The following is a 141,632-nucleotide window of genomic DNA, read 5'->3' on the forward strand; positions in this document are numbered from 1 at the left end:
GTAATAAAGATGCATATATTATGGTCATAAAAATATAGACTTGGGCTTAAGCGGATTATATTCTCTCATAAAAAAAAAAAAAGTGGATTATATTCCATTTTCTTTGAAAAGCTAATTCAAATTTATTTATTTTTTCATAATGATCTATCCAGTTGCCGATCCATCAACATAAACATTTTTAACTTTGACGTTTCAACTATGTAAGACTTTTTGTTCTTATATAGCTGCTATCATTCATTTTTGAACTTCTATTGAGGGCTGTATCCAAAGACCAACTTTTGTAAGTCCATCCATTTTGAACTTAAGCATAAGCTAATTCAAGCAGTGTAAATTGTTGTGGCCTTTGTGAAACTTTTTCCTTCAATCAGAAGCAATTTGGCATTGTCCAAAAGCAAAAAGCCAAAAGAAAAAATGAGGATTCTTGGAGAATAATAATGCCAGTAATGTGTTGATTTCGCTACATTTGACCCTCGTTCTATATAGTTTAGATCCAGAAATCGAATCGCTTTATTTAACAAGAAAACACATCATGGAATAGTAATACATTACAAACATGACAAAGAAAATGAAATTAAAATCTCAAGCATAGCACAAGGGTTCAGGACATAGGACATCAGTCATCTCTAGTCCTAAACTAGGAAGCACTGGAGTCTGACGCAACCCGAAGTGGGGTGCGGCCACCGACACCGCTGCCTGCGCGTTGGTGCCACATTTGATTTTTTTTTTTTTTTTTTTTTTTGCGCCGACTTGGCTCCAATTCGCACTAATTAGGGCTGATTTGAGCCAATTCGGCCAGAATCAGGTCGTGTTGGTAGAATCAGATCTTATCGGTCGACGGCCGAAACTGATTGAAACGGCCGAAAAAGGCCGAAATCAGCCTTGAATCATACCAGAACAGCCGAAATCGAATCTTTTGTGTTTTCTTTTTTGTTTTGTGTTTCTTGCCTTCTTCTTTCTTTGTTTTGTGAACCAAGACCATAGTAATGTGTTTTTTAAAAATATTTTAATAGTAAAAATATATAGAAAATATAAATAAAAATTTTTTAAATAATTTTTTAATCGCCGCACACACTCTATTTTTTCAAAAATTGCCAAGTCCCACACCTGCACCTAAATCCGACGCACCCATGCTTCATAGGTTTTAAACAAGTAATACCCAAACGACAGCCCCAACACAATGGCCAAGAAACACCCGCCCCGCCCCCCCAATTACATGACATGATGGCCAGCATGAGGAGGTAGCCAAGAGCCAAGTTGACTCCAAAAAATAGGGAGGCAACTAGCCGGGCTGGACTGACTCGTTGAGCACGACCAAGTTTGGAGAGAAGTGGGGTGGCAATGGGAGGGGGATTGGATGCGGAGGGTTTGAAGTGGAGGTGGCGGTCCTCCACGTACTGGTAGATGGCAGAGAAGAGAAAGCAAACTAGTAAGGTGAGGATGTAACTCACTCATGTCCTGGTCTTCCACCAGTGCACCAAGAGGGTCACCTTCTTCCCCCAGTATATGGTTATGTGCTTCATCTTCGTTATTTTGCTATCCAACGCACACACACACACGCACAGCTATATAAAGAGTTGGGTTTTGGTTGGTTGGGTTGGACGTATGTGTTAACTGTTAAGCAGAAAAGATAAAAGAAGAAGCTTCGTGTATGCATGACGCTGTCATTTTATCATGTTCAGAATCATACTTGGCTAAAAGATACACACGCACTTACTAATTTTCAATATTACCAGTATACCAAGTACCAACAACTAACCTGGGCAGTTTTATTATACTTTTTAAGTTTTAACATAGGTAAAAATGAAACAACATTGTTGTACAGAAAAGGGGGAGAAGCTATAAGTGAGACTTTTGTGATTCTGTGCAACTATACCATACTTTCAGGAATAAATGGTCGGATTTTGACTATCATTTAAAGGCGAGCAAAGTACAATCAAGTAATTTTCGCAGGGATCCAAAAACTGAACATTTGATTTTCAAACAACCATGATCTAACCCATGATTAAACTTTCCACATGGACATTCAATGCAAATTCATTGTTGATATGCAACAAAATGTCTATAGCAAAGATAAAATCACCCCATGTGCAAATACCGAGTGTCGAGCAAAATGAAACTTCTTCCAAGAAAATCGCATAAAAACACTCAAATATGGTGCACTAATCCAGCTTCAGAGCCCATTGAATTGGTATGAATGTGTCTGCAAGCTGTGTCTTCATCTATGAGAGAAAACTAATAAAAAGAAAATAAAATATACCAAAACTGGAGGGTTTAAATAGTTGGCCCTTGTTCAAATTCTAACATTGCCTTCGACATATGTGCCATCATTCCAGAAGTTTGATTGTATCAATCTAGTTAAATCAGATGTCTGCCATTAACAATCAACAAATTAGAATAAATTGACTTCCAAATTCTGACATGCTCAATCGACAAAGAGAGAACAAGAGGGTGGGTGGGGGGGGGGGGGGGGGCTGCATATCAAGAACACTCTCAAGTCATTCTATAACCGGCGACTGTACAATACAAGATTGTTTAATTGCTTCTTGTTAATGGATGGTTTCTATTAGTTACCAATGTATCATAAAATAAAACACAACTGAATAGGACCAAGCAAGATTGTTTAATTGCTACTACATTAAGTCATAACATTATTTGATGTCACTTAAGCATACTATCAATGAAGCTTAATGATTATTAATGGCCTATCTAAAGACCACTTGATATAGTCTAAAACAAAGTCTTCAACATTAAGCATGGATATCATGTAGTTGCAGCCAGACAGATGCCAATAATTATTTTTTGCTGCAACAAGTTGTGTAGAATTTAAAGCCTATATGACCAAACAGATTACAGACAGCACTCCAGGTAATGCAAAAAAATTGAAACAGCTAACTCAGTTTCTCCACAGACTGTATTATACACTAATAAACAAATCTATATTCAAGTGTCCATTTTGGAGAGAGAACATCCAAAGTGTATGAGCAGGAAGCCAAAGCCTAAAACAACAAATGCCATATGAAGTTTTCAGTGTTCAAAACAATAAAAGAAATAAAAAATGACGCATCGATATTGTAAAAACTTGAGTTTCACAAATTTCAAGAGCAAAGAGAAATAAAATATATATATATATACACGCACATATATACACCATCCATTTTGCAGCCCTTCACTTGACTGCAAAACTGATCCAACTTATCCCACATAATTTATCTCTCAACACCCTCAGTAGCCCCATAAATAAAGGAAGAGTAGCAGTTTTATCCTTGAAAAATATTTTGCAGTGAATAGCTTGACAAATTACTTGACAAATTTGAACAGAAAAAATGTCCTCTACCTAGATTTTACCTAGGCCATGTTGAGAGACAATAACATAATATCCATCCAGGTAAAATGGAATTCATAATCTCTAGTTTTCTCATCCCGTACTCATGTTTCAACCAAGCACACTAGGTTAAGATCCATTTCCCTCGCTTTCTTTTCGACTTCTGGTTCAAGGGGCAATTCAAACCTCTGACATTCCAAATTAACCACTTCATGAGCAATTGATGAGAAAGGAAGGAGACAAAGCCCTCTTAACTGATGGCTCACCAGTATCACAGCCAATTTTCTTAGATTACTTCTTAAACAGTAAGGGTGGAGAAGCTCTTTTTGGTGGGGAAGTTACGACTCCTCCTATTGCCAGCCTTGCTACTTTTTAGTTTGGCAGAATTAAAAACAGCAAATCTATTACTTGGAGGAAGAGGATTTGGAGTTAACTTAGGACTAGAAGCATTCACCTGAGCTTTCTTTCACCTAGATTAATCAGTCTTCACTTCATCTGCAACCTTCTTGGCCTTCATAGGTACCCATCTTCTTTGTCCACTCAAAGAATTCACATCATCCTGGGTGCTCCACACAAAAGTGCCAGAAGAACGGGTGCTAATGAAGCACTTGCAATAGCATACCCTTTTGACCGGCGCTCCTCCTCAACTATTGGTATTGTCAACCGTTTTGGGAGTATCAACGGCAACTCCAGCAGCGCTAAAATTTTTGAAAATGTGCAGTAAGCACTTCCAGTCTCCATGTCCTCATCTTTCCAACCCCACTAGGACTTCGGACTCTCTGAACCAGTCTTCATGCCCTGGTTTGAATAGATTGCCACATTTGAAGCCCACATCCATTGAGGCAACTTACTTTGGAGATGTGGTACGTCACTTTGAGAGTCAGACTCAAGCAGTGAGGCATATATAGAATTGCAGGTGTGATATTGGACGGTCCATAATGTATTGCAAGATTCTACTAGCAGAATTGCAGGTGTGATATTTCTACATATTGTAAATGAAAGGATCATCTTAATATAATTTATGGCGCATGCATTGCGCCCCCCAGTTACTGCACTTTGTACTTGTGCATTAGACGCCTGCAAATTTGGTGTTGTGCTTCTTTTGAATGACAATTCACAAGATGCTGGCTTGGGCCTATTGGTACATTTGGGCTAATGGGCTTCCCACTCGATGCAATTTACCAAGATGGGCGGCTCCTAAAACATTCTGGAAGTTTAAAATGAAATATCTTCATTAGTCAACAGGATAGGACTAGGTCCTTCTGGGTTCTTTGTATCTTAGAAACAGTATCATATATTCTGAGAGTAGCTGCTAAAAATTTGATTCGCATCTGATCCTTCCAAGTTTAATTAATTAAGTCCAAGTTAAACAAACTACAACTCTCTCATCTTTTAATGCTCAGGAATATGTTTCTCGTGCCAAATGAGTTGTCAATGGCTAGGTACCAAAACACTCGAAAAAGAACCTAGGCACCATTTCCTCGCTAATTTATGCAGTATACTGTATATGTATTTGTTGTTGTGAATACAATATAGGATATCACTTGACCTAAAATTTTAAACCTCTTAGTTTGAGCCAAATTATGATATATGAATGATTCATTTTCTTATTATTATGTAATGTGGAATTTCGCTCATACATGTATATCGAGTCCAAATCTTCTGTCCCACTTTTCCTGCTCCACTCTATACTCCACCAATAAAAACTTGCCACGTGTTCACCTAATTAATTAAATACTACTATTAATTAATAACGGTAGCATTAATAAGTCAATAATTATAGTATTTAATTTATTAGGTAAACACGTGGCAAGTTTTTATTGATAGAGTATAGAGTGAAGCAGGAAAAGTGGGACAGAAGATTTGGACTCGATATCCAACCATCTCTCATTCATATGTGAGTCTTTGCCTCTCTGTGGGCTTCCAAACCTCTACTTGGGCCAATGAACAAGTCCTACTTGTTCCTCTTTACCTATAGGCTTTCTTTCCTTCACCAGCACATCATCTATATGTAGCCTCTCATATGCTATCTATGGGAATCACGTGTCAACCCCGCACACTCATTAATGCAAACCCAGCCCGCACTTCCTTGTGCATGGGAACACCTCGTGCTACACCATGAATTAGCACCCATTAATAATACTTCTTTGATTGGCCTTTTTCTAGGATTGTTTGTGTGGACCTTTTAGGTTTGCTATGTCCCAACTCCAACTGTGAATGGGAGACCCTGAACACTTCGCCACCTTACTGCACACCACCTACAAAAGGAACCTGAACACCTCACCACCTTGTTGCACACTACCTGGAGCTATGATACCACTTATTGGGTCTCAATCTAGCCTTGTGTGAATTAAGAAAAACAACCAACAATTTTAATCAATCCCCCAAAAATATTAATTATCACTATAATTACCAAGCCAAAATATCAATCTCTAGTAAGAACACAAAAATATATGTGAAAACCTTTTCTCCTTGAAATGAAAATTCATGAGACAAACTTCGAATAATTTACTATTATAAAATCAATTAAAATATATTCTTTCAAGTTTATGCCTAACTTGAGATCCACACCAAATACAATAATATCTTCTTTTGTGTATATCTCACGGCTAAAGAAAATCTCCTTACTCCTTTACTCTTGCACACACTCATTATGCTCATTGTAGTTTCTTCTTCTTTCTTCACTTTGCAAAATCACAAATAAGCCTCACAAATTCTCCTTGATTTGTGTGTTTTACAAAAAAATAAAAATAAAAATAAAAATAAAAACGTAGTTTATTAACAAAACACAAACCTTGTCATCTCTCTCCTTGTGTTACCTCCCAAGAAATAATTCTTTTTTCTCTCTCTTGATTTCATGCCCAATTCTATAATTCTTTCCCTCTCCTTCTAAGGAGAGCCCCTGAGCCAAGCCATTAAAATTTTTGTAGTAATGTCTATTTAAAAAACTCAATTCCTATTCCTTAATGAATATGAAATACATTAATTCTTTAACAAGGATTAGGTTTTCCATCCACTTCAAAAAATAGCATTTTCTTTCACAATAAGGAAACCAAAAAATAACCAAATTAAAATTTCATTTTTCAACAAGGAAACCCAATTAACTTTCCAAGTCACAATTGGAATTTGAGACTATATCCCAACAACTGTTTGGGTGTGGGTTGTGGCCACCATGGACTTGGGATTGTCGAATAAGTAGTTGATTTATAAATATGGTGTGGGGTGGGGTAGTTTATGGTGGCTTAATTTGGGTTACTATTAGGTTTTGTGGTGTCTTAATGTGTTTGGGTGATAATTTCAAATAGTGTGAATAATTCCTTTGAATGGATTTTTTATTTTCATGAAATTTTTGGAAGATTGTAAATTGCATGGGATTGCTTCTTGGTATAGCCGGGTTGTGAATTGAGAATGTTTAGAACTTCATTATTTAACTTCACCTTCAAGGAATGGGGGGAATTGAGAGAATGGTTCTAAGGACTAATTTTATATTATTTCAAATTATTCTCTCTTTTCAAATCAAGCAACAAAGGGAATATATTGATATTGCATTTTTTTTTTCTTTTAAAAGAAATAGTTTGTGATTTGAATTGGGATGATGATTCATTGGTAAATAAATGGGTAAAACACAAAAACAATCCTTGGGGTTTAGGCTAATGATAGGCATTACTAAGACTTTTAAAAAATATCACATTTTGTTCCTAAGCACAAACAACACTTAACACTTAGCACCATTTGTGCTCAATTCCCAAAAAACTAATTGTGGCTAGGTTATGAGTTAATTTGCTTCTTGCACCATGTCCTTTAAGCTCTCTAACCAACATGATGGATAGGAAATTTGAAATCAAATGTGTTTAAATTTGATCTTAATTGTGGGTAAGAATTGAATCTCATCAAAGAAGTTGGACCCATTTGCATATATCCAACAGTTGGTCTTGATTGCACAAATCCAATAATGACTAGATTGTTGCAATTATATGCATAAGGGGCTTTCTGGGTAGCATATGGTGGATTGATAATAACTAAAGATGAAGGAGGAAACAAAGGACTTGGAGGGGCATGGAAACTTTCAACAAGTGTTAAGTGTTGTTCGTGCTTAAAAATCAAATTGGATATTTTGAAAAAATCTTGTTGGTGCTTGGAATTAGCCCGAATGAGCGCTTTTTTTGCCCTAAATAAATTTTTTTTTTCACCCAACATAAATATATAGTGTGTTTGTAAGTTTCAAGCTAGAGGGGGAGTAGAAGGTAGGGGGAAGGAGAGGAGAGGGGAGATGAATGTCCATTCCTCTTCTTTGGATGTTTTGAGAGTAAGTAGGAGGAAAGGGAATAAATATCCCTCCCTTTTTTTTTTTTTGAATGTTTTAAATTTAAAGTATGGGGAGTAGAGGGGAAGGAAGTGGTCATCTCTTCTTTCTTTCTTTTTTCTTTTTCTTTTCTTGCAGAAAAAGATCATCATGAATATCATTCCAAGGCTGGTAAATCAACCATAACAACATTATTAATTACTGGAGGAACAAACTCCTACATGACTAAAAGCAAGAAAGAAAGCCTAGCTTTCTAGGCTAAACATTGGTCATCTAAATTGACAACTATAAACCCTTATTTGTGAATTTTAAAGAAAATAATACAAATTGACATATAAGATTAAATTTGAGAATTTAATTTTTTTAAAATATATATAACTCGAACCCCACATTTCTCTAGCCAAGTTTCCCTAATTTGGTTGAATCTTGATGTTTTCAATGGTAATATTCAAAGTTCATATCCCTTCTCCTATTATAACTATCAAATTATTAAAAATAAAAAATAAAAATTGAAGGTTTGGAGAAGTATTATACCCCTCCAGAGTCCAAATTCCTTCAAGCTCTTTCCTTTTTAAAACATCCAAATAAGATTAATTAAAATTTCACCAACTTCCACCCTCTTCTCTCTACCCCCTATGACCATGTCTCCTCTCCCTCCACACACACTCTAAGTTTTTTTTACCCCTATTTGATTTGGATGGAAAAAATTGTGGTTTAATGTTTATAAATGGCTTAATGGACCACGAAAAATGAACAAATTACCCCCCCCCTAAAAAGTGTTTTCATTTGAATGTAACGAAATATATTAGTGATAGAAGGAAATTTGCTTATTAACAATTAAAAAAAAGTGATTTTGTTCTTCAATGGAGATTGAAGGGGGGGGGGGGGGATGATATTAATCCATATAATTTTGAACATAAAATAGATTCTTTACATTTCAATCAAAACAAAAGAAATTTGAATGATGATTTTATTTATGGGGATGGGGAAGGTGGTGGGAAATGTAATTAGTCCATTTACTTTTGACCATAATATAGATTCTTTGCATTTCAATCTAGAAAAAAAAATTAAAGAATTATTTTATATATAAAGAAGCTATCTTAAGAATCTTGAGGTGAAATTGAAAAAAAAAAAAAAAGCAATATAATGTTTTTTGCCACGTGTCACGATATACATCTTCCATGATAAATTTGAAACTAGATCATATGCATGCATTTTAGGTGAGCCAAACTTTACTCCGAAATCCACCCTAACAAGATACCCTAGGAAAGGAAATCTTGCTCAAATGTCCTCTGTCAAAGTAAGACTTTTATCTTTCAAATGACTCTCTTCCTACTCACAAATCTACAAATTTCAAAAAGCTCATAAACCCTCTTTTGAATGAATATTGTTTAGTTATAAGGAAACTTCATTTTTCAATCAACCAATGACTTTCATCTCAATCATTGGAATTTATTAGGATAGTAGCTTTTTTTTTTCTTTAATCAATGTGATAGTGTATTTGGATGCATTTTTTTAGGTTTATTTGTTTATTTAAATAAAGTTAGTCTAGCAAATAAACTTTAAAAAAAGACTGCAAAATCGAATTTACTAAAAAGTCCAATGAAAAAATCAATACCAAACAGACTCATGTGATTGATGTAAAATCACTTTTATATTATATATGTAACCAATACTAATACTACTTTTATTATTCACTAGTTCTAATATGTCATCGAAGTTTTAAGTAATGGCCAAGTGATAATGATATTGTTTGTGATATTTTATATATGTAGTTCAAAGTTCAAACTAGACCTATCGACCAATTAAAAACAAATAAATCTATATATATATATATATCTAAAAACTGAAGCGTAGCATTTATTGCTGCTACACTCCAGTTGAATCACATCAGCGTCCACGTAATTATATTTTTTCTTTCAAATTGTTTTTAACAATTTTTTTTTTAATATTTACACTTTTTCAACCTTTTTTCCTTCCTTACCTTTTCATCTCTCCATTACTTCTCCAACATTTCCATCTCCCCACTACTTCTCCCACCTTTTTTCTTCCCTTACCTTTTCATCTCCCCACTACCCTCTACATTAATATCATTCAATCCTATTTCTTTTCATCTTCCTCTATTTTTGTCTTTTCTTATTCACAACCTCTACTATAAATTTGTCACTATCTCTTCCATTTTATGCATAGTTTTCCCTCACAATAAAAAGGTTCTCTCTCTCTCTCTCTCTCTCTCGCTCTCATTTTTTTGGATTTTATTTTTATTTTTCTTACATCTCTACTTTAGGTTGATATTTTTTATATTCTTTAAAACTTTACTTTGGGTTAATGCAATTGAGTTTAGTTTTTTAATTTTTTTTTTTTTGGTTCTCTTTGATTGTTAACTGTTATCCTATTGCATTATAAAGAATTAAATATAGTATATAAAAATATAATATAATTATATTACATAGCATAATTTGGTATTTATCGTAATTTGGTATTTATTCTATTACATAGCATGATTTTTATAGTGCTCAATTTAGATGTTAAACTATGAGACTTTACTAATTTTCGTTTATTTTTTAATCCTTAGTGGTGGACAAAGTACTATTAATAGTTGTATTAGAAGTACTCTTTAATACCATTTATTTAGAGAAAAGCAAAAGGTAGCCAAACAAAAATAATTGGATGGGTGACAAATTTTAGCTTTTGTAATTTTATTTTAATTATTATTATTATTTTATAACAATGCATATATAGAAATTTTAATTCTTAAATTTTGCTAATAATTGTTTATCTGATAATAAGTTTTGGGTGGACGAAATTACAATTTCTACAAAAAAAAAAACCTTAATAGATTATCAACAACAAATTGTTTTCCTAATTAATCCAATTAATCATTGTTAAGTTTTTTTTTTTTTTTTTAGTTACATTTTTTGGTATTTTGGATTGTAGGCAGAAAAAATAAAGTTTGAAAAAGTTTCTTTAAAACTAAAAGAATAATTTCCAAATTTTATGTTCTTTTTAATGATTCACAAAATGTTATAAATAACTTTTATTAAAAAATGAATATTTTTGTAAACTTGCCTTTTGAATTTCTGAGAAAATTGTATTGTTTTCAGTTTGGCGCGAAAAAATTTATATTTATAATTTGAGAAATGATTGTTCCTCTATTACATTTATAAGTGTTCCTATAATAATAATAAAAAAAAAGACTATGAAATACATTACTCTTTATTATATTAGTTTAAATTGTAAAAAAAAAATTAATAAAACTACCATAAAAATAATTATCACACGCGTTCACAGCTAGTAAATTATAATATATCAAACTTTAATATTAATCCTTATGCCCCCTTAATAGGAAACTATTAAAAACAATGGCGGGGACTCTCCCATCTAGTTGGCTAGCTAGTGAGATATCAATTCTCCTCTTCAACAAGCAGTGTCCATGTATTCCACATATTCTCTTCACTTTCTAGACTCCAATGAATCGCATTGTCAAGTCTTGCCGAACCTTTTGAATTTAATAAAGAAACAAAGCAAGCTTCTTTCTTCACCTCCCAAATCCCAACATTATTATAACAGTCGGAGCTTGAAAGAAGTATAGAGAAAGATGGGGTGCAAGTGCTAATATGATTTCAATCATAAATAAGACTTACTGTTCCTCTTCACTGGTTGTCCTTGTAGTTAGGAGGAGGCCACATGTGACAAATGGAGGAGGTTTTGTGGTGGCAGATTGTAACCAGAAGGTGATTTTCAGGGTTGATGGGTGTGGTATTCTTGGCAAAAAAGATGAGCTGATTCAGAGAGATGGAGATGGTGATGGTGGTGGAGATGCTTTGCTGCTGATCTGCCCAAAGGTACTAATTAAATCTGTACACCACAAACAAGTTATACACACACACATGCATGCATTAATTTGACAAGGTAATTTGGATAGGCCTCAAGGACTCAAAGTGATAGTGATGCTTTCATTCTGAACATTTTTTTTCAAATTTGTTCAAATTTATATGTAGCTAAGCTACTAAACACCGTTGGTCTACTAATTTCAAGTGAAATAAAATAAGTTATTCTAAAAATTTTAAATAACACGGTACAATACAGTTTTGAATATGTAATATTTGATTTGAAATATGAAATAAATATGTTTGAAATGGAGAAGATTGTATTCTCTCAAAACTACCAGAAAGAATTGGGGAAAACCAATGTTGAGTAATATTAGTCTAATTAGTCTCCAATAAGAGAACATGATTCCCTAAAACAGGAAATGCTAGTGGGATTTTCAATCCAAACATGGACTTAGAAATATAAGTGTGCTTACTATAGCATTGCCTTAAAATGTTTGGGATTTTTTAAAAATCTATTTTGGTTTCTTAAAAGTAAAATTCTTGAAAAAAAATAATCATATTACAAGTCTTCCTTTTCTGATGACTTCTTGAGCAAGCATTAAGGCATATACACAATATATTAAGAAATACATACACGTTTATTTAAATAAATACACGTACATGCATAACCAAAAAGATGAATTCATTCTTGTTGTTTGACTTTTGGCAGCTTTCCCCTTTTTTTTTTTTTCTTTATTCTTTTCTTTAATAAAAAAAATAGAAGGGTGCAATGGCTGAGGCTCTAAGCATTTACAAGAAATGGAAAGGTTACACTTTTGATTATGAAGGGTCTCAAAAGTTAGTTTTCAGCTTAAAAGAACCCAAGTCTTGTTTGGTAAGGAACAATGCAATGAAAATCTCCACGGAACCTAGGGTAAGCAACAAAGATTGGGACTTTACAATCAAAAGCTATTTCCCAGATAGAGATTGTAGCATCATCGACACCAAAGGTGACATTGTGGTGCAGGTAATTAAATCTATTCTAGCTATAAACTTGTACACTGCGATACTTAAATTAATACCAATGTTGTCTGAGGTTTTTTCATAAGGATTTGTTGTTTATGAAGTGCAGGTTGGAGTGAAGAAGGAGGTATAGGAATTGATGGAAAGCAAGGATCTATACCATGTGGTGGTGAAACCAGGCATTGATCAAGCTTTTGTTTTTGGTGTCATTGCTACTCTCGACTATATATATGGTGAATCTACGAGGTGCTAATTAAAATAGCAGACGAAATAATTAATGTTTTTTTTCACATCAAAATATGAGAGAATAGAAGTAATTCTCCATATAAAACTGATGCTATCATGTACTCATGCTTTTTACCTACCCTAAAGTTTTAAGACTTGACTTTATTGTTGATGTTGTTGTTGTTGTTTTTTTTCCAAGTAATATATTATTTTATTTCCTACTTTGTAGTAATTATCAAGAGTATTGTACTTTAGTGGTATTGTTCAATTTTCTAAACAAAGAGAACTTGACTTCAAATCCCCCTTCACTTATGGAAAGAAAAAAATATTTTAAAGTTTTGGAATGATTTGTGTGGGAAGGGGGGAATTCGAATACAACATAAAGCCCATAGGTCCAGTCCAAGGATGGACAAAGGCCCATTCATGCACCAATCAAGGCCTGACACGTAGACGGAGTTTGAGGAAGGCAGAGGTGAAGACAACACTAGTTCAAGCTAAACATGCGAAAAAAATTCCAAGGATGGGAAACGGACAGACTTATTGTCAGAGGAGTCCAAGGAATGACTGCACCTCGGGATGCCCCAGTTGTCCACCTGCACCCAAAAGTAGGACACCATGGAAGACATCAGAGACGTGCACATAGAGAAGAGAGGAAATATCTGTAGGTAACCATCACCTCCACTTTCAATGTTTTGCACCAATTGAGTTGGCTACATTTATGAGAAAAAGACACCTAAACAGTGATCCCATAGCTCACAACACTCTCTACCACCTCCAAAAGGGTCCTGATGGGACAAGCATCCATATTATTCCCCTGAGATGTATAGGAGGAGGGTTGAGATGCATTCGAAAAGACTATATAAGGAAAAGAACCCTTCTAAAAATGCGGTTGGCAAGTAGAAACTTCTAAAGAGAGAAATAAGTATTAAATTGCAGAGAGATTAGCATTGTCTATTTATGAAAAATCCATCCTCGGACGAGCCTGAGGAAGAGTTTATACTAAATTTATGCTTCATTTATTCATATTAAGAGTCATTATCCTTTTAATTTCAAGCTTGGTTCTTACTTAGCATTACACTTGACTTGAAAAGCCCACTCTCTTATAAATTAATTGTGTTGGCTTGAAGTACTGAGCACCACAACTCCAAGTGGGTTTGAGCCATTTTTTGAGTCCTTACAATTTGTTTGTGTATTTGGAAAAATTATTAATGAGTGATAGCCCAATTGATTACTTTTAAATAAAGACATTAGGTAAACTACTATAATAATTCAATTGAGATTGTTCAACAAAGTAAAAAGGAAAAAAAAAAAAAAAACCAATGGAGATTCCTTTTACATTAAAACTTTTTCCAATGTATTCCACTAAAAAAGGCATAAACTTTACATTTTTTTTCAAGATTTAGAAGAGTGTTGGTAGACAATCTTACACTCCCCCACTTCCTTTGAAAAGATTAATTTTTGGACTTCGCGACATGCTAATTTAGATGGAAGACACTTGCTTTTGCACCAAGCCTAACTTTTCATACTCCACTATCTTGAAACAAAGAATCTTATTATTAAGTATAATAGGTTACAATGCAAACATATTCTAATTAAAGGTATAATGGGTCAATCACTTAGATTTCCAAAGACAGAAAATAAAGAAAATTCAGTTCCACTCCCATCCCCCGGTCGCTTTCAAAAAATTTTCTTATTCAATGGTTTCAAGAGGCATCTCTCTCTTTTTTTGGTAGAAAGGGAAATTTCATTAAACACTAAATAGGAACAACATGGTCATAGGCCACCCCGGCAGAATCAAGACTCAAAAGCAAGGAAAATTCCGCCAAGGGGTCTAAGAAAATTACAAAGTCTTGGGAGAGCATAGCTCCCCTTCTAGCGAGCACATCAGCGCATTTATTCACCTCGCGATAACAATGATTAATTTGGACTCTAGGAATATTTCCTAACTCGGTTTTACAATTACTTACTAAAGCATCAATGCAGTTCCAATGGCCATCTGGTTTCTGCAAAAGAACAACAATAAGCTTGGCATCCAATTCAATGATCACAATAGGAAGCTTGAGAGCTATGCATAATCTGAGTCCGTCGTGTAAAGCCCAAAGTTCCGTAGCCACGCTAGTCGGAAAACCCAAATTCCTAGCATAACCTTTCAGCCACTCTCCCTTGTCATTTTGGATTAGTCCTCCACCACCCACCTTCCTCGGATTACCAAGCGAAGAGCCATCCGAGTTAAGCTTGAACCAGGTAGAATGAGGGAATCGCCACCTGACTGCAATCTGCCTTCGGGTGGAGGTCTATTTTGCATTGAGACCAATATAAGCAAATTTCATTGCTTTTGTGAGGACATCAGACTTCAGATTTCGCTGCCCATTCTCATGTCTAAACACCACACCATTCCTATTCAGCCATAATGTCCATATGCTAAAAGAAAAGATGATTCTCCGTCTGATATTTGAATTAGGGGAAGTTTTAGAGTTGTAGCAATTCTATCTAAGCCATTCAGAAGTGTTTAAACCAAAGAAATTGGACTCAGATAAAGAGTTCCAAAGATTGTGAGCAACATGGCAGTCTCTAAGGACATGTAAAATGGACTCCGAACCTTCCCTACACAACTAGCACACTAGTGAAACTTCCATACCCCTTGCTGCAAGAATAGTGTTGACTGGAATGCTCTTGTGTAAGCACTGCCACACAAAACACTTTATTTTCGGGATAGTGGAGGCCTTCCAAATCCAATCCCCATCAAAGCAGCTTGTGTAGTGTCCTTCCTCTTCCAAACTTTCAAGTTTATAAGCTTTTATCAGTTCAAAATTCCCACTCGGAGAAGAAGACCAAGTGATGCGATCCGCATTACGTGCATAAAAGGAAATGGGGGCAGCCTTAATTTCTGAGATTAGTCTGTCAGGGAAGGAGAACGAGTATCCACTCCAAGTCCATCCCAAGAATCCAGTCACATCATTTAAGGCAACCTGCTCTTCCCCTCTGTTAAGGGGTCCTGCAATTAAACTCCAAAGTGGACCTCTATCTAACCATTTATCAAACCAAAGAGATAGCTTGCTGTCCTTGCCAACTACCCATTTCGCTCTTTTTTTGAAGACTGATTCACCCTTTCGGATAGCTGACCAAGTAGTTGAACAAGACTTGAATGATCGAGCATTAGACGACCTCCTCGAGGAGCAATACTTTTGGGAGAGTGCTCTAGCCCAAAGAGAGGAAGGCTCAGCATGAAGTCTCCAATATAACTTGGCTAGATTGGAAACATTCTTAGCTTTGGCAGCATGGATACCCAAATCCCCATCTTTCTTAGGCTTTGCAATTTTCTTCCAACTCACCAAATGAAGCCTCTTCTTGCTCTCTGACGTACCCCAAAGAAAATTACGACTTAGTCTATCAATGCTATTCAGAATCTTTGCGGGAAGAGCAACGCATTGCATGGCATAGTTGGGGATTGTGGTGGTCACAGCTTGGGTTAAAACAAGCCTACTAGCAAAGGAGAACAAACTAGCTTTCCACCCAGCTAGTCTACTTTGCACCCTCTTAATAATAAACTCAAAGTCTTGGGGAACAACCGAGTGTTTAATAAGAAACCTCAGGTATTTCCCTAATGAAGGAGTAGAGCGGAAGCCCAAAATGTCACACAACTCAAACCTAACTTCAGAAGACACATTAAGGGAGAAGAAGACTCAGGATTTCTCATGACTCACCTTTTGGCCTGAAATACTATAAAAGGAATCCAACACCTTCCTAATCACCACACAATTATTCCGATCAGCGAATGCGAAGAGAACTAAATCATCAGCGAAAAATAAATGTGAGAAGGCCGGACCGCTTTGAGAAGCCTTGATGGGATTCCAATGCCTGGAATTACACTTATCAGCAATGAAAGCTCCCAAAACTTCCATACACAATATGAAAAGATAAGGAGAGAGGGGATGACCTTGTCTAATATCCCTCGATGGAAGGAAAGGCTCTAAGGCACCTCCATTAAACAAAATGGAAATAGACGAAGAAGAGACACAACTCATAATTAATGTGATCAGATGGTTGGGGATCTTGAAAAGAATGAGAGTGTCTCTGATGAAGCTCCATTCAAGATGGTCATAGGCTTTTTCCAAGTCAATTTTGATTGCCATGCTTCCACTTCTACTCCTCTTCCTAGACAGAGAGTGGATAATCTCCTACACAATAATGGCATTTTCAACCCGTTTTTGACCTGGCTCAAAAGCTATTTGAAGCGGAGAAACAAGTCCAGGAAGCAAGGGCCTTAGTCTAGTCACAATGATCTTAGTGACTATCTTATAAACTGTGTTACATAAGCTGATAGGATGGTAATAGTTGAAGGTTTCGAGGTTTTGACATTTAGGAATAAGAGTGATGATAGTCTGATTGAGGTAATCTGGGATCCTCCCCGAGGAAAATATACCCTTCACTTCCTCTCGCATAATGTCACCCACCAATAACCAAAAGAGATGAAAAAACCCGGCACAAAGGCCATCAAGGCCAGAAGCTTTGAAAGCCTTGAGAGACCACAAACCAACAATAATATCATCGTTGGATACTGATCGGACAAGGTTCTCTACCTCAACCTCATTAAGACAATTGTTCTAAAAGGGTGGATTCCAAGCAGACCTGAAAGCATAGCAATGGCTAGAAGTAAAAAAATCCGAGTACCCTTTTCTAATATAGTCAGCTATTTCTCTTTCCCCATGAATCCAATTACCAACACTATCTTTCATGCACGAAATACGGTTTCTCCTTCTACGAACCAATGCTGAGGTGTGATAAAAACTAGTATTCCTATCCTCTTCCACCAGCCAAGTTATCCGGGATTTCGTGGCCCAAAACTCCTCCAACTTGGCAATTTCGTGGTATTCAGCTCTCAAATCTCTCTCCAAATCCACCATAAAATTATTAGGATTAATCAATGAGGCTGCTTGGATACCCCCAAGTCTAACAATGACTAGATTGTTGCAACTATATGCACAAGGGACTTTCCGGGTAGCATATGGTGGATGGATAATAACTAAAGATGAGGGAGAAAATAGAGGACTTGGAGAAGCATGGAAACATTCAAAAAGTGTTAAGTGTTGTTCGTGCTTAAAAAACAAATTGGATTTTTTGAAAAATCTTGGTGGTGCTTGGAATTAGCCCGAATGTGCGTTTTTTACCCCCAAATAATTTTTTTTCACCTAGCATAAATATATTATGTGTTTGTAAGTTTCAAGAGAGAGGGGAAGTAAAGGGTAAAGAGAAGGAGAGGAGAGGGGAGATGAATGTCTATTTCTCTTCTTTGGATATTTTAAAATTGAGTAGGAGGAAAGGGAATAAATATCCCTCCCTTTTTTTTTTTTTTTGGATGTATTAAAATTGAAGTATGGGAGGTAGGGGAGAAGGGAATGGTCAACTTTCTCTCTTTTTTTGTTTTTTTTTTTTTTTTTTGAGAAAAAGATCATCATGAATATCGTCCCAAGGCTAGTAAATCAATCGTAACAACATTATTAATATCTAGAAGAACAGATTGCTACCAGACTAAAAGCGAGAAAGAAAGTCTTGTTCTCTAGGTTAAGACATGGTCATCTAAACTGGCAATTATAAAACCTTATTTGCAAATTTTAAAGAAACTTATACAAATTGACATATAAGGTTAAATTTGAGAATTTAATTTTTTTTAAATATATATAACTCGAATCCTACTCTTCTCCAGCCAAATTTTCCTAATTTGGTTGAATCTTGATGTTTTCAATGGTAATATTTAGGGTTCATATCCCTAACTATTGAATTATTAAAAATAAAAAATAAAAATTGAGGGTTTGGAGAAGTATTATACCCCTCCAAATCTCTTCAAGTTCTTCCCCCTTTAAACACATCCAAATAAAATTAATTAAACTTTCACCAACTTTTGCCCTCTTCCCTCTACTCCCTATCCCCTCCCCCTTCACACACACACTCTTAGTTTTGTAGCCCCTATTTTTCAGATGGCAAAATTGTGGTTTAGGCTGCGTTTGATTTGGGTGTAAATAGAATTAGGAAATTATTTTACACCATGATGCATGTTTGGGTGCACATGAAAATACGGTCAAATTGAAAATAATTTTCAGTTGACCATAAAATACCCTAGCTGACCCATAAAACATTTTACACATCCATTTTACCTTCATTCTATTTCCGGACTCACACACCCAAAGAGAGAGAGAAAGCATTAGTAAAATAAAATAAAATAAAAAATTTTTAAAAAAAAACCTTAGTATTCAGCGATACATTTTTTTTGCCATGTGTCACGATATACATCTTCCATGATAAATTTTAAACTAGATCATATGCATGCATTTTAGGGTGAGCCAAACGTTACTCCGAAATCCACCCTAACAAGATACCCTAGGATTAGGAAAGGAAATCGTGTTCAAATGTCCTCTGTCAAAGTAAGACTTTTATCTTTCAAATGATTCTCTTCCTACTCACTAAGCCGCAAATTTCAAAAACCTCACAAAGCCTCTTTTGAATGTATATTGTTTTGTTTTAAGGAAACTTCATTTTGCTTTCAATCAACCAATGACTTTCATCTCAATCATTGAAATTTATTAGGATAGTAGCTTTTTTTTTTTCTTTAATCAATGTGATAGTGTATTTGGATGCATTTTTTAAAAAGATTATTTGTTTATTTAAATAAAGTTAGTTAAAGCATGGTCTAGCAAATAAACTTTAAAAAAACTGCACAATCAAATTAACTAAAAAGTCCAATGAAAAAATCAATACCAAACAGATTCATGTGATTGATATAAATTACTCTTCTATTATATATGTACCCAATACTAATACTATTTTTATTATTCACCAATTATAATATATCATGGAAGTTTAAGTAATGGTCTAGTGATAATAGCATTGTTTGTGACGTCTTATATATGTAGTTCAAACCATACCCATCAACCAATTAAAATAAAATAAATAAATTATAATTTACCAAACTTTAATATTTATCCTCATGCACCCTTGATAGGAAACTATTAAAAACAATCGCGGGGAGTCTTCCATCTAATTGGCTAGCTAATGAGATATCAATTCTCCTCTTCAACAAGCAAGGTCCATGCATTCCACATATTCTCTTCACTTTCTAGACTCCAATGAATCACATTGTCAAGTCTTGCCGAACCTCTTTTGAATTTAATAAAGAAAAAAAGCAAGCATCTTTCTTCTCCTCCCAAGTCCCAACATTATATATACGAGTATTGTTGCATGAGAGCAATACGGAGCTCTAAAGAAGTATAGAGAAAGATAGGTGCAAGGGCTAATATGATTCTAGTCATAAACAAGACTTACTGTTCCTCTTCACAGGTTGTCCTTGTAGTTAGGAGGAGGCCACATGTGACAAATGGAGGAGGTTTTGTGGTGACAGATTGTAACCAGAAGGTGACCAGAAGGTGATTTTCAGGGTTGATGGGTGTGGTCCATCCACTCCAAAAAATAGCATTTTCTTCCACAATGAGGAACCAAAAAAATAACCAAATTAATTTGTCATTTTTCAACAAGGAACCCAATTAACCTTCCAAGTCACAATTGTAATTTGAGACTATTTCCCAACAATTGTTTGGGTGTGGTTTTTGGCCACCAGGAACATGGGTTAGTCAAATAAGTAGTTAGTTTGTAGATATGGTGTTGGGGTAGGGGTAGGTTATGGTGGCTTAATTTGGGTTGCTATTAGGTTTTGTGGTGTCTTAATGTGTTTGGGGTGATAATTTCGAATAGTGTGAATGATTCCTTTGAATGGATTTTTTATTTTCATGAAATTTTTGGAAGATTGTAAATTGCATGAGATTGCTTCTTGGTACAGTCTGGTTGTGAATTGAGAATGTTTATATTGAGAGAATGATTCTAAGGATTAATTTTATATTGTTTCAAATTTTTCTTTTTTCAAATCAAGCAACAAAGGGAATATATTGATATAATTTTATAAAAGAAATAGTTTGTGATTTGAATTGGGATGATGATTCACTGGTAAATAAATGGGTAAAACACAAAAAAAAAAAAAAAAAAAAAATCCTTGGGGTTTAGGCTAATGACAGGCATTACCAAGAATTTTAAAAAATATCACATTTTCTTCCTAAGCACAAACAACACTTAACAGCTAACACCGTTGCTGTTCAATTCCCAAAAAAAAACTAACTGTGTCCAAATTATGAGTTAATTTGCTTCTTGCACTATGACCTTTAAGCTCTCTAACCAGCATGATGGAAAGGAAATTTAAAATAAAATGTGTTTAAATTTGATCTCAATTTTAGGTAGGAACTGAATCTCATCAAAGAAGTTGGACCCATTTGCATATATCCAACAGTTGAGCTTTAATAAGTTCCACATATGTCCTAACAGATCAATCGAAATAAGTTCCGATTGGTCGAAACTGATGAAATTTATGTTCTTGAATCAGTAGCTTTCCTGTTCTCGCATACTAACTAGCAGCACCTAAAATATTGTCTAATTATAAATATAGACTCTGAGCTATATCTAGAATAGTTTATGTTCACATGTTTGCCAACAAACCTATACAAATATAAAACCTTAAAGAATTCAAGAGTTATCTTTAAGTTACTTCACATTTGCTTGCTAAGAAAAGGAAATGTAATATCCAACTGAACAAAATGAAAAATGATTTTGTATTGTTGTATGAAAAATGCAAGTAATGAAACATCGTAGCTCTTTCTGAAGCAGAATCAACTATTTTTCTTTTATTGGTGGGCTGGAGTGTAGCTAGAAATTTTTATTTGGGAGGACCAACTTATGATACTAATTTATTAATTTATACAAACTTCCATAAACACACACAAGCACAGATATCTATACACACATGTAACTTAGTATCCTCCATAGTAAATCCTTAAAGTTTTCATTTTTAATATAAGTTACAAAATTATCAACCAAAGTGAGTAAAAATTTTTCAATTGAGCTAATAAAGTATTCAAAAACATGAATGATTCAAAACTTTAACAGACACAAGAACACATTTTACAATAAAAAATAAATGTGAGAAAAAAAAATCTCTATAACACTAGACCAATTGGACAATTTTTTTAAGAAAATCATTAGACTAGCTCAAATACCCATTTTCGTAGGCTAATAATTAAAATATTAAATGTGGGGTATTAGAATTCAGAGTAAGGTAATTACGCCACGTGTCATAGCATGGCCGAGTAGGGCAGTTATTGTGCCGAGGAGTCTACGTCCTCGGATTCTATAATCACGTCATCAATACGTCATCAAAGGAGACCTTACTGTACATAAAGAGCTTTGGGAAGGAGACTAGCACTGACGTGATTGAAGAGCTAGTAGCCTAGTAGCTGTCACCACATTTAATGTATCCCACCAAACCTCCTGACCGCATTTATGTAGAGAATACTCATGAACAGTGCTGTCTTGGTTGCCGCATCTCACAGGGGTTCAGAAAAGATGTCTGATGGGACTAGTACTTGAGTGGTGGCTTGCGTGATCAACAAATAGAAGACCAAGATCATCTAAAATGGTCTATATAAGATAGAAGGTTTCCCGGAGAGAGGGGATCGGAAAAATAGCAAATAAAAACACTATAGCGCAAAAAACTGAGACTGTAAACAATCTCATAGTGATATATTCAAGAACAATCTCCTCGGACTTGACCGAGGAGAATTATCCTTTACAACACCGTGGTTGTCTTCTGTTTTTCCTTGTCTCCTTACTATTTTTGGCCCATAATAAACGTTATCTCACCCGTAAAAGCCCAATCTTAGAGCCCACTTTTTAACAAATTCATTGTGTTGGGTTATTTGGGTCTGGGTCCTCCAGTCGTTTGGACTCAGGAGTTAAATCCAGTCCCTACATTAAATATTTATATATAGTATTAAAAAAAATTTAAATTTTTTGGGGGAAACATTGGTCCCTACTCATACATGTAGCGCTGCCGCTGTTGGTGGATCTTGCTGGAAGTCTAGCAAACCTAAAAATTTGAACAAATCTTAAGATCCCTTGGAAATGAAGGTAGACCCGTGCAAGCTGCATGCATGTCTGGAGGTTAGGTGAAGCTATAAAAAACGTTCAAGAGGGATAGTCGGGAATGAATGAAATCCAAGCTTCACCCAATTATTGAGAGAGCGTACTATATTTTTCTTTGAAAATTCTAGGGACAGGTCACCTATCATGGGTGAAGCTAAAAAAAAATCTTCAAGGGAGACGCTGTAAATTCAGTTTTATTGCAGGGTCCCATTAAAGGTCAATACAATTAAACTGAGTGGTGCATTATTTTTCCCACCTCTAAAAATGCCTTCAAAATATTAGACCAATAAAAACTAAACTCAATTAAAAGCTTAAAACCCTACACTAATTCACCCCAAAAAAAAAATTGTTGTAGAAGCTAATAAGAGCATTCACAATAGAGTTGTCAAAAGCACTCAAAATCTATTTTAGCTACTTAAACCATAAAAACTGTACTACATCAAAAGTCCTATATCTAAATGAGAGTTCAAAGTAGGTAGCAATACTTATATTTTTTTTAATTTAATTCCCCCCCCCCCCCCTCTCTCTATCTCTCTCAAACTCTTACTTTCGCTCTCACTATAGCAACTCTTATATTATTTTATTTTGTTGTTTAGAAGATATTAATATGTTGAATGCTAAAATAAAACTATTGATGTTGGGTGTTCTATAAAGTAAGGTGGTAAAATGGATAAAGTGGGTTTTTGAAATGCTAAATACTAAAAAAATTTATCTTTTTTTATGTGAATGCTCTAAATCATCACTTATGATTAATTTATACTAACAAATTGATACTTTAATTTTTATACACCAATATCATGCACAGTAAACTAATATCCCGCACGGCCACACACCAAACAATCTCAACACTAAAATCAAAATTGAATTAAATTACAACTTTAATTAACCATGCATAGCCATACCCAAGATAAAATAAACCTCCTTTTTTATTTTTAAAAAAAAACATTTTATTTGTGTTTATTAAATTGTATGCCTAAACCATGATATTTGATTTTTATATGCAATTAGCTTTGGTTTGACCCTTATAGCTTAATTGGCATATCTTCATATATAAAGTGTTTGAAAGTCTAGAGGGAAAAAGGGTTCGAGTTAAGGAGTTAGCAGCATATTGTAACTATCTAAAAAAAACTTTGGGTCTCTCTCTCTTTATTTTTTTTGTCACATTATAATTTTATATTATAGATAGTATTTAATTTATTTGTAAATAATTTTTAATTACACACATCTACTAAAAAATATCTATGTGGATGAGAGAAAGAGAGAGAGTCTAATTTGATATCAAATAAAATCTCTTGATGAATTTATAACTACTAATATAAAAAATATAATTGAAAGTTGGATGAAAATGTCACAAATTAATAAGAAATTAGACCTTTATCAGTAATTTTTTATGTCAAGAAGAATTGTTTTTAAATAAGAGTTATAATATAGAATGTTGTTTGGGAGAATTCCAACTCAACAAAACATATCAAAATCTAATTTGCCTATAAAAAGCTTTGTAAATTTTCAATTTTTATAGAATGCAGCTATATATAATTTTATCCGACTTCATCAGACAAGCTCTCGGACAAAAAACTAATCTAAATGCACAGGTGATTTAATTTAATTTCATATTTCATGTATACAATGTATACGCTTTATTTATTTTTTTATGTTATGGAATTGTTGAAGTAGTGGAGTATTAGAATTTGTTACTGGATTATAAGCTTAAGAATTTACTAATCGCTAACCCGTACGATGCACGGGATAATTTAAAGTAAGTTGTTGACAATTATTTTTGTTGAAAGTAAGTAATTAACCTACTAAAAGAAATAAGTTTTTGTTGACATTTTTCCTTCAGAATAATTTTCATAAACTTAGAAGAGTAGGTGTTGCATTCCATCAATGATCAACAGCTATATAAAGATGGCCGAATCCCAATTACACTACCAAAAATAACCTATAATTATATATATATAAATTACATTCCCACTTTTTTTGACTGACCACACAGAAGTCATTATTAAAAAAAATAATAAAATAATAATGCAATGATACAAAAAGAGAGAAAGGGGGGGATGAAACATAAATTTGACATAGACACCAGATATTAATATTGAAAACTAAGAGCATACTCAGAAACTTCAAACTTCAAAGAGTCTCTCAAGTATATAAAGCTAGCCCCTAAAACAATTGGGGTAAAAAACCATTTTGAGAGCGGAATATATTCTTAGATCTCTTCATAAATTAAAATAATAAACGAAATTAGCATTTCATAGTCATTATTATTATATTTCCGCAAAAACTAAACATGATAATCACAATAACAAACTACTAAAACTATAAACTTTGACACTTTCAATGATGATAACTATCAAACTGGTAGCAAGAAAAATTAAATTTGAAATCATAATGAAGATTAAATTATAATTAAGCTTACTATTTCAATCAAATTTAATAGAAGATTCGAATAATCCAAAAAAAAAAACAAAAAAGTTCCTCTCAAAATATGATTTTGAACAGCATTTAGCACCAACTTAACAATAAATTAAGGATAATTAAAATATAAAATTTAAATAGTAAAGTCATTTGGAAACATCATATAGCCAAGTTTCAACCAATATAATCAAATCCCACAACCAATATAGTCATTTTGTGTGTTTATTATATACAAAAAGATTGATTGAAATGGTGAAAATTTCAACTTGGTTTCACACTACAAACAAGGATACATGTTTAAAAGCATAGAAACAAACACAATATACACACTCATATTAGAAGTGTATTGTGCATATTTTGAAAGAAGAATTTTATCAAACAGCTGAACTGCATTCAACTGTGGACTATGTACAAAATATTGTTTGTCCCTAGCTGCCAAAGTTTTTGCTAGTGCATATCAACACAGAGACAGCCACACATGAGGATTCGAAGAGAGAACAAAGTGGATAGATGATGATCAAACCATATAAGAGGAACTCATGCACAAACACAAATAATCAGAGCTCTAAGAGCCAAATATTTCAGAACCCACCACATGCACACCCAACCTTGATACCTTATCATTCACTTCCGAAGAAACCACGTGCGTTGTCTTCATCTTCCTTACGTGGATTCCCACTTTTGTCAAATTCTCTTATGGTTTCCTGATATATTCAGAAATTTCAAAGATGAAAAACATATTAGATCAGTTAAACTCAAGACTTATTCATACGCGAACAAAGATTAGCAACTCAAGTAAACTCAATGTAAGATCACAAAAACTATATATAATATAAAACTGATGATAAATTTAAACGTTTGTGACAAATTTAACGCATCAGATACGTTGATAGTACACCAAGTTTCAACTTGTGTGTTTTTTTCAAAATAATTGAAAGTCATAAGCAGAGAAGAGGCATTAGAAAAGTGTTATTATTATTATTATTTTTTTTAAATATTGTGTTGAAATGGAAAATTGTGGGAGTTTCAGGTTTCGGTTATATATATATATATATATATATATATATATATATATATTATGTATAATTCAACTTCCATATTTGAATATTTTTTTTATTTTTGTTTTATTTATATAGAAATATTAAAAAAATACTAAGTACATTAAATATTTTTTTTTAATTTATTTTTGTATGTGAAAAAATAGGATGATACCGAATTGACCCGATCCATCAAAAGACCGAATAACATTCATAAAAATAACAACTTGTTTTAATCCTATATATTTCTAAATTATTCCCCGATTTGTTTTGTTCCACACCCAATTAGGTCAAATCCAAACTCATACCCAATCCATTTGCTAAGTGTAATTATACATAATGTTGCCTAGAATGAACTTGAGCTAAAGGGTGGAGCACCTTTAGTAAGGAACGGACCTAGTAGGGGGCCCAAAATTTTTTTTTAGTAGGTATGATATGTATTTATAATAGATACGATATGATGTGTATTTTTTTTTAGTAGGTATGATATGTATTTTTAGTAGGTATGGTATGATATGTCTCACACCCAATTAGGTCAAATCCAAACTCATACCCAATCAATTTGCTAAGTATAATTATACATAATGTTGCCTAGAATGAACTTGAGCTAAAGGGTGGAGCACCTTTAGTCAAGAACGGACCCAGTAGGGGGCTCAAAATTTTTTTTTAGTAGGTATGATATGTATTTTTAATAGATATGATATGATATGTATTTTGTTTTAGTAGGTATGATATGTATTTTTAGTAGGTTTGGTATAATATGTCTCACGCCTAATTAGGTCAAATCCAAACTCATACCCAATCCATTTGCTAAGTGTAATTATACATAATGTTGCTTAGAATGAACTTGAGCTAAAGGGTGGAGCACCTTTTGTCAGGAACGGACCCAATAGGGGGCTCAAAATTTTTTTTAGTAGGTATGATATGTATTTTTAATAGATGGGTACCTATCTTCCAAATTCTTAGCCCCATTGCTAGTCCTACCCAGACAGCCCAGAGCTCAGCTCAACCAAAAAAAAAAAACTAAAAACTCATTAACCCTTTTAACCCTCGGTCCATACAAACCAAATTCTAGAAAAAAAAAAAAACGGTTTTTTGCTTTTCCACTCCATAGACCCTTTAGCATTAGTATTGGGATTATAAGAGCCCAAAATCTATTTTATTATTTATACCATCAACCAATAAAAATAGAGTATTATTTGAGCGGTAGTTCTAAATTTTTTTACAATTGTACGACAATACCATCCACAAATAAGATGATAGGATTTTTTTAAAAATAATATTTTATTGACCATTGTTTAGGTATTGAGTTATATTATTTTGTTGTGTAAATATATGATTTTAATGTGTTATACCGTAAAATAAAAGTTAAAATATTAAATGTATTATAAATAATATAGTATAATAAATAAAAAAAATTTGAGAAAGCAAAATGAAATATTCTTTTAGAAAGCGGGTGCTAACACATGTAGCTTCTATTTTTGACAGATCTAAAGCTTCAATTTCAAAAATAAATAAACACAACCCCAAAAAATAATGAAGAGAGAACGAGATTGACAAAAATGGTGGTCAACGGCAACCTTCATCTACATGCCCAATCTTTGCTTTTTCTTTTTCATTTTTCTCTATCTTCTTTCTTTCACTGCAGCGCTCACTTCGGTCTTCAAGAGCCCGTTTGGTAAAGGAGTTTAAATAATGTTGTTTGAGTATTTTTAATATATGTGTGGATAAAAAAGTGTGTTATAATGTATATAAAATTGTTAAAAATGTGAAAATGTATGTTAAAACTTGCTCATTAAACAAAGCTAAGTTTCTTTAAACTTTCAGGAGTGTTTAGTAAAGTATTTTGAGCTGAAATTTTTGTAATTTTTTAAAATATATGTGTGTGAAAAAATATATAAAAAAATATATAATATTATTTAAAATTTTAAAATATGAGTTTAAAATGTACAAACTGCCGTCAGTTTCAAGCGTGCTGTGAGAACAATGTTTATCTCTACTTTTGTTTTTTTTGTTTTTTAAGAAGTTTGGTAAAATTCTGGACGTTTTTAGGTAATAATCTTTCAAGGGTGAAGCTAAAACTATTATTTTATTTAGTTTTTGAATGGCGTGATTTACACAGCCACAAAGAGTCTACTAGATCTAGATGTACTGGTGTAGACGTGGAGTATCACATATCGTGTCATCGTGTGGTATTAATTTACTATTATATTGCTATAAAATGTTATGAAAATGGACATGTACGAAATATATATATATATATATATATTTTTTTTTTTTTTTAATGGGTTTTATTTTGAGATGGGTATTGACTGGTGATGGTCGTTGGCTGTGGTAATTTTTTTTGGGTAATTTTGGTAGTGAAGAATTGGTATTTGTGGCTGAGTTTTGGTGGAAGGTGGGTTATTTGGGTTTATCGGAGAAATAGAGAAGAATGAAGAGAAAAAGAAAAGAGAGAGGGAATAGAATAGATAGAATTGAATTTTTTACATTATTTAATATTATAATTTATATTATTTTAATAAGTTGTATCTAAAAATAAAAACTGTAATATAGAATAAGTTGTAAAATAAAATGAAAAAAATAAATAAAGTAGATTTTTAAGGTATAAAATAGAACTTTTTTCATTGTCAGTTTGTTTGTCCTTTACTAATATAATTGGTATCAGAGCCACCATAAGCCTCGTAACCAGTTTCACCCTCCTTTGATCAGTATACTTTGATTATTGTCCTGATTAGTATTATCTGTGATTTACAGTTGCCACAATAAGTGGATCCTCTGTATTTATCACATCAGAATACTAGATTTGATAATCAAGTAAAACACTAAGGGGTTGTTCTCAAAGTTTCAAAGAACCTATTTTTCCTGAGTCATCTTGTGGACATGTGAGCCTAAAAATGGCATTTTAGTCCTTCAGACCTTAGGAAAACAGTTCTCCTTTTTAGAAACTATCATGGCTAGTTCATCCTCAGTAGTTACAGATACCATTACAACTACGTGTGATCTTTCCCTTCGTAAATCCACTGCAAATAGACTAGACTACTTGTATAAAATCTCCCATGTACCTGAAGATAGTAAAATTCCTATTACTGATTTTCCTATTGTAAATCCTTACACTGTTTTTTATAAACCTCAAAATACCTTAAAAAAATCCATAAAAAAGTTTTTAGGTCCTTCTTATCCTTCTAGTGTAAAAGAATATGTCCAAGCTTCTAAGTTTGACCAGTTCAACATTCCAGCTAGTGAAAAAGAAAATTTTATCACCCTTGCCCTTTCCCGAGAGTTTGTAATTCCATGGCAAAAACAAGGATACACTCACCTCCATTTCGGTGCAATAAGACTGGCACTCACCTTCCATGGCAAAAAAGGACTCCCTATAGCTTCTAGAATTTCTCTTATTGATTCTAGATTTTTGGAATACCATAATGCAGTTATAGGAACCGTCCAAACCACTCTCAATGCGGGAACAATCTTTGTCACCCTTTTCCCCAATTTTAACATGTCTCTTAAAGACCCTCACCTTTGTGATGCTCTTAAAGTCCAAGTTCAGATCACAGGAGCTTCACAAGTGCATGATACTTTTGCAGCCACACTCCATTATCAGCTTGCCTACAAACTCCAAAATCATGCTTTCGACATAGCTATACCAGAGATAGCCCAGTCTAATGATGCTCTTTTAATCCAAGTCGACCCAAGCATGACGCCTATGTGCACATTTGTTCCAAGACAATTGAATAAAGAGCAGATGACAAAACTCTTTCCAAAATCATGGATTACAAAATATGAGAATCTTCATCAGGCGACCCAGCCAATCCAGTCCAACACTCCTTTCTTCATCAAAAAACAAAATGGTGAAGTTGAAGTTAGGTTTTTGGCAGCTACACCAGAAAAAGATGAAGTAACAGTCTTTCCTACTCAAATGGCTATGATCTAGCCAGTCTCATATGAAGGTCTTGAGGGCCTTCAAATCAAAGCATTTCGAGAAAATGGAAAACCTTGCTAATGAAGGAAAATCATCCTCTAGCCATCTATGGTGGGATGTTTGTGACTGTGCTGATTGTCAAGAAGAAGAAGTCGTTGAAGAAAAGCAGAAAAGATGAAAGAAAAAGTCTTCCCAGCAGCTTCTTAAAGAAAGATATGAGGCAGGAGATCCAGAAGTTGACCTCCTTGGAAAACCCTGTAGAAAGTTTGATTACTATGTCCTCTATTCCAAAACCAGAAAGCAAAAAACTCCATCCCTTTCCCCATGCAGAGAAAATCCTGATCAAAACCAACAAAACCAGAAACCACCACTAATTCCATATTATAAAAAAGTCCTCCCCCAAATACCAAAAAGTCAACCCAAGCCTACCAATCAAACCCATACACAAGAGATCTTACCTTGTTATATGTTTGACCATGCTTCACCCTCCTATTCACAAAATTTTCCTCCTGTTGAAAGTTTTGACCATCCACAAGCCAACGTCAAACATGTTTGGAAAATCAAAAACCCTGTTGGAACCAATCCAGATGGAACCAAAAAATAAGTCTCTTCAGCTGAGGCAGCTCTAAATTGGCAGGCAGAAAATGCTGTTGCACAAAACTAGGTCCTTTCAAAGATCCTTGATAATCAACAAAAGATGACTGAAGCAATAACTCATACATTCTCATCTTCAAATTCTCTTATTGAAGATTTGAAGAAAAAATTACAGTCAGTTGAACAAGAATTGGCAACAATTGCCTCTACAGTAAAAGATTTGTCTGTCTCCTTTCCCTTCATTGGGCAAAAGAAAAAAAAAATAGTTGTTGATGCAACTCCAGTCTATGGAGAGTTCACAAAAGGTGGCTACCCAAACTCTTCCAGTGCAAGTCTACATGCCTTATTAACCGCGTCAATCATTGTATAAAGATCTATCCATACCTTTAACCTCACCATTCTCCCCAGTCTCCCCCTACAAGAACCTCCAACCACTAACCATGATACATCTTGCTCATAATCCTTTTAAACTAAGTGAAATTTTTCCCAGCATAATAAGCTCAACACCACTCCACCTAGATTCTCAAACCAGACCACAAAATGAACCTCCTCTCATCAAAAAGGATAAAAAGCCATTATACCAACCACCAGATCCAATTATTGGTGCTTCTTCAAGACCCCTAGATATGAACATGTTGGCCACAAACTCTAATCCCCCAAACCCGATTTCATCATTTCTAAAAACTCTAACTCTTCAAGAATCAACAGAACATTTTGTCCTTCTAGTCATTGATGACACAGATCTAGACTTGTCTGGCCTTGAATTAGACAGAGTATTTATGACAGATGCAAAGGTAGAAGAAGAAGATGATGTCCTCCATCCTGAACAACCTCCACCACCACCAAAATTTCCTCCACCACCTTTCATCCCTGATCACCACACAAGATTAACCTACTCATCAACCACAGATTCAAAGCACTTGTTTACCATTGATAACAGTCCTCCTTCAAAATGGCATGATGAGATTTTTAACATGTATTCATGGTGTACAGCTGAACTCCAAGCCCCAAATAAGATTGTTGCACAGATCATTGTCAAGTTTGTCGCAAGACTTACAAGAAGATTGAGACAATGGTCAATCAATCTTGGCGAATACAGGCAAAGACAAGCAGCACAGTGCAACACTCTAGAAGATTTTTTCACAATCATTCATAATGAATTCCTTGGTTCACTAGCCCATTACACTGAAGTGGCAAGAGAAGAATTCTTACTGATGAAATGTTGCTCTTTTGAAAGAAAAGATCTGGAAAAACATTTTGACCGAATGTCAAGCAGGTACTACTCCTTTAATGGAATGGATGATGTAAATTCTAAGCACACTTTCCTTAACTCTTTCCCAGAACCATTAGGAGATGAAACTCTCCGCATGATGAACCTTCAAAAAATCACCCTGCAGCAAGCCTTCTTAGGAGAAATCTACCAACATGTGCTCATTGCTCTTGAAAAACTCTGCAATCAAAGAAAGTTTCTTTCAGAAATTGACAAGGTCCACAGCAAGCTTAAGGATAATTGTAAAAGGAAAGATTTGTAGATCAAGTGCTATGACAAAAATTGTGCTTGTCCAACCAAGAGAAGAGATCATTTCAAAAAGTACTCTTGGAAGAAGAAACATTCTCAACAGAAGAAGAAGTTTTTCAAGAAAAAGAAATGGAAGTTCCTCAGAAGAAAGCAGTTCAAAGGAAAAACTTCAAAAGTTTGTTTTGTATGTAGAAGGCCCAGTCATTTTGCAAAAAATTGTCCAAAAAGAGAAAAAGCAGCAAAGTTTTTGGAGCAAGCCCAAATTCATGCAGACGACACCCCCTTTTCAGACGTTGAATCACTCTTCTCACTGGATGATGATTACTCTCCCTAAGCCTTGGCAGTCATGGTTTATTCTACCTCAGAAGATGAGTCAGACCCAAACAATACTGATGATTCAGACTCAGAAATCCAAACCTTATACAAATCTTAGCCTCTTATAGCTCCACTAACTGGCCCCACACCAATAGCTTAGGTTCACATCCTCCTTGATACTTATTCCAGACCCATCCTGGTAATAGCCTTATTTGATACAGGAGCAGCAGCAACAATTCTCCATCCTAAGATATTACCCGAAAACTTTTGGCTACCCCATCATCAGATGTTCAGAGCAGCCAATGGAGAAACATTTTTGATTACCCAGAAAAGTAAGTCCATTCGCATTCGAATTTTTCCAACCCTTACCATTAGACACCAAGTCCTGGGATCCCCACTCACAGGCAGAAACCTTCTCATAGGATTTGATCTCCTTCATCAAATACCTAGTCTCAGATGGTCATCAAAAGGACTTTTGCATAAACAACACCTTCTCACCTGGACCCAGGTACCTCATTTGTTCTCAATAGATCCCTTTGACTCTTTGAGATTCTAGATTATCAATGAATGTTGTGCAACCACTCACTTTGAATTCCTCCTTAAAAATCCAAATCCTTTGCGGAAAAATCCATCCTTTTTCATAAACCTTCCCTTCAAAAAGAATGAAGACATTAATCCCACAAAAGCTAGTCATAGAAGAATGAAACCAGAACATTTGTCCTTGGCTAAGCAGGAGTTATCCACCCTTCTTTCAGAAAACCTTATTGAACCCACAACTTCTCCATGGGCGTGTGAAGCTTTCTATGTTAACAAGCATGCTGAACAAGTCCGAGGAAAGCTTAGATTGGTAATTAATTACCAAGATCTTAATCATTTCCTTGCCGATGACAAGTTTCTTTTGCCAAACAAAAGTGCTCTTTTCCAACATCTTTCCCATGCCAAAGTGTTTTCAAAGTTTGATCTCAAAGCAGGATTCTGGCAATTAGGAATCCATCCGGAAGAAAGATACAAGACAGCATTTTGCATCCTAGACCACCATTATCAATGGACTATAATGCCTTTTGGCCTTAAAAATGTTCCATCTCAATTCCAAAAAGCAATGGTAATGATGTTCCAACTGCTTTTGTCAAATGTATTGATCTATGTAGATGATATTCTCCTATTTTCAAAAGATGCAGCATCCCATGAACAATTACTTACTGAATTCTACAATTTAGTAAAAGCTCAAGGGATAATACTTTCAAAAAAGAAATTGGTCATAGAAGTATCTTCTATTGACTTCTTGGGCGTAAACATTTCAGATGGAAAGTACACTTTGCAGCCCCACATAGCAGTTTCTCTTAGTGAATTTCCAGATACACTCACCAGCACCAAACAGATTCAGCAATTTCTTGGAATTGTTAATTACATGTCAAACTTCATCCCAAAAATCTCCAGACACAGAGATTGTTTGTCTAAATTTTTGAAAAAATCTCCCCCCGAATGGAATCCAGTTCATACAGAAGCAGTCCAACAATTGAAAAAATTAGCAGGAAAACTTCCCCCTTTGCAGATTCCGGGAACAGGCAAACAAGTTCTATAGACAGATGCAAGTGATGAGTATTGAGCAGCAGCTCTCTTTGAAGAAATTGATGGCAAAAGAAATATTTGTGGATATAAAAGCGGTGCATTCAAGCCTTCAGAGCTTCACTACCATTCTACTTTCAAAGAAATCCTGGCAAACAAATATGGAATTAAAAAGTTCCAGTTTCACCTCCTTGGCCACAACTTTCTTGTGGAAATGGACATGTCTTCTTTTCCTAAAATGCTCCAATTCAAAAGAAAAATACTCCCACGTCCTCAGTTACTCAAATGGTCAAATTGGTTTTCACAATAGTCTTTCCAAGTCAAACACATCAAAGATACAGATAACCTTATCACTGATTACCTTTCTAGAAAGCCTCCAGTCCTTCATACCACAATAATTCTTCCACTTTTATGTGTATATCCAATAACAGATCCATCCTCATCCTCAGGCCCTTCTACAGCAGCCCCTAATGATATTCTTAATATGATAGAAACACTTTCCCCAGAAATAAAAGACCAAATAAAGACCTTGATCCTTCAAGCCAGATCTAAAAGAATCCTTAGAGTCCTTCATGATTACCTCAAAGAGCATCAACGTCATTTCCTTGCCATTTTCCCAGGCATTGAACAACCATGGAAAACTCCATTTGCATTTTGGCTAACAAATTGGACTGTTGTACAGTACCTCTACATGTGGTACTTACTCAATGAGTTCTACTTGTGCCTCCATTTCGAACTAGAATTTTACTTATACATTTTCCCTCGTGAAAATAAATATTTTCACAAATTCTGGTCTAAAATTTTGAAAAATGATGCTCATGATGGCCAATGGTTCAAGTATCCCAAAATAGAACACCCCCGTTTTGGTCACAAAATTACTTCTGCATGTATAGTAGCCAAGTTAAATTCCAAAAATGATGTTCGGGTAGAAGGAATCCTCCACCCTACAAATATATATTGGGTGACTAATGCTGATGATACTCTTCACACATATGTGGACGTGTCTTGAATATCTTGTCACTATTCCCTCACAATGGCAGAATCTCTCAATCAGGGAAATCAAGGTAGAGTTGGGTGGAACGACTAAAGATATATATATATATATTCAAAAAAAAAAAAAAAGAGTCAGAAGCCACTTTTGTGGACTTTTCAACAAAGCCACTTTTGTGGACTTTCTTACTTTCCCTATAATAGGTTTGCCGTATTTATTGCCTTATGATCACAACTGCCAATTTTGCAAGACTTTCTTCTCCTTTTTCCACAACATATTTGTCTCTTGTTAGCAATATATCCGGAGGAGAATATCTACTGCACTGGCACCCTTGCTTCCAGAGGACATTTGTCACTCCAATCCCAGGACCCCCACTCCTTTGGACAAATGTCAAGAACAAGCCGGCCCTTACAACTCAAAGATTATCTTCTGAATGTAAAATATTTTTGTAAATTATTGCCTATAAATAAGCCTCTTGCTTCCTTAGATTGGCAGAGTTAGAGAGAGTTAGCAAGAAAAAAGAAAACCTTATGTAATATTTCCCAGTTTATTTCTTTGAGTCCTGTAAAAAGCTTGTTTAATCTAATAATACCCCTCAGTTTGTTGTATCTCGTTCTATGTTCTATTCCATACTTTCATGTTATTTTCTATAGTATCTTAGTAATATATGCCATTAATAAGCTTCCATGATCTTCTTACAGGAAGATTGAGACAATGGTGGATTAATCTTGGCGAATACAGGCAAAGACAAGCAGCATAGTGCAACACTTTAGAAGATTTTTTCACAATCATTCATAATGAATTTCTTGGTTCACTGGCCCATTACACTGAAGTAATGGGTTTGGTCTATTGTGTATGGGTTTGACTGGTAGGCTTGGGTTGACATTTTGGTATTTGGGGGAGGACTTTTTGATAATACGGAATTAGTGGTGATTTCTGGTTTTGTTGGTTTTGATCAGGATTTTCTCTGCATGGGGAAAGGGATGGAGTTTTTTGCTTTTTGGTTCTGGAATAGAGGACATAGTAATCAAACTTTCCACAAGGTTTTCCAAGGAGGTCAACTTCTGGATCTCCTGCCTCATATCTTTCTTTAAGAAGCTACTGGGAAGACTTTTTCTTTCGTCTTTTCTGCTTTTCTTCAACGACTTCTTCTTCTTAACAATCAGCACAGTCAAAAACATCCCACCATAGATGGCCAGAGGATGATTTTCCTTCATAGCAAGGTTTTCCATCTTCTCGAAATGCTTTGATTTGAAGGCTCTCAAGACCTTCATATGAGACTGGCTGGATCATAGCCATTTGAGTAGGAAAGACTGTTACTTCATCTTTTTCTGGTGTAGCTGCCAAAAACCTAACTTCAACTTCACCATTTTGTTTTTTGATGAAGAAAGGAGTGTTGGACTGGATTGGCTGGGCCGCCTGATGAAGATTCTCATATTTTGTAATCCATGATTCTGGAAAGAGTTTTGTCATCTGCTCTTTATTCAATTGTCTTGGAACAAATGTGCACATAGGTGTCATGCATGGGTCAACTTGGATTAAAGAGCATCATTAGACTAGGCTATCTCTGGTATAGCTATGTCGAAAGCATGATTTTGGAGTTTGTAGGTAAGCTGATAATGGAGTGTGGCTGCAAAAGTATCATGCACTTGTGAAGCTCCTGTGATCTGAACTTGGACTTTAAGAGCATCACAAAGGTGAGGGTCTTTAAGAGACATGTTAAAATTGGAGAAAAGGGTGACAAAGACTATTCCCGCATTGAGAGTAGTTTGGACGGTTCCTATAACTGCATTATGGTATTCCAAAAATCTAGAATCAAGAAGAGAAATTCTAGAAGCTATAGGGAATCTTTTTCTGCCATGGAAGGTGAGTGCCAGTCTTACTGCACCGGAATGGAGGTGAGTGTATTCTTATTTTTGCCATGGAATTACAAACTCTCAGGGAAGGGCAAGAGTGATAAAATTTTCTTTTTCACTAGCTGGAATGTTGAACTGGTCAAACTTAGAAGCTTGGACATATTCTTTTACACTAGAATGATGAGAATGACCTAAAAACTTTTTTATGGATTTTTTGAAGGTATTTTGAGATTTATAAAAAACAGTGTAAGGATTTACAATAGGGAAATCAGTAATAGGAATTTTACTATCTTCAGGTACATGAGAGATTTCATACAAGTAGTCTAGTCTATTTGCAGTGGATTTATGAAGGGAAAGATCACACGTAGTTGTAATGGTACCTATAACTGCTGAGAATGAACTGGCCATGATAGTTTCTAAAAAGGAGAACTGTTTTCCTAAGGTCTAACAGGACTAAAACGCCACTTTTAAGCTCACGCGTCCATAAGATGACTCAGGAAAAATAGGTTCTTTGAAACTTTGAGAACAATCCCTTAGTGTTCTACTTAATTATCAAATCTAGTATTCTGATGTGATAAATATAGAGGATCCACTTATTGTGGCAACTGTAAATCACAGAGCATACTAATCAGGACAATAATCAAAGTATACTGATCAAAGGAGGGTGAAATTGGTTACGAGGCTTATGGTGGCTCTGATACCAATTATATTAGTAAAGGACAAACAAACTGACAATGACATTTTGGTATTTGGGGGAGGACTTTTTTCCTAAGGTCTGACAGGACTAAAACGCCACTTGAAGGAATCCTCCACCCTACAGATATACATTGGATGATTAATGCTGATGGTACTCTTCAAAAAGTCCTCCCCCAAATACCAAAATATCAACCCAAGCCTACCAGTCATTACTTTTTGGAATTGAGATAGAGCATTTTTCACATACCCAAAACAAGTCCAATTGGCTGACAGCTAGACTCAACCATGCCCAACGACAGGGATAATAATGGTGATTGTGATTAACCAAGAGAGACGAATAGATTTTATATTAGTTGAAACTGATAGAAATACTGAATAGATGTATTATATTTCTTAAGTAATAAAATATAAATGAGTATTTTTATATAGATTTTGCTAATATTTGTTCTAAAGGCACATAATAATTAATCATTTTTATAAATATTTTTTCAAAAATTGAAAAAATATTGACAATTTTTTTAATTTTTAAAATAATATTTTTAAAAATAAAAAATTTAATATGTATCCTAAGAGCACATATTAATAAAACCCTTTTTATTAGGAGGTAGAATATGCCTTAGTGCCATACAAAATGACTAAGATATTTTTCAGAGAAAAAAATAAAAAATAAAAAATAAAAAATGATGATGACTGAGATGGACCTGAAGTCCATATGTATTGCATGTTAACAGGAAGTAAAGTGATTCTTACATATAACGTTGAGTTGGAGTTTTTTTGACAATAAAGTTTGATTCGACCATACACCTAATCGTCAAGGAAATTAAAGAGAATGATAGTTGGTTGTCTTCGCTTGTAGCCAAAATTGTACCCAAATGGCTACTACCTAAATAAAGAAGTGGGCCACCCCAAATCAAACCAAATCAAATCCAATCAGTTTTTCAAAATAAAAAAATCAAATCAAATCAAATAAAAACAAAAAAGTAGCTACTATAATAAAGAAGTGTGTCAGCGAATCACTATTCAAATTTAAAAGTTGACAGAAATATTCAGTATTTAAGATGAAACTGCAGTTTAGATACACGCACACAAAAATGCATATGCGCACACACGAAACGGAAAAGGAAATGGATATGAAGACAGTTGTAGCAGATAAGCCTCACGCAGTTTGTATTCCATTCCCAGCTCAAAGCCACATAAAGGCAATGCTAAAGTTTTCAAAGCTTCTTCATCATAGAGGTTTTCATATAACCTTTGTCAACACTGAGTTTAATCACCAACGTTTTCTGAAAACTAATGGTCCTAACTCCTTAGATGGCTTGCCTGACTTTCGATTTAAAACTATTCCAGACAGCCTCCCTCCCATGGATCCCGATGCCACCCAAGACCTTCATTCTCTTTGTGATTCCATTATGAAAAACTTTTTGGCTCCATTTTCTCACCTCCTTTCAAAACTCAACAATGCAACATCAAACATTCCTCCAGTGACTTGTATTATCTCAGATGGTTTCATGCCCTTCACCGTTATGGCTGCTCAGGAACTCAAAGTCCCTATTGTAATGTGCTTCTCTATGGCTGCTTGCAGTGTAATGAGTTTTACATGTTTTCCTCCCCTCAAGGACAAAGGTGTCATACCACTTAAAGGTAAAAAAGAATGCAAAATCCTATAAAATTTTTGCATTATTTTATTATGATTGATCACTTTTTTTTGAGCTAAAAACATTCTTTATCATGCAGATGAAAGCTATTTAACAAATGGGTATCTAGACACTGTTATAGATTGGATTCCAGGTATGAGACCCATTTGTCTAAAGGATCTACCAAGTTATGTTCGAACCATTGATCCAAATGATGTTATCCTTAATCTTATAATCGAAACAGCGAAGAGAGCTCTTGAAGCTTCAAAAGTTATTGTTCAAACATTCGACGTGTTAGAGCAAGAAGTTTTGGATGCTCTCTCAACCATGTTTTCTCATGTATATGCCATTGGTCCTCTCCAACCACTACTCAATCAATTGCCCAATGACCCTTTGGAATCAATTGGGTATAGTTTATGGAAGGAAGAAACTCATTGCCTCAATTGGCTTAATTCTAAGCCACCTAACTCAGTGTTATATGTGAATTTTGGCAGCGTAGCTGTTATGACACCATTACAGTTAATTGAGTTTGGTTGGGGACTTACAAATAGTAAACAACCATTTTTGTGGGTAATTAGGCCTGATTTAGTTGTTGGAGAATTAGGGACTTCACCACTTGAATTCGAGATAGAAACGAAAGAAAGATCTCTAATAATTAGTTGGTGCCCTCAAGAAAAAGTGCTAAATCACCCTTCTGTTGGAGGGTTCTTAACACATTGTGGGTGGAATTCAATTAGTGAAAGTTTGTGTGCAGGAATGCCAATGCTTTGTTGCCCATTCATTGCAGATCAACAAACAAATTGCAAGTATACTTGCAATGAATGGGGCATTGGCATGGAGATCAATAATGATGCCAAGAGAGAAGAAGTGGAGAAGACTGTGAGAGAGTTGATGGAAGAAGACAAGGGTAAAAAAATGAAGAAAAAGGCCTTGGAGTGGAAAAAATTGGCCGAAGATGCAACTGATCCACTTGGTTCTTCATCCATCAATTTAAATAATCTTGTGAGTGAAGTGCTTTTATCAAAAGGCCAAATGTTTTAGGGAAATATTGACAATAATAATAAAATGTCTTGTGTTGTATTTGTTCAATTTGTTTGTCTTCTCTTTGCTCTTCTCCCTTTTTTCTTTTCTTCTTCTTTTCATCTCCAGCATGAGACACCCATGATGATGATGGCTTATTTTCACGTCCACGGTCCACTGTAATATTCCATAGTTGATACAACCATGCCTGAATTTCCATCACACCGTCACCAAGCGTACATTAAAAATTCCAACTACGTAGCTAGCCAAGGCTGAGTTCTAACTCACAATTACACATTTTAAACAATATTACATACTTTTTCTCGCATTTTTTCACACGTTTTTTCACCTACACATATATAAAAAATACTCAAATAATATAACTCAAACTCCTCTACCAAACACCTCCCAAATCACCCAAATTAAAACACACTGACCCCACCACCAATGGGCCACCAAAAGACCCATAAAAACTTAGCTAATTGAAGCTTCGGGTTGTTGTGTTGTAAGATGCTAATTATACCGTTTCGTTTTAATATTGTTTTGGGTTTAAGTTCAAATATAATCTTAGAATCGAAGTTATAGAAATTAATTGGATTCTTTGTTAGGTTGATTTTAGAAATTGGACAATAAGAATTTTTTTTTGTGAATTTATTATGCAAACTTTTAGGAGAAAAAAACACTTTTCTAATTCCTATATTTTGGGTGTTTTAATTTTAGTTTATATATTTTGAAAATTTTAATTTAATTCTTTAGTTTTTCAATAAATTTTCGTTTTGGATCTTATTGTAAACTGTGACCAAAAAAAAAAAAAAAAAACCCACGTTACCATTTTAATGAATAAAAAAATTCCACATAAAAAAATCAAAACAAAAAACAATAACAACAATGCACACAACTTACACAACTTTTTTTTCAAAAAAAAAAAAAAAAAACTTATTTTACAGTTTACTGAAATATCAAGCTATGAGTAGTATATCATAATTTCACATGGCTATATCACTTATATCATATTTAGAGGGCGTTTGGATTGCACTTATTCCTGCGTCTGCGTTTTCAATTTTTTTTTTTTTTTTTTTTCCTCCAGCCGCAAGTGTTGACCCAATTTTCAGTGAACAGTGCATTCGTGCACTGTTCACGGACCCACAAATTTCACTTTTTAGCAACTTTTTCATTAAAAATGGGTCCCGCGGTACTATTCACACATTTTAAAATTATTTTGCTACAGTGTTTTCAGTTTTCAGTTTTCAGCAATAAGTTCTATCCAAACGGACCCTTACTGTACATCAGTCATTATATGTGGCATTTGCAACTATTAAAAAAAAATTGGTTTCACAAAACTATGCGAGAAAAAAGAGAGAGAAAGAGAAAAAAAAATAATGTTTAATGGTGTCACCTCAACTAAAGAATGGTATATTGGTTCAAATAAGATGTTGCATCAGCAATTTAGGTTTTTTTTTTTTTTTTTAAAAGGGGTCATTCATTCATAAAATCACAATAGCAAAACATCATGAATCAACGCCTCCACAGCAGGTGGAGGGGAATCTCCCATCCAATACACATCATTATCTAAAGAATTCCTAGCATGCTGAGCAAGAGCATGTGCAACCTTATTCCCATCCCTTCTAATAGTGCTAATGCTAGCCCACTCCAAAAAATAAACCAAGTGGCAAATGTCATCCACCACATAGCCTAGTAGAGAACAATCTATCCTTGTCGATGAAATGGCTTGCATAACATTTACATTATCTCCCTCTATAATCAGCTTGTTGAATCCAGCATCTACAGCAAATTCCATTGATCTTCTACATGCCAATAATTCTACTTCCATACTAGAGCTCACCTTTGGACCACTTGCTGTCATTGCTGCCATAACCTGGCCATGCTCATCTCAAATAATTACTCCCACACCAATCCTATCCAGGTCTAAAAAAATGGCTGCATTGAAGTTTAATTTATAAACAGAAGATGGTGGAGGCTGCCAGAAGATGGTGGAGGTTTAATTTATATTCTGTCAAATACTCCTCTGCTTTCTTATTCAAGTTCCTCCGGTCCATCAGATTTCCACCAAACACCACTCGGTTTTGCTGGTTCCATATAATCCAAGCTTAAATCCAGAATAGCTCCATTTCCTCTGTCATCAACCTGCCAATTAAATATTCCATAAGTTGCATCGCATCAGTGGAAGCTATGCATCTCTTCTGTAATTTTCGACAGCTCCCCTGCCCAAATATCTTGCACCGCAGCACACTCCCAAATTGCATGGATTGCATGGACATTTGGCTTCCGATAGTACTCTCCTCTAGACCAAATTAGCTTTTGTGGGCAAAATATCAATACAAGCCCCCCAACCAAAGACTTTAATTTTTTTGGGAAGTTTCAGATTCCACAATACTTGCCATACCTTCTTTCCTGCACTAGTATTTGATGATTCTGCCCTATCCTCCCCTTGTATCCTCCTTGCCACCTTGTAAGCTGACATAACAGAAAAATATCCATTATTATTATAGCTCCATATAATAGAATCAACAACACATCTTCTGCTAAGCTGAATTCTACATATTGCTTCAGCGTCATCCCGATGGAAACTTGAACGAATCATGTCATACCTCCATGCATTTATCTCCGGATTAATCAAACCTGATACAACCATCTCAGCCATTAAGTCATGATTAGGATGTAGCACCTTATTTGTAGGATGATTCGGGATCCACCTATCATCAACCACCCTAATTGAGCTCCCATTGCCAACCCTCCAACAATATCCAGCTTTAAGAATAGGTAAGGCAGCCACCAAACTCCTCCAAACATAAGAACAACCCGGAGATTCTTTAGCATCAAGAACAGATGATTGGGGAAAATACCGTGCTTTGAAACACTTAGATAATAAAGAATCAGTCCCTTGAATCATCCTCCACCCTTGTTTAGCCAACATCGCTAAATTAAACGCTCTTAGATCCCAGAATCCCATACCACCTCCATTTTAGAAGCTGCTAATTTATCCCAACTCTTCCAATGAATTTTTCTTTCATTGCCTACTTGTCCTTACCAAAACTTAGCACATGAATTATTCAATTCATCACACAATTTCAAAGAAATTTGAAATATACTCATCGTGTATGTGGGTATAGATTGGGCTACAGCTTTTATAAGAATTTCTTTCCCTGCTTTGGATAACAACATGCCTTACCAACCTTGCAATTTTTTCCATACTCTATCTTTTAAATAAGAAAAGTATGGTATTTATCCCTTCCATTCAAAGTTGGCAGCCCTAAATAAGAATCAAACTTCACCACCTCCTTCATTTACCATGTTGTTAGTAAAAAAAAAATTTAATGAATTGACTAATTAAATTATTACCTTTTAAATCTTTTTAGGACCATGTAAAAAAAAATCTTTTTAAGACCAATCTTTTTAAGGGCTGAAATTGAATTTATCATATATTTTAAGAACTAAAACTATAGTTTATCCAAAAAAACATAATTAAAATAAAATGAATTATGAAACTTTTAAAAAAAAAAAAAAAAATATATATATATATATATATATATATATATATATATATATATATAGATTCAATAGATTTTTAATATATGACATTCACTACATGATAGTTGTATTTTATTATCAAGGCAATACACCAATTGATTTTTTGTGCAAACAAGGTTTTGAACTTCATATTTATTTATTTAATGACAAAAAATTTTACTAGTTGAATTATCTGAAACCCATAATTAGAACACTTATTATACATCCAAAGTTATAGTTTACCCTGAGACAATGACGGTGTAAGGACGCAGTTTGATGCCTAAACCCAAAGGGAAAAGGATCTAGGCCTAAAGAGCCCAATACAATGAATTTGTAGAGAGTGACCTGGAAAACTAGGCTCTAATGAATGAGATAATAATTGTAGTAAACTTAGATGACAAGAAAACAAGAATAAAATGGTTTTGCTCAAAGAAAATCGTCCTCGGCACAATCTGAGGAGGCTAAGTCTTATATATGTTTCCTTTGAATTTGGTTACAAGTACAGTTCTTGGTACTGCAATGTTTTTCTTTCTATTTTCAAATCGATCCCCCCATAAGGAACATCTTTCTCTATTATATACTCTGTTTTTCTTCATCTTCACCCTCCACGTGTAGGGTAAGCTATTGGCTTTTATCCTTGTCCCATCATCACCTTCTTGAAGTCTTTGGGAGTAGCTGTAAGGTTGTTGGCTACTATTTAGGTATCACCTCTATATTAATGCAGCCAAAGGATTAGCTGCAGAGCATTCAATACGGTGGTAGCAGCTTTTCCTTTGACATTTCTCAGCTCCCCATTGCCTATGCACCCCTGATACTCATCCTTACCAGTAGAATCTTCCAAAAGGTTGCTCTTAATGGCAGACTGAACCTTCTGACCTCTGCCTTACTTAGTCGAGGAGGTATTCTTCCTCAAACTACCTCCCCAAGCAAAAAAGATGACCATTCCCTTCCCCTCTTAATGGTCATCTCTTTTTCTTTTTCTTTTTTTGAGAAAAAGATCATCATGAATATCATTCCAAGGCTGGTAAATCAACCATAACAATAGTATTAATATTTGGAGGAACAAACTCCTATGTGACTACAAGTGGGAAAGATAACCTTGCTCTCTACTCTAAAAAATAGTCATCTAAATTGACAATTATATACCCTTATTAGCGAGTTTTAAAGAAACTAATACAAATTGACATATAAGGCTAAATTTGAGAATTTTATTTTATTTTATTTGGATCCAACCAAATTTTCTTAATTTAATTGAATCTTAATGTTTTCAATGGTAATATTCAAGATTCATATCCTTCTCCTATTATTACTATCGAATTATTAGAAAATAAATAAATAAAATTGAGGGTTTGGGGAAGTATTATACCCCCATCAAATTCTTTCAAGCTCTTCCCTTTTTAAAAACATCCAAATAAGATTAATTACGCTCTTAGTTTTTTTTTTTTTACCTCTATTTGATTTGGGAGCAAGACTTAGGTACAGTACTTAGATATTGTTCCTTAGGTTCCTTTTTTAAAATTCTGTCATGTGGATTTTTTTTCATGGGAAGGAAGTGTATTTTTTAGTTAAGTAGCCACATGGTTGAATCTTAAGAGGAGAATCTAAGGAATAGCACCTAAGATACTATACCTAAATTTTGTCCTTTGATTTGGACGACAAAATTGTGGTTTAATGTTTATAAAAGGCTTAATGGACCATGAAAAATGATCAAACTACCTAAAAAAAGTGTTTTCATTTGAATGTAATGAAATAGATTAGTGATAGAAGGAAATTTGCATATTAACGATTAAAAAAAAGGTTATTTTGTTCTTAAAATGGAGATTGAAGGGGGGGAGGGGGGTGATATTAATCCATATAATTTTGACAATAAAATAGATTCTTTACATTTCAATCAAAACAAAAGAAATTTGAATAATGATTTTATTTATGGGGATGGAGAAGGGGGGTAGGAAATGCAATTAGTCCATTTAATTTTGACCATAATTTATATTTTCAACTTCTTGAGTTCTTTCTATAGCTGCAATGTAATTATAGAAAATGCTTAATTTTTGTAATTATATATAGAAAATAATGGTGAAAGCTCTATAGAAGGATATAAACATGAAATTAAAAATAAAAATTGTGACATTGAGTAATAAACCTTATTCTCTGTAGGCATCCCCTTGGTTTTGCTCAACAATATTTTCAACTCCTTCAATTCTTTCTGTAATTGCAATGAAATTATATAAAATGCTCAATTGGTGTAATTATATATAAAAAATAATGGTAAGAGCTTTATAAATATATTATATAAAACTTACCACTATTAACATCAGAATTTATATGACTTGGTCTAGCCTCAAAGTAATTTGCCATTATAGTTGGAGGGAGACCTAAATTTAATATTATAAACATTAACTTAGTAATTTTGTATACATTGACATACAACTAACATGCCAAAAACTATGGATTTTCTCAAAATAATAAGATTCCAAGCAATGAAGAATGTTTAAAGATACAAAACTATAATCTCACTGACTTCTTGCATAACCCTATGCTCAACTGGCATATTGCGTGCTAAGTTACGGATATGTGTAAGACGACGACTTCATCTAGCCTCGTGATTAGGTGGTATTAGTGATGGGTTTGTTGATGTTGAATTAGAATGTATAACAATTAAAATAAGACTATGTGTTGTCAACACATAGTTTTCTATATATAATTAAAATAAGACTTTTGTATAATAATTAAAATAAGACTATGTGTTGTCAACACATAGTTTTCTATATATAATTACAACAATTAAGCATTTTCTATAATTACATTGCAGCTATAAAAAGAACTCAAGAAGTTAAAAATATAAATTATCAAAATCATGGGGATGGCTACGAAGAAGAAGGTTCGTCACTCAATGTCACCATTTTCATTTCAATTTACATGTTTATCATTATCAATTTTATTAATTGTTAACAAGCTGCATATTCAAAACATTATTAATATTTTGCTTATTTCACAACATAATATTTGGTACAATTTTAATATTTTCTTTCACAACTATCATAACACTCTTTACCACTAATTTTTTCCTCAAAATTAAAATTAGGTGTTGACAACACATTTGATGGTACTGCACATGTAATAAATTGTATGCGAGGCAGGTACAATTGTGCAAATGATTTTTTTAATTATTGTGAAGCTTTTTTTTTTTTTACCATTCATTTATTCTAGACTCTTTGATTTTTGTATTTAATAACTCACTTGGATGAATATTTATGATGTGGTCTCACATTTGATTCTAAAATTAAGAAATAAAACTCTTCAAAAATAAATAATTTATGACACATTGTGAAAATTTGAACTTTAATTTGAAATTCTAATTTGAGTTTTTTTCAGTTTCACTTATTATTATTATTATTATTATTATTATTATTATTATTATAAGTGCACAATTTGTACCTAGACCCAAAAACAAGTGATGGGCTCAGGCCCAATGAGCCTTATACAACAGAATTTGTAGAGTATGAGTTTGAAACCTAGGTTTGGGATGTTGGAAGTTTGATCAACATGCTAGAATGCCGCAATCTATGCAAATGACAAATGAATATGACAAAGAAACCTCCTCGGACGTAAGCCGAGGACAATTTGTATAACACTTCTCTTTCTATACTAAAGATTATAGTCTTAGTTCTTTTTCAGCTAACCAGCAGGTCCCCCCTTCTTTCTTCTCTCGTCTTCTTATATTCTTCTTTTTCTTCGCTGTTTCATCCACGTGTCACACAAATCTTCCCCTGAGATACTTATCCCATCCACCACCTTCTTGAAGTCTTCAAATAATAATAGGAATGTTGAATTCTACTATTCAGTGGTCATTTCTCCATTAATGTAGCTAGGGAGGTAGATGATGGGCCTTTAATGTGGTGGTAGCAACTTTTTCCTCAGATATTTATCACACATTCTTGCTTCTAAAGGGTACTTGGATCACACTTTTACCCACCAGTTCTTCCAGAATTCTGCCTCCAATCCGTTTAGCAAGTCCCAGGGCCATTGCTAGGCCTGTCCGAGGATATACTCCTCCTCAGACAACTCCTCAGACCACTATAGTGTGGACCGATCTGTGAGCCTATGGACCCTGACCAAACAGACTTGTATTAACCAATCAGGCCCAAAACCCAAACGTTTGTTCGAACATTTTTATTCCTCACAATAACCCCTCAAAACTTCATTTTTCCCTCCCATCCGAGGAGAGAAATAGATTTTTGAACCAAACAGCGCACCCTCCACACGTTTTGCAAACTGCCGCACGGGTAAGGGCCCTTTCGTTCCCTTAAACCGTCTCTGACGCTTCGAAACCCAAAACGCACGCATTTATGATCGTAAGTTACATCATGTTCCCTACGTTCAACGATGGGATACGCATCCAACGACCCGGATTGACTCTAAACATTTGAGCGGGAGAATTTTAATTTCGAGGCCGCCTCCCGCACGTCAAAACGCCTAGGAACCCATACCTTCATTCATTCTTTCAAAAATCAATCGCATCTAAGTGTCAATTATTACCTTTTCTCTCTAGAAGCTCGTGAAGAATCACATAACCAACTCCCGTAAGTTTTCACTTTTCTTTACTCATTCCTTCTCGGCTTCTGTCATCGACCACCATTTAAACCCCTTTCCTTCTTTAAACTTTCATTTCACTCCCACCAAATGGGTAGATTTAAGTGTTTAGTAGATACTAATGTTGGTATGGAGGGTTTTAGGGCCAAATACCAAATTCCTGATGACGTAGGCTTAAGATATTGCCCAGTAGAAGCTGTAGGTAACGCTAGGAGAGAGGAAAAAGTCATCATTCCCATGATCGCCTTCATAGAAGGTGGGATGACCCTCCCCATGAAAAACGTGACCAGTGAATACCTTTGCAACCATAGGTTATGCCCAGACCAACGCACACTAAACGTGTTTAGAGTCTTAGGTTGTGTCGATGCTCTGAACGAGCAAATGGGTCTGAACCTCACATGGCACGACATTGCCTATATGTACGAGTGCCATAAACTCAAAATGTAGGATATTACATCAAATCCAGGTCTAGCATCGTTAGGTTGATTTCCTGTCTTCCCAAATCCAACAAAGGCATGAAAGACGACTATCTCATCGCCTCAGGAAACTGGTTTGACGGTCCTCACTACCCAATCGAATGGGGAGAGCCAGGTGTGACTCCTTAGGAGTTAGATTTCCTAACCCATGATTCAATCCCATTGCCTTTACCGCTTTTAATTTTATTGCACATTATTGCTTTTTGCCTTGATGTTTATCACTAATCTGACCATGCTTGTCTTCTCGGATGTTTCTTTTCATAGATAAACAACACATACGCCCACGTCTCAGCCTTTGCAACGTTGCTGACTTGAACCGTGTCCTTCACTCTGAAGTCTTCGTCAGTGAAGACCTACAAGTGAGAGCTGCCCACCTGATACTAGGATACGACTCTATATCAGTGGACTTCCAAGAAATTGACAACGCGATCATTGCAGGAGACAAACGGCGCAGAAGGATAGACGTGGCACGACCCAGCTTCCTTTCCAACTGCGAACTCCCAGACGATCCCTCCATCATCCTGTATACTTGCCCTATCGCAGTGATTCCTCTCTCGGCACATTCCCAGACAACCACCGTCCGAGAAGAGCAAGCGTCCTCGCAACAATCGTTGGATGAGGAGATAGACCAATTTCAACTTGAGGAAGTTGAGAAACCCCAAGAGGAGCAACTCGTCATCCTCTCGGACGAGGAATGCACGCCCGCCAAAACTTCAGGCATACTTGGTCTAGTAATTGCACAACCTGATTCCAGCTCTGAAGAAGAAGATATGGACACTCTACGGAAGCTGATGAATAAGAGGAGCTCGAGAGTCTCTCAAAAGGGAACGAGTGGGTCGCAGGTCCCCCCGTCTTTGCCACCTCCCCCTCCTCCCTCCGATCCTAAGCCTCCCGTTCTAGAACCTAAGAAGAAGAGGAAGAGTGAGGCCAAAAAGGCAGATGCGGAGAGGCAGAAGAAGCTGAAACAACAACAACAAAAACCTAGCAAAGGCAAGGGACGTGCCTCTTCAGTGGAAAGCAGGGAAAACAGGGACCTTGTCGAGGTACGCCGTACACCAGCTACCTGGTCTCTTGAGCTGAAACTGGACGGGGTACCAATTTCCTGCCAGTCTAGTATTAGGGTGTTCCAACAAGGTCACGCTCACCACCTGGCCGATGCCTTGGAACATCCCCTTCTTTTGCCTAAGGACATGGACGCCCTGGAGAAGATAAACCAACCGCATCTTTTCCTTTCGCTAAAAAGGGACTTGGCTTTGGTGAGTACCTAAGTCTTATCCTCACTTTGTTACTTTTATTACACTTTGACGAAAGAAACATTCTTACGTATTTTAGATTTGTGCTACTAATAATGCATTTATTTTAATATCTCACTACAAGCCATTCAAGAAGTCTTCGCTGCCAAGAAGTGGGTGGAAGATTTTAGGAAGAAAGCTGCACTTGAACTGGAGCTTAGGCAGGAAACTGAGAAGTCCTTAGGCCAAACTCTTGTGCAGAACGAGAAGCTAACCACTCAGTTGGCAGAGCTAAAAAGGAAAAAAGACGGTGCCAAGGCCAGCCTAAAGACAATGAGGACCCAGGTGGAAGGGCAACGCAAGCTTCTTCGTCAAAAGGACAAAGACTTATCTAAAACTCAACAAGAAAACTCAGACCTAAAGAAGGAGCTTGCTAGGATGAGGGACGAGGCTTGTACCTTCAAGGACTCCATGGAGGCCGCGAAAAGGTCGCTTACAACGAAGGGGTGGAGGCGACAGAGAACCAACTAACTGAGGAGTTCGCTGAGCTATCCCGAAAATACTGTCAACAAGTATGGGGAGAAGCCTTAAATGCTGCAGGGATTCCCTCAACCTCCGAGTTGAGGAAGCCCGAAAACATCTGGCTCCCCCAAGATATCTAGGTGATAGAAGAAATTCCTCCTGTCACACCTCCCCCTGAGACAGCGTCTTCCACGCTCCCTCCCATGATTCCAGAGGCCATTCCAACTCCTTAAGAACCTGAGGGTTCCAACAAAGAAAAGGAACTGAGTGATGGCACCGAGAAGACTACGAGCCAGAGTGCCGAGCCCAATGTCCCTCCACCGGTGGCAATAAATAAGGGGAAACAAGCCCAGTCCTCATTTGAAATAGAGCTGAAACAAACAAAGGCTGCCAGCACTTCCGAGTAGAATCCCTCCTCCTAAGGCTTAAGGCTTAGGCTAGCTAGGACTTCTCTTTTCGTTATGTAACAAACTTTTAAGTTTTTGCTTTGAATGTACATTAACATAAATTAATGAGAAACTGTCTGGTTTGATTTTAATTTGACTTCCAATTTTCAGCATAAAAATACTCATCAGCACAAAAATGAATGAATGGAACAACTAACTCCACTCCTAATATTTCACTTTGCCATAACTTTAAATAAAAGTACACATATATGGCGTATACTTGTAAATCATGCCTTAAGAGCATAATATATGTGACACAACAATACACAATCAAAAACTTAACTTAGAATTCAGTTTGGGGCATAAAGCAATCCAAATAGTTCATCAACACTTTAACACTACTGTAGTATGATTTCTGCTAATATTCCCAAAGTAGACGGTCCAAGGACACGACATAACCAAACTTCCTTTAAACAACCAGTAAAATGTCAATTTCCACCAGGCATGTGGTCCGAGGACCATACATGTCCAAGTTTCTATTTGACACTTAGAAAAAGTAACTTGAAATGTTAAATTTCTCAAAGTAGAAGGTCTGAGGATTCAACATAACTAAGGTTCCTTTAAACAACAATAAGATATCAATTTCCACAAGGCATGTGGTCCGATGACCATGCATGACCAAGTTTCTATTTGATACTTAGAAACAGTAACTTGAAATGTTAATTTCCCCAAAGTAGAAGGTCTAAGGACCCGACATAACTAAGGTTCTGTTTAACAAACAATAAGATATCAATTTCCACAAGGTATGTGGTCCAAGGACCATGCATGTCCAAGTTTCTGTTTGATACTTAGAAACAGTAACTTGAAATGTTAATTTCCCCAAAGTAGAAGGTCTAAGGACCTGACATAACTAAAGTTATGTTTAACAAACAATAAGATATCAATTTCCACAAGGTATGTGGTCCAAGGACCATGCATGTCCAAGTTTCTGTTTGATACTTAGAAACAGTAACTTGAAATGTTAATTTTCTCAAAGTAGAAGGTCTGAGGACCCAACATAACTAAAATTCTGTTTAACAAACAATAAGATACCAATTTCCACAAGGCATGTGGTCTGAGGACCATGCATGTCCAAGTTTCTGTTTGATGCTTAGAAACAGTAACTTGAAATGTTAATTTCTCCAAAGTAGAAGGTCTGAGGACCCGACAAAACTAAGGTTCTGTTTAACAAACAATAAGATATCAATTTCCACAAGGCATGTGGTCCGAGGACCATGCATGTCCAAGTTTCTGTTTGATAATTAGAAACAGTAACTTAAAATGTTAATTTCCCCAAAGTATAAGGTCTGAGAACCCAACATAACTAAGGTTCTATTTAACAAACAATAAGATATCAATTTCCACAAGGCATGTGGTCCGAGGACCATGTATGTCCAAGTTTCTGTTTGATACTTAGAAACAGTAACTTGAAATGTTAATTTTTCCAAAGTAGAAGGTTTGAGGACCCGACATAACTAAGGTTTTGTTTAACAAACAATAAGATATCAATTTCCACAAGGCATGTGGTCCAAGGACCATGCATGTCTAAGTTTCTGTTTGATACTTAGAAGTAGCGAGAGATAAACCCAAGTATATATTGATAATTTGAACAATGAACGATAAAAATACTTTTTATTAATAATAATATCTTCGTAGGTTGTTTACATTCCAGGGGCGTTGTACAATTTTTTCATTTAGATCAGCTAAACGATATAATCCTATGCCCGCTACGGAGATGATCCGATAGGGTCCTTCCCAATTTGGTGTTAGCTTTCCCCATGTTGGGTTTTTGGCAGTACCCATGACTTTCCTCAACACCAAATCCCCAGGTGCTAGTGGCCTTAGCTTCACATGAGCATCATATCCTCGTTTAAGCTTCTGCTGATAATAAGTCATTTAGACTATGGCGGCCTCTCGCCACTCCTCAACTAGATCTAGGTTTTTTTTATCAAGGAGGCCATCGTTATTTTCCGGGCTAAAAGAACTCGTCCTTAGTGTGGGAAAACCAGATTCTAAAGGTATCACTGCCTCGGCCCCATAGGTCATGGAGAAGGGTGTTTCTCCAGTGGATCTCCGTGACGTAGTCCAATACGTCCATAAAACGTGTGGTAACTCCTCTACCCATCTACCCTTCGCATCATCCAACCTCTTCTTAAGTCCACTGACTATGACTTTGTTAACGGCCTCGGCCTGCCCATTTTCCTAAGGGTAAGCTGGGGTGGAGTATCTATTTGTGATGCCCATGTCAAATTGGACGCCATTATCTGAAATAAGTGTGTGAAGTACCACAAATCTAGTGATAATATTCTTCCAGATAAACTTCTTGGAGTCGATATCCCTAATATTTGATAAAAGCTCAGCTTCGACCCATTTGGTGAAGTAATCGGTTCCCACGAGTAGCCATCTTTTGTTTCCCACTGCCCTCGGAAAAGACCCAACTATATCCAGTCCCCATTGAGCGAATGGCCAAGGACTGGACAAAGGATTAAGGACTCCCCTAGGCTAATGAATATTGGGAGCGAACCTTTGGCATTGGTCACACTTTCATGCGTAGTCTTGAGCTTCCCTCTGCATATTGGGCCACCAATATCCCTGAGTCAGAGCCCTATAGGCTAAGGACCTCCTCCCAATATGGCTTCCACAAATTCCCTCATGCAATTCTTCCAAAAATGTCTTCGTTACTTCAGGATGTACACATAGCAAGTATGGTCTGGAAAAGGAGCGTTTATACAATTTTTGATCCTCGGACAACCAAAAACAAGGCGCCTTTCGACGAATCTTATCTGCTTCAGACTGGTCCTCGAGAAGAATATCACTTTTTAGAAAAGAGACCACAGGGTCAATCCAGCTAGGTCCAGGCCTTATCAGATGGATACGGACGACACTTGCAGTGGTCAGAGTTGGTTTTAGCAAGTCTTCAACGAGGATAATCCTAGGCAAACATTGAGCCGAGGATGTCGCCAAAGTGGCCAACGAGTCCGCATGTGTGTTTCCACTTCTAGAAACGTGAGAAAGGATGAAAGAATCGAACTCGGATTGTAAACACTTGACTTGGGCCAGGTACTCTTGCATTCTTGGATCCCTAGCTTCCATGGTCCCCGTCACTTGGCCGACAACTAATTGAGAATCTGAGAACATATGAATTTCCTTTTCCCCCATTCTACGTACCATATTCATACCAACCAAGACCGCTTCGTACTCGGCCTCGTTATTAGTGGCCGAGAACACTAATCTCAATGATTTTTCAAAGACAATTCCCTTAGGGAATACCAAAACAAGTTCAGCACCAGACCCCCTCTGGTTGGCTGCCCCATCAATGGACACTTTCCAAATCGGAGGTCCTTTGCCCGTGATCACGCCAACTGATTTTTCATCCATGTGTGATTCCTTCGCAGTTTTTTCTAACGATGGTTCGGCGAACTCTGCCACCAAATCTGCGAGAACCTGGCCTTTCACCGAGGTGCGTGGCATGTATTTGATATCAAAAGCTCCCAGAATAGCTCCCCACTTGGCTACCCTTCCCGAGTAGTCAGCACTCCATAACACTGACTTGAGAGGCAGTTGAGTCAAAACCACAACGGTGTAGGACTGAAAATAGTGAGGAAGTTTCCGTGTGGCATGGACTACGGCCAGAATTGCCTTTTTCAAAGGCAAATAACGCACCTCAGCTTCATTCAAATATTTGCTAACATAATAAACCAGTCTCTATACCCCGCCGTCATCCCTTATAAGAACCAGGCTGACTGCGTGGATGGCTACGGCTAGGTATGCGAACAAGATTTCATCGACCTCCAGCCGAGACATGATGGGCGGCCGGGAAAGATATTCCTTACGTTGTTGGAAAGCTAAAACACACTCCTCGGACCATTGGAATCCTTTCCATTTATTTAACAGTTGGAAAAAATGTCTACACCTATCAACTGACCAAGAGATGAATCTATTGAGAGTAGCAGTCATCCCGGTCAATTTTTGAACTTCCTTTGGATTTCGAGGTAGTTGCAAGCCCTAAATGGCTCTGACCTGCGCTGGATTCACCTCTATTCCTCTATGAGTCACCATGTATCCTAGGAACTTTTTGGAACCCACCCCAAAAGAACACTTTGAGGCGTTAAGGCGTAGCTTGTACTTCCTAAGTATTTGCAAGGTGTCATCCAGATTTTTTACATGCATAGGTACTGCCTTACTCTTCACTACCATATCATCCACATATACCTCAATGGTCTTTCCGAGTTGCGATTCAAACATTCTGGTCATCATCCTTTGGTAAGTAGCCCCGGCATTTTTCAACCCAAATGACATTACTTTATTGTGATAGTTCCCTATTGAAGTAATGAAAGCAGTCTTCTCCTAGTCACCCAACGCCAATGGTATTTGGTGATAACCCTGGAAAGCATCTAAAAAACTTATTCGAGGATGCCCAACCGTAGCATCCACAAGTCGATCGATACGTGGCATTGGGAAGGAGTCCTTTGGGCAGGCTTTGTTCAGGTCTGTGAAGTCCACACAGACTCTCCACTTTCCGCTCTTCTTTTTCACTAAGACTGTGTGTGCCAACCATTCTGGATAGAAAACTTCTTTAATAGCCCCAACCCTTTTGAGTTTGAGCACCTTTTCCTTGACAGCCTTGAAGTGCTCTTTCGAAGAACGCCGAGGTGGTTGCCTTTTGGGAACAACGATAGGATTGACATTCAAATAATGGCAAATGAAGTTTGGGTCAACCCCCGGAGCCTCATAGGGGTCCCAAGCAAAGACATCGACATTGTTTTTCAAAAACTTCACCAATTCCATCTTCTCTTGGTGTGGTAATCGTATCCCAACTTGGAAGAACCTTTCGGGATTATCGATTATAAGAAATCTCTCCAAATCTTCACACATGGAATCATCTACTGTCACCGCACTGGGCTCATCCAGAGTTGTTAATTGCTATAAGTCTTCCACGGCCGAGGCCGAGGACTCTGATTTGGCTTAATGTAGTACTGCAGCCGATATGCATTGCCTTGCCACTGATTGGCTACCAAGAATTTCTTCGATGAATCCCCCCGAAGGGAATTTTACCTTAACATGCAAAGTCGAGGAGACGGCACCCAAAGCATGCAGCCAAGGCCTGGCAAGGATGACCGTGTATGAAGAATATGCGTTAACCACAATGAAATCCACATCGACTGTTTTCGAGCCAGATTGTATGGGCAATCGAATCTATCCCTTTGGTATAACAGCCTTCCCTTAAAAACTTATTAATGGCGAGTCATAAGGTGTGAGATCCTCCAGTTTTAACTTAAGCCCCTTGAATAATTTAGGGTACATAATATCCGCACCACTGCCTTGATCGATCATCACCCTCTTGACGTCGTAATTCCCTATCCTCAACGTGACCACCAGGGCGTCATCATGGGGTTGAATAATCCCAACCTTATCTTCATTAGAGAATCCTAAAATAGACACAGTCCCTCTGATCCTCTTCGGCTTCGAGCCTGCCTCCTCGGCCTGGGAGTGTGACACTGCTATCACCCTGATAGGGCAGGAACCGGTCTTACCAGGTGCAGCGAAGATGACGTTAATAGTTCTCAAGGACGGCTGAGATGAGTTGTTCTTCTGATTATTTTAACCTGACTGACTGCCTTGCCCGTTTGGTTGATACAGGTGCTGCTTCAATTTTCTCTCACTAACGAGCTGCTCTAAGTGGTTCCAAAGGGTCCGACAATTCTCAGTGATATAACCCACATCCTGATGGTACTGGCAAAAAAGGTTCTGATTTCGTTTCGTAAGGTCCCCCACCATCTTACTGGGTCATTTGAAGTAGGGTTCCTTACGGACTTTCTCCAACAGTTGGTGCACTGGTTCTCGGAATACAGTATTAACTACTTGAGGAGTGGCTGGACCAGGTTGCCCAGAGTAATCTCTCCTCGGCTTATTGTTATGGTACCTATCCGACCTAAAATCCCTTCTCTCCTGCGTGATAACCTTCGCCTTACCTTTACCTTGTTGTTGATCTTCCTCAGCCCTTTTGTACTTGTCGATGCGGTCCATGAACGTACACTTCGTACGGGCTTCTTGGTCAAGGATTTCCTTAAATCATGATCAGTGGGAAAGCCCATTTTGAAAGTATTAATCGCCACTTCGTCAAAATCTCCATCGATCTCATTAAACATTTCCCAAATACCTGTCGGAGTATGCTTTCAATGTCTCACCCTTCCTCATGGCCATAGATAATAGCGAGTCCAACGGTCGAGGAACTCTGCTGCATGTAATAAATTGAGATGCGAATGCCCTGGTAAGTTCCATGAAAGAATCGACAGACCCCAACTTTAGCCCGTTAAACCACCTCATGGCAACAGGTCCCAAGCTGGAAGGAAAGACTTCGCACATCAAGGTTTCGTTCTGAGAATGCACCGCCATCCTCTGATTAAAATGGCTCACATGTTCAACCGGACCTGTCCAGCCATTATAAATGGTGAAGGTGGGCTGGGTGAACCGTTTAGGGAGCCTTCCCTTCTCGATCCTACGTGAGAAGGGTGATTTAAAGAGTTGGTGTAACGCTCGGCTCATAGCATCGTTCCCCAAGCCCCTAGAGGGAAGCTTCCTATGCTTACGACCTGGTAGGTCATCCCCTCGGTAAGAGAAGGTTTCGCTGGGGGGAGTCCTAGACCTTGGATTGTAACTGCTTCCCCAGGACCCCCCTGAGGAAGGATTGGATGGAGGTGAAGCCCGCCTTCGTCTGACACGGCGCAGCTTTTTTTTAAGGTGATCAATCTCCCTCTACATGGCCTTGGCATCATCCTCATGGGTGGCACTGCTTCCACCACGCGTATGACTCGCGCCAAGATATATGGTATGCATACTTCCCTCTTGATCCCTCCGACGCTCGAGATGCTCAAAAAGATCTTCGCACTGGGATCCCTGAGATTCCGCCTGATGCGAACCTAAGCCTGCCATGATGTTCTAATTCCTTCCATGCTAGATTTCCCACTGACAGCACCAATTGTAAGTACACAATTTGTACCTAGACCCAAAAACAAGTGATGGGCTCAGGCCCAATGAGCTTTATACAATAGAATTTGTAGAGTATGAGTTTGAAACCTAGGTTCGGGATATTGGAAGTTTGATCAACAAGCTAGAATGCCGCAATCTATGCAAATGACAAATGAATATGACAAAGAAACCTCCTCGGACGTAAGTCGAGGACAATTTGTATAACATTTCTCTTTCTATGCCAAAGATTATAGTTCTTAGTTCTTTTTCAGCTAACCAGCAGGTCCCCCTTTCTTTCCTCTCTCGTCTTCTTATATACTTCTTTTTCTTCCCTGTTTCATCCACGTGTCACACAAATCTTCCCCTTAGATACTTGTCCCATCCACCACCTTCTTGAAGTCTTTAAATAATAGCAGGAAGGCTGAATTCTACTGTTCAGGGGTCATTTCCCCATTAATGCGGTCAGGGAGGTAGATGTTGGGCCTTTAATGTGGTGGTAGCAACTTTTTTCTCAGATATTTATCACACGTTCTTGCTTCTACAGGGTGCTTGGATCTCACTTTTACCCACCAGTTCTTCCAGAATTCTGCCTCCAATCCATTTAGCAAGTCTCAGGGTCATTGTTGGGCCTGTCCGAGGATATACTCCTCCTCAGACCACTATAGTGCGGACTGATCTGTGGGCCTATAGACCCTGACCAAACAGACTTGTATTAACCAATCAGGTCCAAAGCCCAAACGTTTGTTCGAACATTTTTACCCCCCACAATTATTATTATTATTATTATTATTATTATTATTATTATTATTATTATTATTATTATTATTTAGAAGAAGAAAAAAAGGAAATTAAGGAAAAGATGTGTCCGTATCTTGGTCTGTATATATGGACACGTGTCCGTATTTTTCTTGCATCTCAAAAGGCAAGAAAAATATATTTTAAATGAAATATATTATTATATAAAAATATTAAATAAACATTAATTTAATTAATATATAAGTATAAAAAAGGCTCAATTTCAAGTTACACCTGATATAACTCAAAAAAATGTTACATCACCCAATAACTTATTATTGAATTCATATTTTAAAAATCCAACCGTTGGATTACATGTTCTCTATGGTCTTAAAATGCATGTAAATTTTTGTGCCAATCGAATGTAATATACCACTTGATCTATGAACTCATCTTTTATGCATTATTTTAAACTACAAAAACTTAAATTTAAACAATTAATTGATGACATGGCTATTAATTTTTGATCATCTAGAAATTTTGTAAACATGAAAAATATACGAAAATAATGTAATCTAATGGTAGATTTGTCAATAGTCACACTAAATTAAGAAATACAGGTTTGGGTTCAAGTTACACCTGACGTAATTCTAAAAAATGTTACACCACCCAATAACTTATTATTGAATTCATATTTTGAAAATCCAACTATTGGATTACATACTCTATATGTTCTTAACATGCATGCCAATTTTCATGTCAATCGGATGTAATTTACCATTTGATTTATAAACTTATCTTTTATGCATTATTTTAAATTACAAAAACTTGAATTTAAACAATTGATTGATGACATGATAATTAATATTTGATCACCTTGAAATTTTATAAGCATGAAAAATATATGAAAATAACGTAATCTAATGGTAGATTTGTCAAAATTCACATCAAATTAAGAAATATAGAGTTGAGTTCAAGTTACACGTGTTGTAACTTTAAAAAATGTTACATCACCCAATAACTTATTATTGAATTTATATTTTTTAAATCCAATCATTGGATTACATGTTCTATATGTTCTTAACATGCACGCCAATTTTCATGCCAATCGGATGTAATTTACCATTTGATCTATAAACTCATCTTTTATGCATTATTTTTAACTACTAAAACTTGAATCTAGACAATTGATTGATGATATCACTATTGATATTTGATCACTTGAAATTTTGTAGCATGAAAAATATACGAAGATAATGTAATCTAATGGTAGATGTGTCAAAATTCACATCAAATTTAGAAATATAGGGTTGGGTTTAAATTAAACCTGATGTAACTCAAAAAAAATGTTACATCACCTAATAACTTATTATTGAATGCATATTTTGAACATCCAACCGTTGGATTACATGTTCTATATATTCTTAACATGCATGCCAATTTTCATGTCAATCAGATGTAATTTATCATTTGATCTATAAACTTATCTTTTATGCATTATTTTAAACTTGAAAACTTGAATTTAAACAATTGATTGATGACATGACAATTAATATTTGATCACCTTGAAATTTTATAAGCATGAAAAATATATGAAGATAATGTAATATAATGGTAGATTTGTCAAAATTCACATCGAATTAAGAAATATAGAGTTGGGTTCAAGTTACACCTGTTGTAACTCTAAAAAATGTTACACCACCCAATAACTTATTATTAAATTCATATTTTGAAAATCCAACCATTGGATTACATGTTCTATATGTTCTTAACATGCATGCCAATTTTCATGTCAATCGGCTGTAATTTACCATTTGATCTATGAACTCATCTTTTATGCATTATTTTAAACTACTAAAACTCGAATCTAAACAATTGATTGATGACATCACCATTGATATTTGATCACCTTGAAATTTTGAAAGCATGAAAAATATATGAAGATAATGTAATCTAACGGTAGATTTGTCAAAATTCACATCAAATTAAAAAATATAGGTTTGGGTTCAAGTTACACCTGACGTAATTCTAAAAAATGTTACACCACCCAATAACTTATTATTGAATTCATATTTTGAAAACCCAACCGTTAGATCACATGCTCTCTATGTTCTTAACATGCATGCCAATTTTCATGCCAATCGGATGTAATTTACCATTTAATCTATAAACTTATCTTTTATGCATCATTTCAAACTATAAAAACTTGAATTTAAACAATTGATTGATGATATGACAATTAATATTTGATCACCTTGAAATTTTATAAGCATGAAAAATATATGAAGATAATGTAATCTAATAATAGATTTGTCAAAATTCACATCGAATTAAGAAATATAGAGTTAGGTTCAAGTTACACGTGCTGTAACTCTAAAAAATGTTACATCACCCAATAACTTATTATTGAATTCATATTTTTAAAATCCAACCATTGGAATTACATGTTCTATATGTTCTTAACATGCATGTCAATTTTCATGCAAATCGGATGTAATTTACAATTTAATCTATGAACTCATCTTTTATGCATTATTTTAATGGGAAGAAATTTTTATTCACTTTTGAGAGAGAGAGAGTGAGAGTACAAAATGCTGAAATTCTTGAATTTTAGGCTACCATTTTGAAGTTGAAAGCGCTATCATTTTTTTTTATGAGTACAATTGTTTAGAAAATAAGGATAGACCTTTCTTATATAGGATGTATATAAAATGTTTTTTTTTTAGATTGTAAACAAAAAGTTCATCTAAAGAATACAAAGTGTTATATATTTATGCGTTTCTTTAAATTTTAGAATAACTTTTATCTCCAGAAAAAATAAATATTTCAATAATTTTTTGCGAAGGTCAATCGTGACCCTCGCAAATAATTTAGTATTAGTGACGGTTTTTTTTAACCGTCACAAATAATACACTTTTTGCGAGAGATTTTTAATTGTACCTCGCAAATAATATGGAAAGAAAATTTCTCTCCAAAATATTAGTATTTGTGATGGCTATAACACATAATTGCGACAACTTTTTTTGTTGGTCACAAATATTTCACATTTTACCAAGTATTTACGAGGGCTTCATTTTGCAATCAAAAATAAGATTTTTTGAGAGGGCTTTTTGAGTCTGTCAAAAATTCTTAATCGCTAATAGGCATTTTTCTTGTAGTGGGTGCAGTATTCACAAAAAATGAGCTGATTCTGAAGAGATGGAGATGGTGATGGGGATGCTTCGCTGCTGATCCGCGGAAAGGTACTAATTCAATTTGTACACCACAAACAAGTTTTTTATATATATACACTCATACATGCATGCATTAATTTAAACGTCCTTGATATTTGACATGATAATTTGGATGGCCTCAAGGACTCAAAGTGATGGTGATGCTTTGATTTTGATTTTCTTTTTCCAAATTTATATGTAGCTAAGCTAGTAAACACCATTGGTCTATCTATTTCAAGTGAAATAACAAATGTTATTTTTAAAATTTTAAATAACACAATAAGATACAATTTTAAATCTCTAATATTTTATTTGAATTATGAAATAAATATGTTTGAAATGGAGAAGATCTTATTCTCTCAAAATATGGATAATAAGGGAGAATTGGGGAAAATAATTGTTGAGAAACATTAGTCTCCAATAAGAGAACATGATTCCCTAAAACAGGAAATGTTAGTGGGATTGTTAATCCAAACATGGACTTAGAAATATAAGCCTACTTATTGTAGCATTTCCTTAAAATGTTTGGGATTTTTTAAAAATCTATTTTGGTTTCTTAAAAGTAAAATTCTTGAAAAGCATATTACAAAGTCTTCCTTTTCTAATGACTTCTTGAGCAAGCATTAAGGCATATACACAATATATTAAGAAATACATATACTTTTATTTAAATAAATACACATACATGCATAACAAAAAAGATGAATTTATTCTTGTTGTTTGACTTTTGGCATCTTACTCTTTTTTTCTTTTTCATTTCTTTATTCTTTTCTTTAATATAAAAAGAAGAAGGGTGGAATGGTTGTCGGTTGAGGCTCTAAGCATTTACAAGAAATAGAAAGGCTACACTTTTGATTATGAAAGGTCTCAAAAGTTAGTTTTCAGCTTAAAAGAACCCAACTCCTGTTTGGTAAGGAACAATGCAATGAAAATCTCCACAGAACCCAGGGTAAGCAACAAAGATTGGGACTTTACAATCAAAGGCTATTTCCCAAATAGAGATTGTAGCATCATCGACACCAAAGGAGACATTGTGGCGCAAGTAATGGAATTGATACTATTCTGGCTATAAACTTCTACACTGCGATGCTTAATTAAATTAATTAATATCAATGTTGTCTAAGGTTTTTTCATAAGGATTTGTTGTTTATGAAGTGCAAGTTAGAGTGAAGAAGGAGGTGCAGGAATTGATGGCAAGCAAGGATCTTTACCATGTGGTGGTGAAACCAGGCATTGATCAAGCTTTTGTTTTTGGTGTCATTGCTACTCTCAACTATATATATGGTGAATCTACGAGGTGCTAATTAATATAGCAAATTAGCAGACGAAATAATTTATGTTTTTTTATCACATCAGAATATGAGAGAAAAGAAGTGATTCTCTACATATAACTGATGCTATCATGTAATCATGCTTTTCAACTACCCTAAAGTCCTAAGACTATGATTTTACTGTTGATGTTGTTGTTGTTTGTAGTAATTATCAAGAGTTTTGTACTTTAGTTGTATTACTCGATTTTCTAAACAAAGAGAACTTGAGTTCAAATCCCCTCCACTGATTGAAAGAAAAATATATTATTAATGAGTGACAGCTCAATTGATTACTTTTATATAAATACATCAGGTAAACTACTATAATAATTCAATTGAAATTGTTCAGCAATTTCTCAAGAAAAAAAAATTGTTCAGCAAAGTAAAAAGGAAAAAATAAAAATAAAAATCAATGTAGATTCCTTTTACATTTGTGAGGGTCGATTTTCAGACAATGTCCAAGCCCAAGCTTAAGCAAGGACCCCGGGCCCTCTTGTTGTAGTTTGAAGGGACTGGGCTTGGTTTACCGCAGCTAAATAGGCTGTTTACAAACCAAATGGTGCACAGAGCATGATTCCTACAATACGTACACACTAGCAAACTAGAATATATGTATTGAACAACAAGAAAAACAGCAAAGGAAGGCAATGTAATAAAGAAACACACAAAATAATTGTTAGGGATCCTCAAATTAATAAGAAATACTCCATTAGTTTTCTTAATTATGGATTACAATGTGCTCACTAAGACATGATACAAGGTTCAAATAAGCTCAAAAATTACAGACTTAGATGGCTGTCTAAGCTTCTAAGACTTGCAAAATTTGAATCCTTTTGAATCCAAGTATGTGCTATAATAGCTGTTTCTAGGATACCGGGAGATATTTTCTTATTTTCTCCATGTTTCTTGACAAAATTTTATGGTTCTTTCTTGATTTCACTATTGTTGAATCCCCCCTTCAACATTGGCTGCTTCTCCCTTTTATAGTGTCACTCTAGGGTTCTGGGGTATCACTGATTCCTCCCCCTTAGCTCCCTGGGTAGCAAAGCCCCTGTTGTTCTAGCCCTTCTAACAACTGATTATTCTCTTGTTTCCTAGTTCTCTTCTTTTGGTGCTTTTCCTTCAAAAGCCCCTTGCTGACCTTCCGTTCTGAAGTGCCTTCAGGGGGGTTGACCTTCAACTTCGCTTCCTCCAAGGTTTCTCTATCTTCCCTTTTTCAGACTTAGCCCCTTTTTGGCCGCCCCTCCCCTTTTGTCATTTTTCCCAATAAGTCAGGTCCTTCTCTGCCAAGTCGAAGGTTTTCCTAGCTATTTCCTTTTATGGCTCTCCTTTCTGGGTTCCCCGAGATACTTGCCTCTTACTCTTGAGTCGTTGCTCTCCAAGCCCTCTGGTTCTGTGCTGTATCACTGAGTGCTCGAGAAAGACACATCTGCTTTTCGTTCCTTGTGCATTTTGATCTCCCTTTGAGCTGTCTTAATCTCACTTTGGCCGTGCTGCACACCCCAGAGGTCCCAGGCAGTCTCTGGGATCTTGGCCTATCCCCTTTTACTGGACTTTCTTTGGTTCTCTAATTCTGGTGGGCTGACTCCTTTCCTTTCTCCCTTTATTTTATGGACCCTAAATCCTGCCTCTTCACGAATCTTGGGCCTCAAATCCATCGGCCCTACCATCCTTCTCTTTTTTTGTAAGCCTGATCCTTTTTCCTCAATTTTTACTTCTCATGGGTTTGCCCAATGTGCCATTTCTTTGGATCTTGTGTCATGATTTTTTAGACCTCAACAACATTAAAAAAATTTCCAATGTATTCCACTAAAAAAGGCATAAACTTTACATTTTATTTCAAGATTTAGAAGAGTGTTGGTAGACAATCTTACACTCCCCCACTTTTTTTTGAAAAGATTAATTTTTGGACTTGTGCTTGCAACATGCTGATTTAGATGGAAGACGCTTGCTTTTGCACCAAGCCTAACTTTTCATGGTCCTCTATCTTGAAACAAAGAATCTTAGTGAATAGTGGACACAATGCAAAAATATTCTAATTATTAAGTATAATAGGTTACAATGCAAACATATTTTAATTAAAAGTATAATGGGTCTGTCACTTGGATCTTCAAAGATAGAAAATAAAGAAAATTCAGTTCCACTCCCATCCCCCGGCCCCTTCCAAAAAAATTTCTTATTCAATGGTTTCTAGAGGCATCTCTCTTACTATATATATATGAGTTTCACATGTTATGAGAGGAAGATCTCAAAAACCGTCTTATCAAATATCATACTATTACCATGCATTAGTCATGCACTATTAGTTCGTGCTAACATCTAAAACTACCATAATTAAATAGCGAAGCTTCAGTAGTCTAATTACAGTTGATTTCTAAGATCTAAATCAGTTCAAAAGCTTAGAGGAGTCCAAAAATTGAATCGGCAATGATATATATACATACGAGATATCGTATTTGAACTTATTAGGTTTTCTTTATCGTTAAGTCAAGTCATCAATTGTTTCTAAAAAGTAAAAAAAAAAAAGAGTCAAGTCACTAATAAAATTCTTTATAGTATAATTGGAATTTGATCCTAAATTCCTTATTCAACAAACAAAAGATTTTAAATAAAATAAAACAAAAATTTTAACAATTGAGCTAAATGACTTCCACAACAAAAGTAACAAGGAATAGGTTATCATTTAAGCATATTCACTAGGAGCCAACATAACCACCAAGCCAGTGAGATAAGGTTGATGTCTCCATGCTCTAGCATTGCCATCTTTGAGTTTGAGGGTGGAGTACCCATTTGTTTTTGGGGTAAGAAAATCTTTTGTTTTTGGTAATTGAACAAAAAAATCAATAGATCATCTAAATAATATGCAATGACTTGGATCCTTAGCATCCTTTCTTGTGAAGCTCATCAAAATTAAAGCTTCTGTTGTACGCAATGCATGAAAGAAATTCAACGAAACAAATATTATTTTTATGACAATTAGGTTTGCTTCCTAAGAAGTCTTTCTTGTCGATTCCTTTTTTTTTTTTTTTTTTTGATGCTTTGAAAGTGTATAATCATAAAAAGAACATGAAGAAAAAGAATGCACTAAAGATTCTTATATAACGCGGTTTCAATTAGCTCAACTGACAAGTTTTCTTATCATCAAAATAGGAACTTGTATTTGAATTTTTGTTTACATTAAAGGGTCTTGTTAATTGGTGCCCTTAGGGCAATTGTTAATAAACTATATTAGGAAATTTTAACAACTCTTTCATGGAAAATATAAAAAGCTGCCATAAAAATTAGTTACTTTATTATTTGAGAAATGCTAATGAATGTCCTTAGGGCATTAGTTAATAATCTATTTAAACAAAGTTTTTATGGGAAAAGAAAAAAAGCAAATAATGTTTTAACAGATTTTTTCATTTCCTATAAAAATAATATCAAAACTTTCCTAAAATAGACTGTTAACCAATGCCCTAAGAACACTTATTAGCATGACCCTTATTATTTTCCTATAAAATGTTTCTAAAAGTAGTTTCTAAAAGTAATTCCTAAACCAATGTCCTTAAGGCATTCGTTAACATTTTCCTATATTAAAAACCAATAGGGTGTCTTTACCTGATAATAAAGAACAATTATTATGGATTCAACCACCTAGGTTGAGATTATATCAATTCTAGAAGAGAGTGGAAAGATTATTGTTGATTAGAATTAAAACCGACTATGGTAGAGACAAATTTTGATTTTTAGAACCAGTAATAAAGATGCATATATTATGATCATAAAAATATAGACTTGGGCTTAAGTGGATTGTATTCCATTTTCTTTGAAAAGCTAGTTTAAATCTTTTTTTTCTTTTTTTCTTTTTTTTTATAATGATCTATCCAGTTGCCGATCCATCAACATAAACATTTATAACTTGACGTTTCAACTATTTAAGACTTTTTGTTCTTGATTCTTATATAGCTGCTGTCTTTCATTTTTGAACTTCTATTAAGGGCTGTATCCAAAACCCAACTTTTGTAAGTCCATCCATTTTGAACTTTAGCGTAAGCTAATTCAAGCAGCGTAAATAGTTGTGGCCCTTGTGAAACTTTTTCCTTCAATCAGAAGCAATTTGGCATTGTCCAAAAGCAAAAAGCCGAAAGAAAAAATGAAGATTCTTGGAGAATAATAATGCCAGTGATGTACTAATTAGGCTACATTTGACCCTCGTTCTATAGAGTTAAGATCCAGAAATCGAATCCCTTTATTTAACAAGAAAACACATCATGGAATAGTAATACATTACAAACATGACAAAGAAAATGAAATTAAAATCTCAAGCATAGCACTAGGGTTCAGGACATAGGACATCAGTCATCTCTAGTCCTAAACAAGTAATACCCAAATGACAGCCCCAACACAATGGCCAAGAACACCCCTCCATTACATGACATGATGGCCAGCATGAGGAGGTAGCCAAGAGCCGAGTTGACTCCAAAAAACAGGGAGGTAACCAGCCGGGCTGGACTGACTCGTCGAGCACGACCAAGTTTGGAGAGAAGTGGGGTGGCAATGGGAGGGGGATTGGAAGCGGAGGCTTTGAAGTGGAGGCGGCGGTCCTCCATGTACTGGTAGAAGGCAGAGAAGAGAAAGCAAACTAGTAAGGTGAGGATGTAACTCACCCATGTCCTGGTCTTCCACCAGTGCACCAAGAGGGTCACCTTCTTCCCCCAGTATATGGTCATGTGCATCATCTTCGTTATTTTGCTATCCAACACATGCACAGGTATATAATGAGTTGGGTTTTGGTTGGTTGGGTTGGACGCATGTGTTAAGCAGAAAAGATAAAAGAAGAAGCTTCGTGTATGTATGACACTGTCATTTTATCATGTTCAGAATCATACTTGGCTAAAAGATACACATGCACTTTTTAATTTTCAATATTACCAGTATACCAAGTACCAACAACTAAGCTGGGCAGTTTTATTACTTTTTAAGTTTTAACATAGGTAAAAACGAAACAACATTGTTGTACAGAGGGATTTTTGTGATTCTGTGCAAACATACCATACTTTCAGGGATAAATGGTCGGATTTTGACTATCATTTAAAGGCAAGCAAAGTACAATCAAGTAATTTTCGCAGGGATCCAAAAACCCATGATTAAACTTTCCACATGGGCATTCAATGCAAATTCATTGTTGAAATGCAACAAAACGGCTATAACAAAGATAAAATCACCCCATGTGCAAATACCAAGCATCAAGTTAAATGAAACTTCTTCCAAGAAAATCGCATAAAAACACTTAATATGGTGCTTCAGAACCCATTGAATTGGTATGAATGTGTGTCTGCAAGTTGTATCTTTCATCTATGAGAGAAAACTGATAAAAGAAAAGAAAATATAACAAAACTGGAGGGTTTAAATAGTTGGCTCATGTTCAAATTCTAACATTGCCTTCAACATATGTGCCATCATTCCAGAAGTTTAATTGTATCAATCTAATTATATCAGATGTTACCATTAACAATCAACAAATTAAAACAAATTGACTTTTCCTAACATACTCAATCGATCAATCAAGAGAGAGAGAACAAGAAGGTTGGGGGGGGGGGGGGGGGTGCATAACAAGAACACTCTCAAGTCATTCTAAAACCGGCGAATGTACAATACAAGATTGTTTAATTGCTTCTTGTTATTGGATGGTTTCTATAAGTTACCAATGTATCATAAGATAAAACACAAATGAATAGAGACCAAGCAAGATTGTTTAATTGCTACTACATTAAGTCATAACATTATTTGAAGTCACTTAAGCATACTATCAATGAAGCTTACTGATTATTAATAGCCTATCTGGACATAAAATGTCTATAGACAACTCAATATAGTCTAAAACAAAGACTTCAACATTAAGCATGGATATCATGTAGTTGCAGCCACACAGATGCCAAAATTATTTTTTGCTGCAACTAGTTTGGTAGAATTTAAAGCCTATATGGCTGAACAGATTACAGACAGCACTCCAGGTAATGCAAAAAATTGAAACAGCTAACTCAATTTCTCCACAGACTGTATTATACACTAATAAACAAATCTAAATTCAAGTGTCCATTTTGGACAGATAATGTCCGAAGTGTATGAGCAGGAAGCTAAAGCCTAAAACAACAAATGCCATATGAAGATTTCAGTATTCCAAAGAATAAAAGAAATAGAAAACAACGCATCAATATTGTAAAAACTTGAGTTTCACAAATTTCCAGACCAAAGAGAAATAAAATATATATATACCATCCATTTTGCAGCCATCATATCACATTTAATAATCATATGGCACTAAGCAGGTCACAATGATCAAAACTGGATAAAGATGAAGAAGGTACACGAGTTTAGATAACAGATAGAGATATATTTCTTCTGGATCAACATGAAATTTGTTATATATGATCAGTGATATTTACTTTCATTTGCTATGAGACACAATTTATGGCATTAACACTGCCATTCCAACTTGACACTAAACCCGGTTTGCATGAGTTTAATCTAATATAGGCACAAGGATGAACCGACCACCATCAAGAGGAGCTGTGCTCTCAGGTTCAGAAATCATCAAATATCACCATGCTAGTGATGAATACACAAGTCGTCAATGGGCACCTATGACTGACACAACACCCATGGATGTGCTCATCCTATAAGCGAGAAATATCAGATAGATTACTATAAGGCCAACTCCTAACACCTTGTTAGGGCGCATATCATTTCTTGGTAACACAACAAGTGACCAAATAAGTCCTGCAGTTAGAAATCCCATAGTCAAAAACAAACTACTGTCTTGGGGAACTATGTATGAGGCAGGTCTCTTAGACCAGGCTCCAAGCAGCATTGAGATCCCCAAACCAGCAAGCGTGTTGAACATAGGCCCTGCAAAGCATCCTGACATGGCTATCTGTACACCATCTCCACCATTCACTGCCAGTGCAACATTCGACATTAAATCACCCATTGAGTTTCCCCATGCCAATACAGTTACTCCAAGTATTGATGGGTTAATTCCAAAAATTACACCTAATGCCACCAGCAAAGCGACAAGCTCATTTGCAACAATGTAGAACCAGATAATGCTCATGAAAAATCCTCCCAAAACCCATGGAAATAAAAATTTGCGAGGTGCTTCCTCAGGTCTTGTGTATAGATATGCAAGAACACCAAATATACCACCCAAAACAACACCAATAAAATATGCTATTTGTCCACTCAAAGAACTCACATCATCCTGGGTGCTCCACAAAAATGCCAGAAGAATGGGTGCTAATGAAGCACTTGCAATAGCATACCCTTTTGACCAGCGCTCCTCCTCAACTATTGGTATTGTCAACCGTCTCGGGAGTATCAACGGCAGCTCCAGCAGTGCTAAAATTTTTGAAAATGTGCAGTAAGCACTTCCATTCTCCATGTCCTCATCATTCCAACCCCAATAGGACTTCGGGCTCTCTGAACCAGCCTTCATGCCCTGGTTTGAATAAATTGCCACATTTGAAGCCCACATCCATTGAGGCAACGTACTTTGGAGATGTGGTACCTCACTTTGAGAGTCAGACTCAAGCAGTGAGGCATATATAGAATCATCCTCCTCACTCCCCTGAGAAAAGACACTTCCTCTAACAGGAAGTAATGGTGTTACAGCATCCAACCTTAACTTCCGAGCATGTTTCCTCAGAATCTCATTTGCAGCAACTGCAAACCCATAAACCACATAAATAGACACAAATGCTATGGCACCAGCAGCAGTCACCTTACCAACAGCCAAAATGATGGCGAGCGACATGATGCTGAAGAGGAAGAAACATATGTCTCTGATGAAGCATTTCCTATCAATCTGAACCCTCTTCTCAGCCACACAGAGCGATATCACCCCCACAACAATACAAGTAACAAAGACAGCTCCTCCCAGTACACTATTAAGACCCACTTCGCCTGCGTCCTTTCCCACAAACGCAGCAATGCTGGAGAACACATCAGGAGCTCCATTCCCCAAAGGAAGCAGGGAAACTCCTGCAACAGTCGCGGGCAACTTCAAAAGATTCGAAAGCTTCTCCAAAGAACAACAAAAGTAATCCGCGGCAGTATTCCCCAACAGATAGAACAAAGCAGCCAACCATATGAACAACACTAAATACCCCAAAACACTAACATTCTCACAATCACAATAAAAGAACATGATGTAATCCATATACCCGCCTGACGAACACTCCGGATTGGCAATCAAAAACTCACATTTGCTCCTATAGCCCGCGTGTTCAGCCAACCCAGCACACAGTTTCGGATCCCTGACCGCCAAATCACCATTAGCCGACCCATTAACAACACCACCACCACTAGTATAATTCAAAGAACACACATTAACTTCAGAAATTCTTCTTCGACTAATATCCTCAAACGAATCAGCCCCACCACCCCAATCAGGAATCAGACTCAAATTATGCGAATTCCAACCACGGTGATTGTAGAAGAAGAAAAACAACAACACCAAAGCACAAATTCCATTGAAAACCCCACGAAAGCGGGCATTTCTGGGACCCAAACCCAAAAACCCTTTGGGTTGTTGTTGTTGTATCATGTTATTAATCAAATCAAAAACCCCGAATCTTAAGTTTGCAAATTGAAATCAAAGGAAAAAGAAGGGGGGTGGCAGGAGTCTAGGGTTTCAGACAAAAACCCTAAACAAGGAATTGATTAACTAAAAATAAAAGGAAATTGAATTGAATTAAATTATATATGTAATCATATGATGATGCTTCAACAAAATTTACAAAAGGTTATGTTTTGTTGTTTTGTTGTTTTTGTTTTGGTATCTAATTTTGCATACAAAGAACAAGAATTAGGGGTACCTGAGACAGAGAGAGAGAAAGGAAAAGCAGCTTCTACGTAATTTCGTTTACTTGTCTCTGGGAAGGAAAGGAAAGGAAAGGAAAGGAAATTTGATTTTGATTTTATTTATTTAGAAATTTCCTTGTCTGAGCGCGTTCTGTACAATCTCGATCTCGTTTCTTTCTATCGATGCATGTTTGATGTTGTACCCAAACCTCACCATTCGATGCACTTTCTCTTTTCACTAACCACCGGTCAGACTAAACTGTTTCTATTCCTAAATTTCTTACTCTATACATGTCTTTTAGGGGATAATGTTTACGCAACTTTTTTTACAATGTTTCAACCCAAAAAAAAAAAAAAATTACAATGTAATCGGTTGATATTAATGCTAATTTTAATCTATTTAAGCATAATAACTTACTCTCTTTTATATATATATATACTTAACGTGTGTTTGGATAACGCGTTTTGCAATGTTAAGCACTGTTCACGCGTTTTAAGCGTGAAACACATTGAACTGTTGCAAACAAATGAAGAAAAACGCAGACCCACAGTACAGTGTGAACAGTTTTTTGTTATTTAGAAAATATTTTGTTACAGTATTTTCAGTAATAAATTTTCAGTTTTTAGTCAAATAAGCGGTATCCAAACAGATTCTTACTTTCAAAAAGGCACCATCATCAAATTATTTATTTATTTTATACAATATTTTATTAAAATTTTAATTTTCTCGATTTTTAAATTTTATTTTTAGCTTTCTTTAACCACAACCATCACCGTTTACTATTTTCTTTCATCCTCAAAGAATAAAAAATTAATACAAAATGAATAGTACTAATACAAATTTATACAATTTTACACTTACTAATATAGACCATTTTTACGCAAAAATTTACAATTTTTTCTATTATACAGCCACTAATATGCCTCATATGAGTCCTCTAGTGTACTACGTGAATTCACCCAAAAACAAAAAAACAAAACATAGAAGGTATTGTAGGCATTGACGTAAGAGGTATTGCACATTTGCACCTAATGCATGCAATTATCCACTTCCCTCTCACAAAATTTTTTACCTTCTTAACCTTTTTTACTTATTTTAATAATTTTTATTTAGTGAGTGAAATTGAAAGTTGTTTTTTTCAATATTCAATCTCAAACATTGATTACAATTGCATCAAGTGCAATACCCTAAATATTACACCTAATATCAAACCACAGTGTACTCAAAGTGATTTTTTTAATCAAAACAACCTATATTAGTAATTTTGAATTTTACATATATATTTATATATTCAATTTGTAGTTGTGAATAATATTTATAAGGTGTGCAATTGTGCATGGATCTCTCTCTCTCTCTCTCCAAACCAATGCACTTACCATCGTGGCCAACCTCGCCCCAGGCAATGGAGAGTGGGGTGCATGGGTTTGGGTCACAGTAGGTTTGGTTTGTTGTGGAGCTCATGGGTTCTAATGGTTTGTTCAAGGCTGGCTAGTGGTTTTGGGCTGTGGGTTTGCAATGGGTCATAGTGATAGTGGACCTAGTGGTGGTAGTTTGACCCACTTGGGTTTGGGTTGGGTTAGTTTGTTTTGGGTTACAATCTAGTGGTAGTTGATTATTTTGACATGTGGTTGTGATAGTGCATTGAGATTATGGCTACAAATTCTAATTCTAATTAGATTAAGTCTTAAAAAATTAATCTATTAATAATCACATTAGAAGCAACACAAAAATTGGATGATATTTACATAATACTAACCTTATCACATGTGATCCAAGTGTACGTGAGATTCCTTCTTCTTTTTTTTTTTTGGTTTTTGGTTTAGTGCAATTTTCAATTAATCACAATTTTAGATTTAAGTATGTGTTTGATCATAATATGCATTTGAGAACTATTGATACAACCAAGAGTATTATGAGATTAGCTTCAATTCATTTTTTGAAAATAACCTCATGATACTCCTAACTGTATCAGTAGCTCTCAAATGCATAATCTAATCCAACAAATACTTAAATCTCAAATTCTAATAAATAGAAAATTATGACACTAAACAAAAAAAAAATCTCATCAAGCGCGAAGCACATGCAACGAGACTAGTTATATTTAGGTGGCACCAAATATACACTAATCACGTAGTAAAATTTGTAGTAACTCACTAACTCTACTATGAAAATGATACAATTGGCCAAAATTAAAATTAAACAAAACTTAGTTACAGTAAAATAAATTATCCAAAACTCGTGCTGTTGTCAATTCTAGGATAGGGTCATTGCGTGGCTTAACTTATCCAAGAGCACATGTCTCTCTTTGACCATCCGCACCAGTAGGCCCAATCACCCAAAGACACGTAAAAACTTGAAGAATTGATTAGGATACTCTCTTTCACTCTTTCACTCTCATGCTTTTTCTTTATTATTTTTTAAACCGAAATAAAATTTTATATAATACATTCCTTTACCTTTACAAATCTAAAAAGTAAAATATGTAGAAAATTCTTGTGATTTATTATAGAGTATAGTTCGTATTTTGCTCTCCATCATTTATTCATCATGACTTTATATAATAATTTCTTCTCAATTTTTTATATAATAATTAAAATAAATTAATATTTCAATGATAATAATCCAAATGTACCCTTAAAAAAATATTATATTTATTTCATAAATTAAATCTCATTATTTTATTTTTTTGATAAAAAATCTCATTTCTAACTTTTTAATTTAAAATGGATTAAAGTTTCACATCATCATTATGAATAAAATTGATTAGTATCACTGTCACATAATAACTCATTAAAAGTCATCAAACTACATTGATTGATTGATCTTCTCAAAAAAAAAAACCAAATTGATTGAATTAATAAATAAATTGTATAATTAAAATTACTACTTACAATTTTGTCCTTCTAAAATGGTTTTTTTTTTTTTGGAAAAATATTCAGTTTTTGCAAAAAATATTGGGAAAAATATTCATACACCCCTTAAACTTTTAATCACTAGCCAAAAGACCCCTTAAACTTTTATAGTGACCAATTTACTCCTTAAACCATTCACACCTGCCAAATTAATACATCTGTTAGTTTGGTGTTAAAAAACTAACATTTAAATCACGAGCACACAAAAATTACAAAGGTGAATCAACTCAGTTGGGAGGGAAAGAAAAAGTCAGGTTCAAAGAGAGGCAGACGATAGACTGTGGAACCAAAATCTTGAACTGCTGTGACAGCCTTCTCTTCGGTGCCGAACTTTTTGTCCTGCAATCGCCTTGCCACTGGTATGCTTATTTTTTTTTCCCTATTCTCTATTTTTATAATCTCAATCTCCATGTGCAAATTTTTGCATTTTATTTTGTTTGGTTTAATTTTCGGGCTTACTCTTTACACTTTACACTTTTCCATGTATTTCAAGACCTGTGGTGGATTGCGTAGAGTTGGCTATGGTGAAATTTTCATTTGATCAAAACTGGTTTTGAGTATGCTATACACCTGTTTGCTGAAATGCCTAAGAGAGATATGACCAGTGTTCTAATGGGTTTTCATTGTTTGGTAGGATTTTAGATGGGTATGCAATTACTTGAAAAAAAATTTCATTGCTGGGTTCATATGTGCTTGATTGTTTCATATAAACTAACTGAAATTACAAATTGCATAAGAAAATTTTCAAAAACCTGTGGTTATATTACATTTAGCTTGTAATCTGATGAAGATTACAATTTAAGTGATTTTTCTGAATCTGATGATGATATAAATGAAGATTTTGGTATGGAGGATGATGGAATCAATAGAACAATTGGGGGCAAGCAACTTGAGGGAGTTTGGAATGGTGAAGAAGACTCAGACCATGGGGATAGTGATGAGTTGAGGAGTGTAGAAGAGTCATCTGATGATGAAGGGAATTTCAAACCTAAGTTCCTTGAGTTTAACCAATGCACTGGCATGAAAATTGTACAGTTAAAGAAGGATCTCAAATTTGCATCACATGTAGTTTTCAAGGAAGCACTCATTTGGTATTTAAATTCATGGCAAATTGAGATCATTTTAAGAATATTGATGGAGCCAATATACTTTTGTTTCTCAATATTGCTGGAAAAGTGTAATTATTGATTCATTGAGTGCTATTTTTTGGCAAACAATATACCATTTGTAAGCACTCATTGATATTTCAATTCAAACTAAATGTAATATAACCACAACTTTTTAGAATTTTCTTATGCAATTTGTAATTTCAATTAGTGTATATGAAACAAACAAGCACACATAAACTTGGCCATGCAAATTGATAGGGAACTGATTTAGCCTATCTCCAAGTCGTCCATACAGGTCGTCCATAACCCACCTACTATTGTAAACACCCTCAGAAACTTACCTACAATTACCTCGTCCAGGGAAGAAGAGCTTTGGACGAGGTAAGCACCACCAGAGTGATGCACTCGTCCAGAGTGCCGATAACCTCGTCTTGGAGGAATTTGCCTGTTAGACGAGACAGCCCCTGCGCGTGCACCAAAGCACTCTCAACTAAGGAACTCCAGGACGAGGGTACCATACTTAGAAAAATATCCGAATATGACGTGATAATCCCTTATCCCACGCATAACCGCCAGGTATCCGTTGTGGAACAGAAGTATAACTTCTAAACGGTTATGCAAGTTACGTTTGATTTCTACCTCTCCTTGAATCCAGGAGAAGTTCCAATTTTGATAACCGCCTATAAGAACACTATATAAAGGCTATTTCAGACAAGGCCAAGGTACGTTCATATTTTACTCCAAAAAAGTTGGAACTCAGATAACATGGAGAGAAAAACTAACTTTGCCATCGGAGGGTTTTTGGCCGGCAGCCCCGGTCGCCTTTGATTCGCTTTTTTTTTTTTTTTTTTCAGGCCGCAGAGAGAACCAGTAGTCCTTTCAAGTCCGAAGCATCCAGCCTACTGATTTTCTTTGCATCATCACAAATTATTTTCAAGTAATTGCAAACCCATCTAAAATCCTACCAAACAATGAAAACACATTAGAACACTAGTCATATCCCTCTTAGGCATTTCATCAAATAGTTGTATAGCATACTCAAAACTAGTTTTGATCAAATGAAAATCTCACCACAGCCAAATCTACGCAATCCACCACAGGTCTTGAAACATTTGGATAAGTGTAAAGTGTAAAGGGTAAGCCCAAAATTTAAACCAAACAAAAAAATTTGCAAAAATTTGCACAAGGAGATTGAGATTAGAAAAACAGAGAGTAGGAAAAAAAAGCGTACCAGTGGCAAGGCAATTACAGGACAAAAACTCCAGCACCGGAGAGAAGGCTGTCATGGCAGTTCAAGATTTTGGTTCCACAGTCTATTGTCTTCCTCTCTCTGAACCTACTTTTTTCTTTCCCTCCCAACTAAGCTAATTCACCTTTGTAATTTTTGTGTGCTTCCCACATGATTTAATCGTTAGTTTTTATAACACCAAACTAACAAATGTATTAATTTGGCAGGGGTGAATAGTTTAAAGTGTAAATTGGCCACTATAAAAGTTTAGGGGATCTTTTGGCCAGTGGTTGAAAGTTTAAGAAGTGTATGAGTATTTTTCCCAAAAATATTATTGTAAAACTTCTATCTAGAGTTATATAGTTCTGTAATCCATTTTGAAACTCAAGTTTGCTAAAATTGAGTTTCAAGCAGATGTAGACCGTTCGATCTGGTATATAGGGTTTATTTGGATACCGTTTATTTTGCTGTAACTGAAAACTTATTACTAAAAGTATTGTAGGTAAAGGTAAAAGTTAGCTGAAATAGTACAGTGGACCCATGAATAGTACTAAAAAGTGCAGTGGGGCCCATAAATAGTAGTAAAAATAAGCTGAATAGTAAAATAATTTTCATTTTTCATTGGTATCCAAACAAAGGCTTATTCTCAATAAAACAATCCATGTGAGCAATTATCTACTTGAAAATCAAACTTCAAAATGGGCTACATAATAGGAATGATAACGGGCCGAGTTTTTGCATACCCTGACCCTACCCGCGGGCCTGGACCTACAACCTAGACCCAACCCGATTATTAAACGAATTTTTTTTGCGGGGCCCAAACTCGCCCCGCCGGGCCCGCGGACCCCATTTAGCCCAAGTAGCGGCCCAAATCGTGGCCCAACAAAAAAAAACAAAAAGAATTGAAACCCATTAAGATTTTATGCCTAAATTCAAGCCCAAAATCAAATCCAAATATGGTTGCTGCCCTGTCACAGTTGCTACAAAATCATCAAGAAACTAAACTACATTTGCAATTTTAGATAATAACCTTATTTGAGCTCATCCAAAAAAGAAAAAAAAAATCATTTTATGAAATACTTAAGAAAACTACGGGTAACAGAAAGGAAGCTTTTCTTGCTGAAAGCCTTAAAAGTCCCAACTATTGTAGCAGACTCTGGGATGATGTTAAACACTGTCCCTCCTTGGATTATGGCAACAGAAACCACCTACAGTATATTACATTTTTTGTAATAAAATATATGACAAAACTCAACTCTATTGTAGACTAAAGTGTAAACCAAATGATCAACTTCATTTCATGGGGTTGAGACTATAAAATTACAATTAGTACCTAAGGATCTAAATGGTCTATCTCCCTTGACACAATATTTTGCAAGCCAATTATTGATGTTCATACAACCAAAATTGGATCAATGGACCGGTGATGACAACTAAGGATGGGACCGGCGGTGCAGAGAGCTTGGACCGGCGGTGAGAGGCAAAGAGCTTGGGCAGCGCCGCGACAATGCTTGAGAGTGAGTGAGATGAAGGCCGTGTGAGTGTGTGAGCTATGAGATTAAGAGTAAGTGACAGAGTGCTCTTGTGCATGTTCTTGAGTGACTGAGTGAGTGACAGAGAGGTTGAGCATGCTCTTGTGTGAGGCGTGAGCTAAAATGAGAGGTAGGTGGGTTAGGGTTTACAATTGTATATATATATAAGGGGTTTTTTGAAATTTTAGAGTAATCGAGTTTGAGTCCGGGTTCGGGCCGAATTTTTTACAAAATTCGAACTCGGTTCTAGTTTTTTAAACTCATACCTGACCTTATTCTTTATCAGGTCGAGTAAGATTCGATCCATTAGAGACGGGCTGAATCGAGTATCTGCAGATCGGATATAAATTGTCATCTCTACTACATAACAAAATAATTTCGAACAAAAGCTTTTTAATAATATTTTTTACAATTTGGCCAAAAAAAAAACCATCCAAAACTAATAAGTAGGATTAAACTTAGAAGCATGACGCCATTATAACCATCAATGCTCAAAGTGATGAGGATGGAAAACTTGGCGCTTGAGTGGAAATGTGATGTGAAGTGATTGACGATACAATTACAAAGCAACAAAAGTGATGCCGCTTACGCTATTGCTATGTAAAGACAATTTTATCGCCTATGCTTTTAGCTAGAAGACAAACTCCTTTCTATCATTATTACCAAAAGAAAAAATTGTATAATAATTAAAATAAGACTTTAAAAAAGTGTCTGTAATAGTCTAACCAAACGGATAAACATGTGATGTGACTAAAAAAAAAGAAAAAAAAGATAGAATATGTGTGTTGTGTTATTAAATAACCACACCCAAATTTTATTCACCATTTATTTTGGTTTTGTTAAGAACGGGGAGAGATTAATCATGATCAATATTTTTCTCTTTCATTCTATTTTATCTGAAATTAAAGTCTAAGTAACTTTGTTTATTAACATATATACTTTTTACAATTTTAACTATGAGTTTGAATTCGATAAAAATGTGATGTAAAACTTATATTTTACATTATCTAATAAGATATTATCATATCAATTTTTTATTTAAAACTTCATATATCCTACTATACATAATAATATCTCAATAAAGTCATAATTAAGTTAGATTTTTAAATGGGTATTAAATATATTTTTTAATGAGTAATGGGTATTAAAATTAATTGATTATAATTGTGTCTATTCTTTAACATGTAATATGATGATGTGACATATTAAAATTAGAAGAATAAAACTTTAGTTTCACACTACATCCTTATTGAATTTAATTTCTTCGACTAAAAACTTTGTTTGTTTTTTACAATTTAGCCAAAAAAAAAAAAAAAAAAAACCACCCAAAACTAATGAGTAGCATTAAACTTAGAAGCATGACGCCATAATAACCATCAATGCTCAAAGTGATGAGGATGGAAAACTTGGCGCTTGAGTGGAAATGTGATGTGATTGAGGTTACAATTACAAAGCAACAAAAGTGATGTCGCTTACGCTATTGCTATGTTCGAAGACAATTTTATTGCCCATGCTTTTAGCTAGAAGACAAACTCCTTTCCAAAAATAAAAAAATTCATTTAAAACTTTTTTAGCTTAAAATAATTAATCAGAACACAACTAACCTGTACACAATTTCTATCGTCAATACCAAAAGAAAAAATTGTATAACAATTAGACTTTAAAAAAGTGCCTGTAATAGTCTAACCAAACGGATAAACATGTGATGTGACTAAAAAAAAGAGGATAGAATAAAAAGAGGATGGAATATGCGTGTTGTGTTATTAAATAACCACACCCAAATTTTATTCCCATCTATTTTCGTTTTGTTAAGTACGGAGAGAGATTAATCATGATCAACAGCATGTATTTGTTTTCTTCCATTCTATTCTATCTAAAATTATAATCTAAGTAACTTTGTTTATTGACATATATATTTTTTACAATTTTAACTATGAGCAGTAAAAACATGATGTAAAACTTATATTTTATATCTTCTAATAAGAGATTGTCATATAAATTTTTTACTTAAAACTCAATACATCTTATTATACATATTAACCTCTCAATAAACTCACAATTAAACTAAATTTTTAAATAGGTATTAAATATATTTTTTAATGAGTAATGGGTATTAAAATTAATTGATTATAATTGTATCTATTTTTTAATATGTAATATAATAATGTGACATGTTAAGATTGGAAGAATAAAACTCTAATTTCACACTATATCTTTATTAAATTTAATCTCTTCAACTACTTCTGATATAATTATTTTTGGCCTTGACCTTTTCAATTCCCTCGATTCGAATCGACCAAATAATTTTGTAATTTAGTAATTTTACACCCACAAACTTGTCAAATTATTATTGATTATCGCCTCATCCCACCAATGACATTATTTATTATAATTTATGGCAAAAAAAAAATTGTGAGAAAGATTTGTAGTTTTGACTACTTTTGTTTCCAATTAGGTACCTTTGGATTATATTGAGCCATATTGCACATCATTAGATATTATCGCATTAAATAATTTTCGACTTACGTGCATAACGTTACAATAAATATTATCACTTGGCAACCAGAACCAGAAACCATTGCTCTATTTTCTGTGCCATTGCTCTGTTTGATTTGGTAAATTTTCCTCTTCTTTTGACTAAGCTAACCTGTGAGTGCTCTGATCCTTTTCTTCTTCTTTCATTTCTGCACTGCATTGGTTTTTTGTGGGAAGAGAAACTTTGTTTGTTTTTTTTTGTTTTTTTTTTTCACTGTCTTTATATTAATCTGAAAAACGTTTGCAGAGAGAGATGGGGTTCACTAAGAAAGATTACGAATTTCTGGGTGAGATCGGTGTGGGACCCGACAACCTCGGTGGTTATGTCGATGGTAAATGGAAAGCAACTGGGCCTGTTGTCTCCTCTGTTAATCCTTCAAACAATCAGGTTTTGCCTTACTCATCAGATTTTACAGAATTTTATTTTATTTTATTTTTTCATTATAAATATTGCATATTTAAAGAAACTTATAGGGATGGATTTGAGTTCTGGCTGAATATGATATATAGATTTTTATTAGTTACAGATTTTTTTTTAGTCCTATGGGTTATTGTTTTGTTGATCTGTGGAAATCAGTAAAGTTTAAGGTTCAGTGGACTGTCCTCGTGGAAAAATGGTTATTTATTTTGATAATTCGATAGTTACAACAATTGGGAGATTTGAACCATGGATGTCTCCGTTGGAAAGATCATAATTTTACCTAAAGTGGGTCATGCTTATTATTTTATTGTTGCAGTTTTGTTAATTGAACACTTGGGCTGAAGTTTTTGTTTTCAGCTTGGGAGGAGGATATTTTGGTTTTTTTTGTATTATTGAATAGAATAGAATTGAGTTTGAGCTTGATTGTTAAACCCGCAATCTCGTTGTATTTGTTTGATCATTCAAAAAATGTTCAAAATTAAGAGATAATCCATGAGAATTTGTGTGATTTTCTTTATGCTTTGTGGGTTATTAGCTATTTCTGTACCATATTCTGATTCTTTTGCATTTGTATCTAGGAAATTGCTAGAGTCACTGAAGCATCTATTCAAGATTATGAGGAGGGAATGAAAGCTTGCAATGAAGCAGCCAAGAAATGGATGAGTGTCAGTTGATTATGTTCTTTGCTAATGACATTAAAACGCGTGAAATTGCAGCGTTCAGTTAGGATGCCTGGATATGTTTTGTTTGACAGTTGATGTTTTCTTTCCGCAGATCCCTGCACCAAAGAGAGGTGAAATAGTTAGACAGATAGGAGATGCACTCAGAGCTAAATTGGAGTTTCTGGGTAGGCTTGTGTCGCTTGAGATGGGAAAGATACTTCCTGAAGGAATAGGGGAGGTTCAAGTATGATACTATACTATTCTTTGGCTAATTTTATTTATTCTGTAGTGTTTTGTTGGACAATGCTGTTACTCTCATTATTTTTAAGGGCAGGAGGCAAAGGTTGGGGTTGTGCCCTGAGGCATCTTTCTTGAATGTCACTTTTAAGCAGGCCTTGGCTGCTTTTAGGGCTTTCTCTTACTATCTAAATTTTATAGATCTGGAGTTGGAAATAGCAATGCTTAATTCTTATATTGAGTTGTTCTACACCCAGCAACTTCCGATGAGGTGGTTTACTTAGTAGTTACTTACCCTCTGGTTATTGAAGAGGATTTGCTTACTACTATCAACAGCTTTATATATCTATATAGTTCATAATTTTTCCATCTCACTTGTATACGTGATCAGGATGAGTAGAGGAACCATGAAGAGTAACTGAGATCCATTCAATAATGTGTGTGTGTGTGTGCGTGCGTGCGCGTGTGTTTTCATTTGGGATGTGCATTTGTCTGCTTCATTTTTATTTACTTGTTTTTTATCATATTATGTCTCTCTCCCTCTTTTTCTGTTTATAAAATTCTATACCTATACAATTAATTGTGTCAATTTCGTCCCTCAGCTTTCAAAATCAAGTCAATTTAATTGTTAATCAATTTAACAACCAAGGATAAAATTGACTTGATTTTGAAGCTTGAGAGATGGAATTGACTTGATTTTGAAACTTGAGAGATGGAATTGACTTGATTTTAAAAGCTGAAGGATGAAATTGACACAGTTAATAATTGATGGACCGTGATTTTGAAAGTTGAAGAATGAAACTAACACTATTAAATGTATAAGGAAGAAATTTAAACTGTGAAAAATGTACAGATGCCAAATTTGTAGTTTGGCTTTTTAAAAATTCTCTTATTGGTGGGCATTCCATGGTCATATGGTGCATAGAGAGTTGAGCTTTTGAGAAAATTTAGTGATCTTCAAGATATGTTTAGATGAACTTATCAGTTAGTGTTTCTTGATCTTTTTTTAACCTTTTCAGTGACTCTAAAGCTGTATTCTTTAACAGGAAATTATTGATATGTGCGATTATGCTGTTGGTTTAAGCCGGCAACTTAATGGATCTATCATACCTTCTGAACGTAAGCTCATACATCCTCTGATTGCTAATTTGAATGGTTCCATCAATTATAAGAATCTTTGTGATAGCTGAATAAAACTTTTAATAGCTGAGCTTAAATGTTAATTTACCTTTAATGGAGTCTGCTGTTCAAGAATGGATTTGTTTTAGTATTGTTGTCTCTCTTGAGCTGGTTTCTTTCGATGAATCTAACTCATATTTTCTGTTTTTCTTTTTCCAGGTCCAGATCATATGATGTTTGAGGTGCAGTACTAAATCAGGCATTGGAATGTGATTATATTGAATATTATGTTAAATTTTACTTTGTTACTCCAAATTAAGGTGAAAATGCTCTAACTGCAGATGTGGAATCCACTGGGGATAGTGGGTGTAATCACTGCTTTCAACTTCCCATGTGCTGTTCTTGGTGTGTTCTTCTTCTGTCACTGTCACTGAAAAAGTTATCTTAATTTTGTCAATTCATGAAATGATAAGGATCATTTAGAGCTACTCTGTTTAAATAGTTTGACTAATATGGTTCTAGCATCATCATCAGTTCTCTTTGTGTATATTTACCACCTTTGAGGTATACTATGAGTATAGCATGAGACTGAATAAACTTTGCTGGATCTGATTATTTACTTGTCCAGGCTAGCCATGAATGCAGCGCAATTAGCTACTAGTTTTCATTGAAAGGATTCTTTTAAAGTATAGTTTTCTATATTCCTGATGAATAAAAAAATAGTTTGGATCCTTTTTGCTAATGTGAAAATTTAGTTTTACCTTGATTTTCGAGTTTGCATATCTAGCTATTCTTTGGGTCAGTTTGTCTTGACCTCTATCATTAATGCAAAACAATACTTTTGCCTAGATTTTGAGTTTATTTTTAATCAGGCTATTGGTTGGGTGTGTTTGTCTAGCTTTCCTTTTTATATCGTACGCTGAGTACATGTAAACTGGCAATGCCTGTCTGCTACAATATGCCATGTTATTTTTTTTCAATGTTTTTACAACATAATACAAGATTAACATGTAGATGGATGGATGGAAATTTTTTTTATTGATTAGACAAATACTATTTGTGATTGTAAAATTCCATGTCTGTTTAGATGTGAAATTTTTATTCAGGTGCCTATGTTATGACACTTGTTTACTGCCTGTCTTTAAGCCATTAATAATTGTTTTCTCTGTTGCTTTAGGGTGGAATGCCTGCATTGCTTTAGTCGCTGGTAACTGTGTTGTGTGGTAAGTTATATGTCCATTTCCTGACTTTAATTTTTTATTTGTAGGTTACTCGCACCCAGTGGGTTTTGATTTTTGAACCCATGAGTGCCATTGAGCCAGAGCTCATTGATCTATCTCCTGATTTAAAGGCTTATACTTACATTCGTTTCACTTATTCTTTCAGCCATGATTTTCTATAATACCAACATATTTTCTTCGAAATTCAATTGAGAAGATAAATGTTTAGACCACTTTTCTTAGTTTATTCTTTTGCGTCTTCTGCGCTTGAATAATGGCTCAAACTATTTACAATGTTTTATAAGCAAAAAGTTCAGTTAATGATCCTTGTATCATTACTCTAACATGATATCCAGGTTTTCCATCGTTGAGTTTTTTTACTTCTGCACTCTTCAAGATATCACACAGTTTGTATTCCCACCCCCCTACCGGAAGTGTGTGCTACAGCTACTACTTTTGCACATGCTCCTATTATTGTTGAATCCTCCCTTCTGATAAAAAAAAGAAAAAAAAGAAGAAGAAGACCAATTTAAATATGATGTTAAGGGCTTTTTTTGCCTTTATTAAACAGGTAGATTGATTGATATATCTATTACCCTAGTAGTTGATATAAAATTATTTTCTAAAAAAATCACTTTTCAATATCTTCAGCTCCTTGCCATTAAGTACAGAAGTATGTTTGATTACATTCCTATTTTAACATAGATTACAGGAGTAGTTACTTACCATGCTATGCATGTCAGGAAGGGTGCTCCAACGACTCCATTGATAACTATTGCTGTGACTAAGCTTGTGGCAGAGGTTTTTGAGAAGAACAACTTGCCAGGTGCAATATTCACATCTTTCTGTGGAGGTGCTGAAATTGGTCAAGCAATATCGAAAGATACACGTATAGCACTGGTCTCATTCACTGGAAGCTCAAAGGTAAATTTATGATATGTTTGTGCCACTACCATTAGCATCACTCTTATGAATATATTCAAAATAGACAGTTCATCAATTCTCGAAAGTGAAAACATGAGTTTTCTGTGTGAGATGAGTCAAATTGTATATAAAAGTTTTGAACCAAGAAACATATTCTTAGTGGTTGGTACCCACTATGATTTACTAATGCATTTTTTTAACTGACTGTTGGTGTAAAAGAGCTATTCCTTGCAAAGTCTGATGCATATTAAAACACAAAGGCATGTGTAATTTATATATACACACATCTTTGATAAATTGCTATTACATAAAAGTGTAACAATCATATGGTCAAACCCTGCCTCCTGGGTGCCCATATATGCCACCCATTTAGGGAAATTTTATAATGTGTTTAAACCAATTTTTGGGTCACAGTTTTTATCCACATCTTAGTCATCTAAGCGTGTCTCCTGCCTTCTGAATTATAGGTAGGTTCAATAGTCCAGAAAACAGTAAGTGAAAGGTTTGGCAAATGCTTGCTTGAGTTAAGTGGGAACAATGCGATAATTGTCATGGATGATGCCGACATCGACCTAGCTGCGCGTTCTATTTTGTTTGCAGCTGTTGGTACAGCTGGTCAGCGCTGCACAACATGCCGCAGACTGGTAATATATTTCTGTTTACAATTTAATGACAGTTCCAATGTGGTCATAGTTAGCCCTTACAGCAATTATTTTTTTGGTAAGTATCCCTTACAGTAATTTCTTTGCTTACTTTGGGTGTAGTATCTTCATGAAAGCATATACCAGAAGGTATTAGATCAACTAATTGGAGTTTACAAGCAAGTCAAAGTTGGGGACCCCTTGGAGAAAGGAACTCTGGTTGGACCAGTACATACTCGTGCCTCAAGGGACAACTTTGAGAAAGGGATTTCAAGCATAAAATCCCAGGCATGTATTCTGTCTCTTGTGATTGACTATTGCTATCATCTTCAATCATTTGACCTTATATGATGTACTAAAGTGTTTTTGTTCACATAACTACTTGATACTTGTACAATCAGGGAGGAAAAATCCTGGTAGGTGGATCAGTTATAGAATCAGATGGAAATTTTGTGCAGCCGACCATTGTTGAGATCTCCCCAGATGCCTCCATAGTGAAAGAAGAATTGTTTGGTCCTGTTCTATATGTTATGAAATTCAAGGTAATTTCTTCATGAAATTACATCCATTTGCACGCATGGTTTTGATTGAGATTCTCATCAGATTGAAGTTCTCATTTTGCATTTGAAAACTTGCAGACTCTAGATGAAGCAATTGAAATGAACAATTCGGTACCACAAGGATTGAGTAGTTCAATCTTCACACGCAAGCCTGAGATTATATTTAAATGGATAGGGTGAGTGCTCATAAAATCGATCTTTACTTTCTGTTTGAAAGACTTATATACTTGTACGTTTGAGCTTTGCATTTTTTTTTTTTTTTTTTTTTTTTTAATTATATTGTAGACACTAACAGGTATGTTTAACTGAATTAGTTAGTAAAAGATTGTAACTTTTGTTTTGAAGTTCTAATTGCTGTTCACTGTTGGAAACTAGAGATGTGTAAAGTTTAATGTTACAACTTACTTTTCTACTGATATATTCAATGACAATTATAACCTTATTAAATAGTGTAAGAGAGCATTTTGCATCCAATTCAAAAATTTTCTATGAAATGTAAAAATCTGAAAATCTGTACTTATTCTATAATATCTATATATCTCTCTTCTATGTATTATGTAGCAATTGTTGATGTATTTTGAGTATTATTGTAGGCCACATGGCAGTGATTGTGGTATAGTGAATGTAAACATACCTACAAATGGAGCTGAAATTGGTGGTGCTTTTGGTGGAGAAAAGGCAACTGGTGGTGGTCGTGAAGCAGGAAGCGACTCTTGGAAGCAATACATGCGACGATCAACATGGTAACATTTTACTGATTGATTTGCTTGGATGTTTGTGCATGAACATTCTCAATCTTCGGTTCAATTTTTTCTTTTTTTTTGGGTACTTTTCACAATGACTTAACCATTTTTCTCCTTCACAGTACAATCAATTATGGAAGTGAACTACCATTGGCTCAGGGAATTAATTTTGGCTAATAAGTCGGCCTTGCAGTGAGGTATGCTTGCTCTGTCTTCATTATCTAAGTTCAACATGGAGGGTCAGGATACATTCAACAAAATCTACTGTTGAGGTTGTGCCTCTCCTGCCAATTTTAATGTGTTACAAAAAAAAGAAAAAGAAAAAAAAGAAGGAGATTTCAAATGCCTTATGTACTATGTAGAACTGGTCTTGTTTACATTTACAACAAATAAAAGCATTTTAAAATAAATTATCTGATATTTGAGCAGTATTGTTTTGCATAAGTTTTCCTATTGATCTCTTCTGCGTTTCCAAATGGTCTATGTGGGAAATAAACCAAACATGAAAATGGCCTAGCAGCCGTTTGGGATCCAATGTTGTATCACTCTCATTAGTTTGAGTCTCAGATAAGATAGCTTTGGTTAACCTTAAGAGTCTTCTCCAATTTTTATTTTTATTTTTTATTTTTTTTATCAGTTTTTACTTTATTTATGTTTTTAGTGCGGGTAAAAGTCAATATTATTGTATTAAGCATCTAAATTCTGAAATGTATGTATATACATCCATTTGCAACAGTTAACATGACTTATAAGGGGTTATCATTGAATTAAAATAAGTAAGCAAAAAAGATAACTTGAGAGAGAGAGAGAGAGAGAGAGCGTGAACGAAAAAGGAGCTCTGACTGATTTAAGGAATAAAGAGAGAGCGAGAGAGAGAACAAAGATTTTTTTGATCATCTGCTTGTAATTTGTAAGCTTGACTTTCAAACACTTGTGTGCATAATTGATTGTTTGGAATTTGTGTTATTAGCACAAATGGTTTTTCCACCAGGACTGCATGACGGCATTTCTTCATGACAGTAAAAAATGCAATTTCTCAACATCTCAAGACGCATTTGTACACACACAAGTCATCGAAAGAGACTATCCCTAAGAAAAATAAAATAAAAAACATTTCAGAAAATACTTTTTGGTATTAGGAATAGACTAATAATGAGTTGGTTTTACCATTTACCCAATTGTTGTACCGAACTTGAGGGAACATTCTAGGAATTTTATCATTCCAAACCAAGTAATTTTTAGGTATTTTTAGAGCACGGAAAACGGTGTTCTTTCCTTTTACATTCATAGTAGGTCTACCATGAATATGAGATGAGAAAACACCATTTTTTCATACTTCAGGAGTACTTGAGAATTTTCTTTCGAAACTGCGTAAGGTTATAAACATATAAGAACTGATACTAGACTAGCCATCTTTAACTAAAGTAATTATGTTAGAGAGCACACTGTTGTCTTCCACTACTGTTGACATAGCCTATTACTAGCAAGATCACTTTGACATAGATTTGTTGCTGACACTACTTATATTATACACTAGGGTAAATTCCACTTACATACCCTAAAATTTGGCCTAATGCCAACCAGGTCCATAAGATTTTAAAATTGACCACTTTAGTCCCTAAAAACAATTTAATCATAACTTTGTTAGCCTCCGTTACTTTTTTTTTCCTCAAACTTATCTCTTTTGTCTCTCTCTCTCTCTCTCCTCCACACTGCTTGTTATTCTCTCTCTATGTCAGTCCTGTCTAAATCTCTCTTTCGTCCTAAAGCTCTTCTTTCTCTTCTCTCCATATGGCTTCCTCGTCCCTCTTTTTGACCTTTCTTTGTCTTTGTGGTACGCTGTGGTTTGTGAGTTTTGGTTAGATCTGTGTTGGAAGATTTGGGTTTTTTTTTTTGTGTGGATTGGCTTAGGAATTTTGTGGGTTTTAGTTTGGATTGGGGTTGGAGGAGTTGGGTTTTTTGGTTTGGATTGGTGGAGGCGTGTGGCTGTCACCTCTAGAATTTCCCATGTTGATTCATCCTCCACAATTACTGTCATAGTACGCACGCGCCGTCACGGTCTCGACCAGGCCATGATCAGACATTTCCAACCTTCACACTCGACGAGTCACTCATTGAAAGTAGGGGCCAGAGAGTTGCAATTGCATGCAAGTGGATGGGATCACTAATCAAAAGAGTGGGAAGCTCCCGAGGTGACCTTCACATGATAGGTCACTCATTGATTCAACTTGGTTACAACATAGAGATGTGATGGAGATTTTTCATTGAGAGCCAGAGTTTTGGTAATGGAATGAGTTGTGCTGGGGTTTGACATTTTTGTGAATTTGAGAAGATTTTTTTGGAGGTTTTGATTTGTCGGGTTTGGTTTTGGATTTGAAGCTGAGATTGGTGGTTGTGGCTGGCTGAGGTGGTGGTTATGGCAAATCTAATATTATAAGTATGCTAATTGCTATGAAAATATTGTCCCTAAACTTATTAATTTAGTTTGAGAAATGACAACATTTTCACAATTTTTTTTATTTTTATAATAAATTTTAAGTTTCAGGTTGTTACTAGTTATTATTGTTGGGGTAAAAAAGTAATTTTAGTGTTAAGTTCAAATTTGAACCAATAACAATTGACTACTTATAATTTGTTATAAAATTATTGTAGATGTAGCACCTCTTATTTAGTTTAGCTGATAATATTCAAGGACATCCTTAGTGGGGTAAGTTGAATAGTAGAAAAAAAAAAGAAATATAATTTACACGCATTGGTGAAGGAAGGAGTTAAAATTGTACCAAACCAAAGGGACATATTTCCACAGTTGTGTCTTTGTATCTACTACAGAATTATGAGAGGACCACAAAGAAAGTTGCCTAAATTGTACGATGAATGTGACTTTTGTAATTTTGTATAAGTCCTTTTAGGTCCAGGTGTGGGGACTGAAATAATATAAATTTCTGTAAGCGAAAAAGGAAATCATATATAAATTTCTTAAAAACCAATAATGGGATCTAAAACATAATCTTACACATTGGAGAATGGGAATTGTTTTTTGTGCATACCACGGAAACATAAGATAGTGGAATATCTTTGAAGAATGCTACAGATTAATAATGCCTTGTAAAGCTCTGAAGCATTGGCTCAAATTGGTAAGTTTTTAGTAATTTTTAATTAAATTTATTGTTAATATCACTTTATTTTTTTATTTTATAAATTTTACTTGTCATCTAAGAAGCATGGACACAAGTACATGAACAAGCATGACAGAGTGGCACGACATATTTTTTTTAAATAGGACACGATATGGAGTAATTATTAAGTATAGTTTACATATATTTTACGCATTTATTTTTAATATATATCAAATTAAAAGTAACAATGGATAATAAAGCAAATACATGACTATTAAAGGATATTTATCAATTCTCGTTTACAACAAAAACTAATTGGTATCTTGGTCTGAAGATAAAGAACTATCAACAGGAGTAGACACTATAACTTAAAACTCTAAAAAAATGATATTTAGAAATAAGAATACAATCCAAGAATTCTTCTAGAAAAAAAAAGAAAAAAAGAATACAAACCAAGAATAAATATATTTTATCAATTTTCAAATACATTATTACTATTTAGTGCATGAATGCTCTCTTTGTTTTGTGAAAGGGTATTCAATTCTTTTTATTCAGATCATTTTTTATTATTTATAAATGACGTAACTAGGACATACGTAGAAACGTCCAAAGCATGTCAAATGTGATCTTCTTCTTCTTTTTTATTATTTATTTATTTATAAATGATATAACTGGGACATATGCAGAAATGTCCAAAGCATGTCAAATGTGTAACACACATTCAAAACCCAATTCCCAACGCAACAACCACTGAACTGGTTGGATTCCTTGTATCAAACTTGAAATTTATATTATATTTATTTTAATTTTAAAAGATTATAGTTATGTATTTAATTTTATCACTATTTACTTAATAGTATTTTTTAAATTTATTTTTGTTCTAGAATTATGCTTTTACATCAATAAATATGAATATTAAACTTGTAAATTTATGTTAAAAACGATTTAATTTTAAAATAAAATGATTTTTATTTGAAAGATTAATAAATACAAATTTTTAAAGCTTGTTTATATTTATTATTTTCTACTTACTTTATAATAATAACAAAAATTATTTTGAAAGTTGTTTTAATTGCTTTATTTCAGGGTAATTTTTTATATTTTTATACATTTAATACATTTATTTGTATTTTAAGTAATTTTAAATCAATTTTGACGTCATCGCGGTTCAACCTTGATTGAACCTTGATCCAACCTTAAAAATGTTGAGTTTCTTCCTTCTTCGGTTTTTTGAACGGTTCGAGTTTGAAAACTATGCTACTACTACTAATGTAGTGATGGACTTGCATTTCAAGCCAAACAGCTGACTAATGAAAATAAGAAAAGGCAAATAGAAATGGAAAAAGAGCAGGCCTGGTAATGATTTTGCCACAGGGCAACATCACTCTCAGAGGCCATAACACTAAACAATAAACATCATTTTAGATATTTTCCAATTGTCTTTGCCCTTTTGGATGAGAATGTTTTTTTCTTCTAATTTTTTTTAAAAAAAAATTTTAAAAAATGATTAAAATATTTATCCCCCTTTCTTTCAGTTTAGTTCTTAGATTTTCCAGCATCAAATTGAGACGTTTTTGGTTCTCAAAAAATCTCAATGTTTGCTTTAGTGTATGGAGAATCTTTATTTACTTATATATTTATTTTTAAGAGTGTTTTAAATTATGACGTTCGCTCCTGATTATAGCTTTTTATTATCAGACCCAGATACCAATCGATTTTTGATGCAGACGGGAATTAAATCTCAAATCTCTTATTCAACCATTAGAAACTTTATCAGTTGAGCTAATTGGAACCCACTATGAAGAATCTTTAAGATGTGTACATAAAAGAAAAGAAAAATTAGTGTAAACGTACTTAATTAATATCAAGAAATGTGATGGAGTTGAGGTAGACTTGGAACTAACAAATGATTTTTTTTTTTTTTCTTTTGGTAATAAAGGATACTGATCCTAACTAATTGAAAAAGAATTAGGAAAAAACCTCTCAAAATACACGGTAATAGAGTCATAAAACATGCGATATCTGATGGAGTATGATATTCTTCAAGACACTAACAAATGCGACCCTTGTATAGAACAGATGTAAGATGAGTAAAGATAAAATGTAGGTATCTTACTTTTGAAGAGATAAATTTTCAGGCTCTAACATGTAACATATCGTTTGGGTTAAGCACCTTATCCTTCGCACTACGTTTTTATCTCTAATTTGATACAAATTTTAAATGTTGATAGATAAATAAAGGTTAACATTGCTTACTAATAAGTACTTGATGTTTGATTATTTTTAATCGCTAAGGGGAAAAAAAGAAAAAGAAAAAGAGAAGAAGATAAAATCACCACCGAAAGGGTGTGGTCTAGTGGTTTTGGGAATATGCATTGAGTGTGAGGTCCAAATTTCAAGTCCAAATATGGACTCACTTGGGTTGCTTTCTTCAGTAGCCCAAAGTTCACTAGTGTCTTTCGTGAGGTTGGGAAGCTATGACTCATTGTGGTCCCCCTACGCCTTAACAAGGCCCCAAACCTAGCAAATAAGGTGCTACTATGGTCACATCCAAATAGGATTGCCACGTTGGTCGCCCCCCACCCAAAAAAAGACCTTGGATCTAATCTAAAACCGACTAGATTCTGTATCAAAAAATGTGTCACATTTGTGGTCAGATTAGAAATATTCTAGGAGTTCACACTTGCCAAAATTTTTTAACTAGACATGTCAAGAAGCTTCTGTCCAGCAGAGACAATCATTGTATTGAAGAATAGATTGTCACATGGTCTTAAACTCGCATGATTAACTACTCCATTGACTATTTAGTCTCCGTGAATTAGAGTGTGAGGACAGTATTAGATAGTTCTAGATTAGATGTGGGAATTGAGATATCTTGAGATTTTGATAACTTTAAAAACTACTTTTAAAATTTATCTAAAATTTAGGTGTTTTTCAATCTGAAGAAGCCATGTTGGGTTGGAGCAGCTTTTTGTTGTGAAGGAACAACATCAAACTCCAATTCAAATATGCTCTTGGCTAATAAATCTAATGGCAATCTGCAGCCTGATCTTGTTTACCGTCAAACAGAAGACAACTTGGAGAAGAATTATAGCACTATAATCTTTGTGTATTTTACTAACCATACAGTTAGGCTACAACTAATGAACAAAGAAAGTGCCTACTAACATAATTAACGACTATGTTAGGATTTAGGTTAAACTTGGAAATTTTCGATGCTAAAACATTTTATATATATAAAACATATAAATTTTACTTTAACTTCATCTAAATATATATGTGTGTGAAATTTTTTTCTATAGACTTGAATCTCGGCCTATGCTCCTCACACCTTACAAGCACTTACACTTGTGGAGTAACCATCACACCAAGAGTGCGTGGTGGCATGCTAAAACATACTTACAAACAAAGTTTGGTGTTTCTAATAAAAGAAGGTCTAGGGTTCAAATTCTCTCAATCCCATCAATCGAATAATAAAAAAAAGTTGTGTTTATTCATTGGATGATTGCTTGAAGATTGCGAGATTTATGAAGACTCTTTCAAGCAATCATCCAAATCAGACAAAAGCTTTGCTTGATCATCGGCTTGAGTGAATTTACATCATTTGTAAGCTTGACTTTCAAACACTTGTGGGCATCATTGATTGTTTGGAATTTTTGGTTTTGATTATTATTATGTATTTATGTATGTGTTATTTGGCTAATTATTACATTAATAATATGCCTTAATTTACAACAGATTCTTATTATCTCAAGTCTTTGAATATTCCAAAATCTCTAAATCTCTAATGCAAGTTTTTCCACCAATAATGGCCCACTACATTCCATTATTCACAAATCAAAGTTTATGATGTAATATACACAAGGACTCTTGGATTAAAAAAGACCACAGAGAACAGAACAGAGTATAGAACCAAGATTTCTAGTCTGTTTTCTTAGCACTAATGGTTTTTCCACCAGGACTACATGACAGCATCCCTTAATGACAGTAAAAAATGCAATTTCTCAACATCTCAAGACGCATATACACACACACACAAGTCATCGAAAGAAACTTATCCCTAAGAAAAAAAAATGTCTGAAAATACCTTTCTAGTATTAGGAATAGATTAATAATAAATTAATTTTACCATTTACCCAATTGTTGTACCAAGCTTGAGGGAACATTCTAGAAATTTTATCATTCCAAACCAAATAATTTTTAAGAATTCTCAGGGCACGAAGAATAGTGCTTCCTCCTCTTACATTTATAGTAGGTTTCACCATAAATGTGAGGGCAAAAAATACAATTTCTCTATACTTCGAGAGTACCTAAATATTTTCCTTCCAAATCACGTAAGGTTACAATCATAAGAATTGGCACTAGACTGGCCATCACTTTCACATAGATTTGTTGTTGACACTACTTATATATATAATACACTAATCATTATAAAGTCATGTTAATTGTTGTGAAAATATTGTATCCCTATACTTATTAATTTAGTTTAGCTGATAATATACGTGGACATCCATACTGGGGGTATGTTGAATTGTAGAAAAAAATTGGAATAATAATATACACGCATTGGTGAAGGAAGGAGTTAAAATTGTACCAAACCATAGGGACAGATTGCCACCAGTTGTGTCTTTTCCAAAGACTCTTTGGACCTACCGCAGAATTATGAGAGAACAACAAAGAAAGTTGCCTAACTTGCACGATGAATGTGACTCTTATAATTTTGTATCCATCCTTTTAGTTTTAGGTCCAGGTGGGGGGTCACTGAAATAATATAAATTTCTGTAAGCGAAAAAGAAATCATATAAATTTCTTAAAAACCAATCATGGGATCTAAAACACATAATCTGACTCAGTGGAGAATGGGAATTGTTTTTTTGTGCATACCACGGAAGCATAAGATAGTGGAATATCTTTGAAGAATGGTACAAATAATGCCTTGTAAAGCTCTGAACCATTGGCTCAAATTGCTGGTTTTTCTTCCTAGCAATGCTACGTAAACAAAAAGAAAAGGAGAAAAAAATAATTTAATAACCGAATTGGTAAGTTTTTAGTAATTTTCATTTTAAACTCACCATTAATATCAATATATATATATATATATATATATATATATATATATATATATATATTTTTTACCTACCATGTGAAAAGCATGAACGTCCACAAGTATTTGAACAAGTACGACAAAGTGACGCGACAATTTTTTTAAAAATCGGACACAATATGGAGTAATTATTAAGTATGGTATTATTAAGTATAGTTTTATTTATAGCTTATATATATTATTATGCATTTATTTTTAATATAATTTTAAATGTATTTCAAATTAAAAGTAATATTAGGTAGTAAAGCAAATCCTTGACTATTAAAGGATATTTAGAAATTAGAATTTAGAATACAATTTAAGCATTCTTCTAAATAAAAAAGAATACAAACCAAGAATAAATATAATTTATTAATTTTTAAATGCATTATTACTATTTAGTGCATGAATGCACTCTTTGTTTTGTGAAAAGGTATGTAATTCCTCTTATTTTTATATTTTGATCGTGTTTGTTTTTTTAAGTGACATAACTGGAACACATGCAGAAATGTTTGAAACGTGTCAAATGTCTAATGCACATACAATACCAATTTCCAAGCTTCCTAACCTACCACTAACAATCAATCCGGTCAAAGTGTGATTTTTTTTTTTTTTTGGGAAATCCTAATGAATGTTCTTAGGGTATTGGTTAATAATTTATTCAAAGAAAATTTTTATAGGAAAAGAAAAAAAAAATTACTATTTTGACAATTTTTTTCATTTTTTATAAAAGTGGTGTCAAAATTTTCTAAAATGAATTATTAACTAATGCCTAAGGGCATTCATTAGCATGATTTTTGTTTTTTGTTTTTTTTTTTGTTTCTATAAACTTTTTATTATCTTCCAAGTGGACTTTCATTACAGTTTTGTCATTTATGCACGAAATACGAGTCATAGAGACCTGTTTATTGGATAGGTAAACGGTGGAAAATACTTGTACTACTACTGCTACTAATGTAGTGAACGATGGAAAATACTTGTACTACTACTGCTACTAATGTAGTGATGGACTTGCATTTCAAGCCAAACAGCTGACTAATGAAATAAGGAAAAGGCAAATAGAAATGGGAAAAGAGCAGGACTGGTAATGATTTTGCCACAGGGCAACATCACCCTCAGGGGCTGTAACACTAAACAGTTTGAATCGTTTTACATATTTTCTAATTGTCTTTTCCCTTTTGGATGAGAATGTTTTTTTCTTCTAATTTTTTTTTTAAAAATGATTAAAATGTCCCCCCCCCCCCCTCTCTTTTAAATCATTTTACATATTTTCTAATTGTCTTTTCCCTTTTGGATGAGAATGTTTTTTTCTTCTAATTTTTTTTTAGAATGATTAAAATGTCCCCCCCGCCCTCTTTCAGTTTAGTTCTTAGATTTTCCAGTATCATAGATGTGTATGAAGAATCTTTAAGATGTGTACATAAAAGAACAAAAATTTAGGTGTAAACGTACTTAATATCAAGAAATGTGATGGAGTTGAGGAAGACTTGGAACTAAGTACTAACACATGATTTTTTTTTTCTTTTGGTAATGAAGGATACTGGTACTAACTAATTGAAAAAGAATAAGGAAAAAACCTCTCAAAATATGAGGTAATAGAGTCATAAAACAACAACTAGGTGATATCTGATGAAGTATGATATTCTTCAAGACACTAACACATGCAACCCTTATACTGAACAGATGTAAGATGAGTAGAGATCAAATGTAGGGATCTTACTTTTGAAGAGATAAATTTTCAGGCTCTAACATGTAACACATCGTTTGGGTTAAGCAACTTTTCCATTGCGCTAAGATTTTATCTCTAATTTGACAAAAATTTTAAATGTTGATAGATAAATAAAGGTTGACACTGTTTACTAATAAATACTTATGTTTAATTATTTTTTATGGCTGAGGGAAAAAAAAGAAGAAGATAAAATCACCGCCGAGGGTGTGGTCTAGTAGTTTTGGGTGATGCACAATATGCGTTGAGTGTGTGATTTAAGGTTCAAGTCTGAATATAAACTCACTTGGATTGCCTTCCTCAGCAGCTCAAAGTTCACTAGTGCCCCTTGTGGAGCTGAGAAGTTTTGGCTCACTGCAGTTCTCCTGTACCTCAATAGGGCCCTAGACCTAGCAGATAGGGTGCAATTATGGTCACATCCAAATAGAATTACCACGTTGGTTGCTCTCCTACCCTTCTTCGTTTAGCAAAAATAAAAAGAAGAAGATAAAATCAGGTAGAATTTGAACCTAAACATGATTGAACTATTGGAATTGAATCAGTTGGTCCCGCGGGTAAATCTCTAGATGAACCCAAAAAAGACCTTGGATCTAATCTAACCGACTAGATCCTATATAAAAAAAATGTGTCACGTTCGTAGCCAGATTAGAAAGATTCTAGGAGTTCACACTTGCCAAATTTTTTTAACTAGACATGTCAAGAAGCTTCTGTCTAGCAGAGACCGTCATTGTCTTGAAGAATAGATTGTCACATGGTCTTAAACTTGCATGATTAACTACTCCAATCACTATTTACTATTTAGTCTCCGTGAATTAGAGTTGAGGACAGTATTAGCTAGTTCTAGATTAGTTGTTGGAATTGAGATATTTTGAGATTTTGATAACTTTAAAATGTGAGAAGAAAAGAAAATCCAGTAATACAAACTATTGCATAAATCTTTTGCCACAATTTTAACGTGACAGAGAGCGTGAGTAATGAAGAAAAATTAATAAGCTTTTGTGTTAGTAATAAACAATCACTCACCATTTATGCGATCAAAGTTGTGAGAAAAAGTTATTCAATAGCGGATGTGGGAATTTAGATCTGGAGATTTCAACGTCTCACAATTTAAAAAAAAAAAAATGGTATTTCTAAAAAATTTTGAACTCTCACCTTAATAAATTTCTACCAACCCAACACAAATCAGTGATAAATACCATGCTCATAACTGCCTTTCTTTATGGGAACTTTCTCTGAAATTGCAGAATGTGTCAGCATTTGGTTGCGGTTACCAATTGTGCACTTACCAAAGCCTTACCTGAGTACCTTCCATATAATCCATTTCACACAACTGGCCACACTGAAAATTGACTCAGAACCAACTAATTACACGAAATCATGAAAATGATATGCTGTAAGATTCCTTTATTCCGTCTTTCAATCAACACATACAGCCAAGCTCCAACACAATCAAAATTAATTCAGTCCTTGACCATTTTCTTCTACACAGATTTGGATTGATAGCAATACAACTTACTGGAATCTCATTCTTTCTTTGTATGAAATGAAAAGAGGCTAAAAGATTGAAATTAATCCAATCAGATATCATGCAAATTTATAAAGGCAATGGAGCTATTCAATTGCTTTGTCATTGATATAATTTAACCATACGAGGATTACTCCCTTAGGCCTTAGAGAAGCCAAATTTGTGGACTTGCAGAATTTGAGAAACAGAGCACAAGAAGAGACTATAACTTGGAAATTTTGTTTAGAGCTGGTCTGTCAATTATATTATATACAAAATGAAAAAGTACAGAAATTTTGTTTTTCTTTTTATAATAACATATCTCATGAGAATCAGCATCCATTTTCCCAAAACCATACGAGTATACGAATTCGACCAAAAAAGCCATTCAAAAAAGAAAAAACAGAGGAACTCTGTTTTTCATGTTTACCATAAGAAGTTTCAATTATGAAATACCCAATTAACGGGACAGATAAGGGACACAACTTTCAGAGCGTACCAACCCAGAATTACGAACTCCTTCAACAACTTTCAAATCAGAACTTGAACTAGAGCGAAGATGTCTTGGGGAGTCCATGCTTCGCCTGAGAACCCTGCCCATAGCAGAGATGGGGTGCTCTGCTCCTTGTTTTAAAGAGCTAGAACGTAAGGATCTGAATTTCTTGTAGAAACTTATGTGGCGGTTAAGAGCTTCTTCAGTAGAGATAAGCATGTCTGATCTTATCACCTCATCCTTCACCGCCTCCACACATAACCCGCATATCCAGCGGCCTTGGTACCGCTCTTTGACGCGATGAATGTATGCAGGGGTACACTCCTCTGTGAATCCACAAGACTCACATTTTACTGATAAGACTTCAATTGGAGGAGGCCCTGAAGGGACTTTGGTGGTGGGTGAGCGACTCTCTGAACTTGTGATAACCATGGCTCAAGACAGAACATTGAAGTTTCGATCTCTCTGTTTCTCTCTGTTTCTCAGAGTGTGTGATATGTTGTGTGAGGGGCAGAGGAGAGGAAAGAGAGGAACTATCATATTTATATTGTTCATTTGTGCTGTGTGGTTTGTGTCCTGTATTTGTATGGTAGCAAATAAAATTATTACCTTATAGGGTTTTGTGTCATGGATTTCTTACCATCAAACAAGATTTTTACTTGGCTTTTGGATGGAATTTCCTTAAATCCATTGACGGTTCATAAGAGCGTGTTAAATTATACGAGTGATATGACTATTAAATAAGTCATGTGATTAGAAGTTTATATAAATACTTGTTTAACCGTACAGCATGTAGCGAGTTGAAGAACTAGTGATAACAAAAATTTGAAATATATATATATATATATATATATATATATATATATATATATATATATACATATATTAACTTTTAAGATGACATATTATAATGGGTACACATAAAAATAATGCCAGTGGGAAGTTACAAAAAAATTGTGAAAAAAATTATATCCCAAACGTTCTTACTGTAGGATAAATACATGTTTGTATCGCATACATGTTTGGAACACTTTTAATATTCACTCCAATTCCACTAACGCTCAAGAAGTGTGGTCTCTCAATCAGTTTTTCAATGGAGAATTAGAGAGAGTGACTTACACATACACTATTTCATAAGAGTGTTGTTTCTTAATAAAAATTTTGTATATTTCTCCCTTTGTATCTAACTAATTATGTAATTAGGTTGGCCTTTTGGGTCTTTTCAATTGGGCTTAAGTGTGTGGCTTGGAGTGGGACTAAAAGGGACCAATAAGACACTAACTCCAATGGACCTTAGGCTTTTCTATCAACTCTTGACAAGTTCAAAGTTACCATTAACTATATTTAATACCACTATATAAATATAGTTGCACTCTAAGCCTTATTTATAAATTATATCCCAAGACTTTATTGTGTATGTAACTCCTTCATAAAATATTCGTAGTAATATAAAGTCATGAATATAGACTGTCACTTTGAAAATTACTACATCTTAATTCCTTGAGTCCCCGGTTTAATCCTTTAAGTTATTCATCATATATTTATGAAATCCAATTCAATAAATATATACTTTAGTAACTCCTTACTAAAGTGGTTAAGCCTAACACTCTGAATAACTAAACTCATAAAACTTATCTCAAGGGAATATTTTATATCTCCGGTTAAGAGCCTATGAATTCCATTTTGAGAATATATGTTCCATCAACACTAAATGTGGTTGCCCAATATACTGAGGTTTTGATCGTATCTTTAGACCTCACTCTTGATATATCAAAGCAACCTACACTTCATGATTAACTCCATTATTCTCTCAGAATTAAGGGTTCATGTAAATAGAAGTCGTGAGTTTATTATCTATTTGACAGTCTTTAGGAGAATAATAAATTTCACAGCGGTCCAGTTCAATATGTCTTAACTCTTAAAACATATCAACATACCAACTAGAAATCTCCATTTCCATGATCAAGATAAATCATCTTAGTTGATATGTTATAGTTTTCGCAGATGAAATGCCCAATTTCATCACCGACTATGAACTAAAATTCTAAGTTTACAAAGAACTTGTGATTTATATCTTTTATAACTAAATCACATATTATGCATCTCATGGACTATATGATAATGTCTCAATATTCATGTTGCCATTATTTTTAAATAATAATAAAACAACTTTATTAACCACAACATTAAGTCATACATAGCATCATACAATAGAATTTAAGGGCACACATCCTAACAATTACATGAAGAATCTACCATGCTATTAGAATCCTCTGTCTTTTGGTATGATACTAGAACCCTAATTAGGTATGGAGGTACCCTTACACCAGGGGGATTTTTGGTTAAAACATTCATATGGCCCCCTTCAAAATTGAAACTAAATTTAAAAAAAAAAAGAAAAATATTCATCGAACCCCAAAAAAAAACCTCAAAATTAATTAAGGTTATTAGTCCATATTTGTGGCTGATGGCCCCTTTAAAAAAAAAAAATCACTTTTTACTAATGAAACCAAAAAAAAAAAAAAAAAACTCTTAAAAAAAACTGATATGAAAAATAAAAATATATTAGTATGAGACTTTGATTGTTTACTTATTTGGGACTCAATATTAAAAGTTTGAGATTTAGGTGTGATTCAATTGGCTAGTTCTCATTAGTGTTTTTTTTTTTTCTTTCTTATAAGTAAACTGACTTCACAATTGAGCACTACTATCTTTTTTTTTTTTTTTTTTGATTGAGAACAAATTTCATTCAAACAGTTGAAAATGGAAGACAAAAAAGTCCAGATACAAAGCTGCACAAAGCAGAAACATAGAAAAAAGCTACAAACTGATACAAGAACTGATACAAGAACCATTAAGTCTTATCCAGCTGAATCAGGTGTTGCACCATGGGGGGAGAAACTCCTTTCCAAACCTGATTAGTGCCACTACGTTTTGCAAATTGTGCAAGCTTATGAGCAACCTTGTTGCAGTCCCTTTTCAGATGGTTTATCTGCCAGACAAAAAAAGATCTCAAGTTCTCACTAATCCCTTGAATAAGGTGGCCAAGACATACATCCTTGTCACCTGCTATCAAGCTTTGAGCCACTGTGAGTGCATCAGTCTCAAGCATGATCTGCTGTAGTCCTATCTCTTTTGCTAATAATACTCCTTTCTTAATAGCAATAGTTTCAGTCTCTAAGCTCGTATATTGACCAGGAAGGGACATACACATAGCAGCTATGGTCTCACTTCTGCTGTCTCTAATGATCACGCCAATACTTGAGGGTCTGCCGTCCTCTAATGTAGCACCATCCACATTAACTTTATACATCCCAACAGGTGGAGCTCTCCATTTTGATTCAACACTAGCCATGTCACAATTGCACAGCCTAGATGCCTCCTTATATTCCTAAATAAATCTTCTAGCAAAGCTCTACACTTGGTCAGGGGTTTGAAAACTTGCTTCAAACACATTTTGGTTCCTGCTATACCAAAGGGACCAAGCAGTCACAAAGAAAAACTCAAGATCCTAAGATGTGCCATCTGCCATAAATCTCAAAGCTATACCTGAAATATCCAAAAAATTTGATTTAAGGTTCACTGGACATTCTTTCCATCTTTCCCAGACTTACCTAGGTGGATCACAGAAGACTAGAGAGTGTAAAATGGTTTCAACCCCCTGATCACAAAGAGGACATATGACACTAGTATAAATACCTCTCTTGTACAGATTTAGCTTTGTTGGAAGAGCATTCATACAAGCTTTCCACGCAAAAATTCGAATCTTTGCTGGAACTTTTAAGTGCCATAATTTCCTCCACAATGGGGTTCTGGGGTCCCCATTAGAGCTCTTAGCAACCTCAACAGAATCAACCACCTTGAGAGCAATGTAATACGCACTCTTCACAGTAACTCACCCCTTTTATCGCCTATCCAAATAATTTTGTCTTCAGGTAGATTGTAACTCAAAGGGATATTCAGAATTCTATCAGCTTCGAATGGGAGAAAAAGAGACTTGACCAAATTAGCTTTCCACCTTTTGCTCTCAGTGTCAATTAAAGTTGAGACCATTGGAAAATCATCAAGGATGTGAGGTGGGGAAATTACCTTGTAGGTTGAGGGAGTGGGCAACCACTTGTCTTCCCATATGTGGATTACTCTTCCATTACCGACCCTCCATCTAGTTCCACTTCTAATAACCTCCAAACTGTTGAAGATACTTCTCCAGGCATACGAAGGGTTACTTCCTAGCTGCGAATTGAGAACATTGCCGTGGGGGTAGTATTTTTCCTTATATATGCAAGCCACCAGGGAAAGAGGATTGGGCAACAACCTCCATCCTTTTTTGGCTAGCATAGCTAAGTTAAAAGCTTGCAAATTTCTAAACCCCATTCCACCTCTTAGCTTGGATTTACACATGGTCTTCCAATTAACCCAAGCTATTTTTGACTCCTTTTGCCTTTGCCCCCACCAGAATCTTCACATCATACCTTCAATCTCCTCATATAGTCCCTTTGGGAGCTAGAAGCAGCTCATGGTGTAGGTCGGAATGGCTTGGGCCATGGCTTTAATTAGGATTTCCCTTCCCCCACTCGAAAGGAGCTTTTCTTTCCAACTAGAAAATTTTTTCCCCACCTTTTCTTTTACTTCTACAAAAATTTCCTTTTTTGATTTGCCAATGATTGATGGAAGGCCAAGGTATTTACTATGTCTCTGGCCTTACATAGGCCCCAATATTTCTAGTACTTGATTTTTCAACTTACTGGGAGTATTGTGGCTAAAGAAAACTGAGGATTTGTCTACATTGATCTTCTGCCCTGATGCCGCCTCATAGAGCTCAAGAATTCCAGTAAGTTTTTGACATTCTTGCCTACTAGCTTTACAGAATAGCAGGCTATCATTAGCGAAAAATAAGTGGGTGATCATGGGGTCATCCTCTACATATAGATATTCCACTGAGCATTTTATTTCTAGTTGCATCACTTATAAGAAATGAGAAACCATCTGCACAAAGGAGAAAAAGATAAGGTGATAAAAGGTCACCTTAACGCAAACCCCTTGAGGGAATTATATTTCCATAGGCCACTCCATTCACAAGTACAGAATAGGATACAGTAGTAATACATTGCATAATGATATTTATCCATTTTTCATGAAAACCCATATGTTCCATAATTTTTTCAATAAAGTTCCATTCGACCCTATCATAGGCTTTACTCATGTCAAGCTTGACAGCCATGAAACAATCCTTCCTATCCCTTTTATGATCACGGTAATGCATAAGTTCAAAAGCAACTAGAACATTGTCTGTAATAAGGCGCTCCGAAAGGAAAGCGCTTTGGTTTTTGGATATGATTTGAGGAAGAATAGCTTTTAGGCAATTAGCTAGGACTTTTGAGATTAGCTTGTAGATGACATTACACAAGCTTATAAGCCTAAATTCTGTCATTTTTGTCGGACTATTCGTTTTTGGAACAAGGGCTATGTTGGTTCTATTTATTTCAACCATGGACATATTTGAATTTAAAACATTCAAAACCATGCATGTGACATCATTTCCTACTATATCCCAATACTTCTGAAAGAAAATTGCAGACATACCATCCGGGCCTGGAGCTTTTGTGGGGTGCATTTGTTGAAGAGCTGTCACCACTTCCTCCCTTGTGAACTCCTTAATCAGGCTCTGGTTCATCTCATCGGTAATTCTGGTAGGAATTGTATTTGTAACCTCTGAAATGCGGTGTGGGAAGGATGTTGTAAACAACTTCTCAAAATAAGATACTGCGATGGCAGCTACGCTTTCATTACAGCCGCACCAATCCCCATTCTCATCCATTAACCCAGTAATTGCATTTTTCTTTCACCTCTCGGAAGTTTTGGAGTGAAAATACTTTGTATTCCGGTCTCCCAAACCCAACCACTGAACTCTTGATCTTGTTGCCACATAATCTCCTCACTATCTAGTAAATCATTTATCTCTTTTCAGAGTACATTGATTTCTCTGTCCAAGCTCCCATTCCTATCTCTTTAAACCAAATTACTCAGGGACCTCTTTTTTTCTTGGATCTTCTTTGGGACCATTCCAAAGACTGACAAGTTCCACCTAGATAACTCCATAGCACATTGCTTAAGACTTAAGGCCATATCACTTGGGGAGTTTTGACTCATATTTTTACTCCATGTCGCCTCAATGATCTTCCTACAGTCCTCCCTTTTAATCCACATCGCTTGAAAGTGAAAGCGACGCTTTCTTGCGGGTTGAGGATGATAATAGTCAGACACCAAAAGAGCACAATGGTCTGAAGTAGAATCAACAATGTGGTATACACAGGCTTCCTTAAAATGCTCAATCCACTTCGAGGTAGCAAGAGCCCGATCCAGCCTGATATACATTCTATTCTCTCCTTCTTGCATATTGCACCACGTATAATCAGGACCATTGTAACCCAAGTCCTTGAAGCCACAAGAATTAATTGCATCTCAAAACTCATCCATCTGCCTTTGAGACCTTTGCACACCTCCCATTTTTTCATTCATCGACAAAATTTCATTGAAGTCCCCGAAGCATATCCACGGCAGTTGGAACTTCCTGTTTAATGCTTTTAATTGGTCCCATGATTCTTTTCTCTTATGGGCTTCCGGGTGTCCATAGAAGCTAGTGATTCTCCATTTGAGGTCTGAGTCAGCTTCCGTAACAATTGCGTCGATGAAACTACGCGCATACCCCATGATTTCCAGATTAATGTTTTCTTTCCACAACAATGCCAGACTACCACTTCTATCAGATTTAGGGACAACAAAACTATATACAAACCCCACTTTTCTCTTTGCTCTTTCCATTGCTTTCTTCTTAAGTTTTGTCTTTGATAAAAAGACAAAATTGGGATCCCACCGCCGTAAGATATCGCACAGGGCATTGACTGACCGGGGGTTCCCAAGCCCCCGGCAGATCCACTCTAAGGCAATCATTGCTCCCGGCGGTGCTGCATAGTAGCCAACGCTGATACATCATCTGTTGGAGTCTTTCTTGGGGTCTGATTTCCACGGATTCTTTTTTGAGCCATGTTATCTATTGCTTCTAACTCAACCCAGTTTGCCTCTCTTTTCTTACTTACATTAACCACCTAGGCTTCTATTTCAAAGCTTTGGGCTTTACCTATTTCTCTAGCCACTTTTTTCAACTTAGCCTTTCCAACAGCCTTCTTTTCCTTATTTAGGCTTTTGAGCATTTTTTCATTTTCCCCACCTTTTGCTGTTTCTTCTTTGGGTTTTATTGGGCTTGTTACCTCGCGCATATCGTTGTTGACTTGCTCGGCCTGGCCCACTTTGGAAAAAGCATTCTCGTTCATTTGAAACAACTCCTTGACTATATCACTATTGGTTCTAATTGAGCACTACTATCGATTAATATATTTTATGCTTAAATAATTTTTAAAAGCAAGATTCATAAATCATGAAAAATTACTATTGAAAATAGAATTTCACCATTATGAATATAATGTATTTCAACATTTGGACTTCTAAAAATTGTTAAATATTTTTTTATTGTGTTGATGACTAGGTGTCAATTGTTTTAAAAGTGGTTGTACAGTTGTATTTATACTTGTTAATCTTCCAATTTTCACAACAACAACAGAATGATTATTTTTAACCATAAATATTATCAAAACTAGATTTCACAATAAAATGGAAGTTGATATTTTAATGGACTCTATGATTTTGTACATTAATTGAAGATGATTTTTTAACAAACTCTGATTATGCTTTGAAATAGAAATTACTGTGACATTTAGTACGAAATTAATTATTTATGATTTTTGAGAATAGTCCACACATATTACCACCAGGAAAACCATTGGCCTCAAGCATGGCTTTAATTACAATACTATTAAGGAAACACTTCCAAATAAATAATTGAATTTTTGGCATGGTATCCACCTTTTCTAGATCCATTGTCCTATAAAGTTTGATGGCAGATTAGAGCAACCATTCGTTAGTCTGTAAGCATTCTTTGGATCAAAAGCCCTAGTAGGAGAAGAATCCAAACACAATCTATTATCATTAGATGGAAGCAAATGTTGGGATTTATGCCCTAAAATTCAATTTGTATGTGCTTTATTTTATGAGATTATACGAACATTGAATATTATGAATTTATTTGATGAATAGTCATGAGTTGTATTACTTATGATTTAGGTATGTTGATGAGATTAACACACAAAAGACTATAACATTTAATGATGATTTGTCTTGATCGTGGAAGTGAAGTCTTTTGATTGATATGTTAATATATTTGAAGTATAGTGAACTAGACCGTTGTGAGTCATTGATCTATAAAGTACAATAACTTGAATAAACGAATAAACAATCCCATGACTGCTAAATGCTTTAACTCTAAATCCTAAGAAGGAGGTGGACTCAAATGTAAAGTGTATGTTACTTTGACATGTAGAGGAATGAGATCTTTTACGTCAATACCTCTATATGGGCAATCACATGTGGCATTGTGGGAATATTATTCTTCAAAATGAAATCCATAATTTTGATAATAGATAAGAAATATTCCATTGAAATTGATTTAATAGGAATTGATTATTCAGAGTATCGAGCCAAATAATTTTAGTGAGAAGTTACTAAAATTATATTCTATGGAATTAGATTCCCATATATTTAATTGGATAGATTTGATTAAATGGTGAGTTGAACGTTATTATTATGTATATTAAGTGATATCCAATATCGGAAAGTAATTAATTAAGTATCATATGTCCAGTAATGGGATGAGTCCGAAATAGTCCATATTCAACTGCGGTTCATGGTTCATGTTCAATATAATAAGGTATGTCTAGCAATGGTCTATGTACATCAAAATAGTGTATATCCAGCTGCGGTTCGTGTCCAAATAATATATGTCTAGCGGTGGTTTATGTCTGAATAATATATGTCCAGCGGTGGTTCATGTCCAAATGATATATGTCCAGCGGTGGTTTACGTCCAAATAATGTGTTCATCGGTGGTTTATGTCTGAATAATATGTCCAGCGATGGTAGATCAATTTATTAATATATATACGTTCATTAATGAAGTATTAGTGAGATCATGTTTTATTAAAATAGTGAGATGATATTAAAGTAACGTGCATCTAGCGGTGCAATAACAATGAATTAACATATACTTAATAATGTAATCTTGAAGATAGAGAAATATTGACTTATCTTGTGTGTTCCTGACTCCAGCTGTATAGCATCACTTTATTCTTTATATGATTTGTGACTCTAGTTGTATAGCATTAGTGAGCTAATAACATTCCAGTGGTAGAATAATATGAGTACAACAGTACAATGATAATAAAATTAAACATACTCAATAGTATAATTTTAGAGATAAATATATAATGACTTATCTTCACAGTTTATAGCTCCAGCCGTATAACAGCAGTGAACTTATAACATTTTAGCAGCATGATGAAATGAGTCCAGTGGTGTGGTATGGCATTGTGAGTCCTTTCATGGTGACTTCATGATTGAAGGGGAAAAATGGGTGCAACTAGAGGGAGAAAGAATATGTCCAGCCATGTGCATAGGTTGGTTAAGTTTATCCCCTTCATCATACACTTAAATGATTTTTCCCATGTAATACTTTTTTAGTTTTTAGTCAAATATGAGTGATGTTACCTTCCATGAGAATGACTTTTAGTATTATAAGTTTTTGCCTTTCATAAGAAGGGCTTTTAGCATTATAAATATATGTCTTGCATGGGAAGGGCTTTTGATAAAATGTTTTTGGAAGAGTATTTGATATGTTTTAAGATGTATGAAGATGGTAAGAAATATATATATATTTTGTGAGATATTGTATTTATAATATGTATAACAATTATATGTAGATACTTTGTTGAACATGGATATTGTATATGTATACTTTATGAGACATGGAGTTTAAAGATATCTGAGAAGTATGTATGGATATTTTGTGAGAAATGTGTTTGTAAAATATATGGAAGTATGAGATAGATAACATGAAGGTTAAATATAGTAAATATATAAGCTTATAGTTGCTGCTAGAGTGGTTTTTTGTGTTATGTCATGGGTTATGTTGCTCTCTAGGAAGAAAGATTTTGTAAGAGAAATAGAGAAAGATATGGAAATGTGTTTATGGGTAGCAAAATGATAATATTTCAAAATAATAGAGTGGAAAAGATGAGTAATGGAGAATGGTGTGATGTAATAGGTGTGTTGTAATTGTGTTATCTAAGAAGAGATATTTTTGTAAGAGAGATGGAGAAGTATGGAAATGTTTAGAGATATGTGCAGCAAAGTGAATGAAGTTTCAGAATATTGAGGATCAGAGAGAGATGGATGGTGATGTTAGTGTGTGGCTTGGTTCTCTTTATATAGAGCCAAGCATGTAACTAGATTAGAATTAGTTAAAGGGAAATTTAGCAAATAAGGATAAGTCTTTGACAAAGTAAGTGGTTTCATTCGTGAGTTTTTGTTTTTTGGCCAAAAGAAGAAAGTTTGAGCCTTTAATGCTGCTGGAGCTGCTGTTACAGATATCAGTCACAGCTATCAGCTCTACAGTAGTAGCTGCTGGATGATGTCATCTGAATGACATCTTCTGCTAGAGGAAAATATTTAGCATTAAATTCATGGTTTGGCTGAAAATGGTAAGATAACATTTATGGGACCTTCTTATTTTTGGTATTGCAACTGGAGGCTAAGGATCTTAGCTTAAAATGGTAGACTTTCTTTTATAAGATCCTTACTTCTTTTGGTATTGCAAGTAGTTGCTGGGATTGACCATTAATGGGCAAATGATGTCATTTTAGGACATGTGTCAACTACCTAAGTTGCTGTTGGAGCTATTGCAGTTTCTGCAGAAGCTGTTACAGTTTCTGCAGAAACTGTTGCAGTTTTTGCTGGAACTGTTGTAGCTTCTGTTGGAGCTGTTGCAGCTTCTGCTGGAGCTGTTGCAACTTCTGCTAGAATTATTGTCAGTATTTTTGGCTAAGTTTCATTTTTTGGAAAATTATATGTTTAATCCATATATAATTTTGGTAAGTAATAGACTAATTGGTTGATATTTGATGAAATTTTAGAGATATAATTATGGTCTCTTTGTATTTTAACCAACTCTTGGAGAGCAAGAAGAGCATTTAATACTAAATATGAGATATTAAAATATATTTAGCCATGTGCTTGGAATTGATTTAAATGAAAATAATAATTTAATTACATTTTTAAACTTATATTATATGATGAACATTAATTTTTATGTAAAGAGTATGAGGAATTTTATCATTTTAAGTGTTATGTAACATGAGAGGCTTACCAAATGTTACCTATTGCACATTGACCCGTCAAAGTTAAGGGAATTGGGGAAGACATACCAAGCAACATGTTTTCTTTTATCAACTTTAAACCATTGGAGCTTTACTGAACATACTTCTTGGCCCCCCAAACCACGACTCCCAAAATTCCCCTGATGAGACTCATGAGCTGAGAATGAGATGATGTGTCATAAGCTCGTACCATGGGTTTTGATGAGATAATATCACCATGAGTTTTGGCCCACGAGCTTTGACGCTTTTTTTGTGTAAATATGGGCTCTTTTGGGCTTTAAAAGAGATTTTTCCAAAATTCATGATAATGTTGATGTAATGCAAATTGCTAATGAATTAAAGCCATGTGGCGTGAAAAGTTGTCCTTAACAATCATTTATGATTTTTGAGATTTTAAAGAACTTTAAATTTCATTTTGATAGATAATTGCATTTTAATATATTAAGAAATGGTTATTTTGTGTTTTTTTTTTTTCATTTGTTAATATTTTGTAATAAATGGGTGCTAATTTGGATTATCATTATAAAAATAAAAATAAAAAAGATTTTGGTTCATACTTTGGCCCTACTTAATTGAAATCTTGACTTCGTCCTTGGACCCCAATCATGGTGACTTACATAAATTGACAATGAAGGGTTTGGGATGGAAAACCTGTTGTCAAGAAATTTTGTTGACTGTCCCTAAGAAGAATGTGACAATTTTTACATTGGTTAAGAAGAGAGCTAAATATAACAAATTTTTCGAACGAGTTTTTCTAAGTGACCTTGTTAGGCATGAACGTGGATTTCACATTGTATTTGCTGAGCCGAAAATTATAAAAAAGCCCATACACATGGTTATATGCTACTGGCACTTAAAAATCGCAATTGCATTAAATGATTATCTTATTTGCCTATGAAAAATGATTACACCATCCTTCTTCTTTTTGAGAAATGTTACGTTCATAGTATTTTTATAACATTTTCACAACAAATTATAGGTGGTTAGTTGTTATTAGTTCTAATTTGAATATACCACTAAAATTAATTTTTTGCCCTATCAATAACAACTCATAATAACTTGCCATTTAGAATTTATTGTGAAAGTATTTGCGAAAATGTTGTAGACATATCATTTCTCTTCTTGTTTTGGTAAAAAATGATTCATTAAATTAATTAATCAACCAGACAAAGTTAGGATAAAGCCTATCAAAATTCAAATTAAGAGTCATAATAGCACTAAACAAACATCAATAGGGGGATTATAAATAAAAAAATTCACAAAATCTTGTTGCGTCCCTTTTCTAGCAAGAGAACTAGCACATTGATTGGCTTCCGGAGAGCAATTCCTAAGCTTCACATGGGGTGTTTACCTCAGTAGGTCCTTGGAATCCGTAGTAAAGGAAGAGTGGGAGATGCATGGTTTTAAAAACCGGACCGGGGGCAAAGTTGAATTTTCCTCCGGTTCCTAGTTTGAACTGGTTTTTGACTAGTTTTGTGCATTTTTATTGGACCAGACAAGTACCCGATTCCTGGTTGAACTTGTCGGTCCAACTAGTCCAGTCTGATTTTTAAAACCATGAAGAGATGTTAAAGCAAAGAGGGTTATCAACTAAATGAAAAATACTTAGATACTTTAAAAGTATGGTAAAATGGTGCTCCATTCTCTTACATTTACGAATGTACCTCACTACGAATTTAATGAATGTGACCTCATCATGAATGTGAGAAGAGGGAGTACCATTCACCGTATTCTGAAAGTACCTAAGAATTACTTCAACCCAATACACAGTTACCTTAGCATTAATAACCTTGCTTAAAATAAGGCATTCCACTAAATGAGGGATCCCTGACATAGATTCTTGCAAAAGGAGTTTGTCTTTAGCCAAATACTTAAATCTACAATTTTTTTTTTCACAAGAATGATAAGGGGCTGTTTGGTTTTTTAAAAACCATCACTCATCACCCCTCACTCAATTTTCGTCACTCATCACTTATCACTCATCACTTAAAATACCCCAATTTTCTAAACCCCACCGGTTTGGCACACTTCACTTAGCTTCTCATCACTCAAATTTTTTTACTTTTTCGTGGGACCCATACCTGTAAATTGGTTAGACCCTTCTATTAAGCCTACCCGCGGAACCCATTCCCTACCATTTTCTCTTTTCTCATTTCCCCTTCACCCCTGTTACTTTCCCAAAACACAAACCCGAACCCATAAAAATTTCAGAAGCTCCCTCGCCTCTTCAGGACCATCACCGGTGAACAACACCCATCTCTACAACGTGTACGGAGGCGCGATCTCCTTTGTCGTGACCCAGCGGCGCTTACGGCCCTCAAAATATGCAGCAGCAAATCAAAACTCCATTCATACTTATTTATGATACACCACCAAATCAAAAAAAAAAACCTGTGTAGAAAAATAGCAAGACCCATCTCTCACACAATCATTTTAATCAAAACACAAACCCAACAATGCCAGATCGAGGACAAACATAAACACAAACACAATCATTTCATAGATCCCTTTTTTTTTTTTTTTCCTTTTGGATCGATGACAAAGCCGAATCGGTCTTATCTCGCCGTCATGTTCACTAGTCTGAGCTGTGGTCGCCGCGGCTTGGATGAGGTGGGGGCTCGGTCGGCGTGGCTGGGCAAAGGGGATGAAGTGTGAAGAGGTATGCTTGGATTTGGGAATGGAGAAGAGTTTCTGTGGGTTGGGTTTTTGGTGTGAAGGAAAAAGCCGTTGGTGGGGATCGTGAAAAGGAAAGCCGGACTCGACAAGGCACTGACCGTGGGTCCCTCAATGTGTGTGTATTTACAAAAATTTCATCATAACTCTATTTTCATAACTTGAAAACACCTAAGATGTGTTTTTAGTTTCCATAACTCATCACTCAAAAATCAGAGTATTGAGTGATGGAAACAAAACTTGAAAACAAATCTAAACAAGTTTTCTTTTTATGGGTCCCACCATTTTTGAGTTATAGGTGATGGAAATAGAGTTATGAGTGACGGAAACACAAAAACCAAACAGCCCTTAAACCTCGCAAACAACCAAAAATCTCTTGCATAAGCATAACAAGAACATGTAACATGGTCTCCAAGTGTCCACAGAATAGTCCACACATATTACCACCAGGAAAACCATTGGCCTCAAGCATGGTTTTAACTGGAATACTATTAGGGAAACACTTCCAAATAAATAATTGAATTTTTGGCATTGTATCCACCTTCTAAATCCATTGTCCTATGAAGTTTGATGGCGGATTAGAGCAACCGTTCGTTAGTCTGTAAGCATTCTTTGGATCAAAAGCCCTAGTAGGAGAAGAATCCAAACACAATCTATTATCACTAGATGGAGGCAAATGTTGGGATTTATGCCCTTAAATTCAATTTGTATGCACTTTATTTAATGAGATTATATGAGCATTGAATATTATGAATTTATTTGATGAATAGTCATGAGTTGTGTGGGAGGAACGAATCTATTCCCAATCAGGTATTGATTGGTACATCCTTCCTTAGGCTCAATGCTGAGCCTTTTTGTGGGAGAAATGAATCTATCCCCAATCAGGTATTGTCCGCTTTGGGATGGGCAGGGTTGACCCTTGCTCCCACCCGCACGGATTTGCTCAATTCCACATCGGGGAGAGACGCCTCCCACCCTTGCCTTATAAGCATTGAGCCTAAGGAAGGGTGTACCAATCATAAGGAATGGTGTGCCAATCATGTGTCGTAGACACATGATTGGTACACCCTTCCTTAGGCTCAATGCTTATAAGGTAAGGGTGGGAGGCGTCTCTCCCCGATGTGGAATTGAGCAAATCCGTGCGGGTGGGAGCAAGGGTCGGCCCTGCCCATCCCAAAGCGGACAATACCTAATTGGGGATATATTCGTTCCTCCCACAAGTTGTATTACATATGATTTAGGTATGTTGATGAGATTAACACACAAAAGATCTAATCAATTCCTTATGACTTATAAATTTCAATTCATAGTTGGTGATAAATATGGACATTTCATATGATAAGACTATAACATATAATGACGATTTGTCTTGATTGTGGAAGTGGAGTCTTTGATTGATATGTTAACATATTTGGAGTACAGTGAACTAGACCGTTGTGAGTCGTTGATCTATAAAGTACAATAACTTGAACAAACAACCCCATGTCTGCTAAATGCTTTAACTCAAAATCCTAAGAAGGAGGTGGACTCAAATGTAAAGTGTATGTTACTTTAACATATAGAGGAATGAGATCTTATACGTCAGTACCTCTATATGGGTAATCACATGTGGCATTGTGGGAACATCATTCCTCAAAATGAAATCCATAATTTTGATAAAAGATAAGAAATGTCGCATTGAAATGGATTTAATAAGATTTTTTTTTTGTTGAGAAACCGGGTTTAATAAGAATTGATTATTCTGAGTATCGAGCCAAATAATTTTAGTGAGAAGTTACTAAAATTATATTCTATGGAATATAATTCTCTTAATATAAGAATAATCAAGAAAACCTTAAGATATAATGTTAATAAAGTGATAACAACTAAATGACTTTTTTTCACTATGGATATTTCATGGAGGGGTTAAATGCAATTTTAATTAGTCAAAACATCTTGTTTAATTAAATACTCTAAATCCTTTAGTGCAATTATATTTTTATAGTGGAATAAAATATAATTAATGGTAACTTTAGACTAGTTATAAAATAACGAGAGTGTAAGGCCCATTGAAGCTAAGTGTTTTTTTTTTTTCTTGATCCCATCTCAATTTATGTATATAAACCCTCATAGTGGCCGACCACGTGTAGCACTTTACATAGAAAAAAAAAAAAAAAACTCTTTGGTTCCGCTACACAAGGAAAGAGAGAAAAATAAGATTTTTCTCATCCTCTTTAGCTTGCATGGGTCTAGGGATTTTTCAAAAAAATGAAGTCCACTCTCTTGGCCATCGACATTGTCATTGGTGAAGATCAAGTTGGAACAAGGATTTTATTAAATGTTGTACAAAGATCTTTTCTTTGGTTTTCAAGTTTAAGCATGAAAGTATGTGTTTTCTTGTTACAAAATTCAGATTCATGGTTGTATGTGGTCATGTAAGATTAGGTATGCTTGATATGTATGAGATGCATATGGTTTTCCCAAAAAAAAAAAAAAAACTAGTTATGAATAGCTTTTATTCTAAGAAAAAAAATATTTAGGAACCATAAAAAGAGAAACAATTGAGATTCTAGTGCCCATCAGTGACCACTTATCCAACCAGTAAAGAATCCTTTCCTTGAGGAAGATGACCAGCAATTAAACTTCTTAAAGTCCCTAAAGAGATCCATTTATCAAACCAAAAATTCAAAGAACTGTTAGAACAAACTAGTCATTTAGTACCCTTGTTGAAGATGCTCTCAAACCAAGTTCTTGAGCAAGTTCATTTGGATTACTACACTTCCTTACCCCAAGTAGCTAATATGGGATAAATTACACAATTCACTTTATTTTTGGATAATTTCAAATGAAACCATAAATTGTAAAAGTTTCAATTATAAATATAAAATTTTAAATTGTTTTCACTTTTACATAAAGACAAAACACCATATAAGACACCGTAAACAGTTACAATTTACCTAAGGCGAGCATCAACTAGAGATGGTATAAGATGTTTCAAATGTATCTCTTTTTACACTTACATAAAAGTGAGCTCCACAAATATAAGGCTTATTTTCATATAAGTGAGAAAATACATCCGAAACATTTTATATTTAATCCATTAGCTGATCCTACAAATAAAGACCGTCGAATGATGGCTTGTCCCTGACTCAAGAAAGGAGCACAGTATTAGAAGAAAAAAGACACAAGTTATCCGCGAGGACATGCTTTTTACGATGATATAACATTGGAAAAAGACAAGAAGAAAAAGGATACGTGAGGAAATGGCCCATGTGCAATCCATGCCATATCTTCTGACGTGACACACAGCTATTGGCAATCTAGGGTCCCAAATCTGTGGCTTCTTGCTGACCAAGTATTGGGACTAACCTTTAGCTTATACTTTAAGGTAAAGGGAATCTTTTGCTCTTGGGAGCGAGGGACCGGTGGCTACAGACGATGTATCAGGATTTGGTATTATATGAGACAAGTAACCGGTGGCCACAGTGTGGTTTTGAGACCACATACTCCTAGTAGGTGAGAAATTCACTTTATATTTTCTCAAATTCTGAGATTTGTTGGTCTAGTATTTTACTAACTAGGCCACCCGAGTGTTGGTAAGTAAATAACCGTCACAATCATGGTTTTGCATTCTTTTACCCTTTGTTTGGTCATTCAATTTAAAATGCTTTGTTTGATGTCGTCTTTCTCCTGCATTAATCCCCCTTCATATTGGAATATCGACGAGGAATGAAAAAGAATAGTTTGACAACATCAGAGATAATTGGTGTTCGCAGGCACCAATAATCTAAAGTGTTAGGTTTTTATTCTTGACTAAATTTAAGAGCTAAAACAAAGTGTTGTTAGAGTTTTAAGTAAATCAAATTTAGGTTGTATTAATAGAATTCTGTTGGAGTTGATTCAATCAGTCAAATTTGTTTAAAAAATGATGAGGTTTTGATATGTTCAAAGATGATGAGTTAATACCATCGCACATACTCCATAATTATAAGTACTTGTGAGGTATAGTGGGGATAAGGGCCGGAGTTTAAGTTAACAAGAAGGAACTTCATACAAATATATATTTAGATTAGATTAGAGTATAATTTCTTTCTTATATAAAAAAAATCAATGAGTTGATGGTCTTTTGAGCATATCTTTTACAATATAAGCATATCTTTTACAATATGACTAACTTTTAATTGAAATTTACTTTATTAAAAATTGGACATTTGGAGTTACAAACGTATACAGATTTAACGCAATTTGAATTTAAAAATGAAAGAGAAATATTTGTTTGAAGTTGGAACAACTATATTGTCTCTGAGAGTTTGCTCCATACTCACTCTAGCAAAAATTGAGGCAAATAATAAACCGACTTTGAAGACCTAAATACTTACCCAATACTTTCCCATTTAAGACAAACCCATGTTAGTGTGGTTTTGAGACCACATACTCCTAGTCGGTGAGAAATTCACTTTATATTTTCCCAAAAAAACAAACCCATGTTGTACCAATCAAGAAGATAAAGATTGTTTGTTCAAAAAAGAAAAAAGAAAAAAAGAAGAAGATAAAGATTGTCAATGAGTTAAGAGAAGAAAGGTTGTCATGCAAAAATTATGCAAAGAGCAAACGTTCTTAAGTCTAAATAGTCCTAAATTCCTCTCCCTGAAGTGTTTTCCATGTGAAATGTCTTTAAGAGTTTTTCTTTGAAAGTTTCTCTTTGAGTCTAAAACATTGATTTCTTGGAATTGTCGAATTAAATTCTTAACGGTTGTAATATCTTTGCCAAATTGGGTCCGTTTGGATAGAACTTATTGCTGAAAACTGAAAACTGAAAACTGAAAACACTGTAGCAAAATAATTTTTAAATGTGTAAATAGTACTGCGGAACCTATTTTTAATAAAAAATTATTAAAAACGTACATGAACAGTGCGCGCACAGTGCGCGCTTGTCCCCCGCAGCAGAAGAAAAAAGAAAAAAAACAAAAAAAAAAACAAAACGCAGAAAGCTCTGGACGCAGACGCAAAACGTGGTATCCAAACGGATACATTGTATGAAAAATTTATGGGATTATACATATTGTATTTTAGAAGTTTGAGTGTTTTATAATTAGATAAATACATGCGTAAGAGAATGAAGTGGCTGATTTTTTTGAGAATTTTTTGTATTTCTTATAAAAATAGTATCAAAATTTTTTCTAAAATAGTTTATTAATAAATATCCTAAACATGAGAAATTATTAAATCCACGAGAAATTATTAAGTCCACTAGAAAAACGGCTAACATGGCCCTCCCTTCTTCCTAAACACACCTACTAACCCCGCCTTAGATAAATTATGAAAACTTTTGGAATAAAGTAAAAGAACTAGGTTATATAAATTCAAAAAAAGAAAAAGAAAAAAGAACTAGGTTATATAAGTAATTTTTTGGGTTAATTGAGATTTGAGAAAAACAAGGAAGTCAAAAATGTAAATTGTGCCCAAAAAGATAACGAGCTGAGTCATCATTTGTCTTCTCTCCTTGAATGACACCCCATGGCTCAAGAGTCAAGACTCATGGCTCATGCTTCTCTTTCTTCTTGTACTTTCCCCCCTTTCGGTTCTTCATTTCTCTCTCTCTCTCTCTCTCTCTCTCTCAAAGTCACACACAAAAGAACAAATCACCACACCAAGTGCCTTCATTTTTTTGGCTTCGAGGCTTGTAGAGGTAAGAAAATAAAATATGATTTCTTTTGCATGGGTCTTTAATTATGACTGTATGGGAAAATTTGGAGAGTTTGAAATTTGGTTGTGAAGGGTAATGGCTAAGTTTTGTTGAAACTTGAAAGTAATAGCTATCAAAGTTGGATTTTTAATTTTATGAGTTATTTAGTTGTCTTGTTTGTTAAATTGTTAATGGGGGTATTCTAAACTTACAGATTCTTAACCTTCATTTGAGTGAAAATAGATTTTAAAATTTTTCTAGAAGAAATAAATTCTAATTTTTATGATCTACAACTTCATTTGTACCATAAAATTCTGGTATTTTTCTATAATACCTTTAAGAAAATAGTTTGTTTAGAATTAATATATGATATTTATAGTGACTGGGTATAAAATTTCGTGTTAAATAATACCATTTAACCATATTTTGTGAATATTCAAGTTTAGTGTGCAATTCCGTCTTAAGGGATTATTGTCGTACAAATTGTCAATAAAATCTATTGTAATGGATTCTTAAAATAAATAAATAAACTATTGTAATTTCCTATATTTTAAAACCCGAATATGAAGAGGTTCAATGTTCAAGGTTGGATCAAAGTTTGACCAAATGATGATCCATGATGAAATCAAAATTAGTTTAATAATTAATTGAAACACAAATAAACAAATTAAATTTGTAAAAGAGTAGCAAAATTATCTACAAATTTTTTACAAATTTTCACAATTTTATAGGGCTAGTAGATATTATAAATAAACAAGCATTAAATAAAAAACTGTTTAGTAATTCTTCAAACTGAGAGCATTTTAATTTTTTTTTTAAAGATTATTTTCAAAATAAAATTATTAATAGTACATTAACATGTAAAAACGAATTTCTTAAAAAAAAATAATGAAATAAAGTTAGCAAATAATACAAATTCAATGATAACAATATATTGAGGGGGTGATATAAGAAACTGAAAACTATTAAAAGTGTAATAAATATAAAATATTCAACGGAGTTAGCTAGCCTAGTCGTGGTTGGCGTGTGTCACTCTTGTCTAAGGGTGCATTTGGTTGGGAGAGTAAAAAATTGGAAGAGAATAAAAAAATGAAATGATAGAAAAAATTTTAGTTTCTTTTATTTTTATTTGGTAGAAATGAAAAATAAGAGGATTAAAAGTAGAGTTAGTAAAAATTTACCATAATTAGCACTTCATTAAAATGGAAAAAAAAAGCATAAGATATTAATCCAACACTGTTTTCTAAAAAGAAAAGAAAAAAACAAAAACAAAAACCAAACACGTGAAAAGAAATATATATGAGCACCCAAAAAAAAAAAAAAGAGAGAAAAAGAAGCACACGTCTAGAAAAAGACCCCCACGCACATCAAAAAAAAAAAATCAACAGACCCAAAGATCCATGATGTTTTGCTAGGGGTATATCCGTATATCTATCCAAAAGCAACAAGGAGCAGGATCTTGCTCTTTGTTCTCTCCGAATATTGGTAGGTCTGAGAAGGAAACACTTAAGTCCCACTAGTTTTCTCTGCCCCTTCTCTCCCAACCAAACAATTACTCCAACTATTTTTTTCCCACTTTTCTCTCATTTATTTTTTGTCTATTCACTTTTCACTCCAACCAAACATACCCTAAGAGGGTGAGGGGAGAGGACTCACTAGTGAGCCTCTACAAAACTATATGATTAAAATGATTTATTTATTATTATTTTTGATAGCTAAAATGATTTATTTTTTAATATGAAAAGATAGGAAAACAAAAAAGAGACAGTGATAGATTAGAGAGCAACGTAGAAATCAGGTTACAAGGACTGGGAGTGCCACACGTCCACGTTGGTTGAAGATAAATATGAAATTCCATTGTTTAGTAGCTAGGATTTATTTGTGGGTCACAAATTCCAACCATAAACCAATTTGGAAATTTTCCCTTGTCAAGGGATTTGATAAATTCAAATCAGAAATTCTAGCTCTTCATCAAATCAGGCCTACAAATCCCTCGCCCAAACACATGGTAAATGAAAAATGATTTTTTGGACAAAGTTATTGGATTAAAATGACTAACTTCAAACTTAAAGGACCAAAATAATTTTTGGGCAAAGTTAGCATGTGTAACTTGTATTTTTTTTTTCTTCTTAATTTGTAATTGTTGAACCTCTTTAAAGTGGGGGTTAGGACTTCCATGAGTTACATTTGTTTAAGGTTGTGATTTCATGTTTGATTTTAGTTAGATCAGTAAATTGAGAGTAATTATGAAAAATGCTACATACAATTATGTTATAGAAAGATAGAGATATTGTCTTTTAAATTCAAAGTTATTTAAGTATTCTAAAGTATTACGTGTTTCTTGAAACATAATATTTCGGGAATGATGTGAATATGCTAATATTACATTAAATTTGATGGAAATGTATAGATTTGAGGATAGAATTGTTACGTACACAACATTTTCACAAAAACTTTTACATCGTATATTGTTACTAGTAGGCAAACAAGTAATTTCAACGGTATATTTAAATTAGAACTAATTTTTAGTTTGCCGCTTAAAATTTGTTGTAAAAATAGTGTAAATGTACCATTACTTACTTGTGAAATATGTGGTTACTTGAGAAATATGTGGTATTATGGTTATCTCCTGTGATATGTTTTGATTTCCACCTCCAACAAGGGATTTTTATTTATTTATTTATTTTGAATAGGGGAATAAAATTACAAGTTTCTATGTAGAATGATGTTATTGATCACCAAACCGGTACTCTTCTGTATCCATTCCTTGTTGGAAAAGTACGAGATTTTGATATGTTATGATAATATACCCAAGAATACCTAGCATTACGTTATGAAAATTAATTTTAGTGATAATAAGTGAAATAGTTATGGTGAAATATTGATTTATGATTTCAATGAAATGGTTATATTTTTTGAAAGAATTTAATCATGAATGTTTTGTTTTTCTTTCATGAGAGCATAATGATTTAATTTTCTTAATGAGAAGTGCATATTTGTTTTCAAGAGTAGAATAAAGACTTTCCATGAAATATGTTAGGAACCTAATGGTTTTTAACGGGATGAATAAGAATTGTAGGGAAATGTATGGGAATGGTGGGAAAATTGATTAACTTTGTGGTAATTACCTTCCATAGAAAAAGAAAGAGATTAAGAGAGAAATGTGCACTAATGTACTAAGAAATTGGTTTATTCTTCCGAGCATTTCCAGCAAACTCTCCAAAATTTTGTACTGTTTGGAGAGTGAACATTTCATTTTACTTTTTAGCTACCTATTTTTTCAAATACACTTTCCAACAGACTCTTTATTTTTTATTTATCCAATTTAAATATTATTTTTTCATTCTTTGTTTATCTTTTCAATCTTCCTTCATTTATTTATAATGACTATATATTTTCAAATACCCAACAACCATATTTTTAAAATCTCCCAATGGTAATATTTTTAAATTTTTCCTAATGATATTTTTTTAACAAATCTCGTAAAGCATTTGTGGTAATGATATAGTGAGTTGTATGTCATCTAATTTTAACTAGAAATTATTCTAAAAAAAATTAACTAAAAATGTTACATTCACAATATTTTGCACAATACTTTCTCAGTAAATCCTCTATGATAAGTTGTTGATGTTTCTAATTTGAACTCACTAGTCACCACTGAAATTATTTTTTTGCTCACCAATAATAGCTAATAAAAACCTATCACTTAAATTTTATTGTAAAAATATTGTGGTAGAGTTTCTTAATTTTAATTTCTTATTCTTTTTTTTTCCGTTATTTTTTTTTCATCCATACAATTTCTTCTTATCTTTCTTTTGTCCCCCCCCCCTTTTTTCTTCTCCACACACGTATTCTTACTCTTTTGTCCATATTTCCTCTTTTTTTCCCTACCAGTTCTTCCAAACTCCAAAACATACTAGAACTCTCTCTCTTTAGAGATGTTTGAGAGAGAAAAAAAAATTTGGAATGGTTGAGTTGTAGCCGTTGTGATTGTTGAGTAAAATTGAATATCTTAATTGGTGTGTTGAATTTTTTATTTCCATTAATTCTTTTGCTAATGAACAGTAGGTCATTAGACCAAGAGAGCCACTGTTCATTAGCAAGCAATTTTTTGCTCATGAACAGTGATTTAGAGAGACTGTTGGAGTATGATTTTTCTGTTTTTGCTCTCCAAATATGCCTTTAGATAGCCTATTGGAGATGCTCTCAATAATGGAAATGTGATTACATGTATAGAATCATGAAACTATTCTATTGGCCCACATTGTCTTATTCTAATAGTCCTATTATTCTTCATGTACATTAATAATTCCAACATGTGTTAAATGTGATTAATATGCTTAGAATTGTAACTAACCAACTAACTAACTAAATGCATTCTATGTGAGTTCTAACATTTTCCTCTCCTTCAAAATGCTAGGAACTTAGAGGTTCCTAATGGGGATGAGTATGAATTGTAGGAGGATTGGTGAGAACTGTAGGGAAATTGACTTAATTCGAGGTAGTCACCCTTCATAGAGAGAGAGAGAGAGAGAGAGAGAGAGCGAGAGAGATGCACTAATGCACTAAGAAATTGGTTTATTTTTCATTTGATATCTAATGTTGAATTACAATTATGTATTTATAGGAGATTAACTCTAATATCATTGGCCCACATGGCTCAAGATAATTGGCCGGTTAATTCAACATGTGCTCTATGAATTAAGTCATGTGTTAAATGAGCTACATGTGCTTAAATCCTAACTAACTCATCATAATCCTAATCTCAACTAACTACCTAACTAAAGGGATTACAACAATCATTTCATATTCTTAACACAAAACATCTTGCTCACAAGGTGAAGATGAGAAATCGGCCATTAACCCAATACGCCAAAGACAACCCGTTCTCCCTATTCACACACTCCTTCATTTGGCACCGGACTGCATCTTGACCATCAAGTAATCCCATAGCCGTATCACACGCACCTTTGGGTGTAGATGCTGCTCCCCTTTGAACACTAAAATCCAACCTTAAGTCCACTACATTTGTTGTGGTCAAATTTCCCTTGCAAAAGTATACAAAGAAAGGACATTCTCTTCAAAAGTTTCTATAGTTAACATGGACAGACCTTGAATAGCCCCTACACTGATACTTCACTGCATATTAAAAGCCAATATGTTGTATCTTGAATGACCTTGAACTCTTCTAACATTACTGAAAAGATGTTCCTCACGTGGATGCTTATAACCATTGTAACTATCACATTCATAAAGAACCCTCCCAATAACATTTGACTTGCCCCATTGAATGGTGAATTCCAACTAGAACCTTCCACATAACCACTCTCAAGTCCAAATCCAAATGCAGCATGGTAGGTAGCCACGTATAGAAAGAACTTGGCCACCATGTTCAAGTCCAAGATAGATATGTATAAGAAAAATAAATTTTGGTGAGAAAAGCCCTGGATGGGAAAGGACAGAAACTCACAGGCCAGGAATTAATGGGGAGTTTTTTTAAGCTGAAGCTTGGCAAGTGGATTCAACGGCTGCGTTTCCACGTTTTGCCTTCTTTTTTTTTTCTCCTTTTTTTTTGCTGCAGATGGGTACATGTGCGCAGTGGCGCACTGTGCAGGTACTGTGTGATACTGTGCGCGTACTGTTTATGTACTTTTTTATAAATTTTTATTAAAAATAGGTCCTGCATCACTATTCACACATTTAAAAATTATTTTAATACAGTATTTTCAGTTTTCAATTTTTAGTTTTTAACTTTCAACAATATATTCTATCCAAAAGAATATTGAAAAAAGACTAGAAGAAAAAGGATATGTGAGGAAATGGGCCACGCGCAATCCATGCCATATCTTCTAATGTGACACACAGCTATTGGCAATCTAGGGTCCCAAATCTGTGGCTTCTTGCTGACCAAGTATTGGGACTTGTAGCCTTTAGCTTATACTGTAAGTAAGGTAGAGGGAATCTTTCGCTGTTAGGAGCGAGGGACCGGTGGCTACCATTTATGTTTGGTTAGAAAAGTGAAAAATTAGAGGGGTGAAATTTTTTATTTATTTAGTAGAGATAAAAAATAAGAAGATTAAAAATAAAGTTCGTAAAAAATTATGATTATGAGCACTTTATTAAAACGGAAAAAAAATATAAGAAATTAATCTAAAACTGTTTTCTAAAAAAAAGAAAAACCAAACATGTGAAAAGAAACATATATGAGCACCAAAAGGAAAAAAAAAAAAAGAGAAAAAGAAGCACACGTCTAGAAAAAGACCCCCCCCACACACATCAAAAAAAAAAAAAAAACCAACAGGCCCAAAAATCCATGATGTTTTGCTAAGTGTTTATCTATCCAAAAGCAACAAGGAGCAGGATCTTGCTCTTTGTTCTCTCCGAATTTTGGCAAGCACGGGAAGAAAATACTTGAGTCTCACTAGTTTTTTCTTCCTTTTTTCCTCCAACCAAATAATTATTCTAACTATTTTCTTCCCACTTTTCTCTCTTTTATTTTTTGTTTATTCACTTTTCACTCCAACTAAATATACCCTAAGACGGCGAGGGCAGAGGACTCACTAGTGAGTCTTTACAAAACTATATGATTAAAATGATTTGTTTATTATTATTTTTGATAGCTAAAATGATTTATTTTTTAATATGAAAAGAAAGGAAAACAAAAAAGAGACAGTGATAGATTAGAGAGCAACGTAGAAATCGGATTACAAGGACTAGGAGTGCCACACAAGTCCACGTTGGTTGAAGATAAATATGAAATTCCATTGTTTAGTAGCTAGGATTTATTTGTGGGTCACAAATTCCAACCATAAACCAATTTGAAAATTTTCCCTTGTCAAGGGATTTGATAAATTCAAATCAGAAATTCTAGCTCTTCATCAAATCAGGCCTACAAATCCCTCGCCCAAACACATGGTAAATGAAAAATGATTTTTTGGACAAAGTTATTGGATTAAAATGACTAACTTCAAACTTATAGGACCAAAATAATTTTTGGGCAAAGTTAGCATGTGTAACTTGTATTTTTTTTTTCTTAATTTGGAATTGTTGAACCTCTTTAAAGTGGGGGTTAGGACTTCCATGAGTTACATTTGTTTAAGGTTGTGATTTCATGTTTGATTTAGTTAGATCAGTAAATTGAGAGTAATTATGAAAAATGCTACAGACAATTATGTTATAGAAAGATAGATATATTCAAAGTTATTTAAGTATTCTAAAATTATTGCATGTTTCTTGAAACATAATATTTCAGGAATGATGTGAATATGCTAATATTACATTAAATTTGATGGAAATGTATAGATTTGAGAATAGAATTGTTACATATACAATATTTTCACAAAAATTTTAACAGTATATTTAAATTAGAACTAATTTTTAGTTTTCCACTTAAAATTTGTTGTAAAAATATTGTAAATGTAACATTACTTACTTGAGAAATATGTGGTTACTTGAGAAATATGTGGTATTATGGTTATCTCCTGTGATATGTTTTGATTTCCACCTCCAACAAGGGATTTTTATTTATTTATTTATTTTGAATAGGGGAATAAAATTACAAGTTTCTATGTAGAATGATGTTATTGATCACCAAACCGGTACTCTTCTGTAACCATTCCTTGTTGGAAAAGTACGAGATTTTAATATGTTATGATAATATACCCAAGAATACCTAGCTTTACGTTATGAAAATTAATTTTAGTGATAATAAGTGAAATGGTTATGGTGAAATATTGATTTATGATTTCAATGAAATGGTAATATTTCTTGAAAGAATTTAATCATGAATGTTTTGTTTTTCTTTCATGAGAGCATAATGATTTAATTTTCTTAATGAGAAGTGCATATTTGTTTTCAAGAGTAGAATAAAGACTTTCAATGAAATATGTTAGGAACCTAGTGGTTTTTAATGGGGATGAATAAGAATTGTAGGGGAATGTATGAGAATGGTAGGAAAATTGATTAACTTTGTGGTAATTGCCCTCCATAGAAAAAGAAAGAGATTAAGAGAGAAATGTGCACTAATGTTCTAAGAAATTTGTTTATTCTTTCGAGAATCTCTAGCAGGCTCTTTAAAATTTTGTACTGTTTGGAGAGTGAATAGTTCCTTTTACCTTTTAGCTACCTATTTTTTCAAATACACTTTTCAACACTCTCTATTTTTTATCTATCCCATTTAAATATTATTTCTTCATTCTTTTTTTAATCATTTTTTGTTTATCTTTTCAATCTTCCTTCATTTATTTATAATGACTATATTTTTTCAAATACCCAATAACCATATTTTTAAAATCTCCCAATGGTAATATTTTAAAATTTTTCCTAATGATATTTTTTTAACAAATCTCGTAAAGCATTTGTGGTAATGATATAGTGAGTTGTAGGTCTTCTAATTTTAACTAGAAATTATTCTAAAAATATTGACTAAAAATGTTACATTCACAATATTTTGCATAATACTTTCACAGTAAATCCTATATAATAAGTTGTTGATGTTTCTAATTTGAACTCACTAGTCACCACTGAAATTATTTTTTTTCTCACCAATAATAGCTAATAAAAACCTACCACTTAAAATTTATTGTAAAAATATTGTGAAAATATTGTGGTAGAGTTTCTTAATTTTAATTTCTTATTCTTTATTTTTTTTTCCCTTTTTTTTTCATCCATATAATTTCTTCTTATCTTTCTTTTGTTTTTCCTCCCTCTTTTTTCTCCTCTACACACATACCCTTACTCTTTTCTTTTATCCATCTTTCCTCTTTTTTTCCCTACCACTTCCTCCAAACTCCAAAACATAATAGAGCTCTCTCTCTCTCTCTCTCTCTCTCTCTCTGAGGACCCAAATCCATTAAACATGAATTTAGATACCTGACTAACTTGCTAACCTTACTTAGCTCAATAAACATAATTTATTTAAACTTAATTCAATAAAACTCCAAATAAACAATGCTTCTGATAAACCTCTTATAATAACTAAAATCCACAATTTATAATAATCTCCAAAATATTGTGAAGTCTAAGCGGAATAATAAAAAAATAATAATAACTAATAATCTTTTCAAAACTCCACAAATTGAAAATAAACTCCACTATATAAAATGTGAACTACAAAACAAAGGTAACTAAAATTTTATGAGTCTTCAAGTAACACTGAAACCGCCTACAACTTTCACGCTCTACCTTGCACCTCACAAAGCGATCCAAGGGTTTTATATTCCCAACTACACTTTAATCTGAAAATAGTGATTGATGAAGTGAGCCACACATCTAGTAAGTAATTATACAGAATACACAACGGAATAGAGTCAAGCAAAGCACGAGTTTGTTTTCACAATTTCACTCAAAATATCCAATATAGTTTTCAAAACATGTAAAGAATCACTTAATACACATATAATCATATCTTAAAGTCTTTTGAAAACACATACAAATAATTGATCAGAGCACAGTGTCACATATACACATCACATATTCTCACATACAATCCTGTGAGCAGATACCAACATCTAACCCCTACTGGTGAGGGATCAACACATATTCTCACATACAATCTTGTGAGCGGATTTACACATATATCTGATTAATTCTAAAAACACTCATTTTGAGTCACATATCACAAACAATAAAGTTTATACAACATATAATAATTTCCTCAATATTAACAATTGTTCCCACAATAAAGACATATTGAATATCACAATATCAAATTGAAACATAAATCAAAAGATGCTTGACTCTCTTAGGGAACGAATAGGATCTGAAGAGTTTATATAAATATTTTTACAATTCTTGAGTAAGTTTGAAAATCCAGTTTGCTAAAAGGAACGTCTTAAATACTATTTGAAAAACAAGAATATGACTTCGAAATCGCTTGGTTTGAAACAATTTAAAGAACAAAATCTTTTTAGAAAACTTACTTTGAAACTCAATTATTTTCAAAAAATAGTTTAGTTAAAAATCATCTTTTAAAATGGGTTTTGGACATTCAAAACGTTATTTAAAATTCGAAATTCCTTTTAAAACATTATTTAAAAGCCAATTAAAATTTCTCTTTCAATAGTGTAAAAATGCTTTTTGATAAACTTTAAAAAAAATGTAAGCTTAAAAATATAACTTTGAAAATCTTTAACTTCTAAGAACCTAAAGAACAAAACTTGTGCATATTATGCATAATTACTTACCGCACTCGAATCACTCTGAAAGTCCAGCCAAAATAATCTCCAAAGAGCCTCAGGACACTCTTAAATAGGACCTATAATCAATTATGGAAATTACTCAATATCCTCTACAAAAATATAAATTTTACTAAACTACAAAAACTGACTCACTAGTAAAATACTTTGCTGAACTAAATGATAGCACTAATGCAAAGTATCTCTACCCAAAAAATGTGTTTTCCTTGAATTTATCAGAACGCAGAAGCAGCAGTTAATACTTTAGAGTTTAAGTTAATATACATAACCCCAAACAAGCCATATTATATAAATATCCACCATAGAAAACTTTACAGCTATCCTAATACATATATATATATATATATATATATATATATATATATATAACACCACACTGGCATAGCATAAGTCCCAGAGGCAGTGAAACCATAGCCGCATTATTTGACTTATAGCATAATCTCAAGGCAAGGTCTCAGAGGCAAAACACAGCCGCAATCTTTGACTTCTTCTATCCATTATATATATATATATATTTTTTTTTTTTGAATTATCCAGATTATTTTTGGCATTATAATTATTTTGAATTATTTTCATGGATATATCTCCCATACCCCATATTTTGTTTTACATCTATTTCTTGATAACTCTTCCGTTCCCTTTTATTTATTTCTTCGTCTGCTATTATTTCATCATTTTCTATTACATCTGCAAATGGTAGGCTGAGCCTCCTTCTAACCATTTTATTCGTTATTCTGTGATTATTTGTTTAGATTAACCTTTGCTTCCCTGTTATCTCTATTCTTCCTATTTTTGTGTTTAGCCCTAAAGTTTGTTGCAGATTTATACTTGTGAGATTTGTTACCAAAATCTGTGTGGTTCTCCAAGCCCTAAGATGACCGAAAATCTTCCTAAGTTTGGTTTGGTCAGCCCGTGTGAAGCCGAGAGAAGGCGTGTAAGGGTGGTCCCCATTATTGGAGGAGAGTCCGGTAGGTAGGAGTTCACAGATCAGGTGTCTATCCCATAGTTGTATTTTTGTTTCAGATCTAAAGGTTAGATCCAGAAGTTTGAAGATAAAAGGTGACTAGGTTGTGATTGTTGATTTAAACCTGTAACCCCAGAATCATGAATAAGTTGTTTAGAAGTTTCTCTTCCACCAGTAGTAGATGTTCTCAACCCACATCCATTCCTGACATCCCAGCAGACGTAGGAGCAATTAATTCAGAGTCTTATGAGCTATCCGATCTAGATCTAGACATAGGAGATTGGAATATCCCTAAAGTTTCCACCAGCCAATTCTATAAGTCTTCATGGTCTTTGAAAACAGCTTTCAGAACAGACTACCATGTCAAGACCATAGAACAAGTCTATGGAATCAACAAGGAGTACGAAACGTGCTACTTGTTATCCCCTTCAGCTATCCAGAATCATAAAGACAAAGGACATAACTTCCTGCACATAGGATTAGTCCAAATAGGAGTGAAACCACTCACCAGAAGAGGTTTGAACAGCTCAATCCTCATGGCCCTTAGAGATGCTCGTCACGTCAGATTTGATGACAGCCTCCTAGGAACCATAGAAACCAGTCTTAGCAACGGACCCATCCATTTTAACTGTTTCCCAGATTTTAGCATCTTTCTCCATGACAGTACAGTTATCAAAGCCCTCACACTCAATATCAAGACCCATGGAACCCTTATGACACAGGGAACTAGTCAGATCGCCTTGATATACAGAGTTTACTACAAGTGCATGAGAACGAACATGAATGTTGGAGCACTTGATCGGAGGCAAAAGGGTGAGACAACCCTCATCCAGACCACTGACCCTAGCGCCAAAGTTAAGGTTCCCAGAACCCTCAAATGGTCTGAAATTACTTTCCCAGCCAATTGGACGTTAGAAAATGAAAATCATGCTCTACAGATCCAAAACCCAGCCCAGAATCCAGATCTAGAATTTGTCCAACAACTAGCCGACGGCACGGTTAGGTTAAGTTTCGACAGATCTAGGCTTAGCACTCCTCTAGACTATGAGTGTAGGCAACCTTTAGACACATCCCGGTTTAGATCTCCAATCGATCTACAGCAGCCCCATAGGCAGTCACCTATCTACCTTAGAGATAGATCTGCATCCCAGTGTAGCTCAACCAGACCTTTAGGATCACCTTTTCCAAGGTCTAGAAGAGATTTAGGTGTTCAGCTTCAGGGAGTTAGAACCAATTCCCAACTCACCACACCTTGCTACACAGCCAAACAGGATTCGATTGTCAATGAGGAAGACGATCAAGAACAATCCCCCCCATCCCCATCTGGAACTGATATGGAACAGCCTCCAGATCAGCAAGACGAATCTCTGAATATCTTGGTGTTAAATAGAGATTTCGTTCCTGACCTAGAAGAGTTAGGTAAGGAATTTAGTTCTGAGGAAAACAGGACTAAAAGAGAAGCCTACAAAGCCAATTATACCAGAGATCAAAAAGAAAAAGTATTTGAAGCATGGACGGCATTCATGAGGGAAATATCCCGTAATGTCCCCTTTTTCATATACTTCGAAAGGTATTTTGGCCAGCACAAGCAATTTTGTGTCCTCACCAGAGCCTGGACCATAGAAGGACCCAATGCAACCAAAGAAATTGTAAGGTCTAGTCATCCACCCCTAGAAGCCATAACCTTCAACCACCGCAGGACGGAGATAATAGCCTCTCCCTTCAAGGCCACCATAGATAGACATCAGCCTGTTGACAAGGTTATTGAGCAAAACAACTATACCAACCAGTGTCTAAATGTCATAGGAAAACAGCTTGACAGAATTGAAGATAGGATCGAAAACAAAGTTATCCTCCAACCAGGAAACTCTAGTAAGCCGATCCAAACCTTAGAAAAACCTTTAGTCAAGTTACCTACAACCAGACACACCAGCCTTAGTTATCCTAAGGATAAGACAGCCTTAAAGATAGTCACCCAAAAGCTTGATGAACTTGTAAAAAAGGAACCATCATCAGTTAATGTTCTTGACATCCAACCAGCCTCTAGCAGTTCTAGCCAAACCTCTGACCAGGAGTTTGAACAATTAGAAAACCAGTTTCAGGATTTAGAAGTAAAACGGCTTTACCATCCCGATCCAACCAGCTCAACCAAGAATTGGTACCCTAAACTTTCGCCCCCTGACCTCCGGTATGAGGAAAGGAATGTTAGTGGCCAATTCTCTGTATCATCTGGAAGGCTCTATGAATGGAACATAGATGGTTTATCAGAACAGGAGATCCTAAACAAAATCCAGCATATGACTATGGTAGCCAACAACTACCTGGACGAAGGCCGTCCCCATAAAGAAGTCATTGAAATGATGGCATTAGGATTTACAGGCAAACTCCAGCAATGGTGGAACAATTGCCTTACTGAACTGTCTAAAGAAGACATCAAGTACGCCATCCAGAAAGATGAGGAAGGAAACCCTATCATCAATGAAATAGAACAAGGAATTCCTGATGGTGTCAATACCCTGATTTATACAATCATGAAACACTTCATAGGAAAACCCAGCAATATCACAGCTAGGATTTATGAGCAGCTGAGTAACCTTAGGTGTAAAACCCTAGGAGATTACAAATGGTATGAAGACGTCTTTACCACTAGGGTCATGCACAGAAGAGATTGTAATTCTCCATTTTGGAAGGAGAAATTTATTAATGGTTTACCAACCCTCTTCAGTCAGAAGGTTAAAGAAACCCTTTGCAGTCCCTTAGGTGTCATAGATTATGATAACCTAACCTATGGAGACATCTCTAGCACTATTAGAAGTGAAGGAATGAAGATGTGCAGAGATCTCAAAATTCAAAGCCATATCAACAAGAATAAAGCCAAGTACGAAATAGGACATTTCTGTACTCAGTATGGCTTACCCTCTGTCAAACCTTCCAAGAGGAAATCCAAGCACAAAGGAAAGGAATCCTTTGAGAAATCCTATAGGAAGAAAGCAACCAAGTATTATAGAAAACAGAAGTACAAGACTGATGATTTCTATAAGAAAGGAAAATCCAAGGAACCCATTCCACAAACATCAGGCAGATGCTACAACTGTGGAAAGAAAGGTCATTTCAAGAATGAGTGTAGAGCTAAAGCCAAATCCCTTATCAATGCCCTCATTTTTGACCAACCCAGAAAAGATGAGATCTTCAAGTTACTAGAACTTGACCGCTCTGACAGCGAGTCTTTTAGCAGTGCTAGTGACAGTGAGCTTAGGCAAATATATAGGTCATCCTCTGACTCCTCTAGTACCAGTACCTCTAGTGGCCCGGATGAACCCACGCCATGCAAAGGTGGTTGTTGCAGAAATAAAACCATCAATGTGTTGAACAGGCAAGAAGAACTCCTTTTAGACCTCATAGAGGCTATAGAAGACCCTATTATCAAAGCCCAGAAGCTTACCCTTTTTCATCAGACCTTGGTTAGGGAAACCAGCAAGCCTGCCCTTAAAATCCAGCAACCTAAGGTAGACTTAGAGCAAATTTACAACAGGTTTACCCTGTCCAAGAAGGAAGTTACAGTCAACGACCTTCAGAAAGAGATTAAGGAAACCAAATCAGAAATCAAAATCCTAAAGCAAGATTTAACCATCCTTAGGGTCGATTATGATCTCCTTAACCGTAGAATCCAACTCTTGGAAAATACTTCTCATCAAAGTAATGAGGAAAGTCCCTCAGATGAAGAAGTTGATCAAACAGTTAACCCTACAGCTGATTTTATCCAAGAACCTAGCAAAGAATTGTTCGTAGACACCATCACTAGGATTAACTTCCATAAATGGCATTCTAAAGTCAAGATTGTCATCAGCAAAGATTTTGAATTTGAGGTCATAGCCTTAATTGATTCAGGTGCTGATCTTAACTGCATTCAAGAAGGTATCATTCCCTCCAAATACTTTAAAAGGTCTAAGGAGAGATTAACTTCCGCAAGTGGCGGGAGAATGCAAATTGATTTCAATCTCCCACAAGCTGAGGTTTGCCAAGGCGGCATATCCTTTATGACAAAATTTGTCCTTGTCAAGAACATGACAGATAGAGTCATCCTAGGAAACCCTTTCTTGTGTTTATTATATCCTTTCATCACAGATACTGAAGGAATCACAGCCCATCCTTTTGGTCAGTCTGTCAAATTCGAATTTATGAGAAGCCCAGAACCTTGGGAGGTTTGCTCCCTCCAGAAAGCTTCTATATCAAAAACTCTCAGTGCTATCACCATCCTTCCATCTCATAATCAAGCCCAGCAACTTGATCCAACCAAAACAATTGATCATCCTTTTGACTCCAATCAATTGTCATCATGCATTCATCATAAAAATATTGGCATCTCTGCATCCATCAATTTTAAAAGAAAAAGGGTTTTTAGCAATTATTTGAAAATCTCAAATGGTCCAAACCTTTCTTCGCAGGACAAAGAAAAAGCAATACTTAATACCACTAGTAAGTGGGAGATGACTTCTTCAGCTGAGAAGAAGGGCAAGGGGAAAGCACCCGCAAGGGACTATCCTCAAGACAAAAGACTACCAGCGGGACAGTCTTTTGTAAAGCATGAAGGCGCATCCTCTACAAGCCATAAAGGAGCAACATCCCTTCAGGAATTTGTCCCTCCAACGGTGACATATTCCAATGGTGATATGGCTATTGTTTTACAGGAAGTTTTATCCAGGGCTTTACAGTTCAATAATGGAACATACATAGACCTACCCGACTCCATTAAATGTCTCCTTGATAACCTTCACTTTGCCTACACCAGAAATAACCAAGACCTATTCCTAAAAACCCTCAGAGCACTAGAAATCCATCTAGTAAACCTTGAAGCAAGAAATGAAATCTTAACTAGTCAACTCTCTGGCAAAAAGGATGTCCATTCAATAGACAAAATGACTATCATGAGCACTGATTATGCTAAACTCAGTCTTAAGACTAGAGCAACTCTAAGAAGTGCCGTTGCCAACTTGCCATCAGATTTACAAACTCGTATTCTGAGAAGCAAGGCCATGAACGAAAGTCAGAATCTCTGGTATGAGCATTTCAAAATGCTAGTTACAACTACTATTCCTAATCCAGATGATTCGGATGATATGGATAACATTCTAGTACAAGCTGCATGGGAAGAATACTTTGGAAGCAGTTCCAGGGTATATGAAAATAAGCATCCCTTCCCAGGACTTTTGGTCAATTATGAAGACGGGTCAGATGAAGAAGAAAGAGATCCGGATTGGCTCTCCCAGATGTTTGAGTCCGGTTTTATTAGACTTATCAAACTCACAAGTCATGACCAAATTAGCCAGCTTCCTGAGATCATCCAAAATGCCGTTAGGCAAGTCAACAGCCCCTTTGTTTCTATCAGATGTTGGAGTACTCTACCAGAATGGGACAAAAACAATTGGATGGAAGTTCATCCCTCAAAGCACCTTGTCCTCATTAATGGTTTCTCTTATCAGGGCCCATGGTATGAAGGAGACACATATATCTCATACAAATACCCTAATGCTCTAGCAGAGCGCTGGAGGAATTACTTCAACAACCAAATCATCGATGTCAGCCAAGAGCTTTGGAAAGACTACCATTTTATAAGCTCCACAGACAGGATCTATGTTTTCGGGAGACGACCATATGACTCCGCCATCAGAAATTTGAAGAAACTTGGTCCTGATAGTCCCAGAGAATTTCTTACAGGGAAAAAGCCTGTCCATGAACCACTTCTCTACTGTGGACTCTGCAACACCTATGCCAGATATCACGAGCACGATTGTGATAACGATTCCCCATGGGATCCTTATGATGGATATCCATCAGATGCTCCTGATACTGACTAAAATTGCCATTTGTCACGAGCACAATTGTGATGATTCCCCATGGGATCCTTATGATGAATATCCATCAGTTGCTCCTGACTCTGACTGACTCAGCAACTCAGGATAAGATCAACAGTACCAGCACCCAGTAGATTCCCCGACAGGTTACTATTTCAACAGTGACCGAATCTGAAAAGCAAGGGGACAAATCACTGTAGTATGAACAGTGAAAGTTTTACTGTTCACCGACACAATCATCAAGAGTTACTGTTGCTTTCGGTGGAATTAACTTTCACCTCAGTAAAAGCAATTCACCCTCCGGATTTCCAGCAATCATCCAGCAGCATCCAAGGCCTCCTCCAGCCTATTTAAGGAAGCCATTCCTCCATTCTGAGGCAGGTCCAATTTTAGGAGAAACTTCAGCAACTCCAAAATTCCCTCCTCTTCCAGCCAAGAGTTCAATGGAAGAAGAATGGCTGAATTGTTTGACTTCAAACTAGGATTATATGTACAAATCCAATGGAAGACTTAAACCAAATATTGATTCGTGAAATCCCATGGCTCAAATCTAACATCTAATCCAGCGGCAAATCTAAACGTTAGAATATAAATCTTAGGATCAAAATCAAATTTCTAAATAACCTTATAAAATTCTAATTTTTCTTGTTTCTAATTGAGAGAAATCTTACCTTGAACAATCTGATTGTCTCTTCAATTGTATGTGCTCTAACTCCAAGGAAAACACCTCTTAGCCTCTTAGCCTCTTAGATAAAACCCTGACTATCTCTTCCTCTACCCTGTAGTTTGTATTATAAGATGTGGGCTTAGTGGGAAATGGGCTGCAGTAATAATTAAAAAAAAGCCTATAGTCCATCAATTATTTTTCAAAGAAAACTCTTAAATAAAATTATGTGGGGTATTACACACACACACACACACTCTCTCTCTCTCATAAACAGAGATAGCTGGTGGATAACTCGTCCTCTCCACCACCACTCATCCTCCTCCCCGCAATGGCTTAGATGGGTCAGATTTGCTTTTTTTTTTTTTCGTTTTTTTTATTTGATTAGTTTTAAGATTGTGATTTGAGTTTGTATTTTGATTGTGATTGAGTTTAGAGATGTTTGAGAGAAAAAAAAAATTGGAATGGTTGAGTTGTAGCCATTGTGATTGTTGAGTAAAATTGAATATCTTAATTGGTGTGTTGAATAATTTATTTCCATTAATTCTTTTGCTAATGAACAGTAGGTCATCAGACCAAGATAGCCACTGTTCATTTGCAAGCAATTTTTTGCTCATGAACAGTGATTTAGAGAGACTGTTGGAGCATGATTTTTCTGTTTTTGCTCTCCAAAATAAGGCTTTAGATAGCCTATTGGAGATGCTCTCAATGATGGAAATTTGATTACAAGTAGGTATGTATAGAATCATGAAACTATTCTATTGGCCCACATTGTCTTATTCTAATAGTCCTATTATTCCACATGTGTATTAATAATTTCAACATGTGTTAAATGTAATTAACATGCTTGAGATTGTAACTAACCAACTAACTAACTAAATGCATTCTATGTGAGTTTTAACATTTCCTTCTCCTTTCAAAATGTTAGAAACCTAGAGGTTCCTAATGTGGATGGGTATGAATTGTAGGGGGATTGGTGGGAACTATAGAGAAATTGACTTAATTCGAGGTAGTTACCCTTCATAGAGAGAGATGCACTAATGCACTAAGAAATTTGTTTATTCTTCATTGGATATCTAATGTTGAATTAAAATCATATATTTATAGGAGACTAGATCTAATATCATTAGCCCACATGACTCAAGATAATTGATTAGTTGATTCAACATGTGCTCTATGAATTAAGCCATGTGTTAAATGAGCTACATGTGCTCAAATCCTAACTAACTCATCCTAATCCTAATCTCAACAAACTAGCTAACTACCTAACTAAAGGGATTACAATAATTATTTCATATTCCTAATATTTCTCTCCCCTTGAAAACACCTTGCCCACAAGGTATTGTTGTGAAATGACACCTTCATTAAATGAGATCTTCCAATGGACCAATACCTTAGTGACATTTTTATCACCATATTCGTGTATTTCTCTTTGACAAGCGGTCCAATGCACATGAAGGTTTCTTCTTCGTAAAATCTTCAAACTTTGCTTGAATTCTTGAGCTTTCAATGATTCTTCAATTTTCAAGGTCTCATTGGTTCTTTGAACCTTGGAATGTTCTTGTATCTTCAAGACCTCATTTGATTTTAGAACCATTAAAATTGTTGGCACTTGCATCTTAGATTCTTAGATCACCGACACTTGGATTGTCAATTCTTAAATCATAGACTCTTGAATGAAAGCCTCCATTGGTGCTTCAAGAATTGGTTCTTGGAAAATCATTATCTCCTTCTTTGTTGGTTCTTTGGACTGAACTTCAAGGGCTACATCTTCATGTATATCATCATCCACTTTGACACAAAAATCAACATCCCGGCTTGCAACACTAGCAGTAGATTATTGGAACTTGATTTGTTATTCAAATTCCATTGAATCAAGAGATTGTAACTCCTCCTCCGTCATGTTCTCAAGATCCTCTTGCAATCTTGAGAGTTCTTCTTTCATGGCCTTTTTAGATCCAGCCAAGGCCTTGACCATCTTTGAAATATCCTTAACATCCCCTGAAACTTTGTTCAACATTTGCAGTATATTTACACTAATGCACTAAAAAATTGATTTATTTTTCATTTGATATTTAATGTTGAATTACAATCATGTATTTATAGGAGGCTAACTCTAATATCATTGGCTCACATGGCTCAAGATAATTAGCTAGTTAATTCAACATGTGCTCTATGAATTAAGTCATGTGTTAAATGAGCTACATGTGCTAAAATCCTAACTAACTCATCCTAATCCTAATCTCAACCAACTACCTAATTACCTAAGTAAAGGGATTACAACAATTATTTCATATTCCTAACACAAAACACCTTGCCCACAAGGTGAAGATGAGAAATCGGCCATTAACCCAATATGCCAAAGACAACCCGTTCTCCCCATTCACACACTCCTTCATTTGGCACCGAACTGCATCTTGACCATCAAGTAATCCCATAGCTGTATCACACACACCTTTGGGTGTAGATGCTGCTCCCCTTTGAACACTAAAATCCAACCTTAAGTCCACTACATTTGTTGTGGTCAAATTTTCCCTTGCAAAAGTATACAAAGAAAGGACATTCTCTTCAAAAGTTTCTGTAGTTAACATGGACAGACCTTGAATAGCCCCTACACTGATACTTCACTGCATATTAAAAGCCAATATGTTGTATCTTGAATGACCTTGAACTCTTCTAACATTACTGAAAAGATGTTCCTCACGTGGATGCTTATGACCATTGCAACTATTACATTCATAAAGAACCCTCCCAATAACATTTGACCTGCCCCATTGAATTGTAAATTCCAACTAGAACCTTCCACATAACCACTCTCAAGTCCAAATCCAAATGCAGCATGATAGGTCGCCACGTATAGAAAGAACTTGGCCACCATGTTCAAGTCCAAGATAGATATGTATAAGAAAAAGAAATTTTGGTGAGAAAAGCCCTGGATGGTTAAGGACAGAAACTCACAGGCCAGGAATTAATGGGGTTTTTTTTAAGCTGAAGCTTGGCAAGTGGGCCATTAAAATCCAAACACCACCCTTCCTGTTCAGTAATCACGTTTGATGATGGCACTTCATGACAAAGCTTGCCAAATTTTGATCTCTTTGTATATTTGTTTTCTTAAGTCAGCGCTAGTGATCTTCATGTGACCATCCATTTTCGAAGCAAATCCGGCTGCAGCTTTATCCAATATTTCCTGAACCAAATGGTGTGAACTGCCAATTCCCATGTTCCAATTATACATCACTGACATTTGCCATCCCAACATGTGATCAGCATAGAAAGCTTTTGAGCCGACACTTCCTTGTAATTCCTCTGTAGTACTTGTTGACATGAAATCACCCAAATCATAGGACTGGCTCACTGATATTAGGTTTAGGCTTAGTATTAACATGTCAAATTTTGGTTGTAAATCCATACCTAGAATTTGGGTTGTGATAAAAATAGTGGATCGTTGTTGTTTTTGTCTAGCTTTTTAGGTTACAAACAAGGTTCATTCTAGGAGGAGATTCATGTGAAGGATTTTATTGGTTCTAGAGCCACTGTGGATAGAAGGCAAACATAGCGTTACGGAGGTTACAATAGAAAATCTATATATGTTAAGTTTTTATATTTAAACTGTTGTAACTACTATTTCTAAAGATTTTTTTATAAGATTGAATGCCTAGAGTGGCCTTTCCATGAAGAGGGTTTTCATCAGTTTTTCACTTCATTGCTAGAGGATTTTCACCGGTTTTTCACTTTGTTACCAAATTAATACGTCTTTTCCTTGCTTGCATTATTATCTCTTTTCGATTTGGTGATTATTTCTTTTCGATTTGGTGATTATAATTGTTATTGAAACACTTGTTTGGATTGTTTATTTGTGCTATTAATTAATTAATTCACAGCATAAGTTGTTTTGGGGTCTTTTTTTTTTTTTTTAAATTGTTGTAAGAGCATTTAGAACACACAGGGGTCTAAATCATATTTTATTTTTTTAATAAGGCTTATTCAAAATGAGCCATTAATTGAAAAGTCCAATATAGGGAGAGATCATAATTTGGACCAATTGGAAAAATTGACGTGGTCCACCATGAGTGTTATATAATTTCTCCAAGATAGGGGTATTTGGCCATAACATACAAGATTTAAGGAGTTAAGGTGATTGATGGTTACTTAAATAGTAATTAATGGGGGTAAAACTAAGATTAAAAATGGGTTTGACTTACCTCTGGTACTTTTTTAACTAGAGGTCTCCTTTTGTTTATATACACAATGGCAAGTGATAGTAAGTTTTAATGTCCACATTTTAATTAGTGAGTGATGTGGTAGTTTTTCATTAAAATAAAAAAAAATTTCAGTTTAAAAAGTATTGGAGGTAAGCTAAACCCATTAAAAATAGTCACTTTTATTTTTACATCAGCTTAGTTGTTGATGTAATAA

The 141,632-nt window shown here is 34.7% G+C and overlaps 5 protein-coding genes and 2 pseudogenes across 5 annotated transcripts; 4 read left to right on the forward strand and 3 right to left on the reverse strand.

The window, feature by feature from the left end:
- Positions 1-11,242: 11,242 nt before the first annotated feature.
- LOC142642563 (protein LURP-one-related 6-like) lies at positions 11,243-12,713 on the forward strand (annotated as a pseudogene).
- Positions 12,714-17,641: 4,928 nt separating this feature from the next.
- LOC142643143 (protein LURP-one-related 6-like) lies at positions 17,642-63,263 on the forward strand (annotated as a pseudogene).
- On the forward strand, positions 38,704-40,339 carry LOC142642650 (7-deoxyloganetin glucosyltransferase-like). Its single transcript, XM_075817049.1, has 2 exons — positions 38,704-39,257; positions 39,351-40,339. Exons 1-2 carry the CDS (start codon positions 38,708-38,710, stop codon positions 40,289-40,291), a joined length of 1,491 nt encoding a protein of 496 aa, XP_075673164.1. The 5' UTR covers positions 38,704-38,707; the 3' UTR covers positions 40,292-40,339.
- A 4,343-nt stretch (positions 63,264-67,606) lies between the features above and the next one.
- Positions 67,607-67,990, reverse strand: LOC142643144 (copper transporter 5-like). The gene has a single exon (XM_075817685.1). It carries the CDS (start codon positions 67,988-67,990, stop codon positions 67,607-67,609), a length of 384 nt encoding a protein of 127 aa, XP_075673800.1.
- Positions 67,991-69,507: 1,517 nt separating this feature from the next.
- Positions 69,508-72,377, reverse strand: LOC142643571 (cation/calcium exchanger 4-like). The gene has a single exon (XM_075818255.1). It carries the CDS (start codon positions 71,854-71,856, stop codon positions 69,883-69,885), a length of 1,974 nt encoding a protein of 657 aa, XP_075674370.1. The 5' UTR covers positions 71,857-72,377; the 3' UTR covers positions 69,508-69,882.
- Positions 72,378-81,369: 8,992 nt separating this feature from the next.
- Positions 81,370-88,385, forward strand: LOC142643064 (aldehyde dehydrogenase family 7 member A1). The gene is given in 15 exon segments (XM_075817599.1): positions 81,370-81,510; positions 81,678-81,818; positions 82,430-82,516; positions 82,626-82,757; positions 83,797-83,869; positions 84,089-84,111; positions 84,211-84,274; positions 85,047-85,092; positions 85,833-86,013; positions 86,481-86,657; positions 86,778-86,946; positions 87,060-87,196; positions 87,293-87,390; positions 87,808-87,957; positions 88,080-88,385. Coding segments are annotated over 14 exon segments (1,527 nt in total). The 5' UTR covers positions 81,370-81,510; positions 81,678-81,683; the 3' UTR covers positions 88,135-88,385.
- Positions 88,386-99,846: 11,461 nt separating this feature from the next.
- Positions 99,847-100,311, reverse strand: LOC142643145 (uncharacterized). The gene has a single exon (XM_075817686.1). The coding sequence runs from the start codon at positions 100,309-100,311 to the stop codon at positions 99,847-99,849; it is 465 nt and encodes a 154-aa protein (XP_075673801.1).
- Between the last annotated feature and the right edge of the window lie 41,321 nt (positions 100,312-141,632).

The sequence above is a fragment of the Castanea sativa genome, chromosome 7 (assembly GCF_040712315.1).
Source record: "Castanea sativa cultivar Marrone di Chiusa Pesio chromosome 7, ASM4071231v1".
Taxonomy (NCBI): Eukaryota; Viridiplantae; Streptophyta; class Magnoliopsida; order Fagales; family Fagaceae; genus Castanea; species Castanea sativa.

Excerpts from the sequence above, each read along its gene's own strand:
- LOC142643145 (XM_075817686.1), bottom strand. The coding sequence starts at position 100,311 with ATGGTTATCACAAGTTCAGAGAGTCGCTCACCCACCACCAAAGTCCCT.
- LOC142643144 (XM_075817685.1), bottom strand. The coding sequence starts at position 67,990 with ATGATGCACATGACCATATACTGGGGGAAGAAGGTGACCCTCTTGGTG.
- LOC142643571 (XM_075818255.1), bottom strand. The coding sequence starts at position 71,856 with ATGATACAACAACAACAACCCAAAGGGTTTTTGGGTTTGGGTCCCAGA.
- LOC142642650 (XM_075817049.1), top strand. The coding sequence starts at position 38,708 with ATGCATATGCGCACACACGAAACGGAAAAGGAAATGGATATGAAGACA. Across the intron at positions 39,258-39,350 it reads AGGTGTCATACCACTTAAAG|ATGAAAGCTATTTAACAAAT; the intron begins GTAAAAAAGAAT and ends TTTATCATGCAG.